At 35.7% G+C, this 144,179-nt stretch overlaps 6 protein-coding genes across 10 annotated transcripts in view; 2 read left to right on the top strand and 4 right to left on the bottom strand.

The window, feature by feature from the left end:
* Positions 1-7,035, top strand: part of LOC112048033 (nuclear hormone receptor FTZ-F1) — a 144,966-nt gene extending 137,931 nt beyond the window's left edge. For all 4 annotated transcript variants that reach the window (XM_024085377.2, XM_024085386.2, XM_052890535.1 and 1 more), the window contains one exon: positions 1-7,035. This exon is cut by the window's left edge and continues 1,825 nt beyond it. The gene's annotated coding sequence lies outside the window, so the exon portion shown is untranslated.
* A 1,738-nt stretch (positions 7,036-8,773) lies between these two features.
* Positions 8,774-13,043, bottom strand: LOC112048026 (3-hydroxyacyl-CoA dehydrogenase type-2). The gene is made up of 6 exons (XM_024085365.2): positions 12,663-13,043; positions 11,579-11,743; positions 10,878-11,042; positions 10,668-10,796; positions 10,044-10,152; positions 8,774-9,204 (listed from the first exon to the last, which is right to left on the bottom strand). The coding sequence occupies exons 1-6, from the start codon at positions 12,669-12,671 to the stop codon at positions 9,014-9,016; spliced, it is 768 nt and encodes a 255-aa protein (XP_023941133.1). The 5' UTR covers positions 12,672-13,043; the 3' UTR covers positions 8,774-9,013.
* Positions 13,044-16,002: 2,959 nt separating this feature from the next.
* On the top strand, positions 16,003-21,865 carry LOC112048470 (techylectin-5B-like). Its single transcript, XM_052890772.1, has 8 exons — positions 16,003-16,670; positions 17,247-17,372; positions 17,977-18,085; positions 18,632-18,788; positions 19,354-19,618; positions 20,110-20,236; positions 20,979-21,132; positions 21,702-21,865. The coding sequence occupies exons 1-8, from the start codon at positions 16,187-16,189 to the stop codon at positions 21,840-21,842; spliced, it is 1,563 nt and encodes a 520-aa protein (XP_052746732.1). The 5' UTR covers positions 16,003-16,186; the 3' UTR covers positions 21,843-21,865.
* A 4,628-nt stretch (positions 21,866-26,493) lies between these two features.
* LOC112048006 (polyhomeotic-proximal chromatin protein) lies at positions 26,494-94,665 on the bottom strand. 2 transcript variants are annotated; one of them, XM_052890468.1, is made up of 28 exons: positions 94,362-94,663; positions 88,972-89,644; positions 87,872-88,045; positions 83,893-84,138; positions 82,343-82,498; positions 80,953-81,075; positions 80,721-80,818; positions 79,683-79,830; positions 77,737-77,827; positions 73,768-73,934; positions 73,199-73,336; positions 71,436-71,637; positions 69,687-69,850; positions 67,550-67,659; positions 60,908-61,022; positions 59,955-60,114; positions 58,468-58,577; positions 57,118-57,225; positions 55,921-56,010; positions 52,470-52,637; positions 51,266-51,389; positions 45,849-46,042; positions 45,054-45,192; positions 44,275-44,366; positions 43,315-43,396; positions 41,440-41,621; positions 40,298-40,517; positions 26,494-39,421 (listed from the first exon to the last, which is right to left on the bottom strand). In XM_052890468.1, exons 1-27 carry the CDS (start codon positions 94,394-94,396, stop codon positions 40,299-40,301), a joined length of 4,308 nt encoding a protein of 1,435 aa, XP_052746428.1. In that variant the 5' UTR covers positions 94,397-94,663; the 3' UTR covers positions 26,494-39,421; position 40,298. The 2 variants fall into 2 exon arrangements, with proteins under 2 accessions (XP_052746428.1, XP_052746429.1); XM_052890469.1 differs by lacking the exon at positions 82,343-82,498 and having other exon boundaries at positions 94,362-94,665.
* Positions 94,666-130,889: 36,224 nt separating this feature from the next.
* On the bottom strand, positions 130,890-141,030 carry LOC112047986 (uncharacterized). Its single transcript, XM_052890743.1, has 7 exons — positions 136,737-141,030; positions 136,505-136,664; positions 134,655-134,833; positions 134,146-134,340; positions 132,733-132,845; positions 131,974-132,121; positions 130,890-131,176 (listed from the first exon to the last, which is right to left on the bottom strand). The coding sequence occupies exons 1-7, from the start codon at positions 140,999-141,001 to the stop codon at positions 130,981-130,983; spliced, it is 5,256 nt and encodes a 1,751-aa protein (XP_052746703.1). The 5' UTR covers positions 141,002-141,030; the 3' UTR covers positions 130,890-130,980.
* A 1,563-nt stretch (positions 141,031-142,593) lies between these two features.
* LOC112047996 (lysophospholipase-like protein 1) overlaps positions 142,594-144,179 on the bottom strand; it is a gene marked incomplete at its 5' end in the record, with an annotated part of 5,417 nt that continues 3,831 nt past the window's right edge. Inside the window, 2 exon segments of the mRNA XM_024085327.2 lie at positions 142,594-142,910; positions 143,448-143,588. Coding sequence (XP_023941095.2) covers positions 142,717-142,910; positions 143,448-143,588 — 335 coding nt within the window. The 3' untranslated portion in view covers positions 142,594-142,716.

Consider the following 144,179-nt stretch of genomic DNA (forward strand, 5'->3'; position numbering starts at 1 on the left):
TCCCTGCGACATATATACAGAACAAAGCCAAAATGCTTTGCCAACGTCGGACGTAGCGTACTATGACGTTGGCGATGCATCATTAGCATAAGCTTGCTAAAAGCTAAATTTTGTTTGTAAGATCGAAAGAGGTGCCCTATTTACACCTGCAGTGCTATAGTGCGACCGACGAGATAATCTCGTGAAGTGAAATAGACAAATTTCAACCAATCTCATTGATTCAAGAGACAACGCTTGGACTTGGACAACATTGTCTATTTCTCTTCACTTAGTTGCATGTTAGGTCAAAAAAAAACAACACGAAAAATATATACAGACAAATTAAGAACCTCCTCCTTTTTGAAGACGGTTAAATGGACACCAATTTTATAACATATTCCTTTTCTAAAAATTAAATGGTAAATCATTATCACACTTTATTATTAAAATTTTATTACTGTTATTTTATCATTTTTACTCTTATTTAATTATTTTTTTTAAATGAAATAGTAAACAAAAAATACTTATTAATGTTTATTTTCTTATTATTTTTACTCTTATTTACTTATTTACATTTTTTTTTAATTTTTAACTATGTTAATATTTTTTATTTTATATTGTGACATATGATGAAAATTGAATGAATAAAATGAATTGAATTTACAAAATTCAAATTGTTTCCAAATGTATTTATATTTTACATTGTACAAGTTTTCATGCAGTTTTATCATTTTTATATTATTTTATTTTGGCAAAAAAATAAAATTGAAAGTTAAATAATAATAATTATATCGGTATCATACACTTTTTTATGACCTTACTTTTTGAATTTTAACCAAATTTGAACAACCCCTGACGTAAATAGGGCATGAATCGGATGTCATTATATAATGTTGTTGACTTAACATGGAGTTCAATAGGGTCACCACATTATCCGATCTCTCCACATTATGTATATCTATTATATATTACTTATATACATGTATATCATTTATATCTTTTGTGTATCACATATCGACAAATTCTATACAAGCTACGAACATTGCTGTTATAGTCTAATGTCTGGTACGCATTGGCGTGCAGTTCATACATGCATTAAAGTCCTGCATACCCTAAAAGATGTTTTCTCAATACTTTCAAATGCAGATTTTCCCAGTTTGGTATATTTTTTCTTAATAGTGCATAACCTGATCGACAACCTTATGCACGCCACTGCTGATACGTGATCGGATAATGTGTGTATATAAATTATTTTCGCTTGGCACCTCTGCTTGTTCACAGAGAGATTGTGTGTTGATTGTCCTTTATAAATACGCATGGTGACGTTTTTAGTAACTTTTGAATAAAATGCCAGCTAAAAATAATTGATATATTTCCATGGACACTTGACAAGACCGTCGGTTATTTGAGTTAAGGAGTTAATTTAGTTATTTGAACATGTGATTAAGGATTTGTTTAGTGAACGTTTATATATTAAACTTAATTATCATGATATCACTGCACCAAGTGCTAATGATTGTATATTTGGCCGGATCAACGAGAAAGTACATGGTAGTTTATTGTGTAACAATTTCCTTTATATAATTATCTAGGATTGTATTGTATATTTAAAAGATTTAGCTCCAGTGTGATGCTATTAACTCGTGGTATATATGTGTATTACTAAACGACAAACGTGCGCAATTTAGGTATAAATAATCATACATTTCTAAGTAAATATCACAGATTAAGAAAAATATGCAGATGGAGCGCACGGAACACGACAGTGTCTTAGCGGATCCAAATACAAAATTCAATAACTAATACATTCTCGAGTCAGTACGACACGAAGCGTCGCATCAGTAACTTTTTATTCAAGAAAAATGGTCTTATGTTTTTAAACATTATAAAAACTGTTCACAAAAACTAAAGATATAAGATTGAGTATTTTTCAGTGGTAATTATTGACTTTTATATTATTTTACGTAATTATTGTTAGTGTTAAATTTTGAAATACAAATGATGAAAAAAGTTTATATATGCGGATGTCAAGGAGACTCATGACGTTTGATTTTTATGGGTGTCACCGCCTTCACCACGCTGCTTGCATAGACTCACTCTGTATGATCTTTACTCTGTGGTAAATATGAGTTACGTAGCTAGGTAAATATATTATTAATAGATAAACACATCCTAAACATCACAATTCGGGCTAGATGGTTAGCAAGTTGCGCGTCACACAAGAGTTAATAGCATTTCACTGTTAAATACAAAACTTTATCCGTAATACCGTCCAGTGTAAAATAACTTTAAACGCCATGAAATGTAAGAAACTCCTGAAACGTTGGTAATAATTTGATTGGACGGACGCAAGTATTTTAGCCATTAAGTACGTTAACGTTCGTGTTCAAATTAGGGACCCGCAATTAGCTACAAAACTTGGATACTTTAAACATAACTTCAGAAGCCCTTCCTCAGATATAGTATAATATTTTACGAGTATAATATGTAATAAATACAAATGTGTTCAAATTTTTGCATATGCAAAAATACCATTAAGGCGCATTCAATAGCTCTCAAGCTGACGCTTAGAGTAAATTTGCGCTGCAAATTTTACTCAATTACAATGTATCTAAGTTCCAAATTGCAATAAAAAGAGGTTACGTTTCTATGATTAGTTCTTAGAATTCATGCGTTTATTGTTAAAACTATACGTCAGTATACAAAATAGTGACAATTCGCCTTAACTGAATGTATCATATGTGTTAACATTGACAATAGATCGAAAATTGGATTTTTAGTGTAACAAATATGGTGATAAATCGGTTGCAAACTCCACAATTAACTTGGCTGGTGGGTTTTACAAGATTAGCTGCAGATTATATTTAGGACAGGCGTTTATTATGTACATATATAATATAGGTCTTGTCTGACTGTAAGCGCAATTGCGATATAATTTTCTAACGGGATCAACATTTAAATCTATAATGTCAGCCCATCGGTTAAGTTAAGCTCACAAACTAGTTTACAACATTGTTATCACCATCGACAATAAATCAAATCCATACACACCCGTAAATATAAATTATTTTAGTGACGTAATATATTTGCATCACAAAATGCATTCTCATAGAGAATTAGGCCTCAGTTGTATAGTGTTACGTACGTTGACAATAGAACGAAAATTAGTACCTGCTCTTAAAACGATGAAGTTCCTCTTTCGAAACGTTGTGGTGGTATCGTTGCTTACAATAATTTAATTCGTTGACACAATTTTATGTATGTAACGTATTCGTTCATCGTGTTTTGTTTGTCTAAGCTACATTCGTATTCATGATTATGTTCGCATATCATTTGTTTGGATGAGATATGTTGCGTAAAGGCAGATACAAAATCCGAACGGAAAATTACTGCGATTGAAACCTACGCCATAGAAATTTATCTGCATCATGTTTTATTAGAATAGAAATATTGTTCCCTTGTATATGGCGCTATGAAGTGTAATTAAGTTCTTTTTTTTTTGTACCTAGCCTAATTATTGTAGGAACCCTGCGTAGAAAAAAACTTAATGATTTAACGTGGAGCTGCGTTTTCATTGTTAGAAATGTTAAGTTAGTAACAAGCATCGATTAATGTGATTGGACCTGGTTTATTTGCGTATTTCGCTGGATTTTATACTCGGTAGGTTACTGTGGAACAGAGAATGCAGCTTCCCGAAGTTTTGAAGCTTCATCGAATGCAAAGCTGATCTGTGATGGTATTGACATATTTAGATACATTAGGCTGTGTGGGTTTTACTTACTTCTTACAATAGGCAAAGGGACAGATTGAGCCCAATTTTTGTAAACGTAACTTCCACGGGCCTGTTTCTGGTTTTTAATTTGGTTTTTCCCTCACTAAACTTTTGTGTGTGATTAAAAGTAGGGTTCATGTGTATAAATGAAATGAGATAATTTCACATTGGATACAGTTATTTGATGCAGTATATTTTCACATTGGATACAGTTATTTGATGCAGTATATCAGTTGTATGACGCACTTCAAATCTACGGCACGGATTTTAAGAAATGACTCGTAAATGTTCTTGGGCTGAACTTGGGAAATGTAACGTCATGATAAACATACTTACTATTATTTGGTAATTAGATTATTATTTTTAATAATTATGTTTTTTAATGATACCTTGTTGGCCTGTGTTGGGTTAATAAGTGCTATTACATATAATCGATCTAATTTTATCCAGATCTAAAGTAAAATAAATGATGTAATTAGGCCGATTTTGTTTTAGACAAAGATTATATATCGATAACTTTGTGCTGGGTTGTTTGCAAGAAAGCCAGCCTGGGAATATTACGAGTGCGTTTTTACTACTTACTTCTTCAATATACGAGTATACTGTCAACAATTACCAAGACGTTAATCCAATTAGAGCCATCGTTGAACCAACTATATGAGTACATATCCAACTATTTACCATTTTGTGTTACCATTTTGTATACAGTATTTATATATTTGTACCTATCAATTGTTATGCAATTAAATATGATATATACACAGTATTATTTTTAACATTAACAAATATCTGGTATTTGGTTACATCAATAATATTACTCTTCGTTATTTCACAAAGCACAACCATCTGTTACCATTAAAAGAGAATGGTGTATGTGTTTTAACATTTATACAATTGTAGACAAGTTATGTCCCTTAGGTTTGTTTTTAAAAAGTGGTAAATACTACTGCCTCTAACCATGGACACAAGCTCTTTTATAATTATTATCCGCAACGATAATCTATATATTATTTTTTATTTTCTGTAGCGCTATTCTTCAACCATCTTTCTAATAACTCTAATGTATGAGTTTCGTAAATTTCGTATCTCTCTATCTACAGTACTGTGACAGTGAGAGATAGACACGAAGACTTAAATAGTCGAGTTATAAAAATAGAAAAGCGCTATATATACTTACCATATATATAGTATACAAGCTTCGTTTTATATATATACTTGTGTGTATATATCAAACACATCAGTGTAGTCGTTAAAATGAGTTGTGTGCCATGAATTAAGTTCGTGCATTGTAGAGTTCGTAGCCGCGGACGGCTCTGCGTGTGTAATGGTTGTCGTATATCATAAACTTGTGTTTGCTTTCTCATGTAATTTATTGAACAAAACTTAGACAATAACAGTTGTTAAGATTCGATTGCATGCTCTATAACTTGTCCCATCGCTAATGTTCTGTCTCGCGCTTCACTCGGTTTCATTCATACAACAACATATAGATATTTACTACATTTGATTATAATATGTATGCTTACGAGTATAACTTTAAACCTACTGTCTATTTTGTAAGATTAGGTTGTAATATACTGAATATGTTAGCGTTCGTGTAAGTAATATACATCTATATTTATGAACTAAAAAAAAAATGATAAGTATTTTATTGTGGTAAGGTACACGCTGAGTGTTCTGTGTAAAGTAAATGTTGAGTTCGATTAGGTGGTAAGTGAGGTCCGGTAGCACAGGCCACCCCGGTTACTTCGCTCAGACTCGTTCGCCACATCGCCACGGCGGCGCCGCCAGTGCCAGTGCACCGCAGGCGCCCGTCAGTGCACAGCAGTCTCGTCGCAGGGCGGGGCTGCTCGCGTCACACACATTCCAAAATAACACTAGTATATACGCCTGGTGACGCTCGACGAACGCGTTACGGTTTGTAAGTTAACCACTTTGTTGTTCATTAACGATAAGTTAGATTTAATCTCAGCCGATGTTGTTTATTTTAGTCTGTGTATAGTATTCTCTCGATTTAAGTTAATGTGAGGACGAGAAATTGAGCGAATCGACGGGCCCCAGTCTGGAGGGTTCATATTAGTTGTAATTCTTAAGTACCTAAGCGATTGTTTCTGTTGCACCTAACTTTATTTCGCGAGCCGTGTTAGTTGTATTTTACTATGTAATTGTATATATAGATAGGGCGAGGTAAACAGAGTTTTCATTCATCTTATATGGTTATTGTTAAATCTAATGATATGGGGCTGGCAAAATACCAATGCAAGGTCGCATTTTTTTTCTGTTAAATAAATCTATCAGATACATAACTTACTGTATGTAGATGTAATATGGCTATTTATGTTTCTCTGTTTATGTAAGGCAGCGATGAGGCCACGAGACTGGTGGCAGCGTTCTAGGCACGCACCGCGTCGCCTAGAGCGATCATTCGGTCGACTTGGCTTAGCTAAGCGTGCGCCGCGCGGCTCGCACGTTAGGGTTCATTTACACGAGCGGCAACTCTGCCGAGGTAGCAGCTGCCGCTCGTGTAAATGAACACTTAGCGGCGCACGCGACGCACTGCCCGTGAGTCGCACATCGGAACGCGTCCCTCGCATCTCGGTCCAGTGACCTCTGTAATTATTGTGTAATTATAAATCATACAAATACATAAGTTAAAGTACCCCACGTAAAGTAACCCACGAATTTTGTGTAAACCCGGCTCTCCTGTTAACTGAACCTAGATGTTTTTATGACACGTTCGTAGAACAATCTGCTGACAGAAATCGAAAGCTTCACTAAGTTCATTGTTAATAAAAAAAATGTATATTAATTGTTTTATAACTTTTATACCAACACATTTTGCATATCGCTTTTGCTTTACTACAAACCACATCAAAAGAGTGATAATTCAGTGATGGTGCACGCGAAATGTATACTCAGTTCAGTTAATAAGAGAGTATTTTGTCTATATAATATTATCTACCATAACATTGTACCGTGTCATTACCTCACATGAATTTTGTACATTTTAAATAATAATAGTTAAATGTTGTCGCTATATTTGAAAATTATTTCTGTTGTCCAATGAAGTTTTGGAATTAATTTAAATGCTATTGAATATACAACACGAATTATTATTATTATCGGAGGCCACTTATACACAATCATGTAAAAGCGGTGTGAGGTGTCAGTCGCGCATCGTCAATATATTTATTTTATTTTGTGATTAATAAATATTGTGAGACGCACGTAAGCGCCGGCGTATGCCGACCGTTATTGTAGAAATAAATAATATTTTCGTTTAATTCTTCGTTTTATTTTTTTTTATCCTCTGTCCCTATCCAATTCCTTTGGCTGGTTTTGGTTGTGTGTAACGTGAGATAACGTGATAAAGGATTACTGAAATGATATAGTTCTTTGTCTTACATTTATGCTCCTCCAGCTTTCCACTTTGTTATAACAATCAGCAATAAAAAAATAACGTTTACCTAGAGGTTTATACGGAACGTACCGAACGCGAGTCCAACTTGTACTCGGTCGGTTTTTGTCTGTCTGTCCGTATTTAATGTTGACCGGGCATCAGGCTGAAACTACTGAATTTAAATGAAACCGATTCGAGACCAGGTTGTTATAGCAGACTTTCTCGAAAATTAAATGGAAAGTCCTCAATTTTTAAAGTTGCATTTGTAAAAATTGGTATGTGTATGCTACTGAGAATTTCTAGAAAAACGGAGAGCTCGTAATTTCTTAGCAAGACCCAGGCGTCGGAGCAAGGTCCTTCTAATCCGTAACCACTCGGAAAGTTGCTAACGAACCATAACGAATATAATCTTTTATTATTATTATTATTATTTATTTTGTCTTTTGGAACTATTTCGTCTGCGGGAGCCAGAAGTTCCGCAGATGAGCGCTACATCTATATCTTGTTACTGGAGTAGCATGTGGAATTTGGATTTAGGGATGATGACAGTTTTTCAAATTGTATATAAATTAGGAGTTTGCTAATGGTAAACAATTTTATAAAAGTAACAGGGTATTTGCGATCATTACTTTCGGAGCTATAGGGATTTATAGGGTCAGATTTGCGGCACTGCCGTGGATCTCTGAAAAGCGCCCCATCCAAAATGGTACGATTTAATAACGTCGTAGGTCATAATGATCGTTAGATTTGTATGGGCTTTCAATCAAAATTACTAATATCTTTGTTATTTGTGCGTTTATGTTCAAGTTCCGAGTGAATAGGTATTTTCTAGGCGCATTTTCGATCATCGGTCCAGATCCAGGTTCGGTCACTGCCCTGCGACCGGATTTCTTTCTTCCTGGTGCAATGTTCGTATACCACGGTGACCAAATTCAACTTGCAAATATCGCAGCTATCACAGCCACATATTTTATACATTCATAATGAATATAAGCTACAAACTTTATCTCAAAATAGAAAACAGGATTTAAATATTTCGTCGATCAATTTACATAGGTATATCAGCTTGTGATGGATTTGGTGAATAAATAAATAGAAGTCAGGGTATCTAATAAAAGAAATTATAAATTATTATATTTAAATAATTTGATATACCGCAATAATATGAAAAACAAGTAAGTAGAAAAAAAAAGAAATGAAACATTTTATATCATGTCAGGGACTTAAACAAAAAATATACATTGAATACATAAAAGCAGATCATAAAACCAAGAATCAGATTTTAAAATTAGAATAAAAATCAGAGACACACAGAACAAAATCATTACTTATACCTACTATTTTTACTATACTATTTTATATTCTCTTGATGACGGACTGTATTCCAGAAACTCGCAAAATTGCAAGAAAAATTTCATTTTTAACATAATGCAGAGTGCATCATTATACTGGACTCCATATGAGATGTATTATTTATTATGACTTCTATAATAAGCTTTAAATAGTGTTATTTTGACATCCTCGCACCTAGCAAATAAAGTATTTTTTTGAACTCGGAAATTTATCAACGGACGTCGGATATGATTAATCAATAGGCCAAACATGAATAAAACAGCATTGAGACAGTTTTAGCAAATTTAATGACTCTTCTATATACATCGATTGCTTTTTATTTATCTAAACTAATATTAAAAAAGAGGTTAATGTTTGTGGTAATATTTCGAACTGCCGAACCAATTTTGAAAATTCTATTATAACTAGAAGGCCATGTTATTTGTGAGTGTCATAGGCTAAATTTTATTCCCGTATTCACACGGGAACGGGAACTACACGGGTGAAACCGCGGCGCGTCGGCTAGTATATTAAGGCTGCATTCTCAAAGAGCCGTCAATACGTATTGTTTCTCCATTGATCATTGGGTTCTGTATAATGCTTTGCACCAATAATGCAAACTCGTGGGGGTGGCCGAGGCGAGGTGGGAACGGTACTGCTGCTTCCAGGTCCCGAATCGCTGTTTCAGGTAAAAGTTCCATCAATGGTGTTCGAAACAAACCTGCAGAAAAACAGAAGTGATACATATTGGATAGAAGCAGGCGTTACTTTGATTTATTTATTTTGCTATCCTCCGCGAAAAGCCGACGAACCCATGCGACAACGTGCATTTGCACGTTGTAGAGTCAACACCACGTGAGGATGCTCCAGTCTCGGGGTGAAACGTACGTAGAGAGTATTTTGTCGGACCTGGGTGACGTTGTCGCATGGGTTCATCGGCTTTTCGCGGATGATAGCAAAATATATAAATCATTATATAATCAAGAAGTGATACAGTTGCATTATAGGACTTTTAAAATTAGAGTATATTGAGACGAGAGTTACGAGTATAAGGCCAAGGTTCCATATTGTACTTTATGGACTTTATAAAACAGGTATTCATGCTATTTCTTGCATTCAGTCTGGGTTTGAATGTTAGTATAAGCAAACTGAAACCATTGTTTAACCACTCATAGACATACATAAAGAAGATAAAATAGTCAGAAATTAAAATATATAAGTGCAAATAAATGTAAAATTTCGTGTGATTGAATGTTTAATTAGTCAATGATAGCCTCATACGAGTAGAATAAGCTATTTGTGTCCATCCAAACCCCAGCTTTGGATACCTGTTCTAATATAGAACTAGCTGCAGTTCTAGAGAGGCCAATTTCTTTAAGAAAGTTACAGATAGATTTTGCTGGTAATCCTCTCGCACCTACTTCTACGGCGTACAGACTAACCACACGCCCATTTTTAATTATAAGAGTTTTTTTTAATTGCTGAAAGTACTAAAACTAAATAATTTTTATTTTTGGTTTAATGCTTGACATTTAGATCGTTATTCCTCTTGGAACATACCTGGAGCAATAGTAACAACCCTTATGCCTTGCTTCGATAAATCCCTGGCAATTGGTAATGTCATCCCTACAATTCCTGCTTTTGATGCAGAATAAGCAGCTTGCCCAATCTGAAAATATACAATGAGCACATACTATTAGTAGATATATCTTTTTTGAATTAATAGAGTAAGTGTAACCCTAAAAAAATAAACCACAAATGTTCAATAAATTTAGAACTTATGAAGAAACACATTTGACTAGTGTATATATATAAAATGAATCCATATATCCCTTAGTCACGCCATCACGTGTGAATGGCTGGATCGATTTCACTATTTATTTTTTAATATGTTTGTTATTGTCAGGAGAAAGTTCTTATGACAGAAAAAATTTATATATTGAAGGGGTAGTAGGAAGTAGGGTAGGGATAGGGTAGAGTTCGTTAGTCTATTAAAAAAGGTAAAGTTTGTGATGTTGTAGGGGGTAATCTCTGGATATTCAAAACCGATTTTGAAAATTCTTTTACCAATAAAAAGACACACTATCAACAAGTAACATAATATTTTATCCCAGTATTCTCACAGGAAATTTAGTGATTAAAAAAGCGAGGCGCCTGCAACTATTTGTAAATGTAAAAAAATACCTGTCCATCAAAAGCGGCAATGCTGGCAGTATTGATAATTACACCACGCTGCCCGTCTGCATCAGCAGTGTTTTTCCCAATCAGACCTGCTGCTAGGCGGATCACATTGAACGTACCTATCAAATTCACCTACAAAGTGAAATAAACATATTAATAATATATATTGTTACATTACGTTACAGACTTTACAACTTCAAAAAGATAACTTACCTCAATTGTCTTTTGAAAAGATTTAAGATCAAAAGGTTGATTTTTCTTAAAATTATATGTCCTAGTCGCAGTAGCTATTCCAGCACAATTGACAACCACATCCAGGCGACCAAACTTGTCAACTGTGGTTTGTAGTGCACTCCTCACATCTCCTTCTGCAGTCACCTAGAATATATACAATTATTTCAGTTCAGTTATTTGCTAAGTCATGTTCTAAAATTTGCTTCAATATATGCACTGTCACTGGTTGAATTTTGTGTGTACCTCTTTACAAGATTATCTTGTTGGTCATATGTTAGCATCAAACAGCAATGATTTTATACGTTACAATCTATAAATGAGCTGTGATAGCCCAGTGAAAATGACCTCTGCCTCCAATTCCGGAGGATGTGGGTTTGCATCCAGACCAGAAAACCTCCAACTTTTCAGTCTTGTGCATTTTACGAAATTAAATATCACCAGTCGGTCGGTGAAGGAAAAACATTGTGAGGAAACCTGTATAATTACTATACTATACTGTTTTCTTAATTCTCTGAGTGTGTGAAGTCTGCCAATCCACAATAGGCCAGCATGGTGGACCATTGCGGATTGCCTAACCCCTCTCATTCTGAGAGGAGACTTGAGCTCAGCAGTGAGCTGAATATGGGTTGATAATGATGAATCTATAAATAATATAAATAAACAATGCAAAAGTTACTAACGTCAACTGGTGCAAAAGCAACATTTTTTCCAAGCTCTTTGGCAACCTCTGAACCCTTGCTGGTAGGGAGGTCACAAATGAGGACACTTCCACCTTGCTTCAACAGTTGTTCTGCAGTTGCTCGACCCAAACCTGACGCTCCACCAGTAACCAACCCAACCAGACCCTAGAAATACAAGAAACAATTTTCACATGAATCAAGTAAAATTATTCATGAAACACATTCTATCATATCCACAAACTCTCAGTTGCAGCAGTTGGTAGTGTGGTTTTTATCGGAGAGGGTTCGATTCTCAGGTAAGTTAAATTTGGGAATACAATTTTTTTTTTAATTCAGTCGCTCAAATAGGCTCAAAGCATTTAGTGGGCGTTAGAGAGAGCTATATAGTTGCGTAACTAAAGTGGCAAATAGTTTGAAGAGTCGATGAATGTGGTGACCCGAGGACATCAAGCAGGTTGCAGGGAGCGTTGGGTGCTGGCGACTTGAGACTTGTGCTTGGAAGTCCATGGAAGAGGCCTCCGTCCATTGGCTGATAATGATGATGTTGTTGATGATTTTCAAAATTGACCTAGGCCTGGTGAAATGGTAGGCATTGGCTGGCTAGTTACCACTCTACTGGCAAAAAAGTACTGCTAAATGATTATGCATTATTGTACAATGCTGCATAGATAACCGCCAGAGGTATGCATAGAATAAACTTGTACTTCTTGCAAGTTAGCCCTCTTCCATTTTGGGCTGCTTCTTCACTTAACATCATGTGAGATCATAGTCAAGGGCTAAGTTGTCATAGAATAAAAAAAACATCCACACAAACTCCAAAAGTATAAAGGTATTAAGCCTCCTGTGCCTGTAATTGCACTAGCAACCAAACCTTTCAGACAGTAAAACAGCATTGCTGCTTGTCTTGTGAAATGAGAATGGTGGTAGTACTAAAGTGGGCGAGCTCAGAATTAGATAAGGCAAAAGAAGATCCTTAAATAGGTTCATAGAAGTAAAAAAAAAATTTATGTAGTTAACAAGTAAGTAGGAAATGGAAAAGTGTAACATGAATTTATTTATATAAAACAAGCAGCACTTTACTTACTTTCAACATTTTCGTGCGCTGAGTAATCCTTCAATGTTTAAAATTCACGATCAAAGTTCACCCAGCAACAATATTTAAATATTACGCTTATCACGCTTACGTTACTATACTCTACTACATAAGTAGCAGTTTAGTATTATTTAGTCAATAAAAGTACTCGTTTACTTAAAACTTCGGTTTTATCTTATCTACAGTCAGTACATATTTTACATTTTGCTTTTTAGCGTGTTGCACTCGTGCAAGATCTGTAATAAGATTTTATTGAAGATAAACCCAATATTACCCAATGATAATATTACTAAGTGATAATTTTACAATTTGTAACTATAAATTATCAAATTGAATACAATAAATCAGGACTTTTAACTGATTTTTTACAATGTAATTATCATAATAATAATCTAACCTCTAAAATAAAGTTAGAGTTGTCAATGTTAATTGTCAATTGTCATTTGTCAGTGTCACTGTCAGTCTGACTTTTTTAAACTTTACAGCCACAGATACTTTAAAATACCTTCGAGAGTTTCGTGGTACACAAGGGAATCCTTATGGTTTCACCATGGCCATCTGTTGTTTGACCGTCTGTCCGCGGTATAACGCAGAGACTATTACTACATGATTACTACTAGAATTTAGAAAGGTGTAATTTAGGATGAACCTTTGTTCGATGCAGGCGGTTCAGGATCGTAATGTTTAGAAGTCCCAGTCTCTCCCTCCAAAAGGCCCGTGTCCTGCAGTACACGTCCATCGGCTGATAAGATGATGATAAACCTTTGATTGATGTTAAAAAATATCCTTCTCCTCCTTATACCATATTCCTCATTACTAAGGGTCGTCGATTTGTCATTTACATACATTTTGCCGATTTTCAAAAGTCGCCAAGAAAAAAAAATTGATATCTATAGATAGAACTACTCACTTGGATCAATAGTAAATATGGCACAAATGTGGTAAGATTGCTCTGAACCAATCCAAAACCAAAGGAATTAAATATCACTTGTCTCAAACGGTGAAGGAAAAACATCGTGAGGAAACCTGCATAACAGGGAATTTTCTGAAGTGTGATGTCTGCCAATTCGCATTGGACCAGCGTGGTGGACTATTGGCCTAACCCCCTCTCATTCTGAGAGGAGACTCGAACGCAGCAGTGAGCCGAATACCTATGGGCTAATAATAAAGGTAGCTTTTTTTTATTCTAGGACAAGCCTATGACTACGATCTCACTTGATGAAGTGACGATGCAGTCTGAGGTGGAAGGATTCTTTGGAAGACGCACAAGTCTATTCTACCCATTCCTCTGCCACTAAAACACTTAGCGGCACGTCTTTAACCTTAGGATAGTAACTTGAAAGGCCGAAGCCTCCCAACAGGCTAGACTTGAGACAATTTAGAAAATATTAAATTCTAAATTGAACCTTGCTGGGAATCAAACTCAGGACCTGTCTGTGGAAAACCACATTACCAATTGCGCCAGAGTGGTCGTCATTATCAACCTATACACGGCTCACTGCTGAGCTCGAGTCTCCTCTCAGAATGAGAGGGGGTTCGGCCAATAGTCCACCACGCTGGTCCAATGCGAATTGGCAGACATCACACTTCAGAAAATTCCCTGTTATGCAGGTTTCCTCACGATGTTTTTCCTTCACCGTTTGAGACAAGTGATATTTAATTCCTTAAAATGCACACAACTGAAAAGTTGGAGGTGCGTCGGACCGGATTCGAAACCACACCCTCTGGACGATTCCAGAGGGTGTGGGTTCGAATGTGAGGTGAGGCAGAGGTCAAACCCACTGGACTATCACGGCTCATCAAAATATGTATATTCCATAGTACTTAGCTTACATAATATATATTATACTTGATTCAAATCAATGGGTTATTTAGAGAAGGAAACTAAAACAAATCAAAAGGTATAAGTCAAATGTTTTATAATAAGTTAGCTCCGATCCAACAACATCCAATTGAGATCATTTAATTTTGTTGCGCGTTACTTGTCGGCCGATTTCTGTGCCTACAATGCGGGCGAACTTAATAATTTTGTTATGTTTTTTTAGTAACTTAACGTTTGCTAAGAGAGGTTCACTTAAAAATCGAGAAAATGTTGAGGATGACAGATTTTATGGAATGGACATTGAAAATCCTAAACGTTATGTAACTACTAAACATGTGAGTACCACACCAAAAATTACAAAAGGAGAAGTTGTAGTTGAAAAATTTGTGGATACCATAATGGCAAGTGAAAAATACTTGAAAACTATAGAAATTGTTGAGCGCAAGTTGGGCCATTTGGAAAGTACCCTTCATAATAGGTCTAATGCAATACTGAAATATCTCTCCGAGGTATTGAGAGTGGTGAAATCTGCCCCTGCTGAAACTAGTATGCTGGAGCAGGCTGTAGAATCCATGAAAAGCGAACTGTCTCGACTAAAACTATCAGTGCAAAGGCAAACACGAGATGAACAGACCAATTTAAGAAGTAAGTAGTTTTTGATTCATCATCAGTATTAACCCATATTCGGCTTACGTTGAGCTCAAGTCTCCATTCAGAAATTAGATTGGTTATGCCTATAGTCCACCACGCTGGCCCAATGCGGATTAACAGACTTCACACACGCAGATAATTAAGAAAATTCTCAGGTTAAAGAGAATTAAGATAATCAATATAAAATACGTCAACTGGCGCACAAGTATTTTTCTGAACTCTGAAAGGCTGCCAGGGTAGTCAGAGCGTTTTGCAGCATCGCCTGTGACGCTGCTTGTACTTTGGCTGGGATACCTCCGTGGGATTTGGATGCGGAGGTGTTGGCGTCAATGCACCTGCTTAGGGTGGACGCTCATTCACGAGAAGAAGACGTTTCTCCGCGAATAATTTAAAATTGGAGGCGCACAGCACATGTGAGCGAGGTTCATCGGAAGTGGCAAGAAAGCCTAAAGTCGCCAAGTGCAGGTTGACGGCCTATTGAGGCGATTTGACTAGTACTCCAACTGTGTTAAAGGTTCAAACGAGGCACGCCGTAATAACCTTTCACTGCTTCGGAAGATTCCTGTGGAAGATGGCCAGTAGAGAGGAGTGCCTTGAGTATGGCTGCGCCTCTGAAACCGCGCAGCATTATGTATTTTTTTATTTATTTTTTTCTTGTTATAAGATAGTCAAAGACGTCTACCTAGAAGTACAATTTCTATTTTATTATATCTACGCCAGAATCCAGAGCATATAGGTTAAAGATAATAGGTCTTATTTATTAATTCTGGAGATAAGTTTATAAATACAGAACAAATAAAATAGTAATAGCAAAGGCATTTATTCATCGATTTGTTTGTAAATTAAATCGTTCAGTTGATATTATATTTGTAAGAAGTTTTTAAAACAATCGTGGGAATTGTGCGAGTCACCGTCATGTAGTATTTTCATCTGATAAATCATTGAGGTGAGATTATTTAGTATCACACATTTTAATCTTGGAGTTCACCGTGAAGATGCCGAGTCAGTCGTCCTGCACCCGATTCATTAGGCGCACATTAAAATGGTTTTAAGCATAAAGCATTTGTCAATCGCGGTAGTTTTTATAATAGTTGTGAGTGAAGGCAAAAAGGGAAGAATGAAACAAGAGCGCATGGAGAACTCCTTGTGGAAACAAGAATATGAAAATGAATTGAGCGATGCCATGCTGTCTCCGAAACGTGGGGGCAATGTGACGCGAGTAGCTCAATCGCCCAGTATGTCGGACAACGAAGCGGTGGTTGAAAAATTAATAGATACTATTTCCGCAAGCGAAAAATATTTGAAAAAAGTTGAAAGTATAGATTTTAGATTAAACAGACTTGATATAGAAATTCACGAGAAAACCAATAGCATAATGAAACATCTATCCGAAATCATAAGGACGATTCAAAATCAAACCCCCTCTGATAAGTTGGTAATGTTGGACACTATGAAATCTGATATAGGCCAAATTAAATATGCCTTAGAGCGGACTTCAAATAAAGCATCCAATGGTACGAGCACAAGTATACAATGGTATTAAATAAGTATTTAATGATTAATGCCACCATGTGTTCAAGCATTTTTGAAGTAATGAAATTTAAATTTATTAACTACTAAGTCTTTTCAAAAAATTTTTTGAATAAGACTAATTAGTATTTTTTACGATAACTTATATTACAAATATAGCTTTCTGCGTACAAAGAAGCGGCCTATTAACGTTATCAGGTACAATCGCGTACGAAATTTTCAATTCTTTGACATCCTACTCGTATTACAAATGTCAAAGTATTGAAAAGAGCAAGAAAATACATTTACCTCTAAATATTGGTAAACAAAATCACATTATAACATGGCACGCCATTGTTATTTGATAAATCAATAGCTTTAACAGTTTTCTTATTATCTGGGCAACCGCGAAGCATGCGTTTTTCAATTTTCTTTATGAATGTACCTGCGTAGATGACCGCCATTTCGGTTCAATTTACTTGCCGGGATGCGTATACTGAGTACCTACTATTTTGTTATTGGAGGGGAACTCTATATTATCTAAATAATTAGCTAGTTACACTTGTAAATAATTTAACAATGTTTTATTTTAGCGGATAATTCAGAGTGTAACCTAGAAGCAACATTGGATACAAGACTTTCATACTTGGAAAATCACATAAAATCTGTGTTAACAAGTGTTGAAGCTATAACTACAGTGATCTCAGATGTGAAAAATCGTCAAAAAACCCTTAATTCCAATAAGTAAGTTATACGACAAAGCCGAATATGAGTTAAGCAAAATTTATTTATTCCATACATATTAAATAAAACCGGACAAGTGCGAGTTGAACTCGCGTGAAGAGGGTTCCAAACCATGTTACCTAAAATTGTAATTATAAAATATTAGGGTTCTTAACACGTTCGCTGCGGCACTGACTTTTCTGTATTTTCCTCTGGTGCGGTACGAGGTTCTTTGACCTCATACTAGAACTTTATGTGGTCCGATACAAGGTTCATCGGCCTCCTAACTCTTGAAGACGCTAGACGTACCAAGTCAATTGACCACGTACCACAGCGAATGTGTTAAACAATTCCTAAATAGTAATCATTTAAGATATCAAGGGTAAACCTAACCTATTATACAATAGTTACAGTAGGTATAGATTTCCAATCTTGAGTGTAATTTGGTACAACTGAAATTAAGTTTTCAGTTTAACAACGTGATCTGTTCGTTTTCTTTACTGAAAACAATATTTTTATACATTTCTTATACGTTATCGGAATTTTATACAATTCCTAGAAAATAGGATACTATTCATAACAAGTGTACCCGTTGCAGAGGTGATACTAATAAGATAGGTCAAATCGGAAATGGAATGGAAGTTCTAACTTTAATCAGTGAATTCCGTAGAACGATACAAGAGCAAAAGGCAAGAAAATGTGAATGCAAGTAAGTTACTAATATTTGTTAGTTTATGTAATTCCAAGTATAAAACTTACAACAACTTTTACTACATTTAATCATATTATACTAGTATCGCTAGCTATGGCCCTCATAAGAAAGCTCAAAGTCATTCAGCGATACAGCAATTATGCTTGGAGTTTCTCTGTGTTATCGAATAAGAATCGAAGATCTGCAAAAGAACCAAAGTTACTGACATAGCGCATGATTCGCTAGTCGCGAAGTTTAAGTGACAATGGCCAATGTGCTGACCAAGTTTTGAAGTTGGGGTCCAAGGTTCTGGTATAGCGACCTCGCACCAGAAAGCGCAGTTTTGATCGACCCCAAGCGGGTTGCAGGGAGCCACTGGATGCGGGCGGCTTGAGAACATGGTGTATGGAAAAGGTCTATGTCTTTTCCTCATTTGTACTTCAACTTTCATCCTTGACCTTCCTCTCCTCTCCTCTGGCGATTTTTTTTTTTAATGTTTTGTTAATTATGCTTTATTTACAATTAACCAAATATTTGACTTAGCGAATACCTTTTCACAAATAGGATAGGCCGCGTAGACCGCTCCGAACGGTACCCGACAGATTGTCATGAAATACAAGCACAAGGCTTCAATATAACTGGGATTTATAAAATCAAACCTGACGACATAGAACCATTCTACGTGTTGTGTGATCTCAACGCTGCAGGCGGAGGCTGGACGGTAACTTATTGTTATATTTTTTAAAGAATATTAGCCATATCTTTTTTAGATGTGACTAATTTTTCCATTTCCCTTCAACTAGTTAGAAGAAACTGTGTTAGAAGTGGGTCGATAATAGTCCAGCGGACGACGGAGATCGATCCTCCACCTATCGTTGTTGAGTCCAACTTTTCATCATTAACAACCCATATTCGGCTCACTGTTAAGCGGGAGTCTCCTCTTAGAATGAGAAAAGTTAGACCTTAGTCCTCTACGCTGGCCAAATGCGATTGGCAAACTTCACACACATAAAGAATCGAGAGGTTTCCTCACGAATTTTTCCTTCTCCGTTTAAGAAACGTGATATTTAATTTCTTAAAATGCACATAACTGAAAAGTTAGATATGCATGCCCCTGACCGGATTCGAACCTACGCCCTCCGATTCGAAGGTAGAGGTCATACACACTGGGCATCTGTCACGCCTGTCCGGCCCCTTTACCGTTGATCTTTAAGGCTTAAAAACTTTGTGCCATTAAATGTTTACTTGCTTAATGTAATGCTAATTTTTTATCATTATATTTTTAGGTTATACAGAATCGTTTTGATGGATCCCAAGATTTCCTTAAAAACTGGGTTGAATACAAACACGGATTTGGTAACCTTGCGAGCGAATTTTGGTTAGGTTTGGAGAAGGTGTATTACCTCACCAACCAAAAGCTTTACGAACTTAGGATCGAAATGGAAGGGCAAAATAGGCAAGAAGCTTCAGCTAGTTATTCTGTATTCACGATTGGGCCTGAATATGAAGGATATAGAATAAGTACACTTGGAACATTTCGGGGCAACGCTGGTAAGTATATTTTTTCTTAAATGAACTGAAACCGTTATAACTGTATCGGCTTAGCTGCTGATTATGGTGCCTATCTGGATCTGCTAAATATATAAATAATTTTGTGGATTGCATTCTTCAAATAAATTCCCAGAAAGAAGGAAAGGGAGGGAGGGAAAGGTTAGGGATTGGAAAGGCAGTTCGCGCCTCGCAGGCAACTGCCTAATATCAGATTTTAGTGGCGTCTTAAAGGGGATTGGGAGAGCATCGCCTGATGGGGCCTGAAGGTAGAAGCAGAAAATGGGCGGAACTACTCTCTAAGGGCGTCTCCTCTGAGACTCTGACCTTGGCTTAAATTGCCGTTCTGGAAGGGTGTGTGACCTGATTGTATCATTTCGCGTGCCCCCGAGATCGGGATTTAAAAAACCCACGTCCGGGTGACGTCAGATATCGGGGGGTTCGCCGGCGAAGACGCTGTGTGTTTATTCTCACGGTGACGTAAACTTTTATAGGCGATTCCTTGTCATATCACGCTGGACAAAAGTTTTCAACTTACGATACCGATAATGATGAATGGAAGGAAGGGTCTTGTGCTGTCGAACATGGAGGCGCTTGGTGGTACAAGGAGTGCGATAAAAGGTCAGTCTACTCACATTCAGTCATTTCAAAACGACTCTTTGCCTTAGTTTATTTATTTGGGTAATTGGACAATATTAATAGAAATTAGAGCAATTTTAAATGGATTCAAATATAGGTAAAATATACCCCTGAACAATATTCAATATCGCCTTAATTGTCTATTAATTATAATAGCTTACCAGGATATGAGTTTGATATGTCACTCGTTACTCTAAAAGTACTTGTATAAAATTGTAATAAAATTTCTTCGACATAATCATGATGCGCTACACCAAGGACCCACTTAAATTGTTGAGTAGCTAATGAAAATAGGTAAAAAAGTTACACAGAAGTTACGTACCTATCACTGTTGAGCACGAGTTTCTTCTCAGAATGAGAGGGGTTAGGCCTTAGTCCACCACGCTGGCCCAAAGCGGATTTGGCTGTTCTCCCTTTAAATGTTTACAAAGATGTCTGCAGCCTATGTATTTTAAGGTTGACCTATTGATGCAGAAAAAGTCGTAGAGTTCCGCTAGGTCAATATAGCTCGGCAACGTTGTTTGTAACACCCCCGAATGGCCCGCGCGGGCCGGGGAGCGTGTAGCGATGGACGGAAAACCCACGACTGATGCACCTCACTTCCCCGCACGTACAATTTCACAACCGCGCAGTCTTTCCCCCCGTCGTCCACATATCATGGGAGTGTCATCAACGAACTTGCCAGACTATAGTTACTAATAGTATAACAATGCTTTTCTTTCAGCAATTTAAACGGCAAATACTCAGTGGACGATAATAACGGACAGTCAATATACTGGATTTCATTCAAAGGACCAAATGGTCCTCTCACCAAAACAAGGATGATGATACGACCTCTGCCTGCCAGTCGGCCGTTGGATTATAAAGGGAATCCACGAGTAGGTATTTATTACACAATCTAAATCTGTGACTATCTGTATAATCCGGTATACACAAAATACTACGAGCATTCTGGCAAAGTATGGTGATTGTCCATTACATATATTACCTAGGTATTCTTTAAGCAGGGTGCTCAGGAGTATTTCTCATAACTCTAGGGTTATATTCTTTAACAAAAATTAATTCAAAATGTTCAAGGAACATGTGTTCTAAAATGAATATTTTCGGATTAAATAATATTTCTTATATATTTTGTAAATAGATCTTTATAATTATAACGTAGAAAACTTTAAAATTTTAAAATTCAAGGATAGATAAAGGCGAGTGTTGCATTACCTTACCTTACCCTATCAATCTGTGGCATGTTACCAACTTAAGTTACTGTTGTGAACCAAGGTAAAACCCAGAGCCATATTTTAAAAAATATTTCTTACATTGCCAGACGCCCCCGGCATTTTATACATTGCCTAGGCATTGCATTGAATTACTTGAACTGTACAGATTGCCGAAGGCGGTTAAACTTGAATAATGACAACCCTGAATAACTTTTACGTTTGTTTTATAAAAGGCAGAGAACATAAAGCGGCCGAAGTCCGAGATGCAGCCACGCAAGAACCCGAAGGTTTCCTACGACGTCGGTCGAGTCCGCCCTCCGTACCGCTACGACGACAACGTACACCCCGATGCATTCTTCCCCAACTACGCGTGATTCCTTGAATAATTATATTTTTATAGCCAGTGGCGGATTAACAAATTTCTGCTGTTCAAATTTTGACCTCTAAAATTCGATATCCTAGTTCAATTATTATTTACATTTTCATTCATAATTAAAAAGAGTTATACACTTGAAATTTTCACTCAATATAAATAAATCTTTAAGGGGGCTCTCATACAACAAACGTGATTTTTTGCTCGATATTGTTAATAGAATACAAAGCCCTTGAACAAAAATTACATGTGAAATGAACCAATATGAACAACGCCTAGAAGGCTGTTACTATAACAGAAAATAACTATCCGCACTATGCCGTCATTTCTGAGCGGGCAGGTGAGTACGCGAGTGAAGAGTAAGGCTTGCGGCCCTTATATTTCAACTCTTGCGCTAGAAATATGTACTGCCTTTACAGGTAAAGTATCTGTATATGTGTACAAAAGAAATTGCACAAATAACCTATTTTGCTTCTGCAGTTGTCGACGAATTAACATTTGTTCTGACTTCCGGCACCACCATTTTAGTACGGCACTAGGAATTTCGACATTCATTTTTAACATTATTAATTAGTCGTAATGTAGTGCTTAGATTTATTTTCTGATTAGTAACAGCCTTCTAAAGCGTTATTCACGTTGGTTCATTTCACAGGTATTTTTTGTTCAAGGGCTTGTATAATGGCTACAGGTAGACGCTTGAAATATTCACGGCATATTCAGTTAAATTACTTATTCACATAAATACAACTAATTAGGTAGGTATATTAAAATAAAATTAGCGTTAGGAGGTAACAAACGTGTTTTTTTGCCATTTTTCTCTTAATAATGATAACAGGTAGAAACTTGAAAGGTAGGGTAGAGGTAGGGTAGGGGTGGGGTAGTGGTGGGGTAGGGTAGGGGTAGGGTAGGGCAGGGGTAGGGCAGGGGTAGGGTAGGGTAGGGTAGGGTAGGGGTAGGGCAGGGGTAGGGTAGGGGTAGAGGTAAAGAAGGGTAGAGTAGGGATACAGAATAAGTGCACTTATGTCACAACGAAGCTTGACCTGGTCCGCTAGGTTGATAGATACTATAGATACCTACTACAAACCACCGCAAAAAACAATCACCAAACAAAACAATGCCAACAGAAAACAGATAAATAATATGCACAAAATAACCAAATATTATCAAATTTACGTTTATTTCGGACTATTAATATAGCTAATGCCAATTTATAACATATATACAAATGGGTTGACAAGTCTTTCCCTCCGTTTATCCACCGGGGATATTATATCCACCGGCGTGCCCATGCGCGGTGAGTGGATAAAACGAGTGTGGGGGATAAACGTTTTATCCTCTCCCCGTGGATAAATTTCTCCCTTGCCCGTGCTAGCCCTGCAGGTGGACTGACGACATCAAGCGAGTCGCAGGGATTCGCTGGATGCAGATGGCTCAGTATCGCGATGTTTGGAAGTCCCTACAAAAGGCCTATGTCCTGCAGTGGACGTCCATCGGCTGATATGATGATGATGATGATGATTTAGTAGGTATTGCTTAAGTCATAATTACGTTCTATTATGTTATGTAGTATAGTACCTACCTACCTAAGTATTAATATTATAAAAACAAATTATTGTTTTGATGGAGATGGATTCAATTCAGAATTAAATTAAATCAATTAAATAAGTTCAGTCAATTAAGTTGAAAAATTTACCTATTTATTGTGTACATAGATAGGAAATGATTCTTTATATATTATTATCGTAATCATCATCATCAACATCATCAGCAGATGGACGTCCACAGCTGCACATAGTGATATTGGCTTCCAAGCACAACGGTCTCGAGACGCCAGCATCCAGCGGCTCCCTGCAACACGCTTGATGTCCTCGGTCCTAGTTCTAGTGGGAGGTCGACACTGCGCTTTCCGGCGTGGGGTCGCCATTTCAGCACGCTTGGGACCCCAACAGCTGCCCTGCCCATTGCCACTTCAGCATCGCGATTCGCTGAGCTATGTCATATTATCTATACTCTTTATTAATATTACTAGCGGACGCCCGCGACTTCATCCGCGTGAAACTCGATGTAAACCTTCAACTACCACATCAATTTTTTATTTTTTTTAATTCTGTCAAAAGAACCTTCTCCTCACAATAACAAACACATAAAAAATAGTGAAATAGGTCCAGCTGTTCACGCGTGGTGGCGTGACCAAGCGATATATGGATTCATTTTTATCTATATCTATACTAATATATAAAGCTGAAGAGTTTGTTTGTTTGATTGAAGGCGCTAATCTCAGAAACTACTGGTCTGATATGAAAAAATCTTTCAGTGTTAGATAGCCTATTTATCGAGGAAGGCCCGTGTATATTGTCCCCGTATTTCAACGGGAACGAGAACCACGCGGGTGAAACTGCGGAGCGTCAGCTAGTACTAGTATATACATATATATAGAGGTAAAGTTTGTGGTGTTGTAGGGCGTAATCTCTGTCGATCTACTAAACTGATTTTGAAAATTCTTTTACCAAAATATAATACTATAGTTGGAAGTGTCATAGGCTTTATTTCGGTTTATTCCCCGTGGTCCCTGCGCCGTAGTCCCTGCGGGACATATAATACTGCCGAATTAAAAATATGTAGTGATCAATGTTATATTCGATTTATTTTCAATATATCGAGAATACTTTTAACGTCATCGGGAATACGTTTAACGTATTTTTATTGATTAAATTTATCTTATTAACCGACTTCAAAAAATGAGGTTATTTAAAAAATCACACATACGTGTAGAAACACGTATGTTTTTTTATTTATTTTTTTTCATTTTTTTTTTATGTTTTATTAATCGGGAATACGTTTAACGTATTTTTATTGATTAAATCTATCTTATTAACCGACTTCAAAAAAGGAGGTTATCAATTCTACACGTATGTTTTTTTTTTCTTTTTTTATGTTTGTTACCATCATCATCATCATTTATTTAGTAACTAATTTCGATTTTTTTATTTGAAAGAGTATACTTGGTCCCATCTATTTTCATGAAAATCGGTTTAGTAATTTTGTATTAAAATCAAAATAACTTAAATACGTCTTTGAAGTCGGACATTTTTGAAATTTTTGCACCTTTTCTTGGTGAGATCAGAAAGTACAATCACCCATATTTAATTACTTTATAACCGACTTCAAAAATGGAAGGTTCTCGATTCGACGCGAATTTCTATATTTTAGATTAATTAGTACCTTATAAATTCGTTATTTATTAACGAATTTCGATACTTTTTACTTCCCGCATCACACTATTTTCCATATTTATTTACCAGTTGTGGGTAATAAGCATGCTCATTATTAGCAATGTTGCGATACACATGCTAATAAGTAGCAACTGCTCAATGGTAGCATGCTTTCGTGCTTGAAATGAATATGTGTAACAGTAGCTTTATGCTTTCTTATGTGATACGTTTTTGTTTTTATAATAATAATGCAGACAAACGAACGTAAGAACCATTAAAACCATGACGGCCACGTGGTGCAGTGGGTAGTGATGCTTCCTGCATCCACGGCTGTGAGTTCGATTCCTACAACTGGCAAATAAATATGGAAAATAGTGTGATGAAAAGTAAAAAGTATCGAAATTCGTTAATAAATAACGAATTTATAAGGTACTAATTAATCTAAATATAGAAATTCGCGTCGAATCGAGAACCTTCCATTTTTGAAGTCGGTTAAAAAGTGATTAAATATGGGTGATTGTTCTTTCGATCTCACCAAGAAAAGGTGCAAAATTTTCAAAAATGTCCGACTTCAAAGACGTATTTAAGTTATTTTGATTTTAATACAAAATTACTAAACCGATTTTCATGAAAATAGATGGAACCAAGTATACTCTTTCAAATAAAAAAAAAATCGAAATTAGTTACTAAATAAATGATGATGATAATGGTAACAAACATTAAAAAAAAAAACATACGTGTAGAATTGATAACCTCCTTTTTTGAAGTCGGTTAATAAGATAGATTTAATCAATAAAAATACGTTAAACGTATTCCCGATTAATAAAACATAAAAAAAAATGAAAGAAAATAATTAAAAAAATATACGTGTTTCTACACGTATGTGTGATTTTTTTGATAACCTCATTTTTTGAAGTCGGTTAATAAGATAAATTTAATCAATAACAATACGTTAAACGTATTCCCGATGACGTTAAAAGTATTCCCGATTTATTGAAAATAAATCGAATATAACATTGATCACTACATATTTTTAATTCGGCAGTATTATATGTCTCGCAGGGACCACGGGGAATATATTCCCCGTGGTCCCTGCAGGGACTACGGCGCAGGGAACACGGGGAATAAACCTTTATTTCATCCCCGTATTCTCACAGGAATGGAATCTACGCGGGTGAAATGAAGAAAGGAATATAGAAGCAATTACGATAGGTATGGGGAAAATTTGCGTACAGTTTTTCAGATGAAATCTCTGGATCTACTAAACCAACTTTGAAAATTCTTTTACCATTAGAAAGCTACGTTATTTGTGTCATATTTTAACCCCGTATTCTCACGGGAACTACGAGGTTGAAACCGCGGGGTGTCGGTTAGTAAATTATAGTATTAATATTAAATACCAGGATTTTCCAAGAAGGGGTTTAATAAAAGAAAAATAAATCAGTCTCATCCGCTTTATTTTAAACTAATACTTATCAAAGTGAAAATATGTATTGACAAAAATTGAGCTAAATGAATAAAAGATACATATACGCAATGCTAAATCAGTTACAATCAAAACTAAAATAGGCTTACAAGATTATTAGTCTTACATGTACAATACAGTACATTACTGTACTATCTATTAGCTCTTTATGTTTTGAAATTTGTGTAAACCGAATTAGCATAATGTACAAATGTAATCTATAAAGAGTAAATAAGAGTAACACAAAAAAAGGAAACCTCAGATATTACTAAGTGCGTTCTGGCAGCGATTCCAAGGCATACAGTTGACAAAATACATATTTAACTAAATAATTACATTTAATTTTGATTTGATAACTATTGCTAAGAAAATTTTCAAAACTCAATAGTAGGTACAGATACAATTACATATTTATAAATTCTCATTTTATAACTGCAACGAAATTTCACTATCGATTATGTACGCTCTAGGTATTTTATTCTACTTAGGCAGAATACAATAAAAAATTGTCCTTTGTACAGGACATATAGCAAAATCACCAAGTTGTATTATAATTCAGGTAGGACGAGGCTATGGATAAGTCAAATGTCACTTAGTAACAAAAGGTGTGGGTACGCATATATTACTGAACTTCAACTTCAGTAGCAGCGTCTACTAGTAGCGTCTGCTTGCTAGTTATAAAATTTTCAGCGAAACATGATATCAGTAGTATTTAAATTGGTACACCTTACCAATGATGTTAGAAGAAAAAAGAGGTAGATAGGTTATACGCGGACCGCAAGTGGCACGTTAAAACTATGCTAATTAGCAAACCGGAGTGCAGTCGCTTCACTGTCATCGCGCCGTTGACAACGCCGCTAAAATATTTTTTGTGTACCAGTTGTAAACACTGAATGTGTTTTTTTTTTTAAATGAATATTTGCCATATGTATTAAATATGACCAATATTCCCCATTCTCCTCCAACTAGTCGGGAAAGACTGTGCTAGGAGTGGGTACGACAATATATCAACCGGGCAGGGATCGAACCACCACCCCTGGGTGATGAGTCCGACCGCTCTTACCGTTGAGCTATTAAGGCTGTAACCTATCTATCTCTTTTTTCTTCTAACATCATTGCACCTTACAGATTGTTTGCCAAAACGCACGTGAATATAACGAACTTACATATCAAACGTTGTGAACTACCCTAAACCGGCTCTTTATTCACACCCGAGACTACACGTATTTTAGAATTATTTACAAACAGCAAAATAGTGTTTATCACATAAGAGGTCCATTTTGACATTTAGTTACTTAGATACAGTGTCGAAACGAATCAAGGTGTTAAACATTCTCATAATGTATACCTATATGAGAATGTTTAACACGTATTAAAGAGTAATCATTTTTTTTTTATTTAAGAATTAAAAGGACATCTCGTTGCCGATACTCGACGAAACACGACAACGAATATTTTTTTAAAATTACCAATTAACAACATGTATAACTTTAATGACGAATTTAGAGGTCCTTCGACAGGCCGCAGTTACAACAATGTTAATAATTATTAATATATGGAATAAAAACATTATTATAGTGTATTGTCTTATAAGTAGATTGGCTATATGACCAATGACCATAAGCCTACATTCGCACGAGAGCTTTTTTAACGGACGTCAAAAAAGCATTCAAATACAACAAATGCATTCCCAAGTACCTATATGTTCACAAGACAGCGTTTTTAAAACACGAGTTTTTTTTCGAGCAGTGATGCATTTTCAATTTTGAGCGTTAGACCTTCATTTAACTGCTACTACTACTACTATATTTGAACGCTTTTTTAACTTCCCTAAAAAAAACTCTCGTGCGAATGAGGGCTGACAGTCCAACAACACATTCATTTACTTACTTACGACATCAAAGTGTAACTATAGCGCCTTTTCATTTGGCGATAAAAGGTATCGTACGCACTGCTTAACAATATCAGAAACTTACGTACGTGTAAAAGTAAATTTCGCACCCAGTGCGTATTCCTTATCGCGTAATAAAAATGCGTCATTACTCGCTTACATAGAGCGGGGACACACGATGCGTTGCGGCGCCGGAGCGGTATAGTTGCGTTACATACAAATATCTGTGGCATGTCACACGATACGCCGCACCGGACTTGCAACCACCGAGACGAGGCGGGGAGGGGTGAATGCGTTGAGACGTCGGAGCGGCACCGCTCAGTTCTCTATGCGTCATAATATCACTTTATTAATCGACTGTCCAACGCTGCGGCATAAAAACGTTGCGGCGCCGCAGCGCTGATACGGTGAAGTCTATGCCATGCGGCACCGCAACGCATCGTGTGCCCCCGTTATTCGTTATTAATAGACAAATTTTGTAGGTTAAACATGCGATAAATAGAATACATACATGTAGGTAGATAAGTGCGTTGGGTAGCCGGCCTTCATCGTACAAATTGAGAAGTGAGGTTATCAATCGATCAGAATTGCACACATTTTGTAAACATACGTATACCACTTGCTAAACGTGTGCCAAATTTCGTACCTACAAACGTACGTTTGTTTCACTAGTTTGTTTAGATTAGGGCGAGAACGTCAAGCGTGACTCAGTCACTAGAAAATGTGTTGTTGGCTTTCAACTAACACGTAAATCTTAATAATAAGAATTAAAAAAAAATATGCGGACTTCAAATCTATTAATTTGTTGAATCAAAAAAGGGAGACATAATTAAATTTATTATGTTCCAACAACGTCATGGTATGCCAACTATTTCTCGGCAACACTGGAATTCAAAATGTTATTATTGTTATTATCCCAACGTACTGTATTCTTAATATAATTTTTTAAAATACATATGTGCCTGTATTTGGTATACAGCGCACCATTCATAAAGAACGGTGCGTAAAATAATATTTTAAATTTATAAACTTGTACTTACTCGTACAATATAGAGAAAAGTTACAAACTACCTACATTACATTTTTATTTATACAATTATTCCGAATACGTCTTCGTCAACAACTCATACAGAGAACTTTGTTTACATTTTACTACATACCTATCTACTTATTTACAACACTATTAGACTACAGTATGTAACTCCCAAATGTTTATCGTTAATAATATATTAATATTTACCTACATAGTTTCCATTGAATCAATGCAAGTAGTAAAGGAAACAATAAATGACGCACACCGCAAACGAATGTAATAGCACCATAGATTTAATCGTTCATGCCATTTTCAGAATTTGTGTGACAAATAATTACAATAATATTAAACCATACATTTTGGTGTACGTGCATTTGTCAACATTATGTTTCAACGATTGCACTTACAACAACTTACTCACTAAACCTGGATGGCTTTCTTTATGTGCATCCTAAGAGTAGAAAAATAAACCGATCTAATCTGTTCATTTTTTAGAGCACATCTCAGCATCCTTAAAGATGATCGAACTTAAACGGGAAATCGAAAGCAATAGCAGACTTGGGAACTAATCAGCGAAAAGTAAAAAAGAAATTCTAATAATTTTGTTTGTCATTAACGTCCACTAGCACCAGAGTAACCTTCATTTAATATAAAGGTATGTTTTATCTTAACTAAACTCGATTAAATTTAACTAAACTTCGTTACATAAAACTAGAGTACAGGTTAGTTTCATGAACATCTCAAAAAAGAAATACACAATATTAATAGATACAATATAAATTAAAGAATATATAATATAAAGAGATAAAGAGCAAAAATCTTCTAAGTTGGTATATTAAGTAATGAATAATGTAATGATAAAAAATAAAGTAATCATTGCGCCGGCCTGCGAATATACTTGGCAGTGGCAAATTTACCAGCAAGCTAAGTAGCCTATATGCTTATGGCGGCAGATTTTACGGGGCGGCAAATGTAGACCAATATATATTAATATATTACAAAACAACAACAAAGAACTTCCTGCTGGAAGTATCTTAATAAATCCGCCATTGGGTTTTGTATACTCGCTCCTGTTACATAGCAGACTTATGGGGCAGTAATGTTAGTCACAGTCAAAATCTCGAGTCACCAGAGTTTATGAAAATTTATTGTCAATACAGTCTTTACCAGAAATTTAAAAAAAAAATGGTGTATACAGGTTATTTTATGACCAGCGCAATAACAACGACAGATAATTGTATTATCCCTGTGTTCTCTTTTCGCCATTAATATGCATATTCATTAAAACATACCAAACATAGAACTACAGACTAAAATTATAAATTACTAAAGGGGTAGCAAAGAAATAATTGATCAATTTATCATTAAAACAAATAAACGAATCAGATTTTTGATAAGTGATTCAAAAAAATTCGTTTGTTACCTCATTAGTGTCTTAAGCAACTAACTCATAGTACTAATACAATACAATTAACTCAGCCACTAAAATTTTAAATATTAACTAGAAAATTTAAACTTTAATTCTATTGAATAATAACTGACAACTCGACACGTTAACGTAGCTATGAATTAATTAAACAACCGCGTCAGTGGTTTCAGAAATAAAGAAATTGCCTGACAAGTTTGTTGATTTAAAAACACAATCTTAACATATAACAGTTTTCTAATACACCTACATGATTGCAATATTGAACGTTTTGAATTGAGCATCTTACTATGATTAGACCACTAAATATTAATCTTAATATTGTCATATAAAGGCAGGCTGTAGTAAAGGCTTAATTATGGATATAAAACAATGCAAATTCTACAAATTAAAATTAAATTACGTCTTATTGTTGAAAAATTCATGAACACATGGTGAGAAATATCGAAATTTGTTGTTTGATATTCTAAATCAAAGAGGCTGAGTTAGATGTAAAATCCTTATAAACTAATTAGGCGGAACAGTCGACATATGTCCAAGGTTCACAAACAAATTGTAAAACCCATTCGAATAAACAAAAGCTTCGTCCTTCGACCTCACACCTATTGGATACGGTACGATTTGATTGGCAAATTGGATGTGAACAACTGTTGAATATTTCTCTATATCTCAAATAAGTACTTCTCAAAACAGTAAGGGCCTGATAACTTTAAACCTTAATAGATCCATGGCCGAGGAGCCACAAAAACCGAGAGGTATAGTAAATCGTTCCCAGCCCTTTGACTGTCGAAATATAAAATGAGATTTTTGGTTACTACTCAACAAGCTGCAAATTATAAGAAAGTCAACAAACAAAAAAGCACAACTGAATTGCCAATCAAACTGCAACGAGTGTCAAGATGTGCTAAGTTTCATTTGAACGACAAACATATGGAGGGAGCGTTATGTAGTAACTTATATGAAATTTATTTTGAATTACATCTAAAAACAATTAGGCGTGCAACGAATAGGGGAGTGCATAAGGGGTTCAGAATTAAAACAAAAAGTTGGTTATGATCAAGGAAATTGATGTACGATTTTTTGATTGAAGCACTAATGTATTTCCTAATAAACAATCTGAAACAGATGTGAACGTGACTGAAATTTATGGATATTATAAGTAACGCTATAAAATACTTTTGGAAACAGCTTAAACTAAGTGAACAATTTAGGTGGTTTGGCAAAAATTTGTAATTTTGAATAGTTGTTTATTTATGAAAAGATTCAATTCAATTAATATTAGTCGTTGTGCTTTCGTTGTATAAATCTAAAAGGAACAAGAAATGTAAAAATTTATATTGTCCCAAATTTGTGTTAGTATACGAACGCCAGTAACGAAAATTAATTTTACATTAAAACATTAAGTTAATTTCTATATTATTATATATTCGTTGCAAGTCTAATATCACGGTTATAGTTACTTTAAACGGAAATACCTACCAATGGTTACAAGTCGTTAACGAGTAATAAATATAGAAAGCGATCTCTCTTGTTTAAACGATGCGACGCGCGGATATCCTAAACTTACCACCATGGGAATAATAAATTGTGTATCCATGAAAAAAACGACATTTCCTTTCACTAAGGGAATACCTTATATATTATAGTTAATTAGATATATATGTATTCAGATTGTTTAAAAAAGAAATTTTTATTTTTATTTTTTTTTCATTACTTTTTCAGTATAGCGTTGTCTCCTACCTAGTTTGATATACTTTCAAAATGATTGATGATTGAATTCTTTGAATGATTTGAAAGGTGTTTATTAAAATTTAATTTAAATTCTTATATTTGAAAATGGCGTTGCAAATTAATTAATTTTTACTCTATTACTTACTTTTATAGTCCTGATATTAATGTTAATTTCCATAACTTACTATTTGTAGGAAAATACATAACGCACTTAACAAAAAATACGAAAATGATAATAATTCATGGTGAATATTTATATTTTCAAGTGGAAGTGAAGAAGCCGTTTGTAAGGATACACATCAATTACAAACAAGCCCACGGTGGTATGAAATGAAAGTACCTACAGGCAGTAGGAATTTTAAACGTTATTTACCGGACCATTTACGTATTGTTTACGAAAAGGACGGTGAAATATCGCTTTAATTATAACAAAATAATTCTGCACCTATACCTACTACATAATAAAGCGATATGATAAAAGTTAATGTTATTCTTCAGAACAAGCTTTTTCTTATAAGATTGGTCTTTGGAATAATAATAATTATTCAGGAAGTAACTCACTTGTTGGCAAGTAATCATTGGCACAATTTTAAATATCTATCGTTTTTAATATGGTAGATAGTAGGTACATAAATTTTTAATGTAATGCAAGGTATACGAGAGTGAATGCGCAGGGAGCGTAGGTGCCTTTGATGCTTTGGGGATAAACAGAAGATGTGCGGAACATGTGGCCACATAGTTCGAAAAGCCGATGGACGTCGGGGTCCCTAAGTGCTGGAATGACGACACCGCGCCGAAAAGCGCAGTGTTGGTCGACCCCCTACTAGGTAGACCGAGGACATCAAGCGGGTTTGCAGGGAGCCGCTGGATGCTGGCGGCTCGAGACCGTTTTGTTTAGAAGTCCATGCAAGAAGCCTATGTCCAGCAGTGGACGTCCATCGGCTGTTAATGATGTTGATGATGACGATGTGCAGAACATGGTCACATAAATTACTAAACTGTGATAGTCTAAGATCCGGCATTACAAATATTCATTAGTGCTATGAAATAAATGATAGATAATGTTCACCAGTGGCACATTGTAAATAGGTTGCCTAGTTAATTTGAGGCCAAACACATTTCTCATGCAAAATCTAGGAAACCATGAACTAGATCAAAGATAACCTAATACAGTTGAATTAAGCATAAAATAAGCTTTCATTTGAAATAATAGACGACTAAATAACTGATGAGAGTAGTTATATATACCTGGCATCCCTAAAAAATGTATTGTGAAAGCAGGAAACCTTTACTTTTTAATTTTTTTTTGGTATGTTCTACTAGTTAGTGTATGACTTTTTTAAATAACCCATGATGAAAGGAGATTAAATAAATTAAAAAATAAATTATGCCATGTGTCAATGTGAATATGTTCTATAATTTATTTCTTATCCCAATTAAATAACAGATGAGGGTATACATTTCTTATGTCGGATCTCGTACTATGAAGTATGGTGACGCATCACGTGTCAGCGTGTTAGTCCAAGTCTAACCCGTTACATAATACATTTCACATCAAAAATGTCTTGTGATCAGATAACGCGGTTGTATGAAAGAAAATAACAGATTTATGAATTATGAATATAAAGAATTCTTAAAGGAAAATCTTTTATTCCTTGAAATCACCTTATCAATAAAGTAATCTTGAATTCTAATGACCAACGTCAATCCATCTCACACACATTTTGCACCTGACGCTGTACAATAATGCACAATAGAGGCCGCTAATATCGCGGCACTTAAATAATGTCAATTAAACAGACCTGCTACAAAAAAACCGGCCAAGTGCTTGTTGAGCCACACGCAGTATAGGGTTCCGTAGTTAGAAGAGCTTTCAAACTCTTATAATAAAAAAATACAGATAGCGATTCACACTATCAGTATCACACACTATGGGATAGACTAAAAAAATCATCCTCACCATCATATGGAAGGAACTCCAAATAAGTTTTTTTTTTTAATTTAACTTTTAACATTTTATCGATACCTCACTATGAGATAAACGAGTTAAAAAATTCATCCCCACTTTACATGTAGGGGAGGTACCACAAAAAAGATTTTATTTTACTACTTTGTTCACATTTTTAACTTTCATACGCTAGCTAAATTACAGCTTTCTAGTTGTAATAGTTTCTGTGCTAAACCGCGGACAGCTGGACGAACGAACAAAACACAGACGGACATGGCGAAACTTCTTCTGGATTATTTGTGGACTACGGAACCCTAAAAATTATAGTAGAAAGGTAACCTCAATATTTAGAATTTCGGGACATATTATATGTGAGTACACGAATAGGGTAGTTGACTCATATCAAAGTAGAACCGGCAAAAATGTATAGGTGCCTGCCTAAATAACAACATGCAATATATCATTGGATAGGTTTTTTATGTACTTTAACATTTGTTATGGCAGGAGGTACCTGAGTGCTGTGTGATATTTGTTATGGCATGAAAATTCATACTTTATTTACATATAAATATACGAGTGCTCTATGAAATAAAGTAGGTAAACATGTTTTAACATGCTCTCGTATTAAAGAAAAATAGTGCATACAAGTTACAACTGCAACTAACATTAATTTGGATATATTTTTATAGAGAAATAATATTTTTTATATTGATGAGGTTGATATTTTTGCTAGTAGTAGTAGTAGTAGTAGTAGTAGTAGTGAGAGTTATAACGTAAAGCTTGTTAAACCATTTAAGTCGTTTTGAAGAAAAATATTTTTGTTTTTTTTGAGCCATAACGTAATTAAGAACTTTTGACCTTGTTATTAATTAAAGTAAATAAAAAATCCTATCCAATGTCGCATATCGTTATTGGTATTTAGGCAGGAAAGCCGGTTCTCCTTTAATATGACAAAATATTATTTTCTTGTGGTACTGCATAGCACGCTGCATACAAGAATAACTTGCATATTTTATCTATTTTTCCAAATGCCAAAAACACTGTCGGCCAACTCGTGACGTCATAGTCTTAGTTAACAAATACACGTCAAATCAAAGGATGTTCGATTTTTCGAAAAATCAAAAAAATTAAACTTGTTTGACATAATGACATAGTAAATAGGCCAACATGGCGGGCAGTGTTTGTAGCCGTTTAATTTTAAATTAAAAATTGGTAGTGTTGAAGTCTAAAAAAACTTCGATTTTATATTTTACGATCTAATAGAATGTAATGAACAATTCAGAACTATTAAAAAAAAAGAGTAATCTGTCTTACGTGTATTTCATGAGAAGAAGCGAGATACTTCGCGTTGCTCTCAATCTAAGGTGTAGGTTTTCTCGTGTGCCTTTAATTTGATCAGGCACCATAATGAAACAACCTTCTAAACAAAACACACCCAACACTGATTGGCAGAACTTACATTAACTTAGATTTTAAAAATACAAGAAAAGTTATGTAATGATTTTTAGCAAATATTAACTATTATTATATTTTCAAAACCATTTTCTATGTTTTAAATGTACATGTAATAGTTTCTTAAATCAATTAGAGAGCAAACATTTAAAATTATTTTGTCAAATATGATCTGTGACGAAAAATTTACTTTCAACATTGTAAGTAATCTACTCAGGGATAAGATATAACGGAGTTTTAACAAGATTTTTGCAACAACTGAGAAAATGTCACTTCAAATTACTTATTTAAGGTTTACCCTACATACTATTAGTTTTATATTGTTATATTTCTATATTCAATTCAATTCAATACATTATGATTTTGATTTCTATAGTCAATCTGTTAATAATATCAACTTTCAGAATGCAGTTTCTTTGAAAGAGAGAAAGAGACCAATTTACACTCAATTTACATATCATTTAACTCAATTTTGGTAATTATTTTGTTTAAACCAACCCACAGTGGAAGACTTACGTGGACAGTAATCATATATGTATAATATGTATTAACATTATCCAACGAAACTTCCGATAACACATTAATAGGTGAAACATGTGTTCTTCAATACTATTTATCTTGTACTTTAAGGCATTAAAAAGGCTGCTAAATATTGCTAGGGCAATCGTTCAAATGGAGACTAAATATATATTGAAGACTATATATATACATATATAATATGTATTAATATTTCCTATAATTTAATGGAAACAATCTGTTAATCTGTTAATAATATCAACTTTCAGAATTGTGATCAGAATGCAAACTCAATTTAGATAATTATTTTGTTTAAACCAACCCTCAGTGGAAGACTTGTGTGGATAGTAATCATATATGTATAATATGTATTAACATTATCCAACGACACTTCCGATAACACATTAATAGGTGAAACATGTATTCTTCAATATTATTTATCTTGTACTTTAAGGCATTAAAAAGGCTGCTAAATATTGCTAGGGCAATCGTTCAAATGGAGACTAAATATATATTGAAGACTATATATATGTATTTATATTTCCTATAATTTAATGGAAACCAAATATATTTCCAAAAGTGTTTTTAAGCTGCATTACCTAAATATTGGGAACGTTCCATAAAAGCGTTCTAATTATATATCAGAAATAGAATAGAACATGAAAAACATGGAATCAATGTCTTGGGATCATTTCTATGGAGAAACAATAAAGTAACAGAAAGCGTTATATGTACTCATAACATGTGAACTATATTGATTGATGAACAAATCGCAGAAAGAAAATAATCAATGTCTGGGGATCATTTCTATAGAGAAACAATAAAGTAACAGAAAGCGTTATATGTACTCATAACATGTGAACTATATTGATTGATGAACAAATCGCAGAAAGAAAATAATCAATGTCTGGGGATCATTTCTATAGAGAAACAATAAAGTAACAGAAAGCGTTATATGTACTCATAACATGTGAACTATATTGATTGATGAACAAATCGCAGAAAGAAAATAATCAATGTCTGGGGATCATTTCTATAGAGAAACAATAAAGTAACAGAAAGCGTTATATGTACTCATAACATGTGAACTATATTGATTGATGAACAAATCGCAGAAAGAAAATAATCAATGTCTGGGGATCATTTCTATAGAGAAACAATAAAGTAACAGAAAGCGTTATATGTACTCATAACATGTGAACTATATTGATTGATGAACAAATCGCAGAAAGAAAATAATCAATGTCTGGGGATCATTTCTATAGAGAAACAATAAAGTAACAGAAAGCGTTATATGTACTCATAACATGTGAACTATATTGATTGATGAACAAATCGCAGAAAGAAAATAATCAATGTCTGGGGATCATTTCTATAGAGAAACAATAAAGTAACAGAAAGCGTTATATGTACTCATAACATGTGAACTATATTGATTGATGAACAAATCGCAGAAAGAAAATAATCAATGTCTGGGGATCATTTCTATAGAGAAACAATAAAGTAACAGAAAGCGTTATATGTACTCATAACATGTGAACTATATTGATTGATGAACAAATCGCAGAAAGAAAATAATCAATGTCTGGGGATCATTTCTATAGAGAAACAATAAAGTAACAGAAAGCGTTATATGTACTCATAACATGTGAACTATATTGATTGATGAACAAATCGCAGAAAGAAAATAATCAATGTCTGGGGATCATTTCTATAGAGAAACAATAAAGTAACAGAAAGCGTTATATGTACTCATAACATGTGAACTATATTGATTGATGAACAAATCGCAGAAAGAAAATAATCAATGTCTGGGGATCATTTCTATAGAGAAACAATAAAGTAACAGAAAGCGTTATATGTACTCATAACATGTGAACTATATTGATTGATGAACAAATCGCAGAAAGAAAATAATCAATGTCTGGGGATCATTTCTATAGAGAAACAATAAAGTAACAGAAAGCGTTATATGTACTCATAACATGTGAACTATATTGATTGATGAACAAATCGCAGAAAGAAAATAATCAATGTCTGGGGATCATTTCTATAAAGAAACAATAAAGTAACAGAAAGCGTTATATGTATTCATAACATGTGAACTACATTGATACAAATCGTAGAAAGAAAACATGAAAACTTCCAAAAAGCGCGCTAATTATGTTTATAATTTGAATTAGAATTTATTATAAAAAATCATGTTAAACACAATGTGTTGGGATCATTATTAAAGAGAAACAAAAAAGTTAACAGAAAGCGTTATATGTACTCATACCATAAATAATATTGATTGATGAACAAATCGCAGAAAGATTATAATATGATAAGTAAATGTCATGATTATTGAACAAATTTATATTATAATAAATAAATCGAAATTGAATTCGACAACAAATGTAATTACAGGTAACATTTAATAATAATAATAATAATGATTAATAGTAAGTAATATACACAAAAGTAGACTTTGCTATCATTAATTATGTGTTCTAGAATTGTCTAATACTAATACTACGTTTACGGTTCTAATTATGTGATAAATAAATTATTATCAATAACCTTTTGTTACACTTAAATTTAATTCGCGATATGCTTCGATCATCAATAATAGTTAGTAACTATTATTATTGATGATCGTAGATTTATTTAACTCAGTTTCGCTTATGCACGATGTGCAGTTGTTGAACAAAATTAAACTTCTTACTTAAACAATAATAATAATAATCATTAACATAATAATAAAGTAACTTCTTATTATCTACTATAATATACTATGTTAATATAACTTAACTGCACATCCTAGTGAAACTTTTAGTAAATATTATGAACACTTTTGTTTGTAGCTTTGAAGTCAACTTACATTTACATAGTCTTTGTAATCAGCTGACACCAAGCCAGTATATCTGTAATATAAAAAAATATTGTTATTGTTTTGCCTGTGGCTTCGCATTACGATGTCCTGGATTCGAATCCTAGGTCAGTCTATTAGATACTAAGCTTTTCTTCTAAGAAACTTTTCAGCCAGAAGTTGGGAAGTTGTAGCTTGGCGAGTTCGTTCGTAACACTCCCGATGGTCCGCGCGGGGACTAGTGATGCCCCGCGCGCACGACTTCTTGAGTCCTTCCCTCTGCCCCGCGCGCACGATTTCACACCCCGTCGCCCGCATATCATGGCAGTGTCATCAACGAACTTGCCAAGCCATGGTTTCACACTCTCTGCCTTGAAAAGAGTAATTTACGCCGACGGCCCTAGTCGTAATATCATTGATATATGATAGAGATGAATTTAACATTTATCACCTTAAACTTGCCACCCTACATTGCAGTTAATTAGGCCTAAACTCCATATCCTAAAGGGAAAGAGGAGGAAGGTGGCCCGGCCCTGTAGTGGGCAATTAAAATATGCTGATATTAATGATTATTGTATGTAGTGTATTTATGTATGATGAGAACTGTGGGACATATAATACTTGCGTAATTTCAAGTCCACTCACAACGCGTAAATGCATTGCATATGTTACCGGCAAAGTGTATAAACCTGCATTCTATACAAAGCCCAGGCAATGTATAAAATACTTATTTTGCGAAAAATTGATTTTCGTGACCTTTTGACCTTTGTAATTTTTTTATCCGGCACGATATCAATGTCGATTTTTCACATTTTCATAATAACACCGTAATAAAGGTGTATACAAAAATTCAGCTCACTAGAAATATTTCCCCAGATCGGGGTCGCAAATGCCTAAAATAACTGGATTATTAGTAAAACCGCTGGCTCACCTCAGTCCTGCTCCATTGCAGTCTGCTCGCTCTCTGGGCGCAGCGCGTCGATGCAAGCGACTATCTTCAGCGCGGGGCCGAGTTTCATAGACAGCGCCATCACCAAGTGTTCGGGCTTGATGAGCAGGAGAGCTTCGCCGTCCACTTCTTGCATCAAGAAGTCGTCCGCATAACCGGCGCACCCAGGGATGTTGCGAATGAAGTCGCACACTTCATTCACCTGCAAACATTTTATTCATATAATTATAACTAGCGGACGTCAGCGACTTCGTGCGCGTGGAATTCAGTTTCTCACAAATCCTGCGGTAACGATGATTTTTCCGGGATGAAAGGTCTATGTGTAAATCCAGAGTAAAATATATTTCCATTCCAAATTTCAGCCAAATCGCTTCAGTAGTAGCGGCGTTAAAGAATAACAAACATCCATACAAACTTTCGCGTTTATAATATTAGTACGATTGATTTATTAAGTATAGCAGACGCTATGCGGTTTCAACTGGTAAATAATAAAAAAAAGCAATCGAATATTTTGTGTAATGAGTGTAAGCGACGTGTTTGTTAATCTGTGTAAATATTACACGTGTGTGTATTGCACATCAAATGCATAGTTGTGTGTAAGGATACGAAATATTTGGTGTTAACTATTTTCGATGTGTGAGTTTACTTCATCCCCCTCAAAATCGACAGACAATCTTGTTCGTGAATTTGTTTGTGATATTGATTGATAGTGATTCTTTAAATAAACATTACAGCCCTAAGCCTGGCGAAGAAACATTATAGCCCTAAGCCTGGCAAAGAAACATTATAGCCCTAAGCCTGGTAAAGAAACATTATAGCCCTAAAACCTGACAAAGAAACATTATAGCCCTAAACCTGGCAAATAAACATTATAGCCCTAATCCTGGCAAAGAAACATCACAGCCCTAAGCCTGGCAAAGAAACATTATAGCTCTAAGCTTGGCAAAGAAACATTATAGCCCTAAGCCTAGGAAAGAAACATTATAGCCCTAAGCCTGGTAAAGAAAAATTATAGCCCTAGGCCTGGCAAAGAAACATTATAGCCCTAAACCTGGTGGCTTGGCCCAGAAGTGGACCGTTAAAACAGGCTGATAATTATTTAAATTAAATGATGTGTAACTTACAGTCCATTTATGAGCATTTGGAATCTTGGCCTGTGCGGCGGCATCAGCAGCTGCGTTATCTGCAGCTTCTGTGTTTGATGGAGGTTCCGGCTTAACATTTGAGATCTGACCGGTTTGTTCGCTCGCCTCATTGCTCGAGCTTATCTGTGGTAAGCTTGAACGGCTCAAGATAAGCTTCTTTCCTGAAACAAACCAATTTTAAATGTAGGATTTGTATGGGTCTTTCACTGATAAACTGTCCATTTTGTATTGATTTAGGGTTTATTTTTTAAACTTACATTTCTACTAAAAATAGTTTTATTACACCATCAAAGTAACAATCAAATTAGGTAACATTAAAGTAAATTATTAATCCACAAACTCCTGAAAACACAAAGCAAAAACCTTAAACCCACATATTGGCACGTGCCATATCTTACCCACGCGGTTCTACGATCGGAACTACAGGATATTCGAATTTTTTATAAGATTACGTTATAGACACCTTTTTGTGAAAAAATAGTCTTGGAATTAAATTATTACTTTAATTTTAACTGTTATTTGTATGTTAAGTAAAAATAGAATGTTATCTATTCGATTTTTACGTTAGAACTGTTTAATAGTCGTATACTAGTCTTTAGCACGTTGTCCGATGTCAGCTAGACCTTTCGTAATCAGAGCGGCTAGGTCATATTTCACGTTGTCAGACAACGTGATAATATGGGGACGTAATTTGAAACGGGAAATGGGACTAAAATACTACATTTAGGTACATATTTACCTTGCTTTCTCAGAGTAATACATGGAATAGATATCTTGATACATGGATACATTATTACTTTTCTCACACTATTGATTTTGTACTCAACAATGCGTTTAACTAATAACAAACCAAATCCACAGATCAATATTTGTGTAAGGAAACTTGCCCTAAGCATATTTCCCCTTTGCCGTCCCTCCCCCATCATTAAGGGGTACAAATGAACAAAAAATAATAGATAAAAAAAATTGGTAATACATACAGTGTATGTATCAACCAATGTCAATTTAAAAAGCGCGGAGTTTGAAATTGCTTTTACTTTTGTGTGCTAGCTTTTAGGGTTCCGAACATATTTTCGGTCGTCTATAATGCCCCCCTAGACGGGATGCCCTAAGCAATTGCTTAAATAGCTTATAGGCTTATTCCAGGATTGTAGAAAACACCTAATACCTATTTGTATTGATTAATGATTTCAACAGTTAAGTGTTCTGAATTCTCAAAAAAATAATGCTTTGCCCATGTACGTAAAAGCGGGAAAAGATGACATTGACATTTTAAACGAATTGCATTCATTAAATCTATGGTTATACTAGCGGACCACATGAAACTTTGCTTTGACTTACGTCAACTTACTTCTTCTCTAGCCCTATCCAAAAACCTACCGTACCTTACCCTACCGTACCTTAAAACTAAGGTTTTGTATTTGTGTTCCATCTATTTATATATGGGTACACCCAGATAAGGATACCTCAGTATATAAAATTTGTAGTACCTACTATTAATGAACCCGAGTAACCGATAATCTGTATTATTATTAATATGGATATTCTCTGCGTGTGTGAAGTCTGCCAATCCGCATTGGGCCAGCGTGGTGGACTATTGGCCTAACCCCTCTCATACAGAGGGGAGACTCGACAGTGAGCCGAATATGGGTTGACAATGATGATGATTAGTATGAAATTATAAGAAAATTATCTTTAACTACAAAAATGCAAATATTAGGTACCTGGGTATATAAAAAAATATATAAATCTGGATACCAACTGAAACGTCAATATAAAAACGATTGACATAATATGTCAGAAGTAGACAGAATCAAAAATACTTTAATAGTAGTCAATGAAAGAATAACTTACTTGGGGGTTCATCTGGTGAAGGAAGTTTGTTCTCTTTATCTTGGTCTTTATCCATTCCCCATTCGCGCAACGGTCTGTTGACCTGCAAATTATATATAGTTTGATTCGTATTCAAATTTACAGTAATTCCCTCAAATAACCTTATAAAAATCATATCAGCCGATGGACGTCCACTGCAGGACATAGGTCTATTATAGGGACTTCCCAAGTCTTAGTCCCTACAAAAGGCCTATATAAGTTTAAGTAATGAAATTAAAAACCTAAATGGAAGTTATGTATTATGTTCCTTCAAGTGTTCTATAAAATAACTTATTTTACAATTATAGTACAGATATAGAGCTCTAATGTCTTGCTTATTTTTAAACCGACTTTAAAAAGAATTCTCTAGAGATTCTCAAATTGATCGTTATGTTTTTTTAATTAGGCATGATTATATTCAAGTGTGACACCATTGTGAATGTGCATTGAAACTATAATTGTTACACTGTATATTCATTTAACTGATGACAGTAATAATAGATAAAAAATAGACTTCAAAAAGACAGGATGCTGAGTGATGGAAAATAAATATAATCACAAAAATTAAACCATGCACGCGTCAACCGAATTTGAACAGTTGCTGTCAGCCAACTTTTTTTCTTTTGTTCAAAAGTGTTACTGCATGATATTAGATAAAGTACAGTATGTAACAGCACTTAATTGAGTTCAAAAATTAAAAAAAAATCATTTATTTCAAGTAGACTCAGTTTACAAGCACTTGAAAGGTCATTTGACTATTTGTAAAGATTCTACCATTATTTTATTTTATACATTGTATTTTATAGCTATCAGGTCTCTATTGTAAAAACTACCTTCGTTCGTTTTGCAATGGATGTGATTTTTAATAACCCCAAGTATGCAAGCGTTTATCAATCTATTATCAAGAAATAGTATTGTTCCATCAGTATGTGATATACTTACGGCGAATGGTTCTCCAGCCTCTTGGATCACATAGCCTTCTATGACGTGCGTGAGTATATTCGGTTTCACCATCGCTTTAGGTAAACCCTTATCTGTGGTAAGAATGATTTTATACATTATTTAGCATTATATAATAATATCTTGATATCTGAACAAATATTTAAATAAGGAAAGATTTGATTGTTTCTTGGGTTCAATTGAATATTTTTCAATACTAGAACTAAGCAGGATAGAGAAAACATATTTTATTGGGCTTTTTTGTACCGTATTATTTTAATTATTGCTTTTGAGTTGTGTCTCTTGTATTGCGTGTGTGTGAGTGTGTTTCAAATAAACACAGTTGCTTTTTTAATTAACACGTTTTTATTAGTTTCACTTATAACTAACTATGTATGTAAGAAAATCTTAAAATCTTAATTTGACCCACTTCCCGGTCTTCGATTAGGATGAAATTTTGCACACGCTCTGAGATCTGATGACAATGGTGGCCTCCCCAAGATATCGGACTGGCTGTTTGAAATCCACCCCATGATATGGATATCAAATGAAAAGGTTTGCTGTCAGGGATACGAAAAAAATAGTCACGTGACTTAAATCCAATATAACGGACGTCCAAGATGGCGGAAAGGCTATTTGAAATGCACCCCCATGATATGGGTATCAAATGTTTGATACCCATATCAAAAGTTTGAGCGTGTTTTTAGTTTTTTTAACTATTTTATTTCTGTCTCTATTTCACTACCTACTGTGTGGCTGCTAAGTGTGTTTTTAGTACCCACCATGCACAGCTTGCTGGCTCATATGGCGGGTCGACGTCTGGGATGACTTGAACATGACGGGGGCAGACTGGGACACTGGTGCGGTGACTGCCGACGTGATAGTGGCCGTGGAGCTTGAACACGCCACCGTTGTCACCACCTACAACCAAAGATAATAATTATGACATTAATAATTTACTAGCGGACGCCTGGGACTTCTACTGAGTGAAACCCTCGGGAACCATGTATTTTTCCAAGATAAAAATGTAAAATGTAATCGTTTTCGTCATGTAAAGAGGTCCCTAAAAATGCCGTTTTGTATATATTTATGGGATAAAAAATAAGCAACCACTTCTAATTTACTAAACGATGAAGTGACGTTTAGTTTGTAAGTATTTCTACCTTAATTATATCAAATTTTGTACTGAAAACAATATCTAAAAATAATCGATTTTTCTAGCGGAACAGTAGAACTTCGAAAATACCGGATCAATTAGATAAATACCGAAGCAAAAAAATCTCTAAGTGATTCATCTACCAATTATATTATTCGATATAACCTAAAAAGATTAGCTTATAATTAAATAAATATCCATATTTTAAATAATACCAAATAAATATACTCAAGCAACACACACATCACTGCTTAGCCCCCAGTAAGCGTATAGCCATAATAAAGGATTTTATAATAACTGATTTATAAGCCTATTATGATCTGAAGCATATTGGCCAACTCCGACGAGGCAGTTATTTCTTATATAATTGTACCTACAAGTGAAGACAAATTCAAATTGCATATACTCGAATTGAATTTACCTGTGGGGCAACAGTGGTGGTCTGCTGAGCGCTACTGGGCACTGGCCCGCTGCTACTCTTGGGCACTGCGGGCACTGCGGGCACTGGAGGCAGTGGAGGCACTGGAGGCGCGGGCATTGTCTCGGTGGGCGCCACACTTGATGTTTCCATCTTCGTAGGACTCTGTTTCGGTGGCTCCGTCGGTGTGCTGGGACCTGTAAAATTTTCTCCTATAGGGTATGTCCCCATCTCAGACTTAAGGGTAAAATATACAAAACGGTTGTAAGACCTGTCGTGCTGTATGGATCAGAATGTTGGGCGGTGAAAGGGACGGATAGTAAACGAATGCATGTCAACGAAATGCGTATGTTGAGATGGATGTGTGGTGTCTTGTCACACCACACATCCATAGATAAAATAAGGAATGAGTATATAAGAGGAAGTCTGAAGGTGGCGCCAGTGACAGAAAAATTGAGGAGTAGATGGTTAGCTTGGTATGGACATGTAATGCGTAGGGAGGAAAGTCATATTACTAGAAAAATGTTGATTGTGCAAGTGGAAGGAGATAAGCGGAGAGGAAGGCCAAAGAAGAGATGGTTGGATTGTGTGAAAGAGGACATGTGTGTTAAAGGAGTGGATGATGAGTTGATGAGAAATAGAGACGAATGGAAAAGATTGACATATTTTTCCGACCCCACTTAAGTGGGATAAGGGTAAGGAGATGAGATGAGGGTATATCCCCATCAGTCGGTCCTAGAGTTTTGTCATGCTTTCGTTAAGAGAAGGCAACCTTACCAAAACTTTTGGACTCTTGCGACAAAATCGAAGAGGGATGATAACAGTTTTTCAAATTGTATGTAAATTAGGAGTATGCTAATAGTAAAGCAATGTAAAAGTAAGGATATCTGCGATTATGACTTTCGTAGCTACAGGGATTTAAAGGGTCCGATTTGCGGCGCTGCCGCGGATCCCTGAATAACGTCCCATACGAAATGGTATGGTTTAATGACGTCGTAGGTACATAATGATCGTTAGATTTGTATGGGCGTTCAAACAAAATTTGTTATTTATGCGTTTATGTTTATAGTTTATTTATTGAAATATGTCACATTTAATGTAAGGAAGCTAAAACTTTATGAATTTTCATCTAATCATCTTATTTATTTTTCAAAAATTTCCATTCAATCTTTGCTTTTTATGTATAAACTAGCAGACGCCCGCGACTTCGCCCGCGTGAAAATCGATGTGCATTTTCGACCCCGTCGCCCTTTTTATTTATATTTCCGTATGTTTTACATATAAAAATTACAAAACCACAACCGTCACGGTCGGAGGCTGTATCATAAACTCCTGGCCGAAGGCCGGGCCACAATACAGTGCACGGCCGAAGACCGCGCGTTCCGTTTTTTTGTGCATCGGTAAAATGCCCAGCCGTAGCCTCGATCAGAGGCCATATTACAAACCCCGGCCAAAGGCCGCGCTTTTTTTTGTTTGAGTAAAATGCCCAGCCGTAGTCACGGTCGAAGGCCATATTACAAACCCCCGGCCGAAGGCCGCGCTTTTTTTTGCTCGGGTAAAATACCCAGCCGTAGTCACGGTCGAAGGCTGTCTCATAACTTCCGGCCGAAGGCCGCGTGTTCCTAATTTTGTGCTTGTGTAAAATGCCCAGCCGTAGTCACGGTCGAAGGCTCTATCACAAACTCCCGGCCGAAGGCCTGGATACAATAAAGTGCGCGGCCGAAGGTTGCACGTTCTGTTTTTTGCGCATCGGTAAAATGCCCAGCCGTAGCCACGATCAGAGGCCATATTACAAACCCCCGGCCGAAAGCCGCGCTTTTTTTTTGCTTGGGTAAAATACCCAGCCGTAGTCACGGTCGGAGGCTGTATCATAAACACCCGGCCGAAGGCCGCGCGTTCCGTTTTTTGGGTTTGGGTAAAATGCCCAACCGTAGTTACGGTCGAAGGCACTATCACAAACTCCCGGTCGAAGGCCGGGCTACATTACGGTGCGCGGCCGAAGGCCGCGCGTTCCGTTTTTTGTGCATCGGTAAAATGCCCAGCGGTAGCCACGATGAGAGGCCGTATTACAAACCCCCGGCCGAAGGCCGCGCTTTTTTTTTGATTGGGTAAAATACCCAGCCGTAGTCACGATCGAAGGCTGTAACATAAACTCCCGGCCGAAGGCCTCGCGTTCCATTTTTTGTGCTTGTGTAAAATGCCCAGCCGTAGTCACGGTTGAAGGCTCTATCACAAACTCCCGGCCGAAGGCCTGGATACAATAAAGTGCGCGGCCGAAGGCCGTACGTTCTGTTTTTTGTTCATCGGTAAAATACCCAGCCGTAGCCACGATCAGAGGCCATATTACAAACCCCCGACCGAAGGCCGCGCTTTTTTTTTTGCTTGGGTAAAATGCCTAGCCGTAGTCACGGTCGAAGGCCATATTACAAACCCCCGGCCGAAGGCCGCGCTTTTTTTTGCTTGTGTAAAATGCCCAGCCGTAGTCACGGTCGAAGGCTGTATCATAAACTCCCGGCCGAAGGTCGCGCGTTCCGTTTTTTGTGCTTGTGTAAAATGCCCAGCCGTAGTCACGGTCGAAGGCTCTATCACAAACTCCCGGCCGAAGGCCTGGATACAATAAAGAGCGCGGCCGAATGCCGCACGTTCTGTTTTTTGTGCATCGGTAAAATGCCCAGCCGTAGCCACGATCAGAGGCCATATTACAAAAACCCGGCCGAAGGCCGCGCTTTTTTTTTGCTTGTGTAAAATGCCCAGCCATAGTCACGGTGGAAGGCTCTATCACAAACTCCCGGCCGATGGCCGGGCTACAATAAAGTGCGCGACCGAAGGCCGCACGTTCCGTTTTTTGGGTTTGGGTAAAATGCCCAACCGTAGTTACGGTCGAAGGCACTATCACAAACTCCCGGTCGAGGGCCGGCTACATAACGGTGCGCGGCCGAAGGCCGCGCGTTCCGTTTTTTGTGCATCGGTAAAATGCCCAGCGGTAGCCACGATGAGAGGCCGTATTACAAACCCCCGGCCGAAGGCCGCGCTTTTTTTTGTTTGGGTAAAATACCCAGCCGTAGTCACGGTCGAAGGCCGCGCGTTCCGATTTTTGTGCTTGGCTAAAATGCCCTACCGTAGTCACGGTCAAAGGCCCTATCACAAACTCCCGGCCGAATGACGGTCTTTAATAAAGTTTAAAGCGCGTTTTTTGTGCTTGGGTAAATGGACCAGGAAAAGAGGAGGACTTTTCGTACAAACTTTCAACCCCTTCTGATTTTATTTTCGCTATAAAAAGTATTCTAAAACCTGCTCCGTATTATGTTCTCAAACCGTGCTAAGTTTCATTTGAATTCATTCAGTAGTTTCAGTGTGATGCCCGGTCAACAAAAAATACGGACAGACAGAGACAAATAATCGAAAAAAAATGTTTTTGAATTCAGTATCGATTAAATTAATCAAAAAGTTCTGTAATTTGACCTGTTACAGTTTTATTATAAGTAATAATAATAATAATAGAACACTTTATTACACCAAAAACAAAATAACAAAATTTTACAAAAACAAACCAAGTAAAATACAAACAATGGTGTAACGGCGGCCTTATCTCTAAAGTGATATCTTCCAGGCAACCGTTATTATAAGGAGTTCACGTTTACAAAGAGAAGTGGTTGGTGCGCAAATATCGACTTAAAATACTGTACAATAAACAATAAATGAAATATACTTACATAAACTAAGAAAATTAAAATACATAAATACCAATATTAACATTAATAATATATATGTATATATATATACAATAAAATAAACTTACTTAAATTGATATTACATACCTAAATATATTACTGTGATAAAAAGTAGTCTTTAAGACGACGTTTAAATATATGAATCGACTGAGAATGACGAATATCCCGCGGCACGGCATTCCATAGTTTTACGGCCTTAACAGTGAACGACTCACTATAGCGGTGAGTCCGACTAAATGGCATAGATAACTTATTATCATTGCTGTATCGATGATTGAGAAGGTGGTTAGAACCGCGAAAGTGAAACCTTTCTTTTAAGTACGGAGGAGAATGATAGTGATTAAGTATAGAATAAAGCAAGGAAAGTATGTGAAAATTACATACTTTATTTTTATTATAAGTATAGAGTATAGGTAAGTATTTAATCGCTATTGCGCCAAATTCGTGCTCTTTTTATAGTAATAAATCTTGCATAACATTATACGATAAAAAGTAGACAATGTGACTATTTAAACACAAAAAGTTTGAACCTGAACTTTTAAGTAGTTCCTGAGATTAGTTTCGCGCGTTCAACCAAATAAACAAACAAATTGGTCAGTTGAGTATAGAATATGTGCCTCAATATCGATATTACACAGTTTTAGTGGAAAACTCGTTTCTCCAAATAACGCCTGCGAATCAATTTCAGCAATCCGGTTTTTTCAAGATAACTCTTTTTCTATCTGTCCGATTTTAATGAAACAAAGCCTATATGTTGTTGCCCTGAACCTTGCTTAATCTATTTGTGAAATCCGCGTCAAAATCCGTTCAGCAGAACCAGAGAATAGCGCGAACATACAGACAGAAGGACAGACAGACAGACAGACAGACAGACAGACAGACAGGAAAAAAAATTAAAAAAAATATTTTTGTATTCTATTTCTCATTTCTAATCGCCCTAACTTGATTTTAGTTAAATTTGGTCAAAGTACAGACACTCGATTTCTACTCTTTTATTATAGTATAGATAGAAGATAGATAGATATATGCTGTCGCGACATTTTTTGTAGAAAATGATGTGTTCTACAAAGTTGTTGTACATTATTTTATTCTAACATCAATAGTTTTCGCAGCGCACGCTGGTAAAGATAAATTTGGAGAAGGTTGAAAAGGTTTATTGTAAGTAAGGTTAGGTCCGATGACAAATTGGCAAGCCACAACCGTCTCCTGCGCGTGTTGGTTGAGGTGAGGTCATTTCACGGTCGAGTGAATGACGCTGCTGTATTTGCAACCCCTTGGCCTTTTGAATAGCAATGACAATGCTTGAGGGTCTTAGCAGACTTTTGGGAAGGCGCGAACACACGCCATGTACTCCTTGAGTTACATTATTGGAGTTTCAGGAAGGATCCCTAATTTTTTTGAAAATAAAATATAGCCGATAGCCTTCCTCGATAAATGGGCTATCTATCACTGAAAGTATTTTTCAAATCGGACCAGTAGTTCCAGAGATTAGCGCGTTCAATCAAACAAACAAACAAACAAACAAACAAACAAACTCTTCCGCTTTATAATATTAGTATAGATAGTATAGATTAGTTAACATTGACCTTATTTACCCGAATTTATCATAAAAATCAATATATACAAACCTAGTCACCACCCTATAATCCCAAGATTTTCCTGTCAAAAATTTGATTGTTTTTGAGTTACCTGTGGATGTAGTAGTGGAGACGGCAGCGTCAGCGGTGGGGGAGCGCGCGGGGGAGCGTGCGGGGGACGGGGGCGGCATCTCGCCTACTACCGGCGGCGCCGACAGTTGCTGAACCAACGCCGACTGCAAACAACATCTGTTCTTTGCATGACCACTCTTGGAGCAACTTTAATCCTACACTAGCGGACGCCCGCGACTTCGTCCGCGTGGAATTTAGTCGTTTTTCACAAATCCCTCGGGAACCATGGATTTTTTTGAGATAAAAAGTAGCCCATGTGTTAATCCAGGCTATAATATATCTCAATACCAAATTTCAGCTAATTCGGTTCAGTAGTCGAGGCGCGAAAGATTAAATAAATACATTCATATTATCAAAATCATCAGTTTTCGCAAATCTCGGGTATCTAACCATGGATTTTTTCGGGATAATTTTATGTTAATCCAGAGTAAAATTTATATCCATTCCAAATTTCAGCCAAATTGCTTTAGTAGTAGCGTCGTTAAAGAGTAACAAACTTCCAAACATCCATACAAACTTTCGCGTTTATAACATTAGTAGGATTTACACGCTTGGCAAGTCTCGACAAGAGACGTGATAGCCCAGTGGATATGACCTCTGCCTTTGATTCAGGAGGGCGTAGGTTCGAATCCGGTCCGTGGCATGCACCTTCAACTTATCAGTTATGTGCAGGCCTCCTTTATAAAAGAGGAGATGTTTAGCTCATCCCCCTATGCTACTCCAATAGGTTGGCGGGCATTGGGTGATAATTTTATTTTTACGGTCACTATGAGGTGCCAACTCAGACCAATTATTGTATAGGACCTGCCTCGCTAGACGTTACTTTTCTGTCAAAGTGTATGATCAACGATCTAAAGCGATTATAATAAAAACTGTCTCTATAGATTCGATGTTAAATAGTTGTAATCGTGTTCGTCGGTTAAAGAGCTCCGTAAAAATACCTTTGTGTGTAATTGAATTGTGTATAAAACGGGCAAGAACTGCTAGTTTAGTATAAGATATATAACAAATCTAAGTTCGTTTTCCTCAGAAAATGACAGACAATATTGTTCGTGACTATGAATGCGATACAGGTCCTTTTATAATTGATCTGAGGGTGCCAATGATAGATAAATTCCCCATTCCAGGCTGAGCATTAGAATACTGAAATAGTATACAAGCTCCAATGTATGTGGATAACGTACCGGTGGCGCCATCCGTTGAGCTTTGTCCTCATCGCTTTTGACGTGAGCGACCAGCGTCGTTTGCTGAGGCACAGGAAGCACTGCGCCCTGGACCGGCGCCGCGAGCAGGCCCACCGTGCCCGGGGTCTGTAGCGTCAAGTGCCCAGAGCCCAGATTGTTTGCCGACACCTATTCATACATTCATAAGATTAACATTTGTAAGTGACATTAGGCCTTAGACAACTAAAGCCGGATGTATATTTGTCTGGCGTGTCGTGTGACGCATCAGAACAGAATCGGTTTCATACATTTTGTATGCGACACAACAGACAAATGTAAATCCGCCTTAAGTCGTACGTCATACGTTTAAGAGATTAATCAACATTTGACAGCGGCATTAGGCCTTCGACAACCAAGTCGTACGTCATACATTTAAGAACATGTGCGAACCACGATTTTTTAAACGCGCCGTCGACGCCAGATTGTAGCGATACAGTCACGATACGCACGCAAGTTAGACGCAGTACTAACGACAACAAACTGCTCTGTAGGATAAGAGCGCGCCGTCGACGCACGTTTCTAAAACGCGTGTTAACGGCGCGTTTAAAAAAACGTGGTGTGTCCTTGAGAGGTTAACATTTGACTGTGATATTAGGTCTTCGAAAACTAAGTCGTTTGTCATACATTTAAGAGATTAACGTTTGACAGTGACAATAGGCCTTAGACAAGGCCGTATGCCTTTGTACGTTAAACACGATCCTAAGGAGTAGGAAATAGATCTAAGATCAATGATCAATAATTTTAAAATGAATTAGTGTTTATCTCTTTTCATCAATTTAAAATTATAAAGGTATTACAAGTATAAAACAAAGGAGTTTACCATTTATGTTACAATTTCCACCTAACAGTTACATTATACACATAAACAACTCTACAAATAAGAGATACAGAAAAAAAACATATAGAATGTCATAATTATATTAAAATAATTCAGCAAAAATTTTATAATAGAGCATCTATTAAAAGCGAATAACAAAACTGAGAAAATATGAGAAGATAAAATTTTCCATTATCGTTCAATTTACGAATATAGCTGGCAACGGCGATCTACGAGTATATCCTTATTTTATCACTGCATGAAGCTGCTCTTATGCTCAGCCGTAACAAAAATTTACAGTCGAACCATGCATTTATTAACTTACATAAAAATACTAAATAATAAAATGTTGATAAAAAGGATTGACGAGATTTAAAATTATTTTAAAAGTAAACTTAATAGAAAAATAATTTAAAAGGTCACAATAATCTGTGGATAATTTATCTACATTTTAAAAATCACTATATCAAGGTATAAATACGACAATATTAAAAGGTATGAAAAAATGTAAGCTTAGAAAATCTAAAGGGCAGACTATAGTACGCAATATTCACCATGAACAATGTAAAATCGACGTTCAAACCGAAGTCGTGGGATTGACACAGGTAAAAATCTATAGGTAGCGCCACGAGTTCTGTTAGCATGAAAATATCTATTTTTCTGGTCAGGTGTTACTTATTGTATGTACAACTATACTTTACGGTGAATACTGCGTATGATACCGACGTACTACTAGTATATAAATAACCAATTAGAGTTAAAATAAATTGAGAGCTCTATCATACTAGCGTTTTGTGAACGTACGCGCTGCAAACGTCGCGGCAAAGAGACGCTAAGTTAACAATTCTTAGTTAAAGATTGTTATATAAGTTCATATTATTTTATTTACTTCTTTGCATAGTGTAAGCTCGCGGTCGCGCTTATAGGCCGAACAGACTACTTTAGTATTTTAGTCGAGTACGAACAAGTTTTGGATTTGCCGTCCAAAAATCATTCGTACTCGACTAAAATACTAGTAGTCCGAACTAGACCTTAGCTTCAATCTCAAGTAAGTAAGTGTACATGTGGCGGTATGCCCAATACATTCATGTTTGAAGGATACACAACTACACATATTATTTTTTGATTGCTTTGATCATTTTTTGCTGTTTTAATTAACAATTTATTGGCTAGTCGCGTTATTTAGCTTTTAGCTCAAAATCAGCCAGTACATTTTTACAACGGCACATTATGTATCATACGAATAAATGTCTTTGACAGACAATCGTACCAATTTACTATCTATAGGATATAGTGTTTATAATACTAAAATGTATATAAACACATTATCTTTATTTCTTTTTTTCTTAACGCAGCGCTTGCATGGTCTCACGGCGGTTGCGCAACACGTACGCCCGACGAACGGGCGCGCTGGAGAAACGCTAGTATGAAGGGCTTTTAAAACGATCATAACGACATGCGAGATGAATTTGGAGACATTTGGAATGATGCTAGGGCTACCTCGTGGTGCAATATCGCCGGGGACAGTTGCAAGAGGGACGAGGAGAGCAGCGAGGCGCCATCTATCGTCAGTCCTGACTGTCAATCGTACCGGATCATATCACACGCTTACCGATGGTACATTCTTTTACCGACGAACACCCCAAATCGCTACATTGTAGAACATACTCCCCGCCATGTATGTCGGTCTGACTGTATGTCAGAATGTAATAAACATAAAACTACTGAACTAAAATATAAGATACTGTGTAATGTATGCAATCTCACATTTACTGTAATTAATTTATTGTAAAATCTCTAATCTCACACATTAATCCTACTAATATTATAAACGCGAAAGTTTGTATGCATGTTTGTTACTCTTTCACGCCGCAATTACTGAACCAATTTGGCTGAAACTTAAAACAAAGATAGATTTTTCTGGATTAACACATAGGCTACTTTTTATCCCGAAGAAAATCCATGGTTTTTGCAGTCGCGATCGTCCACTAGTAAAAATATAGATATTTCAGATTTTAAATATAGTTAAAATTATATGGAATTAAGATAGTATATTCTAGAAATACTTATATATCATGTTATATAAAATAAAGAAAAAAGTTTATTGAAAAATAAAATTAATACGACCATAATATATAAATCGACCAACAACGTGCAAGTGAACGTTTCATTTAGATATAAATATACATATTTATAAAAAATAAACTGTAATTCAAATATAACTTTTTACATGACATACATAAAAATGCATATATAAATATATACATTTTACTACATATATTCTCATTCCATTTCATTGCTATATAAAAAGATAGGAAAGCTATAATTAGGGGCGACCATTTCCAGGGTTCATCTAATGAATTCCAATCATTTAGCATAATATGCACGTTAGTTAGTATTGACAATATTTACAAATGCTTTTTACCAAAATCATGTAACTAATACAATGTGTGCTAAAAGGGGTTACATTATTATTATTATGGTTGTCTTTAATAAAATAATGCATTATTATAATATCCACAAAGGGTGCTAAGTGTGGGATTATTATTGTTTAGTTATATAATAAAATAAAGTATTATTAGAAACGGTACGTACCGTTTGCATCTGCGTAGTATGGTTTAGAGCTGGTTGCGGTTGAACTGCCATACCCACTGAGGTCTGCACTAGTCCACTTCCGACCAAGGTCTGAAATTAATGAAATGAAAGTGATGACTTAATGCTACGAGCTCCTCGAGTACAGGTGGTATTAACTATCATTATTTAAATTATTATAAAAAAAGAGGTATTTGCACGAAGTTGTTGCAACAGCGATGGTATAAATAAGAGGTATGGTATAAATATTGAATGAGTTGAGTCCAGTTCTTTTTTAGGCAGCGTGAACACCGTCACGCTGCTACTCACGTTAGAAATTTTGTGCAGTGATATAATTATTGATCACAAATGGTTTAGTGTGTTCGCGAAGGACATGTCGGTCAGGGGAGGTGAGTATGGATGCATTCTAAAGGGATCCTTTAAACCTACACCCAAGCTCTCAAGTCCTGGGACCAGCTAGAAGTGTTTCCTCTACCACGAAATGATGGTACAATCATTGTCACTGTTACCCGTTCAGTCATATTAAATCACTTGCCCATTAATATATACAACTTCGAGCAGACACAAGCGACCCTGTACTAAATACTGTAGGAGTCTAGGCCATTTTAACTTCAATGAACAGACTTTAAAACAAAATGTTCCTTCCTATTGACATACATATGTATAACTAAAATCAAAATCGAAAATCATTTATAAGTTGGCTAAGTTTACAAGCAATTTTGAAACGTCAAAGTTGATTTGTAAACACTCTACCACCGGTTCGGAAGGCGGGTTCTACTGAGAAGAGCCAGCAAGAAACTCAACAGTCAAGAATCACTCCTCATTACTCGATAGGTGTAGGAACCATATCCTTCCATTCTCAACAATTATTTACATCGTGGCTGGTTTAAGTTACTCTTGCCTTTAATGAGAATTTCCTGAGTTTGTTTGAGGAATGTTTGCCTTGTCCTTTTCCTTCCAACATTTCAATTCACTATCGCCTTTGTTCGATCCTTATCTTCATTCTCTCTCTTGTTCAAGCCATCTAGTTATACCTTTTTCGATTTTAGTCACTACATCTCTGTCTTGCCATGACAAAACATCAATAGCTGACTCATAACAAATTTAATATAAACAATATTAATTTCGTTGTAGTAGGTACATGGACTAAGGGTTTGAAATAATATCGATATCAATTAACTTTTAAGAATTTTAATATACCTGAGGCTGTTGCTGCAATGTATGCACTTGAGTGAGTGATGGGTTTTGAGTTTGTTGGCCGGTGCTGATCTGACTGACCAGAGTTCCAGCTGGTGCCATACCGCCCAGCTGTAACAATTGTGCACATTCATTATTACCTTTATACCTTCACTAGCCGACGCCTCGCAGTTTCACCCGCGCAGTTCCCGTTCCCGTAAAAATACGCGAATAAACTATACCCTATGACACTAAATAACATGGCTTTCTTGTGGTAAAAGATTTTTGAAAATCGGTTCTGCAGACCCAGAGATTACCCCTGCAATACCACAAAGTATACCTCTATAATATTTTAGCAGACGCCCCGCAGTTTTTCCCGCGTATTTCCTGTTCCCTTTAAGAATAAGGATAGAGTATAGCCTATGAAACTCACAAATATAGTGGCTTTCTAGTGGTAAGAGTTTTTGAATTTTCTGGTTCAGTAGATCAAGAGATTTATTTTATTTATTTATTTATTATTTTACAAAATACATAATGAATTTAAGCCTAGCCATAATGCAACACTACCCATAGTTGTACTTTTTTACTTTTTGGCTATTATAATAACTAAGATTACAACCTCACAAACTCTACCTCTTTATAATATTAGTATAAACTACTACTACCTCGTTGGTAATGTGGCATTGGATCTGCCGGACGAGGTCGAGGTCAGGCTATGAAGTATTGAGCTTTTATTTCTTTCTAGAAATTTTGAGTGCAAAATCTCAGCCTCAAGTGGAAGTTGGTGGTGGACCCCCTGTGCCGGAGAGTACGTTAAAGATCAGTTTATATCTACAGACACAGTGCGTCACAGACAAGTAGCGTGGCAGACACCCATAGACACCGTCTATTCACACTGCCCAGCAGGTAGCTAGAGACACGTTAAGTCCTTTTCATGAAAGAAGTCCCCTGGACGCGGCGCTAATCTCTTAATGGTGTTAATTGTCATTTGTGTAAGGCGCTATCACAGTTCAGGTTTCATGAAAGTACCCTACAGACATGAACCGCTCAGATAAAATATTATTTCCGCAAAACTGACCGGGCGCGTCCAGTGTCTGTCAAGGTCTGTGCGGCCGCGATTCGATAGATATAAATACGTTAGTAAACACTGTATAGAAGAATATTATTTTGTCTGCCACGGCACGTGTCTGACACGCTAAATGTCTGTAGATATAAACGGGCCTTAAGCCGTCGAGTATCGGTTATTTTCATTAACTCATCACGCGTTTCATGTACACCACAAGACTAAACATGGTATATAGTTTTCCGCGCGCACCTGTTGCGTCATACTAACTACTACTTTTCGTTTGTTCATTCTTTAATAATATGTCTTACCGGGTGTATTTGCTGAACCATAGATATAGTCTGAGGCATTCCCGTCATAGGCAGTGTTTGAGACACCGAGCCGACGGGCAGCGCTCCTGACTGCATACCTAATGTTAGTCCTGAAATACAGCATAATCGCTTGTTATTATATGATAAAATATAATTATATGATAATATAATGTAAGTGAAGTGGTGATAGCCCAGTGGATGTGATCTCTGCCTCCGATTCCGGAGGGTGCGTTTCTAATCTGGTCCGAGGCATGCACATCCAACTTTTTAGATGTGTGCATTTTAAAAAATTAAATATCACGTGTCTCAAACGGTGAAGGAAAAACATCGTGAGGAAACCTGCATACCAGCAAAAGCAATAATTTAATATTCTTTATTTTTAAATATTTTTTTTAAATATTTAAAACATAAGGCGCCATTTTTCTTATATAATAATGAAAATTACTGATGCGTCGCTTTGTGTCATACTGACTCGAGAATGTATTGGTTTTTGAATTTGTATTTGGAATGGCTGCATCTGTCAATATTCTTTAATCTGTGACACGACATAATAAAACTGTAGATTTAATTGTTTACCAGGCAATTTTATATTTTATGAAATGAGTTTACATTGGCCTCTGTTAATCATAGGTGCAAAAACAATAAGACCTAGACTATAGCTAGGCAACTTCGTTCGTAACCTCCCGATGTTGCGCGCAGGGCGGGATGCGTGTAGCTATGAATGAAAAACCCACGACTGATGCACGTCCTTTCCCCGCACGCACGATTCACACCCGCGCAGTCTTTCCGCCCGTCGCCCGCATACCACGGGAGTGTTATCGACGAACTAGCCAGACAATAGTTTCATAACAATGAATTTTACAGGAGGTGACATCATGGTAACCATGTAAAAAACATTCCCTCACTCTCATAGCCTGATGGATAGTCAACCTTGAAACTTTTGTCAAAAGAAACGTTTTTAAATTTATATTTTCAGACTTGAGATCGAGGTAGCGAAAACAAAACACAAACTGCGCAATTGCAAGACATAAATATAAATGACGTAAAATCAAGAGACTGATTTAAAGTTTTATGAGAGTGACCCGTCGATCAATCACGGAATTTGACTCCCAAAGCATTTCCGTCGGAATGTGATTTGAAATTTGCGTGTTTTTTTTTAATTTAAATTAAGCATGTTAATTGCCTTCGGATCACGAGGTACTGAGTACAGGTCCTAGATGTATTCTTATAATATGCTCCCGATAGAATATTTTTTTTCAGCCACGACAGCCACTCTCTTATTGAGATTTACCATGTATACAGGATATATTGTAGTGCACAAGTGTATGCGCAAGTACATGTGCACTCAATAAAGTCCCTCACTTTGCTTTGTTGGTCTGACCTGGGGATCGAACCCTGGACCTCATTGTCTGTAGCTGAGCCAGCTAACGATGGGACCAATGAGGCAGTTTAGTATTCTTATAGTATTAATTTAAATGGATGTCGACCTTGTTGGTAATGTTGAACCATCTGTTGAGTCTGTTGTTGCTGGTGCAGCAACTGCTGTTGCTGATGCTGCTGCTGTTGTTGCTGCTGCTGCTGCTGCTGCTGCTGTTGCTGCTGTTGCTGTTGTTGCTGTTGTTGCTGCTGCTGCTGCTGCTGTTGTTGCTGTTTAAAACATTGTTGTTACAGTAAATGTAGAGTACGGCATATGACCATTGAAACTAATGAGTTTAAATTTTGTGTAAGACATTTCTTCCGCTATTCAACTGCACGCACTGCCAATCTATCATAATGTATTGTCAGCAAATATTTGTGTACGTGACCTAAATTACTTAAATTATTTTTACTAACCTATTAAGGCCGTCAACGTTATTAAACTTAGTGACTTCCTGCGATTTTGTTCGAAAGACACCAATAATATAGTATGTTATTCATTTTTTTATATATTTATGATGATGGTATTACATTCTTTGCCTAGGAGAGCAAGTTAAGCAGCCGCAGACTCGGACGTTTTTTTTTATTCTGTACAAGTTAGCCCTTGACCACAATCTCACCTGATAGTAAGTGATGATGCAATCTAAGATGGAAGCGGGTTTAACTTGTTAGGAGTGGGATGACAATCCACACACCTTTCGGTTTCTACAGGACATCGTACCGGAACGTTAAATCGCTTGGCGGTACGTCTTTGTCGGTAGGGTGGTAACTAGCCACGGCCGAAGCTTCCCACCAGCCACACCTGGACAAATTAAGATAACCTCAATCAGCCCAACCGGGGATCGAACCCAGGACCTCCGTCTTGTAAGTCCACTGCGCATACCATTGGGCCACGGAGGCCGTCAAAACATTATCATTAACATCGGATATTAACTCTTATCGCGCCGACCCGTATTTGAGCAGCATGGTGGGTTGTAGGGTCACCCCCAGGGGATTATTCAGCCGCTGAGATGATGAAACTCACCTGCATCGCCTGCTGCTGCAGCTGCAGAGTCTGCTGGATGTTTTTGTTAAGAGGCTGCTTGTCCGGAATGCTGGAGATTTGCGCCATCTGTCCGTTTGAGTTCATGACCACCAACCTGACAAACAAAGTATTATAGTCCCCTTAGTCAACGCTAGTGATGTAAGCTAGCAAAACATTATAGTCCCTTACCAGCGGACACCGTTAAACTTCGCTTTGAATGTGTGTGTTATGTGCACATACTTCTTCTCTACCCCTACCTTATTACTCCTAGCCTACCCCTATAGCATATCCCTACCCAACCCCTACCCTACCCAACTAAAGAGAAAAATACATTGCCGACTAATACAGGTAGAGTTGAAGTATTGCTTGCTCTTTCATTGCGATGGGACGACTGCGAGAGACTATTTTCATTACCACGCTATTGGTCGAAAATAAGAGTAAAGAATAGACAATATAATTTATGTTATGGTAAAAGCAGTAAAAAACCAGCTACAATTTAAAGTCATTACTGTCACCAGCTTATATATTAAACCCCTTAGTCAACGCTAGTGATATAAACTAGCAAAATATTATAGTCTCTTACCAGCGAACACCGTTGAAGTTCACTTTGACTTGTGTGCACTTACTTCTTCTCTACCCCTACCTTATTACTCCTTGCCTACCCCTATAGCATATCCCTATTCCCTACCCAACCCTACCCTACGGAACTAAAGAGAAAAATACATTGCGGACTAATACAGGTAGAGTTGAAGTATTGCTTGCTCATTCATTGCGATGGGACGACTGCGATAGTCTATTTTCATTGCCACGCTATTGGTCGAAAATAACAGTAAAGAATAGACAAGTTCTTCAATATAATTTATGTTAGGGTAAAAGCAATAGAAAACCAGCTGCAATTTAAAGTCGTTACTGTCACCAGCTTATATATTAAATTATGATTAGTGATAAAGCAAAAAAGACGTGCTATTAAATGCTTAAATGTCACAAATTGCTATACAAATTGAAAGAAATAGCATCATGTGTTACGCCTGCTTCGTGGAGTGAGTAAAATAATATGGGATAGGTACTATATTGTACTGTACCTATGGGGTTTACAATGCATAACATTATATACTACGGCAAACTTGACTAGTCATCAGAATCATGCGGTACTCGACGCCCAGTTACGTGCACAGGGTTTTGGCCTAAGGTATGCATTTTGGAACACAAAGTGCTTACCAAATACGTAAACATTAATTTCAATTACATTTTCGTTTGATAATCATCATTTTCAATTAAGTACGTTATATCTGTGTATTATTATTTTTTTATTTGTACTGTAACTACTGCTAAACTTAATTTGTATAAATTAGTCATATTTTAAAGTACTGAATAAAATATAACTCATATATTAATTCTATGCGCTCTCTTGCTTGTTGTTTGTGTTTTAAGCTCAATGAAAATGAATTGTTATATAGTCAGATGCAATCTTTTAAAGCTACGCAATACAAGATTTTAAGTGTCAGCGGTTACGTAGGGGCGCGGCTACGGCTCTCCTTCTCAAGGTCCGTTCACCTCGCCCGATTACACTTTCCGTAACACACCGTGTTACTCCCAAAGCCAAGCGTGCGTGCGTCGTTTTCCCGATCTTTTTACTTGTACTGTCATGAGCAATATTTTCTAGGGCAGTAGGCAGTGCATTTATGCCTCTATAAAGTGCATGCCGCTGCCATGTCTATGTAACTTTACTGATGACCTTTGTACGATTAACTACCAAAAGGCAGTCTTAAAATGGCAGCACAATATATCATATAATTTTAGAATTTAAACTATCGTGAGTGTTATTCATATTAAATGATTATGAAACACGGCTAAAACTCACGTGATATTACGTCGGGTATACTCCGACGTAATATCACGTGAGTTTTAGCCGTGTTTCATAATCATTTAATATCATATAATACTATCGATTTACGTAAAATATATCATCTTAATAACAAAAATCATGATCTTTTTAAAATACGAGTTTGATAACTTTTCAATTATAATTACAATAGATATATTTTACATTAAAAGCGACACCCATAATTGAAATCCTAAAAAAAAATAAACGTGCCTAATTTGGCACTAGCTTACTTTAGAGGTACCTATTAAAAACCATGCATCAATACACTATTCAATATCTCAGAATACAGAAAATTATAGGTTTTACTTTATGTTTTTTTATTGTTTATACACAAGTTTACTAAGACCAAATTAGACATGTTTAAACAATTAAATTAGGGCCCAGCCTGCTGAGGTTTAGAAAAAGTAATTTTGTTATTTGGACTCAGAAAACTTATGCACCTGTTACTAAATTTAATTTGAAATGCATTTTAGATATTGCTTTTTTATGTTTAACTTATATTGTAGAGTAAATAGCGCAACAGCTGTTTAGATAAAAAAAATTGGTATAGCCTGACCAGAAATACCACAAGAGGAAAACACTTATGTTATCGGGGGATATGACTAAATTCCACTTTCGATAACGAAGAAGCCGTAGCCTCAGAGCAGGTTCTAAGCTTTACGTGTCAAGGATGGCAGATACACAATGTAACACTATCGATCATTACCGGAACGACCGCTTAACTTGCTAATACAGTTCTACCCTCTAACTACAATATTGATCAAGTACAGCGCTGATACTATTACATGTAAACCAGGGTTATCTATCATAGGGCAGGTAGTCAAGCACGAGCGAGATTACGGGCTGGCAATCGCTAGAAGCAAGATTAAAGACGTCAGTACAGCTAGCCGATACTCTCCTTCCTCGCTCGCTCGTTGCCTTCCAGCTAACTAACAGTGCAATGTTATCATCATATCATAATGGCCTCACTATGCGGATAACTGACTCACCTAATTCCTTCAGTCTCTGCTAAACTGACTAGATTCAGCTAAACGTTCACTTGAATCAACTTGAAATCTACCGCTACCGTCAACTGACAAATGTCCACAGACAAACAACTGACAGATAAACGAGACGTACTCCTTGACGTTTCTAACAGCATATCGCCACCTAATGAGTTACTATAATTAATGTAAGATGGCGCTACTATCTAATCCTCCGACACATATATAAATTGCAAGTTAAATAAAAGCTTTAGAAAACATGATTTAAGATTTATTGTCCATAAGATAAAACAACAACCATGAATGCACGGAAATTTTTAGTAAGAAAAAAAATCCTTAGTAAAACGGGCATTCTTCTTTAACAAAGTCAGTTCGGTCGCCCTGATTTTAAAAGGTTTTTTATTCTTAGTATATTTGATATAACTATAACTGGTCAGCCTACACCAATCAACGATGTATTCGCAATGCTTCCAAGCTCTGATGGTGTATATTATGTATTTAAAAAACCATGTGAAATTATTATATTTAGAAAGCAAAATTACTGAAATTTCTATCTAATATATTACAAAGCTTTAAATTTTACAAACAAAGTGCAGTGTACCTAAGATAATGCGCAATATTATGTGTAATAAATTAATGATTCCTTTTAGGACTTTACCCTAACAGTTTTTTAAAATAAAACATAGAGTATTCAGTTAAGCTTTATACTCTACTTATTTATGGTATTATATGATTGGAAATCAAACATATTATATGTTGAATATTAAAGCTTGACGCTGAAGAAGAATATGGGAGAAAAATAGAAGTTTTCTCTTGTCCAAATAATTAAGAAAAGGTTGAGTTGTTTTTAAAATATACATACTTTATGTATGTGTAGTGGAACATTTTAAATCACGAGTACCTGCGCAAGCAGGGCTATCTTGTAGTAAAGGAAATTCCTTACCGCAATTTAAAAACATGATTGCAAGACCTTGGACAAATAGTATCCCTCGATTACTTTCAAATTGATAACACAAATTAAAAATAATGAGAAGAATGGTGGAGGTTTAAGTAGAGATAGACGATTGGAAGATGGGAGATTATCAGAAGTATGAGTATGATGATAGGGTCCATCAATGTTCGGAAATGGTGATTAGAAATAGACAATATTGTGAAAGTTACAAGAATTATATTAATAAAAATCTTTTTAAATGCAGTTTTAAAATTATTACGTAGAAATTTAATTTAGTTAATTAGTTATAAGACTATAAAGACTGTTTGTTACTTTCCGTAACATGAGGCAAAGTAATTTGTTCTGTGACAAAGATCAATTAATATCATATACATAGTATGTATATAAATTAAGGAATCGGGGAATATAATTATTTTTAAACATTTGTTCTGCAGAATTAAACTGATTTTTATCAGAAAGAATTTTAATAATATAGGTAAAATATATTCATAAAGAATGAGATCTTATTATTCTTCAAGATTTACATACGTTGAAATTGTACAATTTCATGTGTATCGCTTTTAAGGCTTCGCACTTAAAGAATTTGAATAGAATCACTGTAAAGTAAAAAGGAAATACAAGAAAACTTGTGTATCAGTTTTCCAAATTAAAATATGAAGATAGGAATAATGTAGGGGGCATTAAGGTTTAAGTATGTGTAAGAAAAAATCGTCTATAAAATTATCATTGAAATTTCGTTTGTGAGATCGAAAATAATCGAAATATTTACTTATATTTTAATATAAAATTCTTTACTACCAACGCGGCGTTAAACCGTTGATAAGATTAAATTAAAAATTAATTTTAAATTAAGGTGCGGAACCTTGTAAGTTTCTCACTAACTATTATTATGTTAATTAATAAGAGATCATGCTTCAGTTTCAGTGCGCTAGCCATAATACCCATAGAAACAGCGCCGTAGCTAGAGCATAAGCCATCGACTTTATTAAGATTTCAAAAATCTCGAATGTTGTGATTAAATCACAATTAAATCATTAAATTTTATTTTAATTATTAATACACATAAAAATGTGTGTATGTTCTTTGTTATAAATACCACATGTTATTTACCGCATAACTGAAATAATTCAGTAGCTATTGCCAATCATGATAAATATGTATTTAAAACACGCAATTAAAGTCGTTAAATATAATGAAATTAATATATACTGATTAAAAAATGTGCCACAAATGTTACGAGTTTAGGAATCTCGATAACGCTAACGGTTCAAGTGCGTGTTGATGAATCAAAGTCAGAGTAAAATGTTCAAAAATCTATGGTATTTAATTTATACATTATGATGGACTTATTACATAAAAATTCGTAGTCTTAGATTGTCAATACTATTTCATTTAAATTCATTTTACTCTAAGATTGCTCCTCTAAAGAAAAAAAGAAAAAAAGGGTTGCACAAACTCTAACTATCACTCTCAATTATGCTTATCAAACCAAAATTCAATTATACATTATATTTTGTATATCCACAAATAATATATAATTCCTATAAATGTATAAAATTTAAATTTTCGTAGTCAAGTAATAAACCCGTGCTATTTGTTGCAACTGGCAACACATAGACGAGTGTCTAAACCATGCATATACTCGTATGTGTTAGTAATTATTCAAAACTAAAGAAGCTGTAATTATCACATTACTGTCACTGCTATCAAACTTGGAAAAACTTTTTATCTTGCTTTGAAGAAAAGAAAGATTTTAAATTATAATCTTCAGGATTTGGTTAAAACTTTATTATCATGACTACGAAAACTTAGTGGGTATTTTAAAATTAAAAAACTATACCGGCGATAATTCTTAATTAACGGCCGCTAATGGCCCTAGCTACGGTACTGATACGGCAGGGGCCAATCGCAGGGTAATTTAAGAGATTAACCACACTACACCTAGAATTAAAATAATAATTTAAACATCTACACTAATATTATAAAGAGATAAGATTTTTTGTTCCTAGTAACAGGCTCAGAAGAATTTCTTGGCAAATTTGTTTCACTAATAGAAAGCTACATTATTAGCGTGTATATTCGCCAGATATACTTTCTAACTTTTAATTAATGATTTTTATGGCCATTTATGGTTAATCTCTTAAAATCTCCTTACCGTGACGTCTAGCTATTGAACGCCGGCTCTGCATAAGTATAAAGCAAAATGTGTTAGTTTAAGTGCTGTTAGTTAGATAAAATCCACCAAGGTCAATTGTAGCTCCATAACAAAAGTGACTTAAGCCGAAATATTGACAATCTACACAAAAGTTAAATTGCAGTTGCCAGTTAGTAATTTTTGTCAAACGTGTCTATCTCATTAGAATGTCTACAAGACTATAAAGCTCGGCATTTAATATTGAAAGCTTTGAATACAAATAGAAGGGATGAAATATTTCCATTCGTCAATGCATTCTTTCTTCTTGGGCCTTGGCCACTAAAGTATCAATGCACCTTATTCACAGTTCCATTATTCGCTTTTTTCTTTCGTTCTTTCACTATATGGGATTTATATTATAGCGACAAAATTCCTGTATTTAGAGACGCATAACTCCTAGCAAGTGCCGAGGAATCAGAATGTAGACCCGTATCAGAACCAATTAATGTAGTTACTTGGTCTAGAACTTTAAACAAGTATACACCAGGCAAACGTCGTTATAAATTTCGATTTAACTCACTTTTGTTCGATAATAAATTATTAGTGGGTGTGTATGTGTGAGTCTATTAAAAGTTGCACTTCAGAAAGGCCTCAGGTTGGGTCAATGTGGCCGGACCCGGTTACTCACTGCTGCTTCGGCTGCTGCATTTGATGCTGCATTTTATTAGTCTGATTAGCTGCGTCCTGTTTGGAAGTCGGTGCCGGCGATCGTACGCCAGGTTTCCCCCTCTGTTTACCCTGTATTTGTATGAGATATCTCGCTTACATGATTTGTTGATTACTAGTAGACCTTGTCCAGCATTGTTCTCCACTTCGAAAATTAAAAAAAAACGAATGGAGTAACAAGCGGAAATAATTCTTAATTGAAAGTAACAAAATCTGCAACACTAGAGTTTGGCTAATGAAATTAGAGACTGAAATCAAATAATAAAAAAATCAGAGTAAATTCTGAACATTACGGTACAAATATTGGAATAACTGAGTTTAATGCTTATACATAGGTAGTAATGTAATTACAAAAAAAAAAAGTAATTTAAACAAATAATGAAAACGCATGTTTTTTTTAATTGTTTAAATGATTTTTTAAATTTGACAGGCAATTTCAGTCTACTTTCCCTAGCCAGACTCTAAATCTCACTTCAGAAATAAATTTTATATGTATATTATAACGCAAAATATAACGCAAAATTTTGGGGAGAAAATGAAAAAAGAACTCAAAAAATATAAATTTAAATTATTGCATATTATTACAAATAAAATTAGGCTACAAAAAAGAAAAAAAAGTCTGCAGTCTTCTTTAGTTGGCAGCACTGCAAAGAATTCTGACAAGTGTATTGCCAATTAAGCGCAAACCGGGCCTACGAGGGTTAACAATACTCTCAATAAAACTCTTTCAATTTCAATGGTGGTAATTAGAAACATCTAGAAGTACACGAACCCATATTATTACCCCGTGAAACCGACTAATCTAAACGGCATCGCCAAGCCCAGCAAATAACCCCTACGTTTGCGTTTATGTATGCGTTTCACTGACTCACTTGATGGAAAGTGATAATTCAATCTAAGAAGGAATCGGACTAACTTGTTAGGAGATAGATGAAAATCCAGCCCCCTTTTGGTTTCTACACAACATTGTACCGGAACGTTAATTGCTTAGCGGTACGTCTTTAAGCCAGAAGTGGACCGATCAAGAAAGCCTCAATCGGCTCAGCCAGGGATCGAACCCAGTATCTCCGTCTTGTAAATCCACCGAGCATACCAAAGCACCACGGAGACCTTCAATAACTCACTTCACATCATTTTAAGAGTATTTTTCAGCGATGTTGAATTAAATTGGTTTTATTTATATAGTATAGCAAGAAAGAAAACAACAAATAAAACAAAAAGAAACAATGTACTTGTAATTGAAAATTACAGAATTAGTTAAATTTAATTTAAGATAAAGGAGAGAACGGTTATGGAGTGAAACTTACGTAGTGTGGTTTTCATCGTACGTGTTGTTGTTTGGATTAATCGTTTTCTCGCGGTGATTAGTAAAACAAATTAATCCATTGTTCGCCAATATTTCATCTATCATACAATTAGATGTTTTCAACTATGCCACCATTGTAAACATTTATGACTTGACTATTTATTGACTATTGACTAATAGAGTAATACCATATAGAGGCAAAAATGGTATATTGATTGGCCCAGTATGCTTAATTATACTAGGTCTGAACATTCAGTTTACTTTGACACCTCGAGTTAGTGTTGTCCTAATATACCTTAACGATTCCATATGACAAACAATTTTATTTATGTTATTTCAAACGTATTTTCACATTTTCCAAACGTCAAAAACACTGTCGTCCATTTTGTGACGTCACTAACACACTAACGTCGAACTAATTGTTAACTAAAATTTTTGTTAAACGCTACATTTATATGGGATTTATTATAGTGACGTCATGAAACAGTTGAAATGTAGAATAGTCATGGCCGACAGGCGTTTTAGCTTGTATTGTCAAAAATATATTTAAAAACTAAAATTTTCATGTAACAAAAAAAAATGAAATTTTTTTTTCAGTCTTGTAGAACGATATCTAGTAGAACTATTTAAGAATATTTAAAAAAAGTGTCCACTTGCCTAATATTACGGCTCGGGAAAAATAAACAGAAATCTTTAGGCGAAATAAATGTGCGGTATTATGCGTGTCACTCGAACAAGATGTCAAAGTGAAACAAATGTTCGGGCCGAGTTGTAAACGAATGCGATACGTGACCTGATTCTGTGCTTGGTTCGCGCTGGTCTGCGTGGAGACAGAGGACGCGGGGCGGATGACGCTCGACGGCAGGATGTTGGACAGCGTGCGCGACCCTTTCGCGATGCCTTCGGATGCGGCGCGCGGTTTGCCAGCAGTGGCGGTGGCGCACGATACGGCGGCATCTGTGTAACAATAGCTACTATTGTAACTTGTTGTTTCTGATTAAAAATACCTGCAATATCAAGACATTTTAAAGGTACACCGTTAATAATAAATCTTTGCTCACTATTTGATATCCAAACCATACCTAACCTACATCTACAAATTCTGCATACAAATTTCCACCCCCTATTTTAGGAAAGTGGGGGTTAGAAAGAGACAAAAAGTAGTTTATGTCACTCCCCATCCTTTCAACTATCTCCACTTAAAAAACCTTAACTTTATTATATTAGTATTAAGTATTATTTATTATATTAGTATGGATATGAAAGCACCTAATGACCTTGTAATGTGAAGTGTGTACACTATACGACACATTACAAGTTCACAAACATTTGGAACACAGCAATAAACCAGATGCTAGGGGAGACCCTTAGGCCCGTATTAGTAGACGTTCCTCAATATCGAACTTGAAGTTCAAGCAACTTGACACCAGAATTGTGATTATCAATATGCTGAGGAATTCAACAATGGACTCATGTAAATGCTCTAAGTTGAGGAATGTCTATGAATGTCATGGGCCTTAGGAAGTCGAACTGTAGAGTTCGATGGAACAATTCTCTAGGTGCGTCACGTGTGTGACTGTAAGCGGAATTATATTTGTCTAAATTGTCATCAGTACAGAACCGGTATCATACATTTTGTATGGCAACGTTTACACTTATGTTGTGACATGTCGTGATGGCTTCTCATGTGTCGCATTTTGACTTAATTTGCAAAATGATTGCTCTCGTATTCCTACTTATGATAGTGGGAATGATAACACATATAATACAAATTTGTTTGCAAGATGTCGTCTGTCGAAAATCGCAATGCAGCTAAAACACCACAGTCGCTAAATCAAGACAATTCGCTTTGCACATAAATACCATAAAATCGCAATCTTTGTAAATAATTGTTATATTTTCAAAGTAATCAAGTATTGTCATATGGTACAGAATATAACTGTACGGCATTTTCTTATATAAAATGTATTATGATAAAATTACATTCTGTATTTCATGCAATGCGCCCACGCACATACTTTAGCCTAAAGTCAAACTCAAAGTCTTACCAGCGAACTATCTAATAACTATTCATATAGTCGCTCGCTCGTTGGATAATAGTTCCACTGTGTAAGTGTTATACTTGATCCACGTTTCTTATTTACCCTTATAGTGCCACAAACTTTTGAGTGGCCAAAACTGGAACTAGCGTAAAGGCCATCTTGACGGTCCCATTTTTCAAAACTTTATACTAAAAGATTTATGTGACAAACGACAACGGCGACACCATCACCGGACCAGATAACTTTGTGGCACTATACTTGTTTTTGACAAGAAGGTTTAACACGCCACCACACATCTCAAGAACTCAAAGACAAAATGACGAACGGCCGAACCGGAAATATCGCTGTCTTTTTCGTCCTATCGTAATGAAACAGAGAGTGATATATCCGGTTCGGTGATATTGGTAAACAATATGTTATTTTGTCTTCACGAGATATACATGGGTTGTTTAGGCATAAAAGTTGTATGGTTGAAAGGTTAGGTAAAGATGAATACTAACTGTTGTGTTGCACGTTGTTCTGCGGTGAATGCTGTATGAACATGGAGGTCTGAGCTTCAGGTTGGGTGCCCCTGATGAAGATGGGGTTCGGAGCGAGGAGGCCGCCAGCGGGCAGGGTACCCGCCTGCAATCCGCCGGTCCACACCTGCGGTAGAGCGCCGGAGATTTGCCAAGGCGCGAACTGCATAGTCTGACTGCCGGCCTGCAAACACCGGCCCATGATTCAAGCTTTTCAAAATACATTACCAAAAAAACCGAAAGTCAGTTGTGTTTTTCGACAGTAGCTATATATTGGAATGCTGCGGGGTTATAATTTAAATCAAAGTATTATGTATGAACAATACTACCACTTTTGTAAGTTAAACCAATAAGTACTGCGGTAGACATAAGATACGACGACGTATCTTGAAACGAGAGAAAGATGATTATTTTCCATCGTAACGAAAGAAAAAGCTATATTTGCGATTACGCTCTATAGGTTGAAAACTGGCCAATTTTGCTCTGACAGTTTTAGAATTATTGGTAAAGAAAATTATACTAAAGGCCCTTAAATATAGGTCCAATATTCAATCAATAAAATCCTAAATTCAACCTTAAGAATTGAGTTTAAGGTTGAATTTATAAATGCGACTACTTGAATTGAGTGCCAAGAAACCAAAAACGTCCGCTCATTGAGTGGGGACGTTTTTGGTCGCTTATTGTGCATCCACTTTTGAATAGGACATCGATGGTCAATGTAAATATTTTCTATAATTTATGTGTTATCCCAATTATACAAATATATAACAGATGAGGGTATATATACTTTATGCCAGATCTAGTACTATCTGTTATTGTTGTATTTAAAATTAACGTAAAGCATGTCTCTCGTTAGTCGAAGTTGTTAAAACTAATTTTGCCGGTGCGACTTATAAAAGTGGTGAAACTGTTTCTACGTAATCTTTACTCATAATACCCATTCCGTCTTACCTAAAAAACAAAAAATATATAATAATACCAAAGCAACGTAACTATACACATCATAAACATCATTTACGTATATAAACATCAGGCCAGAAAATTCGTTTCAAATCAACACGAAATATAAACTATAAAAATAACTGAAATATAAATATAAGATATAAAAAAAAACTCGCCGTGCACTGCATGGTAAATGTATATTGGTTAGATAAATTCGCAGAAGCTTATTCAAATTCCTGATTCCAGGAATTAATTCCAGTCCGCACTGAACAGGCACATAGCGCAATATACGAAAACATCACCGAGGTATATACGAGTATAGCTGCGAAATTCTACATGTTCCAACTTCAGAGCGGACTAGAAGATTGCGCGCATATTGTACTAAGAAACCAAGTTTATTTCACAAATATTTTCCATTTATGAAACCGAACTTAATTTCCTGGAGAGTTATGTATGTAGAGCAACTACATCATAGTTTTTCATCGATATTTTAACGAAATGACCTTGACAAGGTTATTTTACGTTAAGTGGGCAGTGTTGTTTTGTTTTTTCGATCATCTAACATGACTATTTCAACGAAATGACGTGAATTCGTTAAAATAACGGTATTACTTTCTACTACAACTAATATACTGCCACTTTAAAAATGACATTGTCAAGGCCATATTTTTTGGAAAACCAAAAAAAAACATGTTAAATGGTCGTAAAAACGAAAAGTCGTTGAAAAACGATGATTATCCGACTGTATGCAGTAGTCGGGTCCCTTATTAATATAACATAAACGTGAAGCGAGCTCAATATACCTGCAGTGGACTGATGATCTGGGCTTGTGGCTGCTGGCCTAACACCGGTTGGGAGACTTGCACGCACTGGGCCTGTACTGGCACGGTCTGTGTGCCACCACCTACTTTGGCACCAGTCACTTTCCCACCGCTCATCACCTAAACAACGAGGATACAATACATTAATTATCATAATATCATATGAGATTGTATACTGTCGACGATGTCAGAAGTAAAACCGTCAAACTACATAACTATTATATAAGCAACAGTAAAAAACAACAATATTTTTGATGACACTCCCAACTCCCAATTGGTATTTACGACGAGGTCATCAAAATAACCAATTGTCTTACAAATTGCTTATTACGTTATCCCGGTCCTATGATTCACGGAAAATTAGATCAACAGTAATCTATTCTTAAAAAGAGTACCCTGAATTCTGGACTACTTTTAAACCCCATAAAGGCTGTCCAAAAAGACCTGCTATCTCAAACGACCCCAAGTTCACTTAAACTATGTTGAAAGTGACATTAACTTTTATATTATGTTACACAAGTTGTAATTCTACAGATTATATATAAATTTACCTTATGCATTTCCCCGGGTTTCTGCTGCCCAATGCCTGAGACGGTGGACTGAGAGTGAGCGGGCAAAATGCTCGGCTGCGAGTTGATTACGCCCAGTGGACTGAACACGAACGTCTGATTTTGTGTTGTGGGAATTGTTGGTATCGTCGTGTATCCAGGGAATGGAGCTGTTCGTAACAAAAAGGACATTGATGTAATTTCGTGCGCAAATGTCGAATGATAACATTATACAAGACACCACCGCCATTCAAACTACCACGTTCACATCTACAAATGTAACTGCAAAGTAAATGTTATTATGCGATCGAATATTTAATATCTACAAATATTTGATTCGAAGTATTTCATAAATGACGTTCATTCAACAGACATAACGTCTTTTATTTTGCTTATGAGGACAAATAAATGGAACAGAGACGTTAATTGAAAGAGCAAGGTAGTGTCATTCTGGAGACTCTTCTCTTCTGCAAATCGTAAACGATGAACGTTAACGTTAAAATCGTAAATCGCAAACGTTAGACAAAGGTCGAATTTCAAAATCCGACCGCAGGAATTTGTTTTACGTACTTCAAAAGAACATTAAGGTCAAATGGTGAGCCACTGCAAAGCCCATTTTCGCTGCACAGGTAAAATGCTTGGTCAATAAGGGAATTAGATTGTTAACTTACATAACAATTATTTTTTGTATTGTAAATAATATTGCTATTGATACAAAATATCTAATTGTATTCATTACACAAGCATGTTTAATGAAATTTATTTTTAGGCATAAAAAAATAGGGCATGACATATAGAAATGAAATGAACGAAACTGAGAAATGAAATAATAAAAAATCGAGTATATGAAAAGCAGAACCAAAATTGGCACTTGCAACGATTATTTATTATTGTAAGCATCAACTACCTTAAAACTTTAAATAAATCCATAACTGCCGTTTTCAATTCCCTGTCTACGAGCAATGCCTTATTAAGTTACTTAGCAACATTGTTATTTTTCTATAATCTGTTTGCTTCAACTGATAAGTTTCATAAACAAATCATCGACAAATTACGTGTATGGTTCGTGCGTTGTAGCTTGGTGCGGGTGATAGTTACCGTATGACGTTCATAATACGTACTTATCGTGAATCGCTGCAAACTTTCAAGAGTAAAATTAACTGTCATCCGCACCTTGCTACAGCGCACGAGCTTTAGGTTATTTGAAAACGGCTGTCAATGAAAGAAAAAGCCTGACACAAATCCATTAAGTAGGTACGTTTTGACATCGCCAAAAATTGGAACCGATATGTTGGTCGGCTTGGTTTATTAGAATATACAAAGCGCGTTTAGAATATAGCGTTACAAGGAAACTCGAAATACTTGAATTTTAAATGAGAGAAGTTTAGGTAAACACAAATACTGCATTTATATCGGTTACATTTTTTGTAACATGTTCAATAATTCATATACGTTTTGCCTTCACCTTCAATGTTTTTTGAGAAACACGGTTTTGCAACTCAATTCTAGTTTCAGAATTTATGATGGTATCAGAATATTTTACATTGAAGCCTGAAGGCTGAAGTTATAAAAACGATATTAAATCATTGTCATGTCACGTTAAAGTTTTACAAGACAACGAGAGCTTATTTTGTGAATAGGACCTACATTTGTATACCTTTACACCTAAGTAGCATTTCTTAGGAAAAGTATACATTAATTTTAATTGGTGTTTTAATAATTGTAACGCCTTATATTGTTTATTTGCGCAACTGTAACCCACGTTAGATACATTTTTTTTCCAAAAACCGGCGGTTGCCAAAATGAGCATACCCTATTGTTGCCAATCAAAAAGAAAAACACAAAACGTTTGGCCCCTAACCACATAGACATTCACATATAAACGACGAGGCTCGAAATACAAACATAAATGTCAAACATGACCATTAATATGAGATATGCACGCCCGCAAAGATAACGTCACTCTCGAGTCGATACTTAATAACGTCTAGAGTAGACAAAAATATATGTAACTTTTAAAGCGTACATTATAAACCATTACTTTATTAAAATAGGTTACATTTTAAGATCGTGATCTTCAATCGATATTGAACTTTAAAACCAAACAAATTAGATTTATTTTTCGCAGTGATTAGATAATAAAGAGAACGACACTGAAATTGCGAGCGTGCATATCTTATACTGAGGGCACAGTTATAAACCTTGCTCCTGATAGGTAGTGAGACCTGCAAAGTTAACTGTAAACTAAATAGTGTGACAGTTCACACTCGCATTATGCTTCTTTGTTGTATTAATAAATCATACAATAAGAAATTTAGTAAATAAGCAAAATCATAAAATCAAAATTCATTTATTTCAAGTAGGCTCAGTTTACAAGTACGTTAGTTGACTATTTGTAATGACTCTCCCACCGGTTCCAGTTATCTAGAAAATTCCAAGATAGAATACAACTCTTGGTTATTTAAATGAAAAATACAATTGACTAATTATGTGAGAATGAAAGTGCAATATACTCTAAAATATATTGTGTAGAAATTACCTTATGGCTTAGTTCCATTAATATTGACGATTAGATATTGAATTTAAGCAATAGAATACAAATGATCTCTAAATGTACAAAATTAAAGTAATATGTAGCGCAAAATTAATTACATCTTGAACTTCTAGGTAGGTAAAGTTAATTTGACTTGAATTTTCAGTTCAGAAATAGCAGCTCTATAAATTCTACTACTTCTATTACAAAAGATAAAATAACTTATATCTGAGGCATGACATGATGACCGTTTTCGAGTATTGTGGCTTTCAAAAACGACTTCACGAACGCAGCGTGGACTCCACAAACGCAAAAAAATCCAGGTTTGGTTCTCGCACAGGGATGATGACAGTTTTTTAAATTGTATATAAATTAAGAGTATGCTAATAGTAAACCAATTTTGTAAAAGAAACAGGGTATCTGCGGTCGTTACTTTCGTAGCTACAGAAAGGGTACAAAATGGTACGAATTAATGACGTCGAAGGTAATCGTTATAATAATATTCGTTAGATTTGTATGACACCCATACAAATCTAACTAATCCCAAACCTAATTACTAATATCTTTGTTATTTATGAGTTTATGTTTATAGTTCATATATTAATAAATGTCACATTTAATGTAAGGATCTAAAACTGTTTGAATTTTCATATAATTGCGATAAAAGATTTTTAATAGATTTTGAAATTTTATAATCTTATTTATTTTGCAAATATCCAGACATTTCTTGCTTTATATGTATAAATTATGTATAATTAAATGTATCTGAGAAATCAATATATTCAAACCTAGTCATCATCCCCATCGAGTCATTTACGAAAGATTTTGAAGATAATCTTTAATCTACAGTGATTGTACGCGGCGGGATTGTAGAGCGGACTTAATATTAAAAAATATGGTAAAACTTATAATTTATCGAATCTTTATAATTTCAGAAAATATGTTTGAATCTCATCAATATTGCTGAAAGTAATATAACTATTACAAAAAGTAAAAAAAGGGAAGTTTCTTCTTAATCAGAATTGTTAGCGAAAATTACACAAATACAAGCCTATTATACAAATAACTTTAATTGATTATTTATCATCCTACTAAAAGTATAACGCGAAAGATGTTTTTTGTTACTCCTTAACGCCACTACTATAGAACCGATTTGGCAGAAATTTGAAATGGAAATAGATTTTACTTTGGTTTAACACTTTTCATTCCGGAAAAATCCAAGGTTCTCGAGGGATTTGTGAAAAACTAAATTCCAAAACGGGCGTCCGCTATTAACACATATCAACTTAGTGATAGCGTCAATCTTTCAAGATTTTATAGATATAATGGACAAAGGCATAATTCTACACTCATGAACGGTCTTCATAGCGTGCCGCAGGTATAATTTTTTTAGTAATTAACGTTAAAAAGGCAAAATATTAAATTTTCTCTTGTCTCACCAGCTTGGCCTTGTAGGACTTGTTTGCCCTGCGTAGTCAGCATATGGGGAGCTAGTTGGTTACCCTGGAACGGCTTACCGGCAGCTATCACCTGTAATTACACAAAATTATATTTAGAAACATTAAACTAATCAAATACTCTACAAATATTTCTCAGATAGAAACTTGCACTTTGGTTTAAAATGCTCTATAGAAATTGCAATATTTTTAGTTATTTTACACCATTTATAACACAATTGCTAGCTTCTACCCTTTTCTAAACGGATTTGATTATGATTCTTCTTTTAAAGTTTTTCATCTACACGTATAGAAACTTACTCGTATTTAACTGATAGTTAAAACTTGACTAATAATTCTTGAAACTTACAAATGTATTTAATAATATTTAATTATATACGAACCAGACAAAGTACCCGTGTGATGGGTATAGTGGCGGAAATAGGACTGTCTAGTCTACTAGAATATCTGGCTGGCTATGCAAAAGTATGAGATTATATTCAACGCTTTATATGCATGAAGCGGTAGCCGGAATTGAAAAACGATGTCCGAAGTAACTTTTTTGCGCGGCTGAATGGCTAAATCTGTATAATGAAGCTATATTCAGAGGCGTAGTTGCCTAGTCGTCTGCAATGGTATTATTCTTAGTGACATGCGCAATGTTATATAAAATACATACATACGTATATACAGGGTGCTGGGGAGTATTTGCCATAACTCTGGGGTTATATTCTTTACCGAAAACAAATTAAAAATTTTCAAGGAACATGTGTTCTAAAATTAATATTTTCGGGATAAATAACATTGAACTTTTTTAAATATTGAACATTGAACTTTTTTAAATAGATCTTAAAATGTGTCCCTCATACGCATACTTATAATTTTGGCGTAGCCAAGTTTTACGTATTTTAAAATGCAAGGTATATCATCATTGACGTAGGAGAGAGGAGGTCACCTCTTTTTACTTGCTATGATCATTGCATATTGTATTAGTATCAGGTTCGTACAATCCTAGGTTCTATGTAAAAAATATCATCTTTGACGGCCTCCATCGCGACCGAAAGGGGTGTGGTTTTTTATCCTACTCCTTTTTATCCTACTAAAGGGCTAACTTGTAAAGAATAAAATAAACAAGAGTCACTAATTCCTTCGTACTACGCAACACCTACTTTTGCCTGCATTGGAAAATCGAGGTCATAGCAGCGAGATAATCTATATGCCAAAATTAACAAAAATTTAAGCTTTGGTCCACTTTTCTAACGTGGTACAGATATTCTGTATTCTGAAGATGATTTGAATTGGTTTGTGTACAGACAGGCGTGTTTGTGTGTGAAACTAGTGGAGCGTCAGCAAATCAAAGATTCACATTAACAGGATAAATTGTTATCTAACTACCAATGGTTGCTACCAACCATTGCCATTGCAATCAACGGGTTTGGGTTTTTGATCAACGGGTTTCAATGTTAGAAGCAAGAACTGATAAACAGTATATAGATATTATTTCGCAAAAGACTCTGTTTTTGCAGAATTTGAAGTCTGACAAGCTTTTAATGATTTTGTGTAGCGTGTCATGATATGAAAATCACGTCATAATCAATCTCAAAATCGAATATCCTTAGACTGAAAACGGCACGTTAATCAGTGGCAAAAACCACAAATAATAAATTAACGGTCACTCTAAACAGTTAATGTATGCGATTAAAACATCTCCCAATATTCTATATCTCAGAAGCCCATCTCTGCTTTGATAAATAGATTTTTCTCAGTTCTGTATTGAATTGAATTTAGGAGACGGCTCGCTCTATTGTGATATAAAATCCATCTTATTTGTTAAACACCACAAATAATTCTTTGGGCTACTGATAGAGACGTCTTTGTCCGCAAGAATGCCGGCATGTTTTTGTACAGTACAATACAAGCGATTATTGTTCGGTGATGTTATGATTTACCTGAATCTGCTGGGAATTGATGCCGGGATGCAGAGCAATATTGCCGGGCATCAGCAACGGGCCCTGCGCGTTGTACAGCTGTTGCAAATACGTGTTGTTCTGCAACGGTTGCTGGATCACTTGCACGCGGCCATTGCCCCAGTCGGTGCTGAAACACATCATCATCAGAGCAGATGCGAAAAAAAAAATTCACTCGTACCAACGCGATGAAAGAAATAGCGATATTTCCGGTTGCGCCGCCACTGGTTGAATTTTGTATATTTGTCTTCACAAGATTATCTCGTTGGTCACAAGACTCACAAGACTCACGGCTAGGATTTTTAGAGACTTTAAGCTATCACTAATTCTTCACTAACACTTCGCACATCTTACAATTGTATGAACGTACTGACTACTGAGATAAGACGACAGTTCAAAAGAGAATTTCTGCAATCTAGCATTTAAGACGATCCTTAGAAACGATTATGTTTATAAAATAAACGAAAATATACACACGCAATTACTGTTGGTTTAGATTCTTAGAATAGACTGTAGGATTAGACCAGTAGTTTTTGGAATAACAGCTCACGCGTTTTTAAACCAACACGTTAATAATAATAATTAACACATCAATACCGAGTGGCACAGTGGTTAGTGGCATCGGCTCATATAATTATGTATTTGGCCTGAGAGCGCCGGCGAAGACGAGTTCCTCGTTATGTGATGTCACCCGGACGTTGGTTTCTTAACTCACGATCACGGGGTCACCCGGACTGATACACTAAGGCCAAAACAAGGCCCGAGGTCCGAGTTTCAGAGGAGACACCCTTAGAGAGCCGTTTCGCCTATCTTTGTATTTCTGCCTGCGGGCCCCTTTCAAGCGATGCTTCTGCGCTCGCTCAAATACCTCGTTAATGCCGCTGAGGCAATCAGAGACAGAAGTGGTTAGTTACCCTGGTTTCTACACCGAAGGTCGTGAGTTCCCATAAGGAAACTATTTGTATGATGAGCATGGATGTTTGCCAGTGTATGGATGATTTATATTTATTGTTTATTTACCTTAGTTGCTGCGGATGTTGAGTGTTAGGCGGGAGACTCTGCAGAGGTGGCAAAGTAGCTTGCTGCTGGATGCCGCCCGAAGCTTGCTGTTGTTGTACCTATGGGGTAAAGAAGCGATGTAACTTTCTTTTCTTTTTTTTTGGAGTATGAAGGTCTGTTGCATACTCCAAAAAATAAGGTTGTCCACAAAAATGTATGCTTTGCAGCAACTTATTGAGCTAGGAGCACTCACTTGATGCGACCCCATACTGCTCGGCATAGAGGAGACCACAGTGACTGTCTGATGATGCTGCGATGGCTCGTGCTGGGCCATGCTTATCTGTTGCTGGACTACTTGAGCTTGGCCGTCAACAATCTGTATAAAAAAAGATATCACCAAATCAAATCATTGTTTATTTGCTATCTATACTAAAAAGAGACTAGGGGGTAAAGTTAGGTAGGTCCAACTTCGAGAATAAGGTGAACCGCCGACAGCGTTCGGGAAATTTCGTGACATCTTTACGTCCAAAATTCCTCAGTGCCTGAAGACGTAAGTCTTCGAACACTGTGTGTCCCCAGTGATGAACTGCGGATCCCAGACTTGGTCACTAACTATGGACCATATTAGAAGGCACAAAGTCACTCAGCGGGCGATGGATCGAGTTATGCTTCGAGTTTCTCTGCGTGATCGAATCAGAAATGAGGAGATCCGCAGACGAACCAAAGTCACTGACATAGCTCAGCGGGTCACAAAGCTAAACTGGCAATGGGCAGGCCACATATTTTGAAGCGCCGATGGATGTTGGGGTCCCAAGGAGCTTTAATGGCGACCCAGCACCGGAAAGCGTTTTTGGTCACCCCCATACTAGGTGGACCGAGGACATCAAGCGGGTTGCAGGGAGCCGCTGGATGCTGGCGGCTCGAGGCCGTTGTGTTTGGAAGTATATGCAAGAGGCCTATGTCCAGCAATGGACGTCCATCGGCTGATAATGAATGTGAACCTTCTGAACCGATTTAAAAGATTCTTTTACTTACAGAAATACACGTTATTTGTGAGTGTCATATTTTATCTTCGTATTCCTAAGGGAACGGAAACTACTTGGATGAAACCGCGGGGCGTCTGCTAGTCATATATAACTCAACATCATCATTATCAGCCTACTGTAACGGTCCACTATAGGGCAGGCCTTTCTCATTACAATAGATAATTTGGAGCTACTGGCTTAGACTTATCACGCTGCATAAATCCATTGCAGATTGGTGGACTGGTGAGATGACATACCAAACAAGTGTTTTTAATCATACCAATAACATGTGAGGGAAGTTACTAGGCCCTTATAGAGCTTATTTAGTTTATAGGGGAGGATGCCATTGTAAACATAATATCTAACAAGGTCATAGTACTGTTCTTTTTATTTGTCAATTTTAAATTCTATTTATTCGTACGACCATACTTTTTGCATGCTGTGGCTACCTATAAGTAAAATTATATGTGTTCAGCTATATTTATAGAATATTTTAGCCATATTTGTAGAATATTTTGTCTGTGTTCATATAATTTTGTTGGTGGTCCAACTAATAAACAAATAAGGTCTATTTCGTTTTACGCCGATCTGAGAATGGGTGGCTTGAATCTGCCTCACCTGTTGCGGTTTAATCTCTCCTGGCATGCCAGTCTTCTGGTTCTTGTCAAATAGTAGGTTCACGTTGTTCTGCGGGGACGCCAGGAAACTGAGATTTATCTCACCGATCCCAGGTACGTTGAATTGCTGCGTGTGCACCGGTTGATTGTTCACAACCTGACAGTAAACGTGGCGTGAGCACAAAATATTTTAACGACTTTTTAACATTATATAGAAACTAGCCGACGCCCCACGGTTTCGTCCGCGTACTTTCTCAGCTCGTGAGAATACAGGAATAAAATATAGCCTATGACACGCACAAACAACATGACTTTCTAGATGTAAAAGGATTTTCAAAATCAGTTAAGTAGATCCAGAGATTACCTATTACAGCACCACAAACTTTACCAATAATAACTTTATAATATTAGTATATAATTATATAGCTTGGCAATTTCGTTCGTAATATCCGCGTAGTCCTTCCCTCCGCCCCGCACGTACGACTACACACCGGCGCAGTCATTCCCCCCGTCTCCCGCATATCATGGGAGTGTGATCAACGAACTTGCCAGGCTATAGATTACAACTTCCTCGTTATTCTAATCGTTAGATTATGAGGTTTCGGATCGCAAGGTATTGGGCTCGAATCCTGGGCGATGAGATACTGAGATTTCTTTCTTGCAAGATATTTCATAAGGACCTACCTCAGTAGACGTTACTTTTTTGTCAAAGTATATGATCAACGATCTAATGCGATTATAAAAACTTTCTCTATAGAATCGATGTTTCATAGTTGTAATCGTGTTCGTTGGTTACAGACCTCCATTAAAAATACCTTTTTGTGTAGTTGAATGGTGTAAAAAACGATCAACAACTTCTAGTTTAGTATAAGATATTATACCTAATCTAAGCTTGTTTTCCTCACAAAATGACAGACAATTTTGTTCGTGGATACTAGTCCTTATGTAATTAGTCTGAGCCTTCAGTACGCTGACCTATTGGAGCAGTGTGGTAGGTTTAAACTCCATATCCCCTCTCCAATAAGGAGAGCGGCCGTAAAATACGCTGATAATTAATTGTTTTTTTTTTTATTCTTTACAAGTTAGCCCTTGACTATAATCTCACTTGGTGGGTGGTAAGTGATGATGCAGTCTGATGGAAGCGGGCTAACTTGTTAGGAGGACGATGAAAATCCGCACACCGTTCGTTCGTACCGAAACCGGCCCAGCCGAGGATCGAACCCAGGACCTCCGTTTTGTAAACCCAACGCGCATACTACTGCGCCATCGCCACGGAGGCAATTAAATGTAAAATGTAGGATGATAAAGATGATGCAAGTGTAGTAATGCTATTCTTTAACGATGTTTTTATAACTCGACTAGTGCGTTTTTCGAATTCACCTCTTTCTCTCCCTGTCTAACACGATACTAGAGAATAAGAAAGACAGAGGTGAAATCGAAACGAACACTTGCGATGTATAAAAATGACAGAAGCTATTTTTATATATTTATTAATTTCGTGATTCATGATCTTAGGCATAAGGTGACTAATTAATTTTAAAATTTACATACTTGTAAGAACTTCTGTTGTTGTAATTCTTGTTGCTGAGGGATTTGCTGGATTTCAGGTTTAGGTTGTTGTTGTTGTTGCTGTTGTTGCTGAGGCGGCTGCTGTTGTTGCGGCTGCTGTTGAGTCTGCGATTGCTGTTGCTGCTGCTGTTGTTGCTGCTGCTGTTGTTGCTGCTGCTGTTGTTGTTGCTGCTGCTGTTGTTGTTGCTGCTGCTGCTGGTGTTGCTGCTGCTGGAACTGCTTCTGTAACTAAAGATCGTAACTTTTACATAACGAAATATATGTCACAATGAATAGGTTACTTATGTATTTATTAAGGAACGGCATTGGTACTTAAAACGGAAAGTAAAAGTCAAGTTATACTTTAAAGATTGTTTCGTTAATATTTCAAAATTGGTGTAGTTTAATGTCTATAATTCCACCTGCGTAGGTCGCGTTTTGGTGTTAAAAATATCCTATGACACTCACAAATAATGTGGCTTTCTGGTGGTTAAAAATAATCAATTAGTCAAATTGGTTCTGTAGATCCAGACATTACCCCTTACAACATCACTAAGTTTACTCGTACCTCTTAATATATTATTAGGATAAATTATACTCGTATTATGCATGTGGTCGCGAATATCCCATACTCTAGTAGGAAGGTATATCTTTTTTTTTATTTAATGATTAGCCCTTGACTCCGATCTCAGCTGATGTTAAGTGACGATGCAGTCTTAGACGGAAGTGGGCTAACTTGAAAGGGCTACAACTTTATTCTACCCCTATGTACCTCTGAACGCTAAAACGCGTAACGATACGTCTTTGCCAGTAGGGTGGTAACTAGCCAATCAGATAAAATCAATTTGCTGTAAATAGCCTCAGACATGGACGAGTCTTGACGAACTATTTTGTTATAAATTAGCAAAATGCTGAATTGCAATATCTTACATTGTATCAAGTTAGTTTAGTTTTGAAAGTAACTTTTCGCTTTTTAACCAAATTTAAAAAGGAGGAGGTTTTATTTATGTTTACACAATTTACACAAGTACGTTTTTAGTTTAGTAGGTACCTAGCTACTCTTTGTGTTTTACGAAGTTACTTGAATATCTTTTTAAAAAGATTTTGTTTTCGCGTTTCTAGTATAATTAGATCCAAGAAATTTAACTGCCAAGAAACATGGCTCTATAAAATCATTACGAAGTCTCGTGTCATACATTCCAGCATCAGTTGATGCTGAAACTGGAAATGAAGTTCATTCAAATTCATAATATTTAAATTCGTTTATTTCAAGTACGCTTTTTATTTTATTTCAAGAACGCTTTATTAAACTATTTATAAATAATCTACCGTGCCGTCCAAGAGCCGTGATAGCCCAGTGGATATGGCCTCTGCCTCCGATTCCGGAGGGTGTGGGTTAGAATCCGGTCCGGGGCGTGCACCTCCAACTTTTCAGTTGTGTGCATTTAAAAAAAATAAATATCACTTGTCTCAAACGGTGAACGAAAAACCTGCATACTAGAGAATTGTCTTAATTCTCTGTATGTCTGAAGTCTGCCAATCCGCATTGGGTCAGCGTGGTGGACTATTGGCCTAACCCCTCTCAATCTGAGAGGAGACTCAAGCTCAGCAGTGAGCCGAATATGGGTTGATAATGATGAAATACTCTACCACTGGACCTATTGTTGTATAGTGATCGTAATCATCACACAATACGCAATTTAGTTTACTTGGATGGTTCTTTTTCTTTAATTTGATTTTAAAACTAATCTATTGAATTGATTTTTGTGAAAAAACTATGGGATCGTTAGTAGGTCTAGCATCCAGCATCGGAATATTATCTCGTGAATACAGAATGACATATTCACGATCGATATTGGCGAAGTTTACCCAGTCCCATCTCTTTCGCCCCAACGCAACTAAAGAGAGAGCGATATTTTCAACTCTACGCAACGAAATAGAAAGAGCGATATTTTTAACTCTACACAGCGCTATACAGCGCATCGAAAAAGAGCAATATTTTCAACGAACTTTTGTTGTCTCAACGAACAAAAAAGAATTTTCTAAATCAAGTCAAGTTTAGTCATAAAAATTAAGACATTATGATGAAAGATTCCGACGACTAATTTTAACCTAGCCGCAAAAAAAAAATTACAATCATATTAATGTACCTACCTAAATCTCGCAATAATGTATGAACACAAGTGTTGGTCTAAATTGCAATTGCGCTAACAATCTTGATACCCAACGCCAACGTCCGTTATAACAGTAACCCGAACAGGGTACGGTTTAGTTTTACGCTTATGTTAAACATAAACAAAACAAGGCTAATACTGGGTAAATACTCGTGTTGTGTTTGAGTTATTTGACGCTTGCCTTGGTAAAATAATAACAATTTTCCCAAGAATTCAATATTATTATTGCTGCTATTTGCATCAAAACAAAAGTTAGCGAGAAATAGAACACGTGTACTAGTACTACCTATGTTTAACAGAATTTTAATAAATTAGGTATTTCTTACGATCTATCTATACTAATATTAAGATATTAAGATATAATTGCGGTAATCTCTGGATCTATTATCGAAAATTCTTTTACCAATTAAAAGCCATGATATTTTTGAATTATTCTCCTATTCCTACAGAAACTGTACCTATTTGGGTGAATTCGTAACACCTCGCAACAAGATGCAATTTACAACTTCCTAAATAAATAGGGAATAAGAAATATCAGTCACTCAGCGTCACTCATTTCAAAAGAGCAACTGTTGAGTTTCTTGCCGGTATCTTCTCAGCAGAACCTGCCTTCTGAACCGGTGGTAGAATCCTTACAAATAGTCAACTGACGTGTCAAAAGTGCTTGTAAACTGAGCCTACTTGAAATAAATGATTTTTGATTTGATTTTGATTGTGTTGAAAAGATGATACCGCACCAGAAGGCGCAGTCTTCGTCGACTCTCCACAAGGTGAATTGATGACAGTAAATGTGTCTCAGGCAGCCGTTGGTTGCAAGCAGCCTAAGAACCTTACGTTTAGAAGTACAAAACGCCTACATCCAGCAGTGAAAGTCTATCATCGATATTATGATGCCGAAATTGTCAGGATGTGATTTAGGCGTTTGGAAAGAAATCATACACTCTGGTGTCAGAGAGGATCACAAAAACAATCAAACAATAATACCTACCTCCCGCCATTTATTAACATGCAAAAGTCAGTATTATTTTTATTAACATGCAAAAGTCAGTATTTTTTTAATCTTAACAAAGAATCAAAATTAATAATACTGTAGAATATGTTTACAATGACATCAAAGGGAATCGACAAACACGTCGTACTAAGCAGACGTCTTACAAAGCACTTCTGTGGCAAAAAAACAACCTTCGTATTTTAGGTAAATACTTATGTATAAAGAGAAACATTGCATACTAAATGAGTTCGATTCATTTCCTAATGTGCATATTATTGCACCTTTCTCCTCAATGGTAAATGCTTCACAACATTGACATGACATTTTTTTTTAACATAGGATATCACTAAAACAATGTCAATGTTCAACTGTCAACAATTACTTAAAACATCCTAATAAGCGGTTGGTAGAGTCATAAAAATCGGATTTTATTGTATATATAGTTATCAGCAATATTAGGAAGGGATATGAATAGCTAACTTAATAAATAATTCTGTATTTTCTAATATTGTGTAGTTTGAAAACTCTGTATTAAAATAACTGGCTCAACAATAGCATTGATCTGAAAACAATTATATTTATAATCCTGTCATCAAACATCTCTAATTTTCATTTTACAAATTTGTGTTACTAAAGAGAGAGAAGAGATAAAAGAGAACAGGAATACTAAAGAAGAGAAGGAGGGAGTGTGTAAAAGAGTAGATATGTCTGCAAATGAAGTTGGCATTTTATCATTATAAGGAAAAGTAATAATAATTGCATGTTGTGCTGATCCAAATTGGTGAGGAATAAGGTTAATAAAATAATAATCACTTACAAGCTCCTGTTGGTCTTGTTGGTTTTTAAGGTGCTGCTGAATAGCTTGGTGCTGTCGCTGCAACGCCTGTTGCTGCAACTGCTGCAAATGCTGTTGCTGCAACTGTTGCAGCTGCTGCTGTTGTAGTTGTTGCAGCTGTTGTTGCTGTTGCTGCTGGATTATTTGTTGCTGAATCTGTTAAATAAACACATGCAATTTTTATACTACTAATTGGTGGAACACATTGATTACCAACCTAATGTTATCATACATTATAAAATTAATTAGGTAAGTTAATTAAAGATTAAGTTATTTTTTAAGTTTAGTTGCTGATGGACAGTAACGTCAAACCTTTGCGATTTATGTTGGTGTCCATGTAATTTACCTTTTTATGTAAATTTTGTATTTTTAATAAATAATGTGAGTAGGGATGCTTTTTATTCTAGACTAGTGAACCTGGTCAAGCTTTTCTTTGACTTATGTGCACTTCTTCTCTATCCCTACCCTACCATAGTCCTACCCTAACTCTACCCTACTCTTACTGTACCCTAACCTAAAAAAACCTCTCCCTACTTCACAGAGTATTCTAAAAAAAAATTAGCAAAATCAAAAAATAATTAGGTTCAGCCTTTCTCAAGATTACATACATTATTTTTTATATTATATATTTTACTTTTGTTTTTCTTATCAGATTTTTTTTCCAAAATAAAAAGAAATTGGTATTGGAAATATAAATCAAGCAGCCACATGCTTTCACCTACATCAATTCTTGTAAGAATAAAATAGATGAAAAAAAGCAGTAGCTTATGTAATAGCTTATTGCCAATTATATGTCAAATTTCATCTAGATCCTTTAAGACATTATGGTGTGATTGAGACACAAACATCCAGCTTTCCAAACCTTTGCCATTCATTGGTTAAATAAAAAAAAATCAGTGTTTTCAATGAAAAATTGTCGAGGCTGCTTGACCTATTCTGACACTTTTTCTGACTGACAAATTTACACAAAACCTTGACAAATTTTATATCTAAGCTTTCCTCATGAATCTCTGTCTGAATCTACTGGTGAAAACAGCATGAAAATTAGTTAAACAATATTTTAATATGTACAAAATATATACCTGTAATTTGTCATCTTCCTCTTTATGATTCCTGAATCTATAGTCTTCACCGGGTGTATGATTTTCACTTTCTGATTTTGGCTGTTTAATTTCAGGTCTGCGGAAAGTGTTATTCTGTTTATCTAAAGCCAACAATGTGTTTGCTGCTTCGTATTTGTCTTCAAATGTGATGCCAGCTTTCTCGGCTAGAGTCTCCAAATACTGAAGAGGCCTCTTGGTGGGCTTCGAAGGTCCTTTGGATTTGTCACTCTGGCTGCTGCCAGGTGACTGTTTTGGTAGAGTTCTTGTTATTGTTAAACTGTTTTTGTTGCCCTCATCTTTTTTATCACTCTTAGGTTGTAAGGTGAAGTAATTTTTGTGGTAATTATTGTCTTTGTCCTTTTCTCCGTTGATATTACTGTTCTCTATTAATGTTATAGTTGTAGAGTTGGCGACTTTTATTGTCTTGTCTTTTGTGTCTTCTTTAGACTGAACGGGGGCTCCCGAGCTGTGTGTCGGAGACAGGAGCTGTGCCGGCACATGCTGGGTCACTGATAGGTTAGCATTCGTGACATCAGAAGTATGGACTTGCTGCTTGTCGACTGGCTTTGCCAATTGTGGCTGGAAACTGGGACTTTGAGGTTGATCTTTATCCTGCTCCTTCTTTTTTTGAATATTATCTAATATTTCTGACCTAAAAATAAACAAAAAGTGCATGTATAGCAGAAGGCCGTTGAGGAAAATTATTATTACACAGTAATTCTAAATAACTAATCATTTTATATTATACCATTTGTATGTAGATAATATACCTGATCATTTCAGCCATTCCTGTAGTATAATTAATTATACTTTATTAAGTAAACTTGTCAGTGAGTATAATAGAGTATTAAATTCCAAACACTAATTTATTCAAGCGAGTAAACACATTCCTATTAATACAATTTTTGTTATTGATAAATATTACAAATAAAACTGGATGAAGCCTATTAACCCTACAAAAGCTTTACTTGATTATAAAGCATTACTAGGCAAAATAAAAAGTAATAACAAGATTCCAGCATATCAACTTAATGCAAATAATTGCAAAATTTTCAATTTATTTTGTTAATGAACCAAAGAGAAATAAGTTCATAGCACTACTCAAAGTCTCAAAGTCAAACTTATGTCAGCTATCAATGTCAATTGTCAAACATAGCCCACAGATGTACAGAGGTAGAGCCGCCATAGTTAAAATAGATCTTGATCTAGGAATCAATACGTTTTTGAAAAACCGTGTCGTGTATTTTAATTAAATCCGGTGGTATTCGGTCATACCAATTAATGATATTTAAAAGCTAATTTTTATAAAACTGTGTGATTAAGTGAAAAACTTTGTTAGATATTTGTTATTTTCCATTCTACTACTATTTAATATAAAGATCTCGTGTTACGGTGTATTTCTCTCCTAACGGTTATTTTTAGTATATATCACAGAGTAACCAGAGTGAGTCTACAAGCAACGTACAGATGACTGTGCAACCCATTAAAAAAAACAAACGTCACGCGTCTCCTTGACAACCGCTAATACAAACTTGTTTCATAATTTGTATTTCTTAGTACAACACTAGAGTCTGGCTAATGAAAGTAGAGACTGAAATCGACCGCCAAATTTAAAAAATCATTTAAACAAATTTAAAAACATGCGTTTTTATAATTTGTTTAAATTATTTTTTATTTTTGTTTGTGAATACATTACTACTTATAGATAAGTATTAAACTCAGTTACTCCAATATTTGCACTATAATTTTCGGAATTCACTCCGATTTTTTTTAATTTGGCGTGCGATTGCAGTCTCTACTTTCTAAACCAAACTAACAACAATTATGTAAATTAATTTAATAATCAATAATAACCAATAAAAAAATACTCCATCCTTTTTCTTTACTTTTAGTGAACAGTTTTAAAATATTTAAAAACATTAGACGCTCTTTTTCTTGAATAATATTGAAACTAACTGATGCGATAATTCGTGTCGTTCTAACTCGATAATGTTAATATTACTTTTTGAGATTTAAGATTTTAAAGGTCTGATTTTAGTTAAACATATCGGATTAATTTACCACTGTTGTAAATAATGGTTTATTTGTTTTGTAGAAGAAGCTTTGAGTGCAGTAATTATTTTTCTTTCGGACAGGAGGCCGCGCATATATATACAAGTTCTTAAGTAAGATTTAGAAGGTAAGGTAAGACCCGGCCTAAACTTGGGCAGGCGAGGACGGACGGAGGACAATTAAGCCCGCGTTTTGTGTGGTTGGGTAAAATTCATTTTTAACGGAGCTCTACCAACTGTAAACTACCTCACTGCTAGTTTCAAGTTTGTAGCATAAAAAATGAAGGATTTTCGTACCAACTTACGAGAGCCTTAGACCTCCTTAACCTGGCCCTGTCGCCAAATTGGTTTGTAATGGATGTCGACTAACTATAAACTATCGTCCTGCCAATTTTCAACTTTATAGCATGAAAGATGAAGGCTTTCATACAAACTTGCGAGAGCTTTTAGACCTCCCTAATCCGGCACGATCACAATATTGGTTTTTAAAAGAACATTTACTCATTATAAACTACTTTCCTGATAAATTTCCAGTTTGTAGCATGAAAGATGAAGGACTTTCTTTAAAACTTGCGGGAGCCTTAAGACCTCCTTAATCCAGCCCTGTTGCAAAATTGGTTCGTCAAAAGATGTCTGCAAACTACAAACTACCTTCGTGTCAAATTTCACGTTTGTAGCATTAAAAATGAAGGACTTTAATACAAACTTGCGAGAGCCTTTAGACCTCTTTAGTCCGGCCCTATCAGGAAATCCGTTTTTAGAGATTACCTACTAACTATCAGCTACCTCCCTGCTAAATTTCATCTTTATACGTCTAGCGGTTTTCGAAATTTCGTGACGAATGACCTTTATAAAGTAGGTATATTCTTATTATCCTAACATTGTTTCAAAATTTCATAATCAACATATTTTATTCATCATCATGTAGTTATCTGAAATACCTATATAAATTCTTAATGTACACACATAATAATATTTAAAATTATTCGAAAAAAATACTTCTTATAATTCTTTATGGTAAATTATGAAGAAACTTTGTAGATAGCAACATTACGTGGATGTCAAGGAGTAGCACGCGTGTCGTTTGTTTTTTTTATGGGTCTCGCCGGCTTCACCCACTGCTTGTAAAGACTAACTCTGGTTACTCTGTGTCAATACATAATATAAATAAAATTGAAGTGTTTGTGATTTCAAAATAGGTGACAGTGTATTTTTATATGCTTTATACATAGGTATATTTACACGATACCAAAAACGAACAAGCAAAGTTTTTTTTTAATTTGTCTGTCTTATCTTTGGAACGGCTGAACCGATTTTAATCGGGCCTTCACTGGGTGATAGAGGAGATTATTAAGCAACATATCGTTACCATTTAGGTATCAATAAGATTTATTTGGCTGAGGGCCTATATCCTAGAATCCTAGATGTTTATAATGTTAAGCTATCACCGGTGGGTACCTACCTATAAATCTAAAATGTATCTTGCCTAGTTCTAAAATACAAAGCCCTCATTAAAGTAGGATATTTTAAAATCAAGTAGGTCTTCTCTAAATATCTATCGTTTAATAAACAATTGAAAGTACCTACGTGTAATTCATAGATTTATTAAAGTAACAGTAACATAAATATGTTGGAATTATAGAAATATGGTGTGAAATTCAGTTCTACACAAACGCGGGGACCATGGATTTTCCGGGATAAAAAGTAGCTTATAAATTGCTCAATAAAAAAAGAATATTAAATACTTATAATTCCAATTCAAATCGGGGAAGACATTCCACAGATTAGCCCGGACAGACAGACAGACGGAATTAAAAAAAAACAGTTCCAAGAAAATAGCTATAAGCACTTGAGGAAACACAGTTAGTGTTTTTAAATCACAGATCACAGAAACTTCCATTTATTTTAAGTAAGTACAAGTTTTTAGTAAGTAGTGGATCCGCAACATCGCCCGCGTGAAATTCAATTTATCATACATACAACTTGGATGTTCTTCAATAACACCCTCTAACTTCCAGTGAAAATTCCATTAAAATCAGTTCAACCGATCCCGAGATTAGCTCGGACAGACAGATAAAGATTTCAAGAAAGCTTGTTAGTGTTTTAGTTTCGTGTAAATAACTACCTATTAACACAGGAAAACACATATTTTAGGTATTTCTGTATTTATTTATATTATAGGTAATATAATAGCTATGTGTTGTAGTAAAATAACTTTTATAGGTAGATATTATGTAGGGATGAGCCAACCTAATTTCATTACAAGTAGGTAATAGGTCCCGCCCTACAGCCACTATAATTTTGTAACGCCAGCCACACACGATCAAGTTTACGGTCAATTTTCTAACGCGCTTAGGGATGTGAAAGAAAAAAATATCGAAACTATAGCCATAACCATATTTCAAGTGGCTGGCGTGAAGGCCTCTGGAGTATTATTACAATAAATTACATTTCAGTAGGTAAGATGTAGGTAGGTCCGTATGTGAACATAATTATTATCGCTATAAACAATGAAACACAAAAAAACTTTCTCATCATGCAAAAAGTTTTACGATATGTATTATTGTTGCCATAATGTATCTTTTATTAGTATTTTTCAAGGTATACCTACTCAACTCATACTGAACTATAATTAGTAACAACAGACCCATGCCACATGTTTTTTTTTTGTTCATTCTTATACTTACCATCTCCTTTATAAATATAGAGCTTTGTACCTATTTAGGGACAGACACCTATATAAAAACAGCCCGTCTGGTATTATTTCACAAGGGGAAGCAAAAAATAATGAAATTGTGCGAGTGAGACGGCATTATGCAGACGCGTGTGGCGAAAGAAAGAGAATTATGCAACGCAATAGGGGAGTTGGAGAGCAAACCGGTTCTGCATGTGTGCAGACAGACTTTACCCCTCCTCCCCTCGCCAGTCGACCCTCGGTTTCGAGGGCCGTGAATTGTCGGCTTTTCCCCGAAGCGTTGCAATAATAATACCAGCTCGCAGGCTCGCTCCCCTCACTGAATAATAAAACAGCCCTTGCGGAACGATTTTTTATAAAGGCTTAGTAATGTTAACTTGCAATGGCTTCAACATTGTACTATAACAAAAACCATAGCTTTTTCCTAAGACTTTAATTCCATTTGCTCATTTGCATTTGTTAACTTGCCACTAATGTTGATGGCATGACAAATGATTGAACAGACGAGATTCACAATGATGACGAATAATTTATCACCTCATCCCACCACCGTGCCACACGCGACGCACTCTACCAAACACATTCGCAATAACAATCATAAAGTAAATAATAAAATAAAATACCTTTTGGTGTAAAAACCATAAGAACAACGTTCCATCGTTTCAAAATAAAGGGTTAACTTAAACGTAAGCGCCGACCCATGCGGCAGTAATTAAAAGAAAAACAAACAAAAAGGTAAGGACATCGAGACATTCGCACAGGTGAAAGTGAACACAACACTTGTTATCGATGAAAACGACATACAAACACACTTTATCGATAGTCCGGTTCTCGTCTCATTGTAACAACAGCCTTCTTTGCGAATGGCGAAATACGACTGTGTGTAAATGTAGAGAATGCGCGCGACGCCGCTCTACCACCGGCTCCGTCACGCCGCACCCATTCCCCTCGCTTCTCCGCGTAACGCTCTCTATCACGTATCTCCAATGGTACGCCCGCTACTCACTCGGCTCTACCATTGGTCGGTTCATTCTACGACCGTTCCACAAACAAAACCGGTTGCAATGAACGGCCGAAAGGGCGCAAGGAACGAAATTAGTGTTTCTGAATTATTATTACAACTATTTCTCTCTTGCTCTATCTTTTTAAAAAGCGCGAGAGAGCAAATTTAAAATATTAGGTTGGCGCTTCATCCCGTCCACGCTTGTGTGCTTTTTTGTCCATTAAATATTTCACATTATTATTACTATAATTAAAAATTCTAATATACTAAACGTTATGTAATATAGCATACATTACAAGTTACATACATAGGAAATTTATATTCAATTTGCATAATTAGTTCTTTAAATAATTTTTTTTTATTTAAGTGGAAGATAACTAGTTTATTAAAAATTTACCAGTAGGTTATTTTTTAAAAACACAATTTTATTAAAACCTAAAAAATATAAATGACCCAATTAATTTTAATTTTCCTTTTACCTATCTTCCAATAGAATAGATATAGGTATCTAGATAAGGTTTCGCGTGGTTACGGATACGTCCCAAATGGCTTCACTTCTCAACCCTCATAATCCTTACTGCATCGGGTTTTATATCTGCCTGTCCCTTTCTAACATGCGCTACCTATGCATAACCATGTCGTTAATCGTAACTCGAACTATAATTATTTTACGACTACTTATAAATCGACTAACGTAGATACAATACTATTTGTAATAAATAATAATTTGATAGCAGTAATTAGGTAGTTAGATAGCCTGATCAAAATTTAAAAAAAATCCTGAATTGGGGGCGCCACAAGTACATACATATTTTTAGCAATCTATGCTGCTAGTGGAAGCACAGTATAATCTACTGTGGTGGAAGGATGTTCCTTTTTACTTTTCGCAACATGGTGAATATGTGTTTTTCGGTCCGGCTATACCTACCTACCTCCTTACCTGGGTTTAATATAAATATAATTTGTTTTACACTAATTAGGTAACTAACTAACTAAGTAATAAAAATACCAAAAAAATCTAAAGTGTCCGTAATTAATTTCGACTCAGTTCTGATTAATTAATTATGTTTTAATTTAAATGTTCGTTAATTTTTATGAACTTCGTTGAAATTTGGACAGACACATTACGTCATAAACGTCATTGTAGTTCATGAAACTACCGCGGCTGTATTGGAGATTCCCTGCAACACGCACATTTAAATTAATTTTCTAAATTCTTACAAACTAATCGACCAACAATAACATTATTAACCACTTTTTTCAAATAATACGCTAATTTTGTGAAGTGGATAGCATGTTAAAGGAAGCTACCTACTCACCTGTCTGAACCACCACGGAGGCACGAAATGTACCTAAGAGAAAAGCTAAATATTTCAATTTGTTTGATTTATTAGTAAAAATATATTTGTTATTACTTGTAAAAATTATGACTTATCTAGAAAATATAACTAATAAGGAGCCCCTATAAAGTGCTGCCATCTAGTAGTGTACTGTGTAGTGGTATTTTTTTGAGTCGTTCACTTCCACGCCATCTGTGTAAGCTTTCGATAAATAAGGCGTGCATTGCATGGTTACATTGATAGGCTGGACAGACTACTTTAGTATTTTAGTCGAGTACGAACATTTTTTGGATTTACCGCCCAAAAATTGTTCGTACTCAACTAAAATACTAAAGTAGTCCAAACTAGACTTAAGAGAAATAACAACGCTCTTGTTATGTACCTAGCTACTAATTTTACTACCTATCAGAACAGAAGCTTTGTAAAACAAAACTCGACCAGTTTCTTCAAGACTTATAAAATTAAATAGTTTTTCTCCAAAGCTAAAATAATACTATAGTTTTTGATGAATGATCATTAGCTTTCAACTAAATTGAAAAAATATTATATTTTTTAGAATACATAACAATTTTTTATTTTTAAATATAACTTTTTGTCAATACGAGCCAAATTGAGGTCGGCCATGATGATCTATAAAATAACTGTTTTATGACGTCACGTTAACACTAAACTTCTACGAAACGGGGTGTTTAACTAACCAGTTTTACGTTTATTTCATTAGTGACAAAAAGTAACATCGTGACGTCACAACATGGATGAAGCATTTTTGACGCTTGGAAAATATTTATATATTCGGAGCCTTATTCCATGTTCTACAAGAAATTAATGTTGTTTATGTTAAATTTGATACGAGTCAACTACCCTATAATATTGGATATAATAATTGTCTAAGAAAAACTCTACTTTTTTGCAGAATTTCTCTAAAGTCGTTCACTTTTCAATTTTCACAAATATATTCGATAGTTTATTCACTTCCACATCCTGCCAAACACGTCGCTGACATGATGTGAACTGGACCGTGTGTGGCTGGCGTTACCCGTATTTAGGGTTATTAGTACCTAGGTAAGTAAGGAAGATATACATACTTATTTATTTATTTGCGCTGACTTTGGCTACCTTTTTGAGTATTCTGGTCATTTTTATAGATGAGTACCTCGGCTGATAATGATGATAGATAAGTACATACTTAATATTAAGTATTATAAGTTTGCTTTTTACCCTAAGAATTTTTAATTACTAAAAATGCCAGTTTTATGGGATGTCCTGCCGTTAGCGCTGCAGGCACGTTAACTTATTGGATGGTGAGTCACTAGCGTTAAAAACTTTTAATGGACTTAGTTCCAAAACCAAGAACTAGAATGTAGACACCTAAGTAGAATTATGAATGAAATATAGAAACTTTTAATGGACTCAGTGTCAAAAGAAAGAGTAATTGGCAGGTGCTTACCAACCTACTTAAGTAGAATTATGAGAGAAATGTTTAATTAAACTTTTAATGGACTTAGTGCCCAGCGGTAGAGTTCTTTGTGACAGATAAATCCCGCCCGGAGAAGTAGGTAGATACGTAGGTATTAACATGCTATGCTTGGTCACAGAAAACATATGTACAAAGCTTGGTTTTACCACCAATTTACCTAAGTAAGTAGGTATATTAACTTACAGGTTATCTAACTTACCTAGGTACCTACTCGTATTTTTGTGTTTGGTGAAATTACTCTATGTAACCTACCTTTGGGAACCTCTGTTTCTTACGTATGTCTAACTAGGTATATCATACTATGGTGTGCATTTCATAGATGCAAAAAAACACTGCTTAGCCCGAGACACACTACGACTACGAACCTATTACTACATGACCTATAATGGCAAACGAAATTTTAATTTTGAATAATTTGAAGGTATTGTACCTAAGTACCCTAGATAAAAACGGTGTGAACGCTATGATATTAACATGCCGTGTATAATTACAAAAAATGTAATCTGTGAGTGTGACCATCCTAGTGACAATATCGATTGTTACTTCAGGACGGTCGTACTAGATGGCGCTGTTTAATAAAATTTAGATTTTAATAAGTTTTTTTTAAAGAATATTTCCCATATCTTCTAAACATAACCAATATTCCCGTTCCCCTTCAACTAGTCGGGTAAGACTGTAGGAGTGGGTACGACAATAGCCCAAAGGGGCGGGGATCTAACCACCAACCCATGGTGGTGATATAATCCGACCGCTTTACCGTTGAGCTATTGAGCCCTCGTGCTGTCTATTTTGCAATTCTACAATGGTCCTCATTATACGACACTGGCATAAACGACTGTCCTAATAAAACAAGTACCCATCCAATGAATCCAATGGATTTACATTTTTCGGTTACATCGTCTGACAAATACGTACCGTCGAGCGATTTGGCGTTCTGGTACGATGTCGTGTAGACACCGAAAGGGGTGTGGAATTTCTTCCTCCTCCTAACAAGTTAGTCAGATCTTAGATTGCATCATCACTTACAATCAGGTGATATTGTAGTCAAGGGCTAGCTAGTAAAATAAAAAATACTTATCTTCCTAAAAATCCTTGAACCACTAGAACTTTGTAATACTTACTTTAAACAATAAAATTATTTTTGGGAGCAATAGGTGAAGGTCCCTAGGTCCCTAACTAGGTAGGTATAGATACGAAAGATTAGGAGATAAGAAGGTAGGTATTTTTTCCTCCTACCTTATTGTAAGCTCGCTGAATGATGATACCCACGTAGGTACTTAAGTATTTATTATTATTAACAGTCTATTTGAATTGTCCACTATAGGTAGGGCTGCCAACCGTACTTTAATATATAGTATTGTACTATATTTCGGGTCTGCGTACTATACTATACTGTTGTGTACTGAAGAAATATATAGTACCTACGTTAAAATACTATATTTTCAACACTGATTACAAACAAACAAAATTTTCATTTTAAATCTTTATGAACATTAATTTTCGACAAACGCAATAACGTCTAGTTTACGTCTTTCTTATTGAGTTCCAATTATTAAACAAACAAATTTTTAAAAAATAAATGTTGATATTTGCTTATTCCATAAAATACTATATTTTATTTAAGTGTACTATATTTTTTTATAGCTAAATCTGGAAATACTTTATTGTTCTGAAAAAAAATGGTAGCAACCCTAACTATAAGGCCGCCTCATATAATGCTAGCCACTCACCATCCGATAAACCCACACGCCTGCAGAGCTACAGGCTTGACGTCCGATAAAACCCATAAAAAACAACCGTCACTACAAACATTTTTCATAATTTGTATTTCTAGATTTAACACTAACAACAATTACGTAAATTTATATCATAATTAATGGTCTTAGTTCATAATAGACTATTACCTAATCAATAAATTGCTCATAAAAAAAATACACCATCTTATTATTTTTAGATTTTTTGAACAGTTTTTAAAATATTTAAAAAAATAAGTCTTGAAGATTTTGCTTGAATAATATTGAAAATTACTGATCGTGTAGTACTGACTCGAGAATGTATTCGTTTTTGAATTTGTATTTCGAGTGTCTGCATCGCTGCCGTGTTCCGTACGCTCTATCTGGCTATTGTTCTTTAATCTGTGGCTTTAGGCATGTGAGCTTACTTAATCGTCAGTGGCTGACATAGCGGAGGGTTTAAGCCCATATGGCTGCCCCAATGCGGATTAAAAGGCTCAAACCAATAAAATGCTTTAAAAGGAATCTATTATTATTAATTAGATAGCTACCCATACTTACCGCTATTTAGGTAAGTAGTTAGATAATTAGAATGCATGAAGAAATCGCTACATAGCATCTTTCTAGGGTTCCGTAGCCAAATAGCAAAAACGGAACCCTTATAGATTCGTTATGTCTGTCTGTTTGTCAGTCCATCCGTATGTCACAGCCATACGTTTTACTGAAACTATAAGATATATACCTATAACCTAGTGTTGAAACTTGGTGAGTAGATGTATTCCGTGAACCACAATAAGATTTTCATTCAAACTTAGAAAAAAAAAATATGGTGGTCCCCCATACTTAAAACTGCAACTTACAATTTATTTCATCAAACCCACACGTGTAAGGTATCTATGGATAGGTCTTCATAAATTATATTGAAGTTTCCAATATAATTTTTTTCTGAACTAAAAAAAATAGTTATTTCGAGAGACACTTCCAAAGTGGTAAAATGTATCCCCCCTGTAACTTCTAAAATAAGAGAATGATAAAGTTAAAAAAATATAAGTAATGTGCTGTATTACATTACCATGCAAACTTCCACCGAAAATTGGTTTGAACGAGATCTTGTAAGTAGTTTTTTTTTAATTTAATACGTCATAAATCGTAATCGTAATATGTGTACATAATTAATGAGCAAGCAGAATATGTTACTTGCTTCTACGGAACCCTTCATGGGCGAGTCCGACTCGCACTTGGCCGCTTTTTTATCCTGCTCTCTTCATTATACCTAGGCATCTATATAGGTAACAATGAGTACAAATGAAGTACTGACCTATAATGAAACAATAAAGTTTATAAATTAATAATTCAGATAGAAATCGAGAAATGCATTGGTATAAAAGTGGCCAAGGTAGAGCCGTGGTGCACTCATGGACCATGTAGGTTTAACAGAGGTGTTCCAGGCAATATCATACAGTAATTCAGCCATTGACGGTCAATTATTCTCACGTTTCTGCAGCGCAAACGGCAGCGAAGAAGTTTCTTAAGTCGAGTCCTTGGTACATCAAAAATGATCGCCTGCATCGTAAACTAAAAATTAAAACTATAAAGACAGAAGTTGCACACTCAATGAAAACATACCAAAAGCGTATTCGTAAACATTCAAATCAACTTGCAAGGAACCTAATGATGAAGAAACCTGGTACAACTTTCAAAAGGCTCAAGAGACCGAGCACCACAAGATGTCATGAAATAGACACTACATTATTATATTTGGGCAAATCACTGGATTTCGCACTAAACACGCCTTAATTTAAATACTTAAAATCCCGCTGAATGTCTCACGACAGATTGCAGGAATATTAAGAGACTAAATAAAAAAAAAAGTCGAGTCGTCATCCACGCAGTGACCAATACACGATCAGCAGTCGTGGGTGCTGCAGAAACATGAGAATAATTGATCGTCAATGGCGTGCAGTAGGTGCTGACCACGTCTCTACAATACCTACTAAGCGTATTGCTGTATTTGTGACATAGTTATGTACCTACCTAGGTAAAAAATAAAGCCAAATTCGATAAGTGGGTAGGTAGGTAGTTTTATGTCCCTCTTCATTACTATTCTACACCAAACGGAGATTTTTTTCTGTATCTTCCTTCATCCATTATTCTTTTTTTATCCCTCTCATGCGTATTTAATTTCGCATTTGTCTCGCTCACTCTCGTGTGTGGGTGTGGGGACCATCGGCCGTTGAACCCTACAACAGCTGTTTTCATCGTGTAGGTAATAATAATTATAAATACTAAGATAGATAAATAAAACAGGCCTGATATAGGTTTTCTCATAAAATATACATCTGTTAGGTAGGTACGAGTAGGTACCCACTAGCTACTTCGCGTAAGTATGTTAATCCTTATAACATCAGCTACATGTCCGTCATAGTTCTGTCAAATTAGGTCGAGCAGTTTCAGAGATAAGCCAGAATAGATTGACAAAAAAAAATTATATAAAAAAAATTGAAATAGGCAGGTATGTAAGTAGGTAGGTATAAATCGTACAAACTTTCATAAAAAGCTATTAAGTAATTAAAATTTAATACAGACTTCAGTTTTGTTTATTTGTACCTATTGATGTAGGGGAAAGCCGGGTAAAGAGAACACCTTAACGTTTGATACTTTTCCATAATGTTTCAACGTTTCAGACACGTGATATTTAATTTCTTAAAAAGCAGGTAACTGAAAAGGGGCATACCCCGGTCCGGATTCGAACCTACGCCCCTTCGACTCGAAGGCAAAGGTCATATCCACTGGGCTATCACTCCTCATTACTTTAATACCTACTAAAGACCTAATCCTATCCTTCATCTTTTATCTCATAGTGTGGGAAGGTGTATGAACATAGCGAAACTTTATGGAAACCTCAAGGAACATTATAGTTTCTTCTTCTATCTTTATCTATTTCGCTATACTCACTATATTCGCTAAGGTTTTTAGGGTTAGTCTACCAAAGACTAATCCTAAAACCTGACTGCGTAAATTGTAATGGGAAAATAATAAACGCCTAGTACGTACTTACACGAATTATTACAATTCAGAAAGATACAGGTTACTTTAATAGAAGAGAACTATTTTTGTCGTGCATAGAATCATCCAGTGATCGATATCTTTGGCTTGCAGGGTAACAGGGAAGCCGCTGCATCGATCGCGGGGTGGCACAGAACCCTCTGAGTGTGTGTGACTAGGGTTGCCAGCATTTCTACAAAAAAGTAGTATCTCCTTCAGTGTAGCTTAGGGAGGCCCTAGATTGTTCCCAGTTCCTGTACACTTTCAGTTAGTCACTTTGGAAAATCCTATTCTGATTATACCGGTCTATACGCTCTTTTCTTTTACGTCTTTAGAAATGAGGAGATCCGCAGAAGAACCAAAGTCACCGACATAGCTCAACGAGTTGCGAAGCTGAAGTGGCAATCGGCGGGGCACATAGTTCGAAGAGCCAATGGACGTTGGGGTCCCCCAACCAGGTGGACTGACGACATCAAGCGAGTCGCAGGGATTCGCTGGATGCAGGTGGCTCAGTATCGTGATGTTTGGAAGTCCTTACAAAAGCCCTATGTCCTGCAGTGGACGTCCATCGGCTGATATGATGATGATGATGATACGCTCTTTATAACGCCGAATGCGTTGTGCCCATGCATAGACTTTCTGCTTCAAGAAGTTATGCGTTCGGTGACACATGCCAAGTACTGGGACGTATGTATGTCAGTCTCAGCAAAAACCTAGTTCATAAATCGCATAGCTCTAGGGCTACTGTTGCCCTCCTTGAAGCAGATTAGCTAAGCTATAAGAGTTCTAGCTAGTGTGATACGCCTTTCGATTCTGGTCCGCCAAACACACGCCAAACAGCTTTCTTATTGTTATGCAAAGTGTTAAAAAATAACTGAAGCGATAGAGATTTTTATCTTACATTTATGGACGTCCAGCTTTCCTCATTGTTATAATAAATTCTATAGTTTTGTTATAAATATATAGTTGTAATAAACGGTACCAGGTCCAATTCTGTACAATGAAGATATTTTGAATTTTTTTGTTGGAGTGCATTATTTTTCGGGATGCCTTCTCTATCCAAAGTGAGGGTGATTTTTTTATCATCTATCCCATTATTTATTATTGTATTTTTGTACTACACAGAAGGGTTTAAAGTGGAATCTATGGAACCCTATCTATGGAACCCGGGTGGCCCGACACGAACTTGGCCGGTTTTTTGTAATTCGTTCGTAAGTTCGGAACTCGATAAGCTTACAATGTGTGTTTGCATTTCGAAAACTTATGTTCATAAAGTTTTATATGAAAGAATTTGTTTGTTAGATTTCAGTGTGAGAAATATGGTATTTTCCGTACTTTTAGATTTCTACACATACCCAAAACAGTAGTTCAATATAATATAATGCAATAGTACGGTTGGCAACCCTAGTTATGGCTTTTGTAAGAGCCCAAGCTCCCTCCGTCGCTCCCTTGACTATGACGGAATACAGATCTACAGAGAAAGTTTATATTATGAGGACAGGAGGAAATTTGCCTCTTTTTGACCTTGACACCAAAGAAAGTTTTTGGGAACGATTGTGTTTAAGCTTCTTATACTTGCTTCATTTATTTGCGTTTTCTTTTAGCGGATTAAAAAATTGCAAACTGAAACCCTATTCCATTTCACGCTGCTTAAGATCTCTTTGAACTTTAACTGCAAATATTATGGCAAACTTTGCCGAAATTACAGGTAGAATGAAATACGTCGTTAGTAGTATTTTGTGTCGTCACAGAACATAAAGCACGGCTGCGTGATGTGCGTCCTAGTAAAGTGAAGGTTTAAGAGTGGCAAAGGATTAGTACTGAATACCAGTCTAAATTATAGGAGCTTCTAAAACTATCAAACAAAAAAGAAATACTAGGTACCCTAGCTTAAGCCTGAATATATTATAAGTAATATTACCAAAAATTTGTTTTTTTTTAAATTTTCGTGTTTTTGTTTTGATGCCTAGGAACGTATCCTTGTATAATCCAATTCACGGTTTTGTATTTGATTTACTTCACCAGCGTATAAGTAGGTACATCCGCTTTACAGTAATGCACAAAAATACCGATAACCAATGGCGTGCACAAGCTTTTTAACTAAGGTATGCACAGTCAGTAAAAATTGGAAAATTCCTTGTCCAACTATGTATTCTGTGATCCAACAAGGGTTTGTATCGATTCCTTAGGGTAAGCAGTGCACATGTGCATCTATGAAGTGCACGCCACTGCCGAAAACCAAACCCAACATCATGGGATAGACGATGATCTAATTTTTTTTCAAACTTGTTTTATACCATTTTATAGACGAAATTAATACATACACATACTAAATTTTATCTTTCTGGCTTTAACAAACTCTGAGTTATCTTACTGACAACTTTATCTTTTTAATTAACAACGGAATTATTATGCAATTTTCGATTACCAAGTACGTTTTTTAAGTTGGTCGACTATAACAATTTAAATAGCGATTGCTAATTAGCCGTTATAGTTTTCTTTGTAATTCCAATAAATGTAAACAACCATTTAGACGGTAGAGGGTGGGGACACTTGACTCTAACAAAAATTACCTCTTAAAAGCTTAATAACAAACGGATCCCTAAATCGAAAAGTATTCAAAGAAGACCCTTCATATCTTTTAAAGACCTATTTAACGATACCCCACACTGAGATAAACGAGTAAAAAAAGTCATCCCCACTTTACATGTTGGGGTACCTACCCTAAAAATTTTTTTATCAAGATTTTATTTTACGACTTTGTTCACATTTTTAATGTACATATTCATATCAATTTACAGTTTTCTAGTAGTAATAGTCTTTGCGCTAAGCCGCGGAGACGGACATGACGAAACTATAAGTGTTCCTTGTGGACTACGGAACCCTAAAAATTAGCTTATTGGCCCTTCTGTCATCAGTCGAGGCAACTAGCCGCGGTGAAATTATTCGGAGAAACTTTTTGGCACTAAGACATAATGAATTTATGATCTTAGCAACAAGTCAATCAGGAATAGTGTTGTTTACTTAAACATACCTAGGAGCAGCAGGGGGTCGTGATCAGGAACCAGTAGCTTTAACTGTAACAATGAAAATGAAGACATTAAGCCCTCATTCGCACGAGAGTATTTTTAACGGACGTTAAAAAAGTGGCCAAATACAAGAAATGCATTCCCAAGAATCGTCGTCGTTTACACGACAGCGTTTTTTACACACTTTTTTATCCAGCAGTGTTGCATTTTGAATTTTGGATATAGACCTTCATTCAACTTTATACTATACGCTTCGCCTGCCAACGCAGGATTTTAACGCATCGCTTTTGTAACTCTCGTGCGAATGATGCCGATACAATTACTGAAAGGTGTTATTGTTTAAAACTCCTTTTGTTTGTCAGTTTTGACGGCCTCCGTGGCGCAGTGGTATGCGCGGTGGATTTACTAGACGGAGGTCCTGGGTTCGAACCCCGGCTGGGCCGATTGAGGTTTTCTTAATTGGTCCAGGTCTGGCTGGTGGGAGGCTTCGGCCACGGATAGTTACCACCCTACCGACAAAGACGTACCGCCAAGCGATTTAGCGTTCCTGTATGATGTTGTGAAAAAACCTAGAGGGGTGTGGATTTCATCCTACTCCTAATAAGTTAGCCCGCTTTCATCTTAGATTGCATCATCACTTAACTAACTGATTCGGTTACGGTTGATAAGGTTCCGTTTTTCCCTGCATGCATGTGCATCAAGACAAAAAAGGAATATTGTAAATTCAAAAATTGTTGTAAAACATTGATATTTACATAAATAGAACCTTGATGAAAATTAACGAAAACCGTAAAACGTAATTTTGATGATAGTAAACAAAAGTTGAAGTTTTAATGACAATTTGAAATTAATAATTTTTTGATAAAAAGATAAATAAATAAGAGAAAAAAATACCCAGTTTTATTTTTAGGGTCCCACCTCCCAATATATAAACGCATCTGTGTATATGCTCACTACTATTTCAATCAAAGCCAAACGACAGAACACGTCATAGTAGTGCAAGAAGCCAAAGCATCAAGAAAATTCGAAACGACTAGAACACGTCCTTGTTTACTTAACCGTACAATCTCTGGTACAGTGCAGTAAGTAGGTACGTCGCTACATAGTCATAATAATTATGCAATTAAAAACATAAATAACAATTACCCTTGCCACTTGTCTCCATAATATATTGGTGATAAGAAATAAATTACAATATATCTAAGTAAACAGAATAACTAACTGCTAACTAAGATAATATTATGTAAATTGTAAATCATCAATAACTCAACGGTATTCAGCACCGAGTAATCGTGGTTGGATCCCCGCCTGCTGAATTATTGTCGTATCCAATCATAACACAGTCTTATTTCGACTAGTTAAAAGGGAATGGTAATATTGGTCATCATATGTAAGGTGACTGATTTTTATGAGCTGGCTCATTTTTTGCGCAAAGGATCAGCCTGGCTGTCCAGCGCGGAAATGCAGCCAGTATTCTTGCCACCATTCCACGTGGGCATGATTTGTATAGTTATTAGGATAAGTTAGCTTAAGTTCCGGTCCGGGGCACCTCCAAATATTTAGTTGTGTACAATCAAAGAACTTAAATATCACGTGTCTCAAACTGTGAAGGAAAAACATCGTGAGGCATCCTGCATACCAGAGAATTTTCTTAATTATCTGCGTGTGTGAATTCTGCCAATCCGCATTGTGCCAGCTTGGTAGACCATTGGCCTAACCCAATTGTAAGAGGAGACTCGAGCTTAGCAGCGTGCTGAATAATGGGTTGATAATGATGAAGACGTATTTGAATGATATGGCAAATAAAAACACAAAACAAAAAATTTTAATTGTTAAGGTAACTTATTCATTGATCCATTGGTTAGAGTGTGAATATTGATCACCGGCTTTTGGGTTCGGGGGTTTGGGGCGTGTAACGAGGAATGAAAAACCCACGACTTATGCACCTCACTTCCGCGCGATTTCACACCCTTGCAGTCTTTCCCCCCGTCGCCCGCATATCATAAACGAACTTGCCAGACTATATAAATTATTGGATTGTTCTTTCTTAGAAGAAGTTTTTATAGTTACAGCATGATGTTGGAAGTCGGTTATGTTTAGAGTATCCCCCATGTATCGACTACAGTTCTTTTAAACGAACCAATTAATTACTAATTATAATAATTAATTAATATATATATAATTAATTATATAATAATTAATTAAATAAAAATAATTAATTACCATTCATCGGAAAATTATCGTTGGGGACCATCAACAAATTACGTCACACGTTAAGGGTGAAGTAGGGGTAGAGGGATTCACATTAAATAGCGAGGACTGGGAGAGGGTCCTAAAGGACGTAGGGGACAATCTGGATCCGACTTGTGAAAACAGCTAGCTTTAGATTATTACGATAAATCCCAGTTTAAACTTTATCTTTTTTTAAACCTTTAAACGAATTTAACATAACATAACAGCTTTAATCATATGAATTGAATCAATACAGCAACTATGTACTTGTTCTGATGACCAAGTGGTACAGACTTTAAACTGGAAAATTTTACAATAACCACAACAACGTGACCCTTGTTATCGTAAGCAAGAATCCTCATTCTATCTATTCCACTTCATTGGTTAATTATTAATTTACGAGCTGCGCTCTGCTGTGTTACACGGGAAAAATAAATATGTAGCTTTTCCGGAAAAAAAGTAGCCTATGTGTTAATTCAGGCTATAATCTATCTCAAATCCAAATTTCTGCTAATGTAGTTCAGTAGTCAGGACGTGAATGAGTAACAAACATTCACACTATCATAGCCATCAGTTTTTCGCAAATCTCGCAAATACCATTGATTTTTCGAGACATAAGTAGCCTATGTCACAGCCTATGTGTTTATCTATCTAAATTTTTATTTAATTCTAATCTAATTTGGTTTTAAATTTCAACTAAATCCATCCAGTTATAGAGTAACTAACATCCAAACATACATAAAAACTTTCGTGTTAATTAGGTACAACCAGAACCAGAACCATAACTAGAAAAATGTATGGGAATGGGAAACCTTGATCACGCGACCTGTCGATAGCAAATGTCACTCCCATACATTTTTCTAGTTTTCGAAGCGTTTACGATCGTAGAAAGAGAATCGACGTGCCACTTGGCTATAGGGGCTGGCTTGGTGCAACCCAACATAATATAACTTCTGACAGCACGTAAAGTCCACTCCTTTATCCGTAACAGCTAAAAAGCAGTAGTTTACAGCTATAAAGTATGTATTGGAGCATAACTATAGAATATAATAATATATCTAATAGTACCGTAACCTAAGGGAATGGGTTACTAAGTTGCAAAATATGCCCCTTGTATTTCTATTCTCGTACAAGGTTATTCTTTGTTTTTGGAAGAAATAATCCCAAAATAACAAAAACAAAGCAAGATAGTAATTATTTCCCCACCGCTGAAAGCGGAAATCGTAGATATAATACTTTGGATCTTACGTCGAAAGTTCGGACATAAGTGTGTCGTCGATAATAGGGTTTATTTTGCTTTATTGTTGAAGGTTGTTCAATGTTTCGCTCACCCAGTTATTAGTTAAACTTTGGACTTGGAATTATAGACGACGAAACTAAGTAAGTAGGTTCGCGCTGATCTTTAGTTTGTGTGTTCTGTGGGTAGGTCCATTTTAGAGAATTAGATCGACAGCTTTGTTGACAATGTTATTTCGGTCAAAAATTCTAGAGTCCTTTTCATGAAAGAAGTCCCGCGGCTAAAACCTAAACTAAAATTGACAGCGCCTTACAAAAATGACAGACCGCCATTTCCAGATGACAATGAGCGCTATTAAAAACACTAGCGCCGGGTCTGAGAGACTTCTTTCATGTAAAGGATTTTACGTGCCTGAAGACGAAAATCTTCGTATAGTGTGTGCTGCCAGTGTTGGCCGGCGTCAGTGAGATGTCATTCTGTCAGTGAGAGATCATCACGAAGAAATGCAAGCGGTATTGCGCTGACCACGGAGTATGCGAGAGGTTAATTTTAGTCCGTGCAAGTCGAACATGCAATGCCGACTCGTCGTTATCGTTATCAACCCATATTCGGCTCACTGCTGAGCTCGAGTCTCCTCTCTGAATGAGAGGGGTTAGGCCAATAGTCCACCACGCTGGCCTAATGCGGATTGGCAGACTTGACACACGCAGAGAATTAAGAAAACTCTCTGGTATGTAGGTTTCCTCACGATGTTTTCCTTCACCGTTTGAGACACGTGATAATTAATTTCTTAAAATGCACACAACTGAAAACTTGGAGGTGCATGCCATGGACCGGATTCGAACCCACACCCTCCGGAATCGGAGGCAGAGGTCATATCCACTGGGCTGTCACGGCTCAATAGTCCAATGCCGACTATGCGGCGGAAATCCGAAGGGATTTTTTCGCTCCCCGACAAGTAAAAAAACAGACTGTCAGAGACATGGTCGCATGGGCCTCAGGAAGCTCAGAGTAACTCAGGTGATGATTGAACAAAAGTTACTAAAATAGATAAATCTTAGTAGCTCAAGAAATCGAATGAATAGCGGCCCCACCTTATAAAACTTAAAGTTTGACGATCTTCCACTAGGTCAACTGAAAAGTCAAGCGAGTCGTTAGGAGTCGCTGGATGCTGGATGAATACTACATAAAGACTTGAACATAAATCGGCTGATAAAAGTATAACTATTATGCATAATATAATAACTAAGCATTTTTATGATCAAGTAGGTACCTTGCCTCATCATCATTATCAACCTTTATTTTAACGGTTATTTTTATTTTAAGTACCTATACCTAGCATGCGCATCGGATATTCTCTTTCTACAATCGTAAACCTCTCAAAAATAAGAAAAAGCATGGGATTGACACTTGCTATCGACAGGTCAGATGATCCGGTTATCGATCGCGATCTGAGAATTATTACTGAAACTTTCTAGAAACACTCGGTATTTATCAGCTCGTCAGCAAGACTCGAATTTAGAACTTCGTTATCCGAAGTCGCATAGGCTAATCACTGGACCAATGAGGCTTTTTCCTCACAGTTCCCTTTTCATATAAAATTCTTCATTGGAAATTCCCAGTCTTCAAAATCAATACGTATACCTATTTTTAGAAGTGCAGCTGGAAGTGGGCGATGCACCCACGTTGCTTCGCTCACGAGGCTCCTTTGTAAACGAGTACCTTTTAATATCATGAGCTCTATAGGTAAATATTTCTATTAGTCGCTATCGACTAATAGAAATATTTACCTATGGAGCTCAAGAACGAACAGTACTTATTAAGTTATTAGTTACTAGCGGACGCCCGCGACTTCGTCCGCGTGAAACCCTACTACTACCCTACCCTACTTCCACTCTAAAGCTACCCTACCATACAGGGGATGAGTAGGGACTGAACTCTACCCCTACCAAAACCCCTACCTTACCTTCCCCTACCTAATCAAAATCAAAATCAAAAATCATTTATTTCAAGTAGGCTCAGTTTACAAGCACTTTTGACACGTCAGTTGATTATTTGTAAAGATTCTACCACCGGTTCGCAAGGCAGGTTCTGCTGAGAAGATACCGGGAAGAAACTCAACAGTTGCTCTTTTGAAAAAGTCATACAGTATTACAATTTACAATTGATAACAATTACATTACCTTGTTTCTATAACAAACAGACAGACAGACAAAAATTTTACTGATTGCATTTTTGGCATCAGTATCGATTACTTATCACACCCTGATAGTTATTTTGGAAATATATTTCAAGTACAGAATTGACCTCTCTACAGATTTATTTTAAGTAAGTATAGATTATGCAACGACTTTTATTGTACCTACGTTAATATTATTGTCTTTTATCAAATGATCGGTCGGGTGGTAGGTACTAGTACTATCAAAAATTGTGACTCTGGGTAGGTACGAGTATCTTGGGTGTTAAACCCTTGCAAGGCATTATAAATAATACAAAAAATATTTATATTATATAAAATAGGTCAAGCCGCTTCCGAATCATGCGAGCGCGAGACCTACATAAGTACTTACTCTAGATCGATGATATGAAGATATAAAAAAATTGATTGCCGTCTATTTCGCTAAAACTTGAAAACGGCCTGAGGAGGGCGAGTTGATAATATGAAGACCGCATTATGTACTATTCCGGATTTGGCCAGTAAGTTTGTTGATCCAATTTGTTTTTATATCCTACCCTCAAAATCGAGTAAATGGACTGAACAATGCTTTGCAACAAGTTTATTGGTTGTTTTATTAGAATATTTTAATTGTATATTTGTTTCTTATTATGATTAAAGACACAAAGATACAAACCTACATTATAGCCTGAGAGCTTGTGCTACATTGGAACAACTATTTTCATAATGACAAAAAATTACAAAATTTGTATTGTTTCCATCCGACAGTTTATCTTGCGTATTCCAAGCTAATCTAATTTAGGTACATGAGGATATTTTTTATACTCTTTATACCTCAATAATTTCATATGCATTTTAACAAATTAAATATCACGTGTGTCAAACGGTGATGGAAAAATATCGTGAGCTAACCTGCATACCTGAGAATTATCTTAATTCTCTACGCGTGTGAAGTCTACTAATCCGCATTTGGCCAGAGTGGTGGCCTAAGGCATAATCCCTCTGACTCTGAGAGGAGACGCGTGCTCAACAGTGAGCCGATTATGGGTTGTTAATGATAATGATAACATTAATAAATCGGCACTAAATACAAGAATGTTTTATTGATTGGCTACCTACAAAGTGTCTATTTTTTTTAGTCATTTTGAATTAAGAACACAATTAATCGTCCTTTTCTACCTCTTTTTTTATTCTTTACAAGTTACCCCTCGACTACAATCTCACCTGATGGTAAGTGATGAGGCAATCTAAGATGGAAGCGGGCTAACCTGTTAGGAGGAGGATGATGATCCTTTCGGTTTCTACACGACAACCGGAACGCTAAATCGCTTGGTGGTACGTCTTTCCCGGTAGGGTGGTAACTAGCCACGACCGAAGTCTCCCACCAGCCAGACCTGGAATTAAGAAAACCTCAATCGGCCCAGCCGGGGATCGAACCCAGGACCTCCTCTGAGGCCGTCAAAAACTCAACATGTTTATTTGGCCTCCTGTTGAATTATGCTACTGATTCTGATGATTATTGACCCTATTTAGGTTTAGTAGGAGCCAGTGGCGTAGCTTGCCTTGGAGGCCCTGTATCAAAGTTGTTTGGGGGTGGGGGGGGGGTGGGGCAATAGACGAGCGGCAAATCCTGAAAAACTCAAAGCACAGAATAAGTGAAGCACCAAATTAATTGCGGAGATGGTCCAAAATTGTATGGAGCCCAGGTCCAGTCATTGTACCCTAGCGGAAATAAAAGATATTTTTTCAACTACTTTTGATTATACAAATCTACGAATTTACTTTGATTCTTTCGAAATAATATTATATCACTATGGGTAATCATGGCGGATTGATGACGTTTTCGTTACAGTAATCGATTTGACGTTTGCTGTCAATTGTCATGTCATAGTTGCTCTATGGGCGCCATCTTGATATAACTCAATAACTTGGGTTTTTATTTTATTTATTTCTATTTATTTTGTTACATTTATTCACTTTAATAAATTTTAATAAAATCCTTGTATTTTTTAAATTTTAATGATAAGAGTGGACCTAAATGGACCATCTCCTTTGTATAAACTCGTGTCGCAGTAGGTAAACGATACTCACTTAAGTAAATATAATGGACATCCATTATATGGAAATATAATCCTTGGGACACTGCGTAAATAATGAAAGTAGCTTATTGGCTGCGACATTTATGTCAACCTTCTCATTTATCCCTATAGAATTTTATCAAACAAAAGAATATCGCGTTACAAACACGTCTTATGGTTTTTGTTTTCATGTCATACTATGGCGCCACCTTTCTTAATACTCAGCACTAGTCTACCCACACACTTCGTCTGTACCTGCTACCTAGCTACCTACTACTTTAACATCTCCTTGATGTACTGTCGTCATCGACAGCGTATTTTTATAGGCCCACAGCAGGACTTTTCCTTCTAGAAAGAAAGGGAAGGTAGGTACGTAATGCCTATGTAGGTATAATAGGGATGATGACAGTTTTTTAAATTGTATATAAATTAAGAGTATGCTAATAGTAGTATGCTAGTAGTAACAGCAATTTTGTAAAAGTAACAGGGTATCTGCGATCATTACTTTGGGAGCTACAGATTTGCGGCGCTGTCACGGATCCCTGAAAAACGCCCCATATTAGCTTATAGCGTTCTCTGTTCTGTGCCCCATACAAAATGGCTCGAGTTGGTGATGTCGTTGGCTCACTGATCGTTAGATTTGTTTGGGCGTTCAAACAAAATTACTAATGTCTTTGTTATTTGCTTTGCAGGCTGTTTAACAATCTTAAATTCTCTGGTATGCAGGTTTCCTTACGATGTTTTCCTTCACAGTATGAGACACGTGATATTTAATTTCTTAAAATGCACACAACTGAAAAGTAGGAGGTGCATGCCCCAGATCATATTCGAACCCACCACCCTCCGGAATCGGAGGCAAAGGTCATATCCACTGGGCTATCACGTAGGTATATAGAACGAACGATCCTATTAAAGAATTAAAAATGTCGTAACACGTTTCAGAAAACTTTTTTGATTAAGTAAGTATTAAGTAAATAAATTATCGGGTGGTTAGAGTAGGTCATAGTTCGAAGAGCCGATGGACGTTGGGGTCCCAAGGTGCTGGAATGGTGACCCCGCACTACAAAGCGCAGTATTGGTCGACCCTCCCACCAGGTGGACTGACGACATCAAGCGAGTCGCAGGTATTCGCTGGATGCAGATGGCTCAGTATCGTGATGTTTGGAAGTCCTTACAAACGGCCTATGTCCTGCAGTGGACGTCCATCGGCCGACATGATGATGATGATGATGATGATGAGAGTAGGCCAGGGTCTGGGATGGGTATTCCCTTTTGTAGCTTAGAACCAGCGTCCAGCACGCTGCTCTAGTGAGTAGCTAGACTTTTCCGGACTGGGCTCGTCTAGGATGTATCTGCTATATTCAAAATGCATTTATTTCAATTAGGCTCAGTATACAAGCACTTTTGAAAAGTCAGTATTATCTCATATTTTAATTTAATCTAATGGTGGTAATAATAGTTGAATTATGAGTATTCCAAATCTCGATGTAAACTTTCAACTTCCCCTACCCAACTCTACCCCTACCCTACCCCCTACCCCACCCTACCCAACTCTACCCCTACCCTGCCCTACCCTACCTCTACCCCTACCCTACCCCTACCCTACCCCTACCTTTACCCTACCCTTACCCTACCTTTTTCTAATTTTTTTTTTGCTACAAACCTCACGGAGCCCGAGACCTTTCCAACGAATGCAAAACCGTGGAAATCGGTTCGTGCGTTCTAGAGTTATAGCGTCAGGAAGGAAAACCCGACTTATTTTTATATAGTAGATTAACACTATAGTAAGACTTTCCTAAAAGCGTGCGTTTAATAAACACTATAGACACAAGGCCTTGTAGGACATACCTATCTTGAATCCTCTGTGAATGGGGATGATGACTAGATTGGAATATATTGATTTTTATAATAAATTCGGATAAATAAGGTCAACTAATTTATATATAAAAAGCAAAGATTGACTGGATATTTGCAAAATAAATAAGATTATAAAATTTCAAAATCTAATAAAAATCTTTTATCGTAATTAGATAAAAATTCATACAGTTTTAGCTTCCTTACATTAATGTGACATTTTTCAATAAATGAACTATTAACATAAACGTACAAATATCAAAGATATTAGTAATTTTGTTTGAACGCCCATACAAATCTAACGATTAGCGAGCCAACGACGTCACTAACTCGTACCATTTTGTATGGAACGTTTTTTAGGGATCCGCGGCAGCGCCGCAAATCTGACCCTTTAAATCCCTGTAGCTCCGAAAGTAATGATCGCAGATACCCTGTTACTTCAACAAAATTGCTTTACTGTTAGCATACTCTTAATTTATATACAATTTAAAAAACTGTCATCATCCCTCTGGTTTTCAACAAGCCGTCAGGTTTTAGATAGGCATTTGCTTTAGCAGGCAATTATAAATACCTAATTATTAAGTAGTAGTCTCTACCTACTGGAATAATCTAACAAGACCAGGATCTGCAAGCTGTGATTGTGAGTGCTCTCCGCAAGTGATAACATGACATTGCTTATCATAACATAGCGCAGCATAATAATGCATAACATAACACAGCATAACATAAACAACATAACAACAATAAACTTTGACTTTGATAAAATATCTACCTCGGTAATGGCCATAATATGAAATATATTCATTCAAACTACGTAGGTAATGCGCAGTTGTTGTCACTTCAGCTTCGCAACTCAACGAGTTGCGAAGCCGATGTAGAGCTCTAGTAAGCGCAGTGTTGGTCGACCCTCCACCAGGTGGACTGACGACATTAAGCGAGTCGCAGGAATTCGCTGGATGCAGGTGGCTCATTATCGTGATGTTTGGAAGTCCCTACAAAAGGCCTATGTCCTGCAGTGGATGTCCATCGGCTGATATGATGATGATGATGATGATGATGATGATGTAGGTAATATTTTTTTTAATTATCTGCGTGTGTGAAGTCTGCCAATCCGCATTGGGCCAGCGTGGTGAACTGTTTGGCATAACCCTTTTTAATTCTGATAGGAGACTCGAGCTCAGCAGTGAGCCGAATATGGGTTAATAATGAATGAATGAAATTAATGTAGGTAAAAGGCAAATACGAAGTATCTACTTAGGTAAATATGAATTCCTTGCTGGAGAAATCGTTCAGTTTCTTGATTTCTCAGTCGAATGCGATTAAAGAGTCACTGCATAGAGACTTTAACGTTTCAGAAGTGCTTGTAAAAAGCCTTCTAAAGATAAAAGAATTTAATGTGAATAATAGCGTGAGTTGTTCAAACGACAGTTTTAATCTAAGCAAGCATAGATCTTCCATCGCAGAGAACAAAAGGGACTTTACAAAACGGTTACACATAAAAATCTCGCGTGTTTATCGAGAATGGGTCGTCATGGTAACAACAGATGATCAGGTAAAAAGGGACCCTGTCGAAGTCGCACCTAATCCGAAACTTAGCCGCCGTCGGAATATTTTGTTGATTTGTTCCAAGGGGCGAGTTGGCAACGTCTCTATCACTTGTAAGCTCAGGGGTGTTAGGAGTGGCAACGTCGCATAGACAGGATACGTTAACGTTCCACTTTGCGCACCTCCATGCCCGCCACACACAATAATAATATGGTCACCTCTAGGTACCCTGTACTCTAATACATCTATGGTCACGTCATTGTTATTTTTTTTGAAGACCCGTGATAACCCAGTGGATATGACCTCTGCCCCCGATTCCGGAGGGCGTAGGTTCAAAACTTGCAGTTATGTGCATTTTTAGAAATTAATCTCGTGTCTCAAACGGTGAAGGAAAACATCGTGAGGAAACCAGCAGAGGTTTCTTAATTCTCTACGAGTGTGAAGTCTGCCAATGCATTGGGCCAGCGTGGTGGACTATTGGGCTAGTTCCTTTTTTTTTTTGAGAGGAGACTCGTGCTCAATAGTGAGTGAGTCTCTTATTTTGTTTCTATGTTTTGAGAGCAACGACATTTTATACTAGACATGTTACGTGCCTAAAAAAACATCACAAAAAGTGATCCGAATTTTGTGACTCCACTGACCTCGACTGACACACATATGCACAATTTTGTTTTTACTTATATTATTATGATAAATAGGTAGGTATAGGGTGTGTAGAGTGGTATTTACAGTTTTTACAGTTCCTAACAATGATATTAAATACTGTTAGATGTACTAGCGCATGAAAAATGAATGAGGAAATTTATAGTAAATTTTGTTATTTGTGGTCAACAATGAACGTTATTTAAACAAATAATACCTAAATATCGTCTACTATGTCGAGTTGTGTGTTCAGGAAGTGTAAAAACTATATATAGTAAACTCATTTTAATATTTTTTATAACACATTTTCTAGTAAATTATCGCTTATTTCACCAATTTCAATATCGTAATGTATCTCATTAGGCACATGTGCCGTAATGTAAAGAAAAATGCACATGTGCCGTAATGTAAAATAGTAGATTGTTATACAAGGTACCTAATAAATAAAACATTGAATACTGTACAGAGTTATTTTATTTTCTCGCAATCGTAGTGAAAAGCAGAGTGTAACACGTGGGGCTAAACCCATTATAAACTCGGTTTCTATTTAGGCGGCCCTCGCCTTCGTCTCGGGCCCTAAAAATACCTCGTATATAATGGGTCTTTTTAGCCCCTTGTATAACAATCTACTATTATCATCTGTCTAAAAACGAACGGTACTTTTTTAAATCTTAGCAAAGAGTTTTTATGTCAGAAAAAGTGCTCAACATTTTATGAATAAAATTAACTTGGTGAGATAAAATATAATAAATATAAGATATTGTTATCTGTGCAAAAATTGTTTTCCGATGACATCAAAATGTCATCATATGAAAAACAGGCAAAGATGCAAATTTATTTTCAGAAATTGTGTACAAAAAGTGTGTTTCTTCGCAAATGTGTTATAAAACGTCGTATGACATAATTACAGCCGTATGACATATATACGTATTCTTTGATAATTACAGCCTCTGCTTCCTTACTACAGCTCTCGCCTTTGGCTCGAGCTGCAATATCGCCTCGGCTGTAATTTTCAACTTACCGCACTTATATCATAATGTACTATTAAAGTAATAACATTTGTTCTTAATTAATTCATTTTTTTCGAAGATGACATCACGACATTAATCCTTATCGATTAAGCAGAATGTTCGTTACAAATATTTAATTTAATTTGTAGAAAATTGCTTTTGACGTCATTTGCTTTTAATGATTATCTTTGGAGATAATATTAGGGTTCCGCAGTCCACAAGCAACTCTTATAGTTTCTCCATGTCCATTGTCCATATGTTTGTCCGTCTGCCTGTCCGCGGTTTAGCACAGAGATTACTTGTATTACTACTAGAAAGCTTTTATTAAGCATGTAAATTATTGGCCGGTTTTGATTTTTAAAAAACTCCGGAAGAAAGCAATGATGAAGCTTCTACAGTAAAATGAAAATGGTTTTGTAATCTATAGACTCAACTTCTGCACTTCTTCTGTCGTCAAGTGATCTTTTTTTTATGCTACTAATATTATAAACGCGAAAGTTTGTATGGATGTTTGGATGTTTTTCGAAATTTGTAATGGAAATAGATTTTACTCTGACTAACACATAGGCTACTTTTTATCCCGAAAAAATCCATGGTTTTTCCGAGATTTGCGAAAACTGATGATTTTGATGATATGAATGTTTGTTACTCTTTTACGCCTCAACTACTGAACCGAATTAGCTGAAATTTAGTATTAAGATATATTATAGCTTGTATTAACACATAGACTACTTATATCCCGGAAAAATCCATGGTTCCCGAGGGATTTGTGAAAAACTAAATTCCACGCGGACGAAGTCGTGGGCGTCCGCTAGTCTTTTATATACCATATCTTTTAAATATGATGAATATTCCTTTGGAGCAGATCTTTGGTCACAGCTGGACAGTTAAAAACTGCCTTCCTACCTTCTAAAGCTATCACGATCCAAACTCCATGATTGATCGCTACCATTATTTCGATAGTAGCATGAGCTTAAAACATTCTGTAAAAAATAATCTCAAGAAATACCTACCTACAAATATTTTTTAACTTAAGTGAATAAGTACCAACAATGGAGCTACCGACAGGCGCCGGAATTGACGGATCGTATTACAAACTGTACGGATTAAGAACAATCGTCACTTGAAACACCCGGCACAGAAATACTCTTTTTGGAGTAGGTAAGGTACGTTATACTTTCGAAACAATAATGTACCTTACCTTACTTTATCAGCCGATGGACGACCACTGCTGGACATAGGCCGCATATTGCATGGAGTTCCAAAAAAAAACTTTTTGTTCTTACTTATAACATAATAATTGGTTATGAAGAAATGGCTGATGACTTCTTTCCTGCAGAAAATGGTTTGCTGAATCCACGAGCAATTAGAAATATGCTTAAGTTGAGATCATATTAATAAAATATTTTACAATCTTAATATTTTACTATTCGTCAATTTAAACGATCTTATTAAAAGTTTTTAATATTTGTATAGATACCTATAGGTTGTGAGCTGTGATAGCCCAGTGGATATGACCTTTGCCTCCGATTCCGGAAGGTGTGGGTTCGAATCCGGTGCGGCGCATGCATCTCCAACATTTCAGTTGTGAGCATTTTAAAAAATTAAATATACCTAACGTGTCACAAACGGTGAAGGAAAATATCGTGAGGAAACCTGCATAACTGAGAATTTTCATAATTCTCTGCGTGTGTGAAGTATGCCAATCCGCATTGGGCCAGCGTAGTGGACTATTGGCCTAACCCCTCTCATTCTGAGAGGAGACTCGAGCTCAGCAGTGAGCCGAATATGGGTTGATAACATCATCATAGATATAGGTTAAAGTTTATGCTATGCTGATGATATGAGAAATGTTCTTGACGAATAGGTATGCATATTTAGCGGTTTTTTTGGAAATTTATAAATTCTAATCCTTAGTTAGCATATCGTTGTCAAGGTGTCAAAAATTACAAATCTTTGAAATGAAATTTTTGAGGATAGAAAAAAATATATGTAAATAATTGATGAATACGAATTTCAAACCAGCATATTACGCTGATTTGGAAGGGACCGGACTTTAAAAAATAGTAGGTAGATAGGTACCTATGTAGGTATTAGAAAAACGATGTCGCGGGCGTCCACTAATATCTAAAGGTGTAAAAAATCGACCAAGGGCGTGTCGGGCCACGCGCAGTGAAGGGTTCCGTAGATTAAGTTAGCATTTTAATCCCTTATATTGTAATGGACAAAAATACTGATAACAATAAATACCCCACACCATGGGATAGATGATAAAAAGTTCATCCTCACTTTGCATGTAAGGAATCCAAAAAATATTTTTTTCCAATTTTCTTTTTACCACTTTATAGACGTTATTAATATACAGACCCATACCAAGTTTCTAGTTTCAGACTCTGAGTTATCTTACGGAGTACTTTATTTTTTAAATTAACAACGGAATTAGTTGGTATGTAATTTTCGGTTTCAAATTAGGTTTTTTAAGCTGGTCGACTATAAATCTTTAAATAGCAATTGATACTTAGCTGTTATAGTTTACCTTCTTATTTCATTATTATTACCAAGTCCTTCTTATTACCAAGTCGAAAAGTATTAGTAGTAGAAGACCTATCATCTCTTTCAAAGGCCTATCTAACGATACCCCACACTATGAAATAAACGAGTAAAAAAAAATTCATTCCCAATTTACAAGATACCTAGGTACCCTAAAAAAATATTTTTCAGGATTTTATTTTACGACTTTGTTCACATTTTTAATGTAGGTAGGTACATACTCATGTTAATATACAGCTTTCTAGTAGTCTTTGCAGTTTGCGTTAAGCCGCGGACGGTCGGACAGACAGTCAGTCGTGGCGAAACTATAAGGGTTCCTTGTGGACTACGGAACCCTAAAAAGATACAAAATTGTGCGAAAAAGCCTCCCGGATCGCGGAACACTCAACTCACAACCACTTAAACCTTGTTTATTAGAAACCTTTAGCATACAAAGAGATTTCATAATCAACTTACTTAATACAATCAAGAAATCGTTCGCCAGTAGGTAGTTGTAGCTACCCATATGTAAAATATGGGTAGCAGGCATTCAGGTAAGGGGACACGAAGTTGGTAGGTAGGTTAGTGAACACAGTCATGTATAATTTAGTAGACAACTCGATCGGGCGCAATTGAATTGCTTATTCCAAATAGATATTAAAATGAGGTAAGGTACGAGCAAGTACTCGTAGTAGACAGTAGTGTTGCCAGATCTAATGAAATTTCGGAACTAAAGTTTTATATTATTGGAATGGTTCGCTCATCCGGTAAACCGGTTTTGTGGAACTTCCTTATTGTTACAGAGAACCCTATTACTAGAGCGATAAGGTTCAGAATCGTTCGCTCATATTCGCCTAGTCTCGTCAATTGACCGTTCCCTCACCGAACCGACCGTTTTGCCGTGAAAGACCGACAAACAAACAGACAGACACAAACACTTTCACAAAAAAATATGTCGATATCCTCAAAAAATATATTCAGATCTCAGAATACAAAGAATTCTGTATATTTTTTGATCCTAAATAGCTCTTTGCTTTGATATGTCACACGAGGTAGTGTGCAATTTTGTTTTTTTTTATTTTTCCATTTCCCCCAAAGTGACCATGAAGGTCAAATTCCAATTTGAATTTAAAAAAAGTTTTTCTGTAATATGTAGAAAGCAATTTCCGTGTTTTCAAGTGTTCAAAAATGGTCAATCTTGTCTACTTCCTCTAAATAACTTTGAAACTATTTTTTAATTTAAAAAAAGATAAATTATAAATATAATATTTGTAATTATTCCCTTCACAATTTCTTTAATTTGATATCACACTATGACATTCGTTATGGTATATAGTTTTTTATTATGACAATATTAATAAAATTAGCTGGAATACTAAATTTTTTGACAACTATATCTCAAGAACGAATGAAACAATTTCGACGCGTATTTAGAGAGGTTAAGAGTTAATTAGTTTTAGGAATTGATCGATAGATACATTTAAATTTTTTCCATTTTTTAAACTTGTAGTCCGAATAGATTTAAATGTTCTATGAAATGTAAGTTTGGTGAAGTCATTTTCAATACTATTTAACACATAGGGCCACAACACGTCGAGATTCGACGAAAACTTGATTTTCGTAAAACGGAGTCCCTAAATCAATATCTTCACTTAGTAGTTTAATAACTAGCAGGAACTTAAAAAAATGTGGTAATTTTCAAAGGGTATATGTACAATTTAGCATTATAGAACATTAACGTTGTGCATTTTTGAATATTTTCGAATGGTTAGGGAATAATTTCGCACAAATTATTTTATTTATCAGTATATTAGTACTATCATTTAATGTTGAAATACAATATTAATTTATTACGCTATCGGACACAAATATGACAATTTATACTACTGTAAAATTTAATACTTCGTTCTGAAATTCATTACAATTATTTTACATTCAAGATCTCTCAGAAAAATCAACTTTCATTTATAATTTCAACGATCATCGCTAATCTCTAAAACATGTATAATCTCTATAATATGTTGATTTCCACGGCGACTTCATTGTTAGTGACATTTAATTTTGCCATCCTATAATCATAAAGTTCAAATCATCGATCTAATATATTAACATTGGATTCAGTTACTCGTCATTGGTTCTGCGGCGGCGAACCTATGTTATGTCTTGTTCTCTTCTTTCTATTTTAGCCATAAAAGTTATCCTTCGTTCTGTTTCCAGGTCAAATTTATCTCTAGGTATATCAAAGTTCCAGGTCATCTATTTTTGATTTCGTTACTCTAAATTTTCAAATTGGAAATGATGTACCGTCTGAGATAAGGGATTTTATATCTACTACTTATTAGAAACTAAGGCTAACAATTAACAAAGGTGGCTAATTGTCTTAATTTCATTGAGTCGCATAGTAAATAACGAATGTTATTTAAACAGTTAATACCTGAATATTGTCTACAATGTAGGTACATAAATGTATAACGTAAATAAACACAAAATTGTGCATGTGCGCTCAATGGAGTAGTTAAATTCGGATCACTTTTTGCGGTAATTTTGTTGGCGAAAAGTTCGACGACGAGTATAAAATAGTAGACTACGGACCAGGTCACGTGACCCCGATCCGTATTCTACTACTTTATTATTCGTATTCTATTTTTAAAAATTGCACAACGCTGATAAAGAAGTTTTGACATCAAAAGCTTTTGCAAACTGCATCATCTCATACATCAAATGAAATATCTTGATATGAGGATCTTATACATATATATATATATATATATACGGTAGCAAATTGAATGAATGGAACCTCGTTGATAGCTATAGTCGCCGAGAGTAAGGGTACCCAAAGCGGGAATCCTTTCAGTATTCAGTGTTATTATCTTATAGACTGTGTGTTTAATAACGTAGATATATACTATACTATACTATATACCTGAGAAAATATCGCGATAAAAAGTGGCGTTATTTCAAATTATAATCGAATATTAGATTATAGTCTGGAATAACATGGATGCTTAAATTTTGTAAAACTATCTACAGTTACGTAAGTTGGAGGCTGCTAAATATTAGCTACACGGTTCCAATAAGAATAATTCTGCTAAGAAAAATAAAATACAATTATATAGCAAGGTATTACATTGTTGCTTTTGTCTTATGTCCGTCCTCCTATTACAAATTACGACGCATGATATGCAAGCGTTGACCGTAGGTCAAGACTCAGGGTCATTAGACCTCACGCTCCGGCGGCTACGTCACAATGCCTACGGACTAACAGAAACTTGGAACTCCGATTGTTATACAATTGTATGTGTGTGTCAATATAAACGAAGCAAAGCTTACAAATTTGTTTAATGAATAAAAATGATTTTGTATACTTAATAGCATAGATTTATTGTTCTTATTATGTTAATGCTTAATATGTGGTATTTCAGGTGAGCAGGTAGCTATTTAATATGGCATGACTGAATTTTGTCATGTAATTTTGTAATATGAATTGGTTAGTAGCCGTAAGTTGTTGTATTCGGATGCATTCTACAAGTAAAACGCTTTGTTTTGTTGCCTTTCAAATCAAGTCCTCAAACATTGCAAGGCGTGACATCCCAGTTCAGTGACACGGTGACTGAACTGAATAACATCGGAAGTCGGAACTGCTAGCGCCATCTCTTATCATAACGTAAAAACTTTATTAATTTAGCTACTTACGTGAATATGAGGCCTGCCTAACACAAGAGCCTACATTGCAACAAACGCCACATACACACACAATATTTGGAGACATTTGTTTGTAAACAATTAGGCGCGCATATAGCGGCAACACGATCCTAACAAGGGCCCAGGACGGACTGTTCGGTTCGGGACTCTGGTATCATCACGACGCACGATCCCTTTCGTGTCTAGGGCCGAGCGGGCGGCGACGACATTGGCCACGGGGCGCACCAATCATGTGGCCGGGCTCACTTCACCGCCACTGGCTCTACGTGGCCGCGGAAAAAGCGGTGGGGAAAATCGACAAACGAATTCGTTGTCGTTTGCTAGCTCTTCTCTCGCCATTCGTTTTACACATAAATTGGCATACGAGGCCACACCGCTCATGTAGGGACACCAATCGGCTGCAACCGTTCGGTGGCTGACGATGACATCTTGATACTAATTCGAGCTGATTTGTCATCTCACATGCGAGCCTACATAAAAGTGATCATAACTTATTAATTAGATAAGTATGTAGTAGGATCCTGTATCTAAATCTATGTAAACCATCGAAGTGACCCACTTGTGGGCCATTAAAATAGGTTGATGATGATGATGACCTGTCTTCCTAACTGGATAGTTATGCCTATCTACCTACATTCGTCTTTCGAATTTTATTGTAAGTGCCTACAAATAAAGATAGACTTATTCAAATTTTACACACAATTATATCCGTCGTTGATTACAGTATTAGGTATACCTATAGTCCAGCTGGCCTTCTCTTGGTATTTATTAACAACCAATCAACTGAGATATTATTAAGTAATCAAGTCAACGTCAAAGATTTCAGTAAAATCCGCAAGCGGCAGCACCGATGAAAGGGAAGACTTAATGTGTTGATTTATCACCATCAATTTAGGTAATTGTTTTTTTTTTGTCATAATTATATTGACCATATACCTAATTATAATAACTGTACTGCTAGATTGCCGTAACCGACAAAAGGATCATATTCTATCAACAATTTAGCTGTCTTACTTCCAGAAATTTTATTACGTTTAAGCGTTTGTGATTTCGCTTACTAAAAAAAACTTGTTGATTTACTTCAGTTTAGAATAACATTTTACTTTAAAATATTATTCCGTATTAACTAATGCTGGCGCTACAATATATCAAATCCTTTTTTAAGATGGCAAACTAGGCTGTTAGGCTAGCTTAATTTTGATGGGACGGTTAACTTTTTATTTACGAAATTTCCCAATTTCGTTAATATTTCTAGGACAATGTTGTTATTGAATTATATAACGACGATAAAGCGACTTTTTATTGCTGAATGCAATCAATAAACGACCAAATTTCAAGATTCTATGTCAACGGAAATTAGGTTTGTTTGATACCCTTAGTTCTTTAACCAAAAATATATTTTTACACCATTAATTATAAAGTCAAAAATGATTATATGCAGTAGGTACTCAACGATAAAGGTTGTTGCTTGTACTAGCTATTTTAGTCACGAATGCACTTCATATCTTAGATATTTGAACACCAAATGTAGCAAATGATCACCAAATCTTAGCGAGCAAATAAATGTATTTCTGCCTAAATAAACTTCTGCGATTGCCATAAAATGTAGGCCTATTACCAAAAAAAGTATTTTTTTAATTATTTAAATTTAATCATTGTGCAGTAAATTATTACAGAAGACTGTGTTCAAATCTAAAGATAAGTTAGGTTAGAACATAAAAGCCTCGGTGCCAATCTTTTCCTTATAAAATCTTCTTTTATAAATATTTTTACATAAATTGGATAACGAGATATCATTTTTTAAAATTGAAATGTAGTTAATAATTTAACTACATTTCAACATCTTTGTGTTCATTAACAATTTTTGGGTTAACGTTAACAATGATTTTTTTGGAGTCATTTTGCTTAAACAGGATAGCAAGATGTAAAAACTTTGGTTATAATTTTACATTAAAATGCTAGTTTAATTTTGGTGATCATTTACTATTTTCGTCTGTTATTTTGTTATGTTATATTACTTTATCTGGTGGTAAACCTTTAGGATTTGATTCCCTTGCGAGTATTTACGAGTTTCAAAATATGCGATTTATATAGTTGTACCTTTGCGTTTTTGCGTTGTCTTAGATAGGTATTTTGTTTGTGATAACTTCTTATGGGAACGCAAATCGCTTGGTAACGTAACACATTACATCGGCACTCTGTCTGGCTTGGGCTCGCGATTAAACAACTTAGATTAGTTTAAGTTACCACTTCTGTCGAGCGTCCCGAGACGCACACGTTTACCCAGCTTTACAGCAATCAGACAATTATTTGATGTGAATTTCAACTTAATACGCTCTACGACCCATAGATATATCTATGTCTATGATTGGACCAGCAGATTCGGAGAAAATTTACCGTGACAGGGATATTCGGACACGCGAGTGATATAAGGATGCCGTTTTTAAACTTGCATATATTTATTTTTGTACCTACGTAGGTATAGGTACGATCGGAAATACAGAACATCATATAAAGCACTTAAGCTGAACTCTAAAAAGCAATTTTTTGTACTAAAATCTAAAAATACGATTAGGTACCTACCTACATGTCCAAATAATTAATAAACAAAATATGTATTTGTGACTTCTCCTATTTTTGCACTGTTAAAATATTAAAAATATTAGGATATCAAATATTATGGCTCATTTATGCTGCAGGTATAATATTACAGTATGTATTCTTTAATTAATGAAAAAAAACAAAATTCATTTAGGTATTCAAATTAGATTTAGTTACAAGCGCTTTTGAAACGTCAAATTATGTCGAAGGTAAAGTCGAAAACTTCAAACGAGGCTTGGTCCGAGAATAGTGTGTATGAGTGTGTGTCAAATAGTGACTATCCCAGCCACAGGATTTTTGCTGCATATGCTTTATTGCACGTGCGAGATGTTATATCTTGCGAACCCATAGAGTTATGATTTCTCACACTGTATGTACCTACAACATAGTCATCTATGCGTATGGTTGCCAGGTAGCCAAATCTAATAGACTAGCCAGCTTGGCCGGACATTTTGGTTAAAAGGCCTAACATCCAACATTGTTGATGATTTTGTGTTTCTGTAATAATTAGGTACGACTAAAGGTTGTAAGTAAAATTTTTTTTTATTATTAACATAAATCTTTGTTAATTCTACCAAAATAGATAAAACCGAATACTAAATCAATCAAATAATAAGGTAAGGTAAGGTATATAAAGTCATCACTCAAAATTAAATGTTCAAAATATTTGTCTACATTCTAGTGTTTTCGAAATGTAAAATGCCTAATAAAATCCGGACAAGCCAGACACTGTTCATTTTGACCGGACACGTAATCGCAAAGCATAACAATGTTCGGCTTTATCCGGACGCCTGATAACCCTACCTACGCGCGTAACGATAGCCACAGTAGTTACCTACAGCGTAACCTCGACCAAGTCAGATGACCATGTCATCCCAATATACATCTGTAGTTAGTAGTTACTATAAAGGTACCTAGGCCTCGGCAAGTACCTAAGTACAATTAGAAACAAAAGTGCTCCGTAGTTGCCGAGTATGTTCAGCTTTTATCTACATAATTATGTATTCTGTGGTTCAGCTACTTAAATAAATGCGATAAAACCGCTTTACTTACAAAGATGAAAGGCAGAGAGATAGTCTATAGATAGCAAGTATCCGCTAAGAACGGATTTTGCGATAGGGCCGGAATTCAGAAGTAGACTCTCGCAAGTTTGTATGAAAGACTTTAATTTTTTGTGCTACAAACTTGATTTTTGCCAGAAAGGTGGTTTATAGATACACATCAGTTAATAAGAAGTGATAAGAAGGCTCAGTCAGCTTCGCAGTGGACTTCTATCGGCTGACGACGATGATACATAACTACTTCAGAATTAAACTATCATACGCTGCGGAGAGGAGGTATATTATAGGTAGGTACTCTTAGTAGGTATCTATGATGTGAATGGACCTGACGGAATATAAGATTTTGAAATAGACAATGATCCCTGCAAATAATTACCTACAATCATTATTTTTGTTATAAGACACACTGATTATTTTTGTTTTGAGACCTAAACCAGATTAATTTCTCTATTCTGTGCGTAGGTACTTGCTGACATCGCGTGGTTCTCGTAAACGTAGCTTTCTATTGGTAAAAGAATATTACAAATCGATTCAGTAGATCCAAAGATACCCCTACAACCACACAAACTTTGCCTCTTTATACTAGCATAGAAGTCTCTATTTCCCTTGGTCATCGCACCATGCTCAACAGGCTGGACCGATTTTTCCAAGGGTAGGGTAGGGAAGGTATAGGGTAGGGTACGGGTAGGGTAGGTGTAGTGTAGGGGTAGGGTAGGGTAGGGGTAGGTAGTGGTAGGGTAGGGGTAGGCCTGTCCTACCCCATGATGATGACCCACATACTCCTGTTACGAGTGTGTCACATAATATAGGTACATAGTTGTATTAAATCGTAAAACAAATAGCCTGTATTTGAACTAATCTATCATCGAATTTAACCGTTAAGCAAATATATATTATCTACGGTACCCTCGGTGGGCGAGTCCTAATCACACTTGTCCGGTATTTATATATAAGAAATGACAACCGACAGCTACGTAGATTGCTTATCTCATAAGTAACAGTGACCCTGACCGTGAAAGCAAAAAATTATATTCTTGTCGACAGACATCAGACAATGATGCAATTATAATTCGATTTCATTTTGAAAGTTTGAGACAATGTTTATTTCTTTTTTATGTACACTGGCATGGGACGATTTGACCTCGTAAAATCTTCGCACCGCACCTCACCGTGCGTGAGCTGTGGACAGTGTTGTCAGCCTATATCTACCGCCGTGTTCGTAATGAAATTTAACTTAACTTTAATTCATTAACGAGACCAGCTGGCCTATTTAATATTTTGGTCTTTATTATCAACCTATTAAAATAAACATGATTTTTCACAAACAACCCTATATCTACCGCCGTGTCCGTAATGAAATTTAACTTAACTTTTATTCATTAACCAGATCAGCTGTCCTATACACTATTTTGGTCTTTATTATCAACCTAATATTTTAATAGGTTGATAATAAAACATGAAATTAATTTAGAAATGTCATCTACATATTGAATGGTATCCACCAGTAGGCACCGGATGACATTTGCTACGAGTACACAGAATCTCAATTTCGTTTAATAAGTCAAGTAGCTTAAGTACGTCAAAGATAGTGAATTAGCCTGTAGTGCTAGCTAATAGTATCGATTTACCTGTTTATACCTGCCAACCTAAGAGTTGTGACGAAGAAAAAATAGTAAAATTAATATGTACTTTCGTTTACTCGATTGGTATGAATATGAAATATGTCTCTTACCCAAACCAGTGAAAAACTGAAAGATGAAAAAAAAATTGATATATTTAATTCGATTTAAAAGGTTATAATCCAGTTGACAGGTCGGTGAAGGTGAATGTCATTTTAAATACGGGATCTTATTAACTGAGACTAATAACATATTATCAGCTTGTTTAGAAGTATTGTTATAGATCTGTACATCTGAATTCTGACAGGTACCAAAACGGTACCCGTTTCAAAAATTTCAATTAGTTTCTAGAGTCTCATTACGCAAACGGTGTAAGCATGTGCACAATAGAGTATTATGGATATTCAAAACGAACTCTTAAAGCGCGATATAAAATGATAAAGCGCCATCTGTTGGCAGGTTTTACATTATTGGTTACCTACATAGTAATAGTTACATACCAAGCTAAATTAATATTAGCATTTGTAAAAATATAAAACAACTAGCGTTCGCCCGCGACTTCTTCTGCGTGGAAATCAATGAAAAGCAACAACCCCTACTTATTTCACCAATTTAGAGGTTCAATTTTAAAATTTCTTAAATCACATTACATTTACGTAATTTAATCCTTCCTATATATTTGACATATTGTAATTAGTTAAGTGTTGACATATAATTATATAAATGTTATGTGCGCCTATTGTTTATATGCATATCAGAATTCTTTAATTTGTGTTATTTTATGTTTTAACGTTTAATATGTGTATTGTTGGCGTGCTTTATATAAATAAATAATCTCCTAATTTTCTTCATGATTAATTCACAATTTATTATAACTGTAACTTTAAAAACATAGACTCGAGTTGAGAACCTCCTTAATTCGAGTTCCTTTTTTTGAAGTGGGTTTAAAATGGATGACTTTCCATACAAACTTTTAACCCCTATTTCACCTCCTTCTCTTTTAATTTTAGGGATAAAAGTAGCCTATGTTCTGCTCCAAGATCCCATTTATGAAAATACCAAAATTCATCTTGATCGGTTTAGCAGTTTAGCCGTGAAAAGGCTATTAACTAAAACTAAAAGGTAATTAACTTTCTTGAGCTCTGTAATGTCTGTAATAATCAGAGATTCTGAGATGATTTGTTGTTAATTATAAAATAAAATAATACATCTTTTCTATTATTAATGTTTTATTTCATTGTTATTTTCTATTTACCTATCCATAAAAGTACATAATAACAATGTAACAAAATAAGTAATGGTTGGTAGACATTATGTAGGTAGATATATCTACTCCATCTCTGGATCCTTCTCTGGATGCTTCTCTGAATCCTTCGCTGGATCTTTCTCTGGACACGAGCATTTCATTTTGCTCCTTTCGGCCTTCGTTATAGCAGCATTTGCGGTTTTGTCCATCTCCCACCAAATTGCGCCACCCAGAACATTCAGGAAGTATGGTGGCACACTTCCCTCTCGGAGAAGATACCTGTGCGACAAATAAAGGATGCTGGTTTTGGACAACCTCTGTGGTGCAGTGGTATAGTGGTGTATGCGCGGTGGATTTACAAGACGGTAGTCCTGGGTTAGATCCCCGGCTGGGCTGATTGAGGTTTTCTTAATTGGTCCAGGTCTGGCTGATGGGATGCTTCGGCCGTGGCTACTTACCACCCTACAGGTAAAGCAATTTAGCGTTCAGATACGATGAGAAACTGAAAGGGGTGTGGATTTTCATCCTCCTCCTAATAAGTTAGTCCACTTTCATCACTGATTGCATCACAACTTACCATCAGAGATGAGATTGTAGGCAAATTCTTGTAAAGAAAAACAATTGTAGATATAGCACAGGTACCTTACCCATATAGTTAGGTACCTACTGCCTGTAACCTAGCTAAATGCCTCGTGGTTTACTTATAAAATGAAAAAAAAAATATTTTTATCCCTGAGTTGTATAAAAATAGGTAACAACCGATGACCTCAGACGTACCGAATAAAACTTCATCAAAATCTGGTCAAGCCGTTTCGGAAGAGAGGGTATTGTAACTAACACTGTGACACGAGAATTTTATATATATACAAGTATATACTCGTATTAATCTTAATTATATGCGTAAAAGTCTGCCGCCGCATGCCGCCAATCCGCATTGGGCCAGCGTGGTGGACTATTGGCCTAAACCCTCCCATTCTAAAAGGAGACACGAGCTCAGCAGTGAACCGAAAATGATAATGATGATGATGATGATGATGATGATGATGATGATGACAAGTATATTAAATATGTATTACCGATAAAACTCTTCCTCTTTCAACTCTTCAGCGTGTCGCCGCCAGTATCTCTTTAAGTTGGGGCGCATCTCAGTCGCTGACTTCGCATCTTTCACTAAAGTCGTACGTTCCTCTTCCCATATTATAAGATCATGATGTGATTCAGGTTCTGTGGCAAAAAAATCCACATTAGCTGCATTATGCATACCTACTGCATTTATTCAATTTGTATAAGTGGGTAAATATATGTAGGTACTAGCAGACGCCCGCGACTTCGTCCGCCCTTAGACCTCTTTAATTCCGATCCCAAAATCCGTTCGTAGTGGATACATACCAACTACAATCTACCTCCCTGCCAAATTTCAGCTTTGTACATCAAGTGGTTGGAACATGAAACTAATTGATAACTTAATTTTGTCAAACACTGCATTTGGTTAAGGTTAAGTATGAATGCCGTCATGAATCAGTTAAAAAATTTAATTAAAATATTAATAATAAACCGTTTCAAAAACATATAACGTACCGAATAAACTAAAAAGCGATATATAGCATCAAATTATGTTCCTGATGCTTTGCTGTTGATTACCTACTGATCAATTAAAGATGAAAGTTTTGGCTCGTATTGTCAAAAAATAAATAAAAAATGAAATTTTTGTATATGTATAATGTATATTATAATAAATTTTCAATCTAGTAGAACGCTAATGAAAAATTTAAGACCCTTTTAAATTAAATAAGTATAAGTTATCTATCTATGAGTATTTTCAATTATAATGGTACCTTCTCCTTCTAAAGACTCTTCCTTTATTGATGGGCTAGTTCTGGTAGTAATGCCAGGCTTCACCCTAGTCTGCACATCTTCTGCCAGGCGATTCTTCAGCTCTTCATATACCCTACCAGATTAAAGATTTCATTGTTAATTAGAATTCATATTATAGGACTCAAAAGGTGATTGCAAATATAAGAAAACTAATGTAGAACAAAGGTATATGATTTACAACACTTGTCAGGACAACTTAATTAGCAAATCAAACTGTAACCAAAAAAGAGCCTAGAATGGCAGAAAATGACCTTGAGTGGAGTCACGTACTTGTGAACGATGTGAGTAGGGTTAAAGGATCCTTTGACTGTATACAAACACTCCCCTTTTCCACTCAAGTCACTCTCCCCGCCTATCCCAAGTAACCCATAAAGAATTAGAGTTATTAAGTTGATACTAATAAAAAATATTATTATAAAAACAAAAAGCAGACTCCTTAAGCGAAATGAACTTAAAAGAGAAAATCAAGTATCGCAATATGAGTATCTATATAAAATTCTAACTGACTACTCTATGGTGCCGCATGCGATGACAACAAAGAAACTGAAAAGCGACCTACACAAAATGGCACGAAATAATGACGTAGTTGATCATAATGTTTGTTAGATTTGTAGGGCGTTTGAACAAAATTTCAAATGTCTTTGTTATTTGTGCGTTTATGTTTATAGTTCATATATTGAAAAAAGTCACGTTTAATGGAAGGAAGCTAAAAATGTATGAATTTTCATATATTTTTTTAATATTTCATATATTAATATAGTATAATAAATTCAGTAAAGATTTCTTACATTAAATATTTTGGTAGATTTTGAAATTTTATAATATTACTAGCGGACGCCCGCGACTTCGTCCGCGTGAAACTCGATGTAAACTTTCAACTACCTCTACCCTACCCTTAGGGGTATAAAAATAGATGTTGGCCTATTCTCATAGATACCGGATAAGCACAAAAAATTTCATCAAAATCGGTCAAGCCGTTTCGGAGGAGTATGGCAACGAAAACTGTGACACGAGAATTTTATATATTAGATTTATTTTGCAAACATCCAGTCAATCTCTGTTTTTTTTCATATTAATTAGTTAATATTGACCTTATTTACCCGAATGTCTCCTAAAAATAAATATATTCAAACCTAGTCATCATCCCCATTTACACTAGCTGTCTGTCAACTATCTACTGTCAAACACCTATCTGTACCTACACCTTACCATTACGTCCAAAGCCAATAGGATTTCAAAAAGTTGACCAACTACAACTACCTAAGTCAAAGTTCGTAAACCTAAAATTGAGACACGCATGGTTTACCTGTTTTGTAGGGAGACTCTCTTAAGAGTAAGAGACCAAGTTCTCATTCTATCAGACATTTTCTTACCTGTCTGCAATAGCCTGAACAACTTCGTTAGTGTTCCTTCCGTCTTCTGTTCTTAAATCGTATATTGGCAAGTTCAAAATAGAGTTAGAATGATCAGACTCCATGAGATGACGGTATCGAAGTATTGCATTTAAAAGTTCTTTACTGCCTTTCAATACATTTCTTTGGGCGTCTCTCCATTGCTGTTCCAGAGTGCTGATAAGGTAGAACAATAAGACATTAATTTCGCTTGACGTCCTATAGGCTGGTTGAATTTGGCTTACGATGAAGCTGTAAAAATTATATTCTGCTCGTGTTATATATAAATTGGGGCCAATAAGTCATTAGGAGAAAAAGGAATTGGTCCAAAACTGTATGAAGCCGTTGTGGTGATTTTAATAAAGTAACATTAAATACTGAACTATTTTTGAATACATATTCAAATCTACGAATTTACATTTACTTACGTTTATTTTAACGCTCGGCTTTTTATATATTTAGTTATCTTACTAAAAGCAACACAAACGTACCGCAATATAAAAGCTCTTGGTAGTCTCTCTGGCAAAACGTTATCAGGTGTTATTGGTTTAGGTTGAAAACATTTGTAAGGTCGCATCCAACTGTAAAAACCTTTACCGCAATCTTTTTTCAGATCCATATTAGCCAAGTACTTGGGTTTATCGGACAGTTTGGAATCCATCAGCCAATTCTGACGGAATTAAATTGGTATTATAGCTTGGCAAGTTCGTTGATGGCACCCCCATGATATGCGGGCGACGGGGGGAAATACTACGCGGATGTGAAGTCAAGCGCGCGGGGGGCAGAGGGAAGGACTGCGCGAATATGAAGTCGTGCGAGTGGGGCATCGCTATCCCCCTCCCGGACCGCGCGGACCATCGGGAGTGTTACGAACGAATTTGCCAAGCTATAGTAAGTACCTACTTATTAGCATACCTGTCATTATTTGAATAGCTTCTAATAAAATACTTATACATAATCATCAACATGACATCATTATAAAAATTAGTTTTTTTTAGAGATACCTTGATCACAGTCTAGCCTTCAAGTTCGTCTATGTATTTATACTAGCGGACGCCCGCGACTTTGTCCGCGTTAAATTCGGTGTCAACTTTACTACTACCTCTACCTCTACCCTCCCCCTACCCTACAATTACCCACATCTTACCCTACCCCCCCAAACCCACCCCTACCCTACCCCTACCTTACCTATACCTTACCCCCATCCTACCCCTACCCTCCCCGTACCCTATCCCTTTCCTACCCCAATCCCACCCGTACTCCTATCTCACACCTATCCTATCTCACACCTATCCTACTCCTACCCTACCACTTCCCTATCCTACCCGTACCTCTACCCTACCTCTAACCCTACCCTACCCCTACCCTACCCCGGCCCTACCCCGGCCCTACCCCTACCCTACCCCTACACTACCCCTACGCTTCCCTACCCGTAGCAAAATCGGTCCAGCCCTTCGAGAGTGGTGCGATGACCAAGGGAAATAGAGACTTCTATGCTAATAATATAAAGAGGTAAAGTTTCTGTGGTTGTAGGAGGTAATCTCTGGATCTACTGGACCGATTTGAAAAATTGTTTTACCAATAGAAAGCTACGTTATTTGCGAGTGTCATAGGCTATGTTTGATCCCCATATTCACACGGGAACGGGAACTACGTAAATGTAAGCGCGGGGCGTCATATAGCGAAATTTCTGCGTCTCTTAGAAATTTTGTATTATCTCCGAAACTATTTAAGTAATTAACATACTGTAAAGGGCAAATCTTATCTCCATAATATCCTTGTGATTATTAAATAATTTATTTTAATAAGGATTAAAGTTTAGTTGTATAAATAATGACGTAAACCTAAGTATATAAAATTAATAATTTTTAAAACACAAAAGGTTCTATATCTGCTAATATATAGAAGATAGATATATGGTGTCGCGGACTTTTTTGTAGAACTTTTAAAGATACATAAAGTCTCCATACATTAATTTAAATTTTACACAATAGTTAAGGCAGCGCATGCGAATAAGTCTGTTTAAGAGGATTTTCAGTCCGACCTGTATGACGAAAACTGTGATAACTCGGCTAATATATATGAGCATTCTACTGGTGAAAGAATTTTTGAAGTCGGACCAGTAGTTCCGAAGATTACCCCATTTAAAGAATGTTACAAACTTACAAATTTACAAACTTACAAACTTTACCTCTTTATAATATTAGTATAGAAGTATAGATTGATATCGTCTTTTCATTAATTTGAATGTTTCTAATGTACATACCTATACATAACATAAGTAGATAAAGCGCTAAACTTAGACATTAGCGCTACTAACTTAAAAGCATATAAATGATACCTCTGATTCGGTAACGTGCAAAGGATTGAGAATCGACCAAAGAGTGCGGTGGTCTCCAAAAGTATCGTAGTGATTGATGCTGCACCAGGGTTCAGAGAAGCAGGCTTGCATATATTGTTCTATAATTTCCCGATGCACCAACTCCGAGCATGTTAAATCTCTAAATTAAATAACAATGATCATTTAGCATTTTAAGAAAAGTTTAAATCTTTTAATATAAAATATAACCAACCGGGCAAGTATGAAAAATCTGCAAGATCTTGCTTCATACATTTGGTTACATTTACCATGAGTGGTTACAGAGTTCTCTACTGTGTTTTTTTCTCCTTGTTTTTGTTGTGTAGAATCAACCACTTCTTCAGAATCATTGGATAAAGTGTCATTGACTACATTGATGGTGCCTTCTTCGTTAACGATAACATTTTTAAAAAACGAGTCCTTCATTTTTAACCAATTTTTTTCTACTTGAGATACATTGCTAATTTCTGCAGATTTTACTTTAACTTCACACTTTGTAAACGACTTACATTTAGAGCAAGCCTCATAACTAATGTTTAAGGTTTCTCCATTAAACTTTGCGGAAGTCTGACCGTCTTGTAAGATTTCATAATTATTTTCCATGTCAAATGTCACGCATGATTTATTTGGTGATTCAATACTTATTTTACGTGTAGATTTGTCAATCGTAATTGTTGTAAAATTTGGATGTTCGATCGTGTAGATAATATGAATGAAAATATAGCCATCGGTCCTTTGTTCTTTATCATCTATTTCTTCTGATCTTAGTTTACTGGATCCTAAACTAGTTTCACTATTACTGGTTGTATATGGAAAACTTTTTTGTGACGAAGACTCTTTTGATTTCGAAAGATCGGCACTTATACTAACTGTAGAAAAATTTTCTATTTCTACTTCAGTCCATTCAGGAAAAACTTCTTCATAATCAATTTTATACTCAGTCAGAATTCTGGTTTTATTAGGGAAAGTTACAAATTGAATTCCATCCTTATTTAGCACCACAGTAGTTCCATCCATACGTTTGGAAAATATTTCCCCAAGATAATGATTGGTTTTTGTTTGCATGAGCAATTTTTCTACGTCAAAATAATCATGATTAATCCATTTTCGTCTAAAGCCATTTGCATCAATAGTTTCAAATTCTTCTATAACTAATTTATATTCAACTGGTTTTGAAGCGATTTCATGTTCATCTTCGTTAAAGTTGTTCTTAGATGACTTAAAAGCTTTACCTTTACTTTTGGATTTTACTTTTACTTTTTTAACTTTCGTTGAAATATCTGCGCTAGATACATCTTCCAAAATTTCGTCAGAAACAATTTCTTTTCTACATTTTGTTATATTAATATAAGAAGCGTCTGGTAAAAGTATATTGATATCACCGTTATTTTTAAAAATTATAACTTCTCCATTCAACGAAATACATCTCATTTCTTCATCGAGTTGCGATGGAGAACAATTATAATATTGCTTAATGTGGGAAAAAATTGGTGAATTATTTTTATAAACACTCTCGGTTATGAGTCCATTAGGCCAAGTAACAAATACCGAATGGTATGACTTATGTTCAAATAATTGTGGGACTCTAACTTTTTCATGAGATATAGATGTGACGGAGCTTTGTTTACAGGAGGAAGTGGAGACTAACGGGATGGGAATTTGATAAGTTTGTTTTTTAATATAAATAATTAATTCGTCTTTGCTTGAAATTCTAAAAGACTCACATGCGTTAATTATTTCTGGTTTAATAAACTCTCCAATGACTTTATGCATCCAAAACTCATTTTGACTATTGCCTGGAAGTACATTTAAAGTTATATATTCTAAATTCATTGGTATTACTAAAGTATAAAAAGTTGATATTTGAGTGCCATCCTTGGAGAAATAGCTACTATCTTTTCCAAAAACTTCAACTCTTCTATCTCCTAAATCATAACCAGAGAATGTTTTTTTGGAAAGCTTAGATTTTTCTTGTTCTAGCTGAGAAATTATTAGCTTGGGAGTAACAGTAGCCGGTGATTTTTGTTTCTTTGAGCTTTTAGCATCAGAATCAGCTCCAGAAAATAATGATGTTCTTTTGGAAGCAGATGTTTTAAATTGAGAACTTTCATTATTAGGCGTATCAAGATTTGTAATTTCTTCATATTTCAAGGAACCTTCCATAAGAAGTTCCATTTTTACATCGTTCTCATCTACACAAGATTTGTAATCTAACGGAACTCTGAAGTCCTTGTATTCAGATCGCGACTTAACTAAAATATTTTCTTCATACATTTTTTCTTCATCTTTAATCCAATCATAGTGTTCTTTTAACACAAAATCAAAAAAGTCTTGTAAACATAATGACGTAGGAAGATGGCATCGCCATTCCTTTCTAGCTATTCCATCGTTATCTTGACTATTGTAAAACATCATTATAAAAGAATCAGTTACTTCGCAATACTTATAATCTACGCAATTATACTTATTAAAAGCATCTTGAAGTACTTGAAAAGCCTTTATACCTGTAAAATCTTCAAAATATTCAAAATCATCAATCATATGACTAATCGGTCTTTGAATGGCTATTTCAGCCGCCGATACCAATTCACTTATATCAGGACAATCAAAAAGTAATTTAATTCGGGTATCTTTATTTTGTTCGTCACTCGAAGATTTATATGATACGTTGCTTTCTACTAAGGAAGGAAATAAAGATGACGTAGAGCTTGTACTTATTGTGTATTTAGATTTTGATAATGGTTCGGCTAAAACACTTCTGTTTAAATAAGTTTTTTTAAATTCGGATAAAGTTGAAGAAACTAAGTGCTCCTTTTTTAATGAGCTTCTATTGTTATATAATTTTCGACAAGCTAAAATATGTAGCAATCGATTTAATTCTGCAATTTCAACATCAGTTCGATTGAAGCATGAAAGCAATACATTTACATGAAATTTTATTTTTGCCTCTATTTCCTCTGTTAGTTTATTTCTATTCATCCATAATTTATTGATCGGCATTCCAATTAACATTCTGCTGACTATGTTTTCTAAGTTTATATTACCAAGGTGAAATGTGTTATATTTACAAAAATCACCATAATTTATGACAATAGGGTTTCTTAAACTTTCATATTCATTACCGTAAGTGAATCGATAATTTTTATTGCGAGAATCTGTTTGACAAAGTTGGTTTATAAATTCATTTACAAGAGCTTGGGATTGTTGTAGCTTATCGTCGTCGTTTGACTTAGGCGGAGAATGGCTTATCGTCGTAAATATAGATGATGTTACGGTCATTCCACTAAAAGACTGACTATCAGATATGGTTTGAAGAATACTATCTAAGACTAAGAAACTGGTTATTGATTCAAAAGGTAAACCATCTATATGTCTACCGTAAATAGATAAATAGCGATCATCTTTATACTCTTCTGGTACATTAATGATTTCCATATTTTTTAAATAATTAGTATGTTGTCTGCTTAAATCCTGAAGATCGTACAGTAAGAAACTGATTTCGTTGTAGATTTGTTCAGCATTACCTGACAAACTACTATTATTCCAATAAGGAGGTGAAAAAACAACAAATGCAGTGTTTTTAAAAACTTCTCCAATATCTTTGTCCAGACGCAGTAATTGTATATCTTCCCAATATTTAAGAGACTTTTCGGCCAGCAATTCTGTTTGACTTTGTCCCCTTTTGCTTGCCCGTGTTAAGCACGTCGGCACTTTGGTCGTGGCAGGATTAATTCTAATTTGAACCACAGCTGTTAAAGGTATACCAATTTTTACAAGACATGCAGGTAAATTAGCATCCGCAAATCCCGTTACGGCAACGTACAAACTGGGACCATCTGTTGGATAGTCATCAATATATACTTTATCTCTCCACTCCTCACCTCTTACTCTAAGTAGCGTATTATATTTTTTATTTTCATCTTCTACTGGTATAGGATCTGTTTTTTCTTCTTTTTTGCCTTTTAGAGGCGGTGGTGTAACTTCTAGACGTTCAGCAAGTTTATCGTTAACCGTTCCCCTAACTTCCGCTTTATCAATCATAGTAGAAGATTCCCTTTTCATTCCTTCCGTCACTTTAAGTTTTTGGTTTTTGATGAAAATATATTCTGTTTTCATTTTTATAATTAAATGCTTAATTATGAGTGCTAATATTTCTGGTGGTATATCTTTTTTTTCTTTAAGATAAGCTTGTCCTTCTTCAAATACTCTTAGATTATCATCCTTTACTTTCTTTTCCCCACCTAATTGATTAATCATAAAAATAGTTTCAGTTTTACAAATATTTTTAATAACAAATCTTCTCTCTTCTGCTGCGTATGTTTCAAACTTTCCTAAATAAATACGGTCCGGATCGCTACCAGCTGCTTCTATAATAATTACTTTTACTTTCCATGAGTCATCATCTAAAGGTGTTTCTTCAATACTTGTTCTCCAGTAGTTTTCATTATCATTCGCTTCTTTGCCTTTCTTAGGGCCCATCTTTGATTTAAATTAATAATTTAGTTTGGTAAAAATGACAATTAGTTTGGTTAATATTGAACGGTATCGACATTACAGCCCATAGATGATACATTATATATTGAGATAGATACGCAACTATCATTTCAGTTTAAAAAAGTTATGTACCGTGATCACTAGATGGCGCAATCTAATTAGATTTATTGGCTACCCATAGATGGCGTTCCCTCTACGAGTACAATCTATATTTTTAGTTGTAAGATTATTGCTGTTTGATTTCCTTAATTCTTATATATTATTAATGAAAAAAAAATTAATGTAAACATTTAATATTTCACAATATAATACTAATGTACCTAAATATTTAAAATAGCCAAATTTTATAAATATATAATATCATATATTTATAAAATTTGAATTTAATATTATTATATATAGTAATAAGGAAAACAAACTACAATAATCCTTCAAATTAAAGGATTTTTAATCAAAGAAAAAAAGAAGATTCTTATTATTCAACGATTTATTTTTTCTTTTGTGATTATGAAAATATCTTAATGCACTTCAGCAGCCTGATAACATTAGTGCACCAACTATGAATATTGACTTTTACGATTATAAATAACCACTGATAACATCTACACACTGGTCACCTTTAAGAATACGTAAAATTGCTGGCGACATTTTCGCCACGCCGTTTCGCGACACACCGGGCCGCCTTCTAAGCATAATTCCGATGGTGGTCGAGCATGTTCCATGGTTAATTATTAACTATGCACACCAAATCCACAAGTAATACCCATTTTAATCACTTATTTGTACCGATTACATCTTATTTTAATATTTTTCGTTCACCACTGTCACCAAGTTTTAAACAGCATGTCACTATAGCAACAACAGAAAAAATTCAAAGACAGCTAAACTGTCATATTTGAAACTATATTTTTAAATTTTTTATAGTTTGAACAGGAGTGATTTTAATCAAATAATGTGCTTCATGCGTGCCATCTATATTGTGCCTGAGAAAACTTCGCTTAAGTTTTTGTACCGTGAGCACTGGAGGGCAGCACTTCATACAAAATATTTTACGTAAGCGAACTGTGCGGAAGTTTCACCCCCATGTTACAGCCAAGCTAATGCCGATTAACTAGACACCTCGCTCGAATGACGTTCGTCTACTGTAATAAGTAGAAAAAGTTTTCATATACTTAATAGTTCGATATTTACCTCAGACCGATTACCTCGCTAGACGTTACCTGTCAGTCTCTAAACTCTAAAGCATATAACCACGATCTAACGTGTTTATAATAAAAACCGTTTCTATAGAATCGATGTTTCATCTTTGTAATCAGTTTCCGTCGTGTTTATACGCCGGTTTGTGTACTTGCATTGCATGTTGCAACAACGGCAACAACTTCTTGTTTTCTAAAAGATTAAATTTACATTTTATTAGTATTCCTACCATAATTTTGGAAAAGATCAGATCTTGGGGTCTCCAATTTTTAGAGGTATAAGGTGATCCAAGATTTAGGGGCCAGCGACCCGGAGGGACCGTCTCTCCCGCCCCCCGCTTGGTCCGCTAGATAGAGTGAGTAATGAATTAATGAAATACATTTGTAGGTAAATCAATAACGTTTATTATTATAACTTTAAACTAACTACATATTCTCTTACAAAAGATTTTTGCGCTTTTTGAAACAAAGTAGGTAACTATCTAAAGCATAATATGATAACGTTTAATCTTCTGGTAGGACCTTTTGAATCCAATTTTTTATAATATTTAAACCTTTCATATTTGGCGAATGACCTAGTCTTTCCATTATTTGAAAATTTCCTTGAACTCCAAGTCCTTGCAACTCTTCAAAAGTAGTTTTACCCCACAAGCTAGGCACCAGATCATCGATATCGCCATGTATTTGCAGTAGCGGCACTGAAAATGTTATCACTTTATTACTTAAGAATATTAAATCATTGCAATCACAACACAAATACTACTTAACAAAGTAGTAGCAGTAGCTTCTCGATGTGAAACGACACGTCTCGTGAAGAGTACTATCTTTTTAGAGCTAGTCGACCAATTTCATCCTGTTGCAAAGAAAGAGTGAGCTATATTTCTTTTCACTAAATATATATTGTAGCAAGGCCTTAGACTGTGACTGTGTTAGAATGTGAATGGAATTTAGTCGCGGACACCCGCTAGTGTAAAATAAAAACACACAACGCAGCTGACCTAGCCGCAGTAATTTTTATATATCCACAGGGAAAATAAAAATTATAATTTCATGAATAATAATTTGTAGGCTAACGTTTTTTATAGGCCCATATTTTGAGTTTGCTAATTGGTCCTGTATTTGGTAAGTACTTGATACAGGTATGATTACTTGTGTAAGTTATTTTAAATGATTCCAAATTCAACATTAACTGATTGCTTGAGATATAATAAATTAATTAAAAAATAAATCCTTACCATGGTTAGAGTATTTTTTTAGGTCTTGATAAACAACAGAATTTTCGTTGAGAAATGAACTGAAAACAAACACGCCAGCCAAGTCTGGCATCCATCTGTATGCTGTGTGTAGTGCAAGCGCACCACCCATAGAAAAACCACCTACAACACAAAATAAACAGGTGTTGAATGAACAATACACAAAAGTTCTATTAAGAATAGAGATGATGACAGTTTTTTAAATTGTACATAAATTAAGAGTATGTTATATTAATAGTTCTGCATTTTGACGGCCTTTGTGGCGCAGTGGTATGCGCAGTGGATTTACAAGACGTAGGTCCTGGGTTTGTTCCCCAGCTGGGTCGATTGAGGTTTTCTGAATTGGCTCAGGTCTGGCTAGTTACCACCCTACCAACAAAGACTTACCGCCAAGCGATTTAGTGTTTCGGTACTATATCATGTAGAAATCGAAAGGTGTGTGGATTTTCATTCTTCTCCGAACAAGTTAGCCCACTTCCATCTTAGATTGCATCATCATTGCAACACCATCAGGTGAGATCGTAGTCAAGGGCAAACTTGTAAGGAATAAAAAAAAGCTTGCCTGCTATAAGGAGAAAGGCCTGGCCCAAAAGTGAGCTGTTAAGTCTTATAATGAGATATCAACTTAAAAGTATAATTAGGGATATAAAGTAATTATTCATCTCAATTGCTCAAAAAAATATTTTTTACTGCATAGGCAGATATTACCTTTTA

The sequence above is a fragment of the Bicyclus anynana genome, chromosome Z (genome assembly GCF_947172395.1).
Source record: "Bicyclus anynana chromosome Z, ilBicAnyn1.1, whole genome shotgun sequence".
NCBI classification, from domain to species: Eukaryota; Metazoa; Arthropoda; class Insecta; order Lepidoptera; family Nymphalidae; genus Bicyclus; species Bicyclus anynana.

Bases quoted from the DNA above. Each gene is read 5' to 3' on its own strand.
- LOC112048006 (XM_052890468.1), bottom strand. From the start codon at position 94,396: ATGGAACGTTGTTCTTATGGTTTTTACACCAAAAG. The intron at 82,499-83,892 runs GTATGTAAATTT...GTTTACTGTCAG, and splicing joins AACAACAGAAGTTCTTACAA to GTTGTGAACAATCAACCGGT. The intron at 69,851-71,435 runs GTTAGTATTCAT...ATTGTTACACAG, and splicing joins GAACAACGTGCAACACAACA to ATGCCGCCGTATCGTGCGCC.
- LOC112048470 (XM_052890772.1), top strand. From the start codon at position 16,187: ATGGTTTTAAGCATAAAGCATTTGTCAATCGCGGTAGTTTTTATAATA. The intron at 18,086-18,631 runs GTAAGTTACTAA...TTTCACAAATAG, and splicing joins GCAAGAAAATGTGAATGCAA to GATAGGCCGCGTAGACCGCT. The intron at 21,133-21,701 runs GTAGGTATTTAT...GTTTTATAAAAG, and splicing joins ATTATAAAGGGAATCCACGA to GCAGAGAACATAAAGCGGCC.
- LOC112048026 (XM_024085365.2), bottom strand. The intron at 11,043-11,578 runs GTTAGTAACTTT...TATATATTCTAG, and splicing joins TTGCTTTTGCACCAGTTGAC to GTGACTGCAGAAGGAGATGT. The intron at 9,205-10,043 runs GTATGTTCCAAG...GTTTTTCTGCAG, and splicing joins GGTTGTTACTATTGCTCCAG to GTTTGTTTCGAACACCATTG.
- LOC112047986 (XM_052890743.1), bottom strand. From the start codon at position 141,001: ATGGGCCCTAAGAAAGGCAAAGAAGCGAATGATAATGAAAACTACTGG. The intron at 132,846-134,145 runs GTAAGAAAATGT...TTAATCTGGTAG, and splicing joins GTTCAGGCTATTGCAGACAG to GGTATATGAAGAGCTGAAGA. The intron at 132,122-132,732 runs GTACCATTATAA...TTTTTGCCACAG, and splicing joins AGAGTCTTTAGAAGGAGAAG to AACCTGAATCACATCATGAT.